The 144,179-nt window shown below is 43.7% G+C and overlaps 1 protein-coding gene across 1 annotated transcript; it reads right to left on the bottom strand.

Annotated features, from left to right (window-relative positions):
* Positions 1-30,883: 30,883 nt before the first annotated feature.
* On the bottom strand, positions 30,884-130,730 carry MAPKAPK3 (MAPK activated protein kinase 3). The gene is made up of 9 exons (XM_029599540.1): positions 130,406-130,730; positions 127,756-129,404; positions 68,379-68,518; positions 64,509-64,573; positions 64,015-64,094; positions 63,691-63,818; positions 63,206-63,281; positions 62,701-62,825; positions 30,884-30,969 (listed from the first exon to the last, which is right to left on the bottom strand). The coding sequence occupies exons 2-7, from the start codon at positions 129,271-129,273 to the stop codon at positions 63,251-63,253; spliced, it is 1,962 nt and encodes a 653-aa protein (XP_029455400.1). The 5' UTR covers positions 129,274-129,404; positions 130,406-130,730; the 3' UTR covers positions 30,884-30,969; positions 62,701-62,825; positions 63,206-63,250.
* Positions 130,731-144,179: the final 13,449 nt, after the last annotated feature.

The raw sequence follows: 144,179 nt of genomic DNA, 5'->3' as shown, positions 1-144,179 counted from the left end.
CTCTCTCTAAATACAAGTGTCAGAGAAGGGATTAGTCACTGTGGTGCGGGCAACTGGCTCAGTTATTTAACTTGGTTACTGCATACGACTGCTAGCGTTCCTTTACTGCTGCTGCTCGCATTACTCAGTGAGTTATATCTGGTGCTCCGTGCACTACCTTCCCATCTCACTCAGCCTGTGCATAAGTCTGAGGGTGGAAGGACTCAAAGATGGGGAAAATGAGGAGGTGCCGTGTGCAGTGTATGTGCTCCACAAAGTGAGTCTCAGCTATCTGGGCCCTGCATGATGCTAATTACCACACTCCAGGGATCATACTGGTAGCTAGGAAGAAGAGGTATGCATGATTACACATTCTCACAAAGGAATTCCTCCATGTTTAAGAGGCACTGCTGGTGTCTCTTGTTGCTGTGAGGTTCTGAGAGCAGAACTGAGGTACTGGCCCAGCGGTGGATTCCCGATGAAGACCGGCCTGGGGATTCGCTGCCTAGGCCGGCCCAGGAGATACCATGTGGTCTGCCGAGCGCGGCTCTGTCACGGCCACACACGGCAGACCACGTGACTGGCGCAACCGGCCCACAGGGGGATGCCCGATCCCCCGATAGGCCAATCCGCCCCTGTACTGGCCTGGATGTATCGAGCAATGGTGACTTTTCTGTGGCAGATCTGTTCAGGTCTGAAGATACACCAGTGTGCCATGGCACACTGTTTGGGATATGCTGATTTAGGGGATATATCGCTGTTGATCTTATCTACAGAAATGTTTTGAATTACTTCATGATGTATCCTCCTTGAGAAATACCTTATGAGCAAAACTCTGGCCAGGTCGGAGGAAGAATCCTAGTAACATTAGTAGTAACTGGTGGGGAAAGAATCCTAGCCCCATTTAGGGGTTAGCCACAGCATGGCGTGGTTGACACCTCAAGAGGTCCAATTTCCACCTGCGTAATTTTTGAGAAAGTGGAACTCTCTGCGAGCAAATCTATGCATGAGTAGGAACCATGCTCCCTAGAAACATGAGTAAATTCCTTGTCAGCTGGATGTAATGTACGCCACACATCAACCAGATCAAGGTGGTACAGACAAACTCCCTTGGTTGAACGATCCCCCGGCATGCCATGTCCTGAAGATCTGTCAATCTTGGGATCACATATGCAATTGAAATCCCCTCCCATCAAAATGGACACGAGCTTTATCAGCAATCAACTTGACCAACTTGGAGAAAAAGGAATGCCGATATAAAATTGGGCCATATACATTGCAAAAAGTGTCCACTTGGACAAAGAGCATACCTGTAACAATCAGATATCTGCCAGCAGGATTGGTGATCAATTGGGTCAAGCAACCTGTTTACCAATTAATATAGCTACCCTAGATTTCTTAGACACTGCGGTAGAAGAAAGATTTGTATATTATAAAATAGCACCTTCAAATAAATTAAGACGTAAACAAATAAACCAGCACATCCCTTTAAGCTCACTTTCTCAATGCCGGCTTGTATATATATCACTGTTTAGGATGCCAGGTCAGGTGTCTTATTGTTTGTTTTGTTTGTTTATTAAAATGTCTTAAATTGCTACATGCATACAACAAGCTATTTACAAGATAAACATACATAAGATCACCATAAATAAAACACAACATGACTTCACAGACAAAATAAAAGGCAATTTGAATACCCAATGTCCGACTAGCGAACTGGATCTTAAAATTAGGGCATAATTTTGATAAATGCCGGTTCATCAGAAAAGCTCTTAATGCTGTTTTAAATGTTTTTGAACACTCCACCAGTCTCGAAGTTGCAGGTATGGAATTCCACATGGCAGGTGCTGCTACTGAAAAAGCACAATCTCTGGTATTTGACAATCTCGCTGCTCGTACTGTAATCTGAGGTGTCTAATCAGTTGATATATTCGTAACAAGAAATTGATCCAAGGAACAGAAGAAATGCTCAGAAGTTTATGAGTAAGACGCAATATCTTAGATTGAACCCTATATCGAACAGGTAGCCATTTAAGATGGTGGAGTGAGGATGAGACATGGTCAGTGTGCTTGATTCCACTGACTAACCGGACTGTAGAGCTAAGAAGTAGTTGTAGAAGTAGTTGTAGAAGTTTTAAGGCCGAATCAGGGAGCCCAATGTACAAAGCGTTTCAATAATCCAATTTGAAATAGTCCGTTCCAGAAGATTCTTTAGGCCATGAAGAACTTTAAGTTTGAAAAAGCCATTTCTTGTCATGGTCTTTATATGATGTTTGAATGACAGCTTAAGTACATGCTGGTTTATCTGTTTACTGCTTAATTTATTTGAAGGTGCTATTTTATAATATACAAACTTTTATGTTAATTCTTTTTGTAATACTTTGGTTAATATATTTAATTGTATACTTTTTACTGTCAACAGCTAAGTCTCTCCCGAAGAAGCAGACAGGTGAAACATGATTGCTTCAGGGGATTACAATGCTTAACTGTGTGAAACCAATAAAGTGATCACATCATCATACTACTAATAAAGATGACATATTCAATTCTATTTTTGGAATTCTTTGTGAGTGCACCTAGTAGTTTCAAAGAAAAAAATTTGGCTGAAACTATTTCCTCACATCATTGTTTACAATTACCAGCTATAGCTGAACATTTCATTATGTGCAAATCAATAAGAGAATTCAGATTTCTTTACATATCAGAGACTACACTTGCTGTTATGCCATTTTGTGGCATAAGCATCACTGTGACCAATCAGTGGCACTTCTCCTGGCTTTCTCCTATCTACCTAATATCTGTGCTCACGTAACTAGACCATTTCAGCACAATTATCCCAAAGGTGCAGCAGGGTCCATGCAAATGAGCATCAGCTTTGACAGCTGCATTTAATATGCATTAATGTGGGTGTAAGCTACTGTCCAAGAACTAAGGCCGGTCACATGCATTTACATGCACATTAGTGCTACTGCCAGATTCCCCAATGGTAACTCTAATATACATGCAAATGAGTGCCTAATAATCAAAATGCTTCTAAAGCCCTCATTAGGTATTATAAAACTGGATGTACTATCCAGCATTAACACTTAAATTAACAATGTAGTTAACTTTGCAGTATTAATCTGCAACACTGGGTCTTAAGGCAACCTTCGTCCATCCCTGAATCAAGATTTGGCCTCCACATCTCTCCCCACTCCTACCAACCCAAGAGCTGTGAATTAGCAGGAGGAGGAAAGCAGCCTCCATGTATCCTTCCACATCACCAGTTCTTTTGGGATGGCCACCTTTATTATTATTTTTTTTTGTCCCAGTGGTTTCCTTCTGCTCCTTTGTGTGATTTAAAGTGTGAAGCAGCAAGACCATCATTTGCAAATGGACTGGCAATTCAGCAGAATGCAGGTAGATTGCTCTCCTCCTTCTGCTCCTGTTTAGCTGGTCCTTGTGGGGAGGTCTTTGATTGGGTCACATTGGAGGTTGAGAGGCTTGGTGGGCTGTCTTTTGCCAGAAAGGTAAGGGGGAATTTAGACTTCAGTAATGAGGGAAAGGGAAGTCTGTGCTCACTATTCCTTTAACTTTGGGTGGGTTAGTGTGGGCAGGCAGCACCTGCTGATATGAACAGCACTGACACTTTACAAATGCCTTACTCACTTTAGTGCAACCATTTTAACATAGCACTGCTTTGCAGATCACTAGCTACATTCATATTGCATTAAACCATGGTTTAATTTCATACCAATTTTCATACCAATTTTCATACCAATTTTGTTATTGGAAAGTCGGTATAGAAAAATGCTAAATAAATAAATAAAATAAATACCTGGAAACTTTCTGGATCACACCTAGAGTCTCCAGATATAGATACCTGAATTTGGGCTTCCAGGAAAAAAACAAACAAACAAGGATCGCCAGGCCCTGTGGGAAGGATGATACCAAGGACAGAGCAAGAGGCCCCCTCCAAAGCAGCTGCCTCACTTTCCTCCAGTGTAAGTCGTGTATTTTTCAAGAGACAGCACCATGCAGGCATTGGGGATGCTGCAGAGATAAAAGCCAAGAGGAATCATCTCTGTTTTGCTGCTGTTTCCCTGCCACCCACACTGAGTGGTTCTGGTGAGCACAATGAATCAATCTGTGGTGGGAGGCGGGAAAGCAAGAGCTGTGCTCAGAAGCACTTTGCCTGCCTCTGCTGCTGCCACCAGCACTGCATCAGTCAAGTGGTGAATTGCTGGAGATGGGGAGAGAGAGAGAGAGGAGAGAGGGGAGAGGAAGAATTGGGAGGGGAAAGTTAGAGATAAGATTGAGAAAAGTGTAATCCAAGTGAAAGGCTCATGGAAATAATCGCTGAAATTGAAAACGTTGGTTCCTTTTCAGGTTTAAAGATTAATTATTCTAAATCCAAGGCCTTCCCTGTAGATATCTCATTTAAAGGAGAGGTGGAGGGGAAAATTTCCTTTACAGTGGCAGTTGAATAATCTTCGTTATTTGGGGATACAATTGGCTAGGGTCAGGAACCTTTTTGGCTGAGAGAGAGCCATAAACACCACATATTTTAAAATGTAATTCCATGAGAGCCATACAATATGTTTAAAACTAAATACAAGTAAATGTGTGCATTTTATGTAAGATCACACTTTTAAAGTACAATAAGTCTCTGAAAATATTACACCAGGCCTTAAGACACCAATACATCTCCTATTAGGAAAACGGACCAAGTCAGGCTGCTATAGAGTCCTACACAGAAACTACACGCCAGCAGAAAACCTCACCTGAATCACGTGCTGTCCCTCACCTAACATAGAATAAAGAGACCAAAATGCATAACAAGAAGCATGCAGACAAAAACTGAATTGGAAACTGCAACAAGCCAGAGTCTCTGTATGCAGTGTAACAAAGGAAAAAAGAAACATCACACATCCTTATAAAACAAATCAAGAAATATAAAATCATCAGCAGTAAAACTGTACTAACAAAAAGAACATATTTCGAAACAGCTGATGAGTGGAATATCCAATAATTAAAAACTCATATAAAACATTTCCAGATACCAACAAAATATTTCAAAATAGCAGACACAAAGATCCAGTAATGAAAAATAATAAGGATACAAAAATTTTTTTGCTCTGCATACCTGGGAATGTTTGATATCCAGGTGTCCTGAGATTGTTCTGAATTAGCAGGAGGTGGGGTGGTTTGCTTGGAACTTTCTCCTCTCTCAGTCACATACCAGCGCTCTCTCTCACACTGGCTCTCAATGACACACCTATACACACATGCTCTCAGTCACTCACATATACAAATGTTTTTTCTCTCTCACTTATATAGGCTCTTAATTACACATTTACACACATGCTGTCTATCTTTTCACGCTTACACACACACAGGCTTTCAATCACATAAATACATGCTGTCTTTTTCTCTCACACACAGACTCTCATTCACATGCTTACAAACATGTCCTCTCTTTCTCTCATTTACACACAGGCTCTCAATCACATACACATGCTCCCTCACCTAAATCAGCTCTCAATCACACACATACACACATGGTCTCTCTCTCTCATTTAAACACAGGCTCTCAATCACATACTCACATGCTCCCTCACCTAAATCAGCTCTCAATCACACAGACACACATGGTCTCTCTCTCTCATTTAAACACAGGCTCTCAATCACATACTCACATGCTCCATCACCTAAACCAGCTGTCAATCAGACACAGACACACATGATCTCTCTCTTACTTATACACACAGGCTCTTAATCATACATACACATGATCTCTCTCACACACAAAGGATCTCAATCATACACACATACTCTTTCAAACAAACAGGTTTTCAATTACAAACTTACACATACAGGTTCCCAATGGTAAACTTACATTCATGCTCTCTCTCTCACAGGCAGGATCTCAATCACAGACATACTCTCTTTCACATATACAGGCTCTCAATCATTCACATACATGCAATCTCTCACTCACACACACAGGATCTCAAACACACATGCTTGCTCGCTCATTCATTCACTCTCTCTCTCCCCCTTCCCCCCCCCCCCCCGGGAACTCGCGGCAGCAGCAGCCACCTCCCAACGCTAACCTCCTTCATTTTCAGCCCTCGCGGAGGCGAAGGCGGAGTCCCATCGGCCGCGGTTGAAGATTTTCATTTTCCTCCGAGCCGCGCTGCAGTCTTCTTCCCGTCGGACACTAGCGTGCCTGCGCTCTCTTCTTCCCGCGGCCCGGAAGAGGAAGTGGAGAGCATCGGGTGCCTGCGCGGGAAGACCCGCGCAGGCACCCGATGACTCCAGCGCTGGCACCCGGCTGACACCCGATGACTCCCGCGCAGGCACCCGGATGACTCCAGTCGGCGTGCTCTCTTCTCCTCCCCCCCGCGGCCCGGAAGAGGAAGTGGTGAGCATCGGGTGCCTGTGCGGAAGAAGAGACCACGCTAGTGTGGTCTCTTCTTCCCGCGCAGGCACCCGATGCTCTCCACTTCCTCTTCCGGGCCGCGGGGGGGGAGAAGAGAGCACGCCGGTGCCGCTGACTCCAGCTGTCCTGCCGCGTTCCGCCCGGGCTGACAGGATTTTAAGCCCGGGCGGCGGAGGACCGGGGAGCAGCTGGGTCAGCGGGGAACCGCGAAGTATGGCGACACTTGTCTGCGAGCCAGATGCAGCCCTCAAAAGAGCCATATCTGGCTCGCGAGCCATGGGTTCCCGACCCCTGGGCTAGAACAATAAAGAAATGTATCAACTTAACGTTGTGGCTGTTTTGGATAGGATTAAGTAAATGTTGAACTGAATGTCTTTCCCTCTCTCTCTGATGGGCAGATGTGCAGTTGTCAAGATGGTAATTTTGCCGAAAATGATATACAGCATGCAAATGCTTCCAATTTGGATCAAAGGCAAAAGTTGTTCAATTATTTATTTCCCTTATTTCCCATTTTATTTGGCATACCAAAAGAGCAAGGTTGAAATTAATGGTACTGGAATATGATAAGGAATTTGGTAGCATGCCTTTTTCCCTGTATACATGAGTGGGGTTCTCAAAGGAACAAATTTGATATTGAAAATCTATTACTAGCGTGTTCATATCCTTATCTACCCATTAATCTGCTTCAACCTACCAGCAGACAGTTAATGCCTTTAAGACTGTCTAATTTCTGGGTTAGAGATCTGTGTAAGGCATGGAAGTGGTGGAGGGAACATTCACAGAACAGGTTTTTCGTGTCTCCTTTTTTGGCATTTATTGGAAATGTTAATTTTTTATCTGGGCTTGGTGTTTCTGTGTTTCAGTCTTGGTCCCTTAAAGGGCTTGTCTGGTGTGGGACAATTGGTTGACCTGGAATTGAAAAGTATATATTCACTTCATCAGGTGAAGGAGTTTTATTCCATCCCAGACTCCCAATTTTTTGCTTTTCTTCAAGCAAGAGACTATTTCTTTTACTGATGAAAAAGAAACTTTTCAGGAAACTATTTCTAAATTTAACAAGATTGGGATTTGTTACTTAATGCTTAAGAAACGAATGCCATCTGCTACAGCTAGCAGAAACATGGAATAGTGATCTGGGGTTGGATCTGGGTGAAGATGAAATAAAGAGAGCATTGGCTTCAATATTTATTTAAAAGTTTTTTTAGACCGGTATTCGTGGGTACATCATATCAGTTTACAGAGAACTTGAACGTGGTACAAAGAACAAAGTGCTACAAAACTTGGAGGGAGTAACATTGGTTTACAATGAACCAGTTATTACTTCCTATGGGAAATTCAGTTTCAATATATACATCATATATATAATCACTAGGGAAAATATATACATCATATATATATCACTAGGGAAAAAGGGGTTAAAATGAAGCTTTGGAGTTCTGAGCTTTGTATTAAATGTGTCAAACTGGAACATTCTGTCATATGTTTATTGGATTTAATAATCTACAGTCATTTTGGAGTCAGATAATTGATTTTTTTTACAAGCCATACTGGACTGCGTTCTGATGTGGTCTGAGGTAATTCATCTACTTTTACGAGAAAGATTTTTAAGATTACCCAGTAGAGGAAAGAAGTTTGTGAGTGTTGCAATTGTATTGGCCAAAAAAGCTATTTTGACATATTGAAATTGTGAACAGATGCCCACATTTAATTACTGGAAAGAATTGAAGAAATACGCTACATTGGAGTTATTGCATCAAAAAAAATCTCACTACACATAACCCTTACTGTAGTTACACAATGTTAGGTTCTATCTTAGGAGTTACCACCCAGGAAAGAGATTTAGGCATCATAGTGGATAATACGTTTAAATTGTGGGTTCGGTGTGCAGTGGCAATCAAAAAAGCAAACAGAATATTAGGAATTATTAGGAAGGGAATGGCAAATAAAATGGTGGATGTTATAATACCTCCGGTTTGCTCCATGGTGAGACCGCACCTGGTATACTGTGTGCAATTCTGGTTGCCACATCTCAAAAAAGATATAGTTGCACTGGAGAAAGTGCAGAGAAGGGTGACCAAAATAATAAGTGGCATGGAACGGCTGCCCTATGAGGAAAGGCTAAAGAAGTTAGGACTGTTCAGTTTGGAAAAGAGATGACTGAGGAGGGAGATATGATAGAGGTCTACAAAATCATGAAAGGACTTGAACAGGTAAATGTAAATCAGTTATTTATTCTCTCAGATAATAGAAGGATTAGGGGGCACTCCATGAATTAGCAAGTAGCTCATTTAAAACAAATCAAAGAAAATTCTTTTTCATTCAGTGCATAGTTAAGCTCTGGAATTCATTGCCAGAGGATGTGATTATGGAAGTTAGTGTAATGGGTTTAAAAAAGGTTTGGATAAGTTCCTAGAGGAAAAATCTATAAACTGCTATTAATCAGTAAGGAGTAGTAGCTTGAGATCTCTTTAATGTTTGGGCACATGCCAGGTACTTGTAGCCTGGATTAGCTACTGTTGGAAATAGGATGCTGGGCTTTATGGACCCTTGGTCTGACCCAGTATGGCATATCTTACGTTCTTGTGTTCATATTTTGAAGTTAAGGGGATATTTCTGTTTGTGGAAAAGACTACTTCGTTTGGTACGGTCCAATAACTGAGAGAAAGCTAAATCTTTGAACTTATATTTGTTTACACTACAAGCTCTGGGAGTGGTTGGTGGATGAATGGTGTGACTGATTGTGTGGATGTGTTTTTTGGGGGAGGGTGCATATGGGAGAACAAAAGTGCCATTGATGGTATTGCTATGTACGGTGTCAAGCTATCGGACTTATGTTTTGTACTATGGATATAAGTGTATTGAATGTTACTCACTAATAAACAAAAAGAATGGGAAAAGTGAGGGAAGAAGTAGGCAGAGTGAGAGTAGGAGGAGAGAGCAAATGTCGAGAGAAGGTGGGGGGAGGAGATAGCAAAGAGGAGCTACAAGGATAAGGGGAGAGAAAAGGAGGTGAGAGAAAGGGCAGCAAAGGTGAAGACTGAGGAAGAAGACAGAGGTAAGTAAAGGTAAATAAAGACAGCAAAAGCTGGGACAGAGCAAGGTGGCAAGGAGAGAAAGATGTTAGCAAAGGGAAGAAAGGGTTGACAGCAAAGGATAGAAAAAAAGACAAGCGAAAAAGAAACAGAGGACCCATGTATAGGGGGAGGGGGGAAAACTAAGACAAATACCTCAGGGGATTAAAGATGAAATTTCTCTGGTGAAATTTAGAAAAGCACTGAAGGCCTCTCTTTTTCAGCAAGCTTTCAGCATAAGAATTATTATTATTCTAAACAAGTTTTATGTGAGGCAAGGTTTTTTCTTTCAAATTTAGCAGCAGATTTTTTAAATGTGTTTATGTACTTTTGTTTTTTGTACTATTTTTGTGTTTTATGCAGTTTTAAGATGTGTTTTTATTGCATTGTACTATTTTTTAGTGTTTATTTATTTTTATGAATGTCTGAATATGTTAACCGCCTAGACATTCTTTGATAGGCAGTCTAGAAATTTGGTAAATAAAGGAAAGAACACCCAGGATAGGGGAGGATGATGGAAAAAGAGAGAGGACCCAGGATGCAAAGAGGGACAGACAAGGGATGACAGGGCAGGAGACAGAGAGATTGGGGGAGAAGGGAGGAATCCAGGGAGATAAGAAAAAGGGGTTGAGAAATGGAAGAGAGAACACATGAAATAGAGGAGAGTAAGAAGTGGAAGAAGGGGGAAAGTAGATCAGTAAGGAAGGAAAAAAACAACAGATGGGATCAGAAAAAGGAAGGGAAAGTATTAAAATATCCATTGCTAAAGAAAAAAAGACAAAGAAGGAATAATTAATTGAAACAGTAGAGAAAAGGAAGAAAAAGACACCAGTGGGAGACAAAAGCAGAGAATGAGGAAAAAAGATGCTGAGCCAGAATATCGATACAGAGATGCCAGAAGCTGGACTCTAAGAATAAATTAGTTGTGCAGGAGAAGAAAGGAGGAAGAGAGTAGTTCTGCACAGCCTTCTCTCCCCATCCCCAATCTGAGGTGAGTAGAGCTCAATGGTTCCCAGGTATGCCGATTTTATTAGTCCTTAGTACACAGTCCCCAATGTCTTGAGCCTGGAGACCAATATTTGCTCTCTCTCTCTCTCTCTCTCTCTTCCCTTCCATATCTACCAGCATTTCTTTCACAATCAGGAACACACTCTGCTGTGATTTCTCTGCTTTGCAGAATGGTGAAACTTTTGTGAGCAAAGCTGAATGAAAGCAGAACTACGAGAAAAAAAATCTAAAAGACAGTTTATTAAAACCAACATGTAAAAACAGCAGGTATTTGATCAACTCTATCTTCATGCCACTCACATACCACATCACCTGGATTTACATGTGGCAGACCAAAGCAAAAGCGCCTGTAAGACTAGCAAGAAATTCTGAACAGCTCCGAGACCCAGATGTGTCTCTTGAGGCTTGGTTCAGCAGGTTAATGGCCTTAGCAGGTCCTGCCAGGACACTACTGATCAATGCCCAGAGGTGTTTGGCTGGGCAGCAGCTGCTTCCCTTCTCTCTAGCTGAAGCACTTTTTTACATTTTCTCATGTTTCTCTTTCTAAAGCTCAGCGAGCAGACTGCAGGTCAGATGTATTTTTAAACATTCATATCTTGCTTGCATTGGGCAATACTTAGCAAATACCACAAAAGGAAACCATTGATGGAACAAAAGTTAAAAAAAAAAAAAAGATCACCAGCACACACAAACGCAGGAACAATGCCTCATAGCAATGCTTCCCCAGGGGAGGCCTGGAACCAATTTTTGGGTGTAGGGAACTAAATTGGAAAGGAGGAATAAAGGACACACTGAGATGAGCCAACATAAAAAAAAACCCAAAACAAACCAGCCCCTCTTTGTGTTATCATTCTGTGCCCATGGAAATATATTTAGGGCATGATGTTAAATTTTCTGGCCAGAGCATAAATTTAATAGAAATGATATTTACCTACCAGAAACAAATTCACCAATCAAGGAACACCTATCACCTCCATTAGCAATAATAGGCAATTAGGCACTGAAAATGTACCCAAGATCTCCGAGAGACTTCCTTGTTCTTTAAAAACTGAAAGCTACAGAGAAACCTGAATAAAACCTCCAAGCTAAGAATTACTGCTTTGCGCCTGGATGGTACTGGCAACAGAATTATACTTCTGAAAAGTTGTTAGTAACATTGATTCCTTGGTAAAAGCATCTCGCTCATCTATATGTAGCCTAATAGCCCTCAAAAGAGAAGAGGAGGGGGGCCTGGCCCAGCCAGTTCTAAGTATTTTGCTCCTCTAGATAGATATGATGAACATGTTTGTTCCTTCCTCAAACACCATTGCAAACAATTATTTTAGAGCCCTGGATTGTTCACAGTGAGCCTCAAAGCCTGTAATCGCCTAGTGATCCAGAAGCTTTAGGGCAGGGGTGGCCAACTCTAGTCCTCTCGAGCCTCAGACAGGCCAGGTTTTCAGGGATATCCACAATGAATATGTACGACGTATTTATGTAATCACTGCCTCCATTGTATGCAAATCTCTCTCATGCATATTCATTGTGGATATCCTGAATACCTGGCCTGATTGTGGTTCTCAAGCCCGGGAGCTGGCTTTGAGAATCCTAACTAGAAGACAGTAAGCATTCTGCTGCCCTGGGCTGTATAGTAGGGCCAGCTCAGGAACCTGGTGCATACCACTTGAGAAAAAAAAACCCATAATCTATGGTAAAGGCATTAATATTTCAAGCAAGGGGGTCAACTGTCAGGTGACATGCTTTACAGGAAGACAGGCAGATCCTGTTACTTCTAGGCCTTCTGTAGACTGGATAGGAAGAATGGAAACTCTTCAGACAAGATAACGGGTCAGCAATGTAAACTGAACATGCTTAGCTGCTATGTACACATGCTTTATTCCGTCCAAACTATGTGTCTTAAAAATGAATCTAAACAAATACTAGTTATTCTCAAACAGGTCAAATCAAATTTTAATTTATAGCCATGATTTTTTTAGAATGTTGTACACATCCTCACAGTATCTGGTGTTTCATTTACTTTAAGCATGTTTTCGGGTTTCCTGCTACAACCCAAGTGTGCCCAAGTGCTTGTTATAATAATGATACTGCTTTTAGGCTGGAAGGGGAACAGGACATTTCTATGGAATATAAAAGAAAAGCCTTCACAGTGGCAGATTATTACATGCCATCTACAAAAGTAACGCAGGGCTACAGGGCAGAAAAAAGTCATGCTGGTCGTACTGACCCTCCGCATTCCTGGGATACCCGCCCTCCCCACTGTAATATTAGTTGGAAAAGTAATCCTATCATGCGTAATTTAATAGTCTGTATCCTATTATTTAACTGTTAACCTGATAAGCAGCATTAAAAGGGATTTTTTTTTCTATCATAATTTTCCTTCTTTAAATTCTGTTCTTCTCAGACAACATACATAACACACCTCCTCTCACTGGCCTGAGAACTTATCTTCTCCAAGACTAATCCATAGTGCTACTCTTTGTCCAAAAGGAGTCACGGTAGCAGTGCCAGCCAGTTTCCCATCCTCCCCGGCTTTGAGTGTGTCACCTCCACAACACACTGAAAGCCCTGCTGGTCCCAACAGACAGGAGACTCGTGGTCAAGCCTGTGTCTTAGCAAACACCAGTACAGTCTGAACAACAGATCACCACAAAACCTTTTTGTGTATCTAACCGGACAGCAGCTTATGAGAGAGATGAAGAATAGGGCAAACTCCACAGCAGAGAGGCTGAAAACAGAAATAGGATGTACAAGAAACGTTGTTTTTGATACATCCCATATGAGGTTTGTGTCTAAAACTATTGTTTCAGTGACATATTTTTCATGGTAATACCTGGCAGATTTCCTAGCTCACTGCTGATTTCTGCTAGAATGAATTACCTCCTCATCTAGTAGACCCTCTGTACTCTACACGCCTTTAACATGAAAGCATCTCAACACTTGAAAAAAAAAAGCAAGAGGTGCCTCCAGGCTGTCCGTGTGGCTAATGATCTCAAAAGGATGAAGATAAAGACAGACAGCGTCTCTCCCACCCACCCTGACAAGGACTGCACAGGGAGGGAGAATCTACATTCTTTTACCTCTGGCCCGCAGCTGAAGGCAACTTGTAACAGCAACATTACCCATCCGCTCATGGCTCTCCAGGGGACACGGCTTGCCGCTGTACTGCTACAAGTGCCAGCTCTCGCTGATGCATGTGCCAAAATCTTGTCTCCTGATGCAGGAATCATGGTAGTTACATCAAAAACAGCAACAGAGGCTGCAGTCCAGTATCCAGGATAATGTACTGCATGGAGCTGAAATCAGAACGGAGGGCAAATACTCTGGGAAGAGTTTTTTTTTTATTTCATTGGGACATGAAACTGATCAGCTGCAGTACTATTTACTAACAATGGACAGGCCTTAGGCCACTTTTATGGAATTTGCCATTTCTCCTTCAATATCCAAATGAGAGGTGGGTTTAGGACGGCAATTATTTCACCCATCTCTACTCACAATCAAATGCACCACCATGCTTTGCAAAGGAGTTCAGGAAACTTTGGTGCTTGCTTTCTCCTACCTTTTCCATCCAGTTCTAGCTGAAGATTAGACGACATGAATAAAAAGAGAGAGGAAACTCCATTCTCTATGTACAGTTTAGCGTCTATAATCCAGGAGAGGCCTGAAGTCCTGATTCGGGCTCTTTTTGCTAATAAGAAGAGTCAGTGGGAGTGTCTTGGTTTTGTTTCACTACATTCAGTAATATCACATAACACTGATTTCTGTCAGCAGCTATGGTTCAAATCAGTAGCCTGATTTTTTGCCACAAATCTTTTTTTTTTTTTTATGTGGCAAGCACCTCGTTTTTGGATATTCAGTATATCCATGAGATGAGCAATAGTGGGGGAATTCCTCTCCCCAAAGACTTTTCTCAGTGTCACAACATGACTGAAGCTCGGGCAGACAGCTGGCCTATAGTGTGAATCCAAACAGGTTTCTTTCCCAGCCGTTGACCGGCTTAGAATGCAGAGCTTGAAAGTTCGCTTTGAGTCATATTGTCCTTGGCTAAGGGAAGCCCAGTAAAGTCCCATGAGCTTGCAACTGGAAAGCGTATGGGGGTGCTTAGCACTTACATCCAAGGGGAAAACTTGTAAATACCCCCTTCTTGATTTGAGTTAGCAGCTACTCAACCTCCTCAAACATTACATTATCCCAGGCTCTCCAAAATGCACTAGAATTACCCATAAACACCACCACAAAGCATTTCAAACTACCTTCTTTAGGTAACTTACCCTGGCATTTTTTTTTCTCTTTGCAGGTTTAACCCTGAGTTGGCTGACTTCCAGTTCTGTGAGCTCGCTGTACCCTAGCCTCAGCTAGAAGGACTTGGTAAATACTATGTCATTTGTCCCTGGGGACTGCCAGCCCCTGTGATTCTGTGCTCTGTTGTAAATCAGGGTCCAACCGTGTCCTCCCTACTTTTCCCTTTGCTTCATCCCGACCAGGATTTAAGTTGCATCAAACAGCCAGAACCCTCAGTCAGTGCTTGGAGAAAGCAGCTCATTAAAAAGTTAAAGAAACAAATGTAAAACAAGCTAAACTAAAGTTTTTGTTTTCCCTTCTAAAGCACGTTAATGCCAATAAAACCTTTTCAGGCCTTGGCCCTAACTGAGGCACAAGACTGAGCGTTCCTGCGCCAGGCCAAGTCTCTGCAATAGAGCCACATCCCTTAAACGTGAGAGGGCTTCAGTCCCATCCTGCCACATTCAGGCATTTCTTTACTTCTCCTCTCTTGTGGCCCCGATTCTTCTTTCACCCTGGCCTTGCTCCTATTGGTTGTTGCATCCTGTGGACGCAGCTGCACCGTCCCCCTGTTTCTTGCGGCGCTTGTTAAGCAGACGGTTGTTGGATGTATTCAGATCTTTGATCTTCACCTGGTCATAGTCCACTCTCATGGTGGCCAAAGCGCTGGTCATTTCCTCCTAAAAGCAGAGCAGAAAGACTGTTATCCAATCGTCCTGCGGCATATGGACACTGTAGTACATTTCCCAATATTCAGCAAAGCATGTGAAGAAAGACACAACTCTGCTGTTTGAGGAAGTGATGGGAATAAGACAACGGCAAGGTCTGAGGTTTCTAGTCACTGCCCGATAACCAGTGTCTACTGTATGTCGTAGGCTGGCAACCTTTTTGAGCCAAATGTCCAAACAGGCAACATCACTGTAAGAGATGTTGCCAGGCCATGAGATGGGAAACCCCTCGACAAGAATCAGCTACGTCACACTCAAGAAAGCCCTCTTGCCCTCACCCCCAGTCCTTCCCAGCACACTGCCCCCTTCTACATCCCAGCACCGTGAGCAGTTTCAAAGCTCGCAGGCCAGCTGTGCCAGTCGTGTGCAGTGCAAGATTAGCATGGCAGGCTTGCAAGTTTTGAAATTGCTCGTGGTGCCAGTGTTTGGGAGGCAGCAGGGTGCTAGCTGGAAGGGTTTTGCATGCCACCAGGTGAGAGACACATCAGGCGTTGATAACCCCTGGTTTATATTAATGACAGTGCCCCCTCCAGGACTAACTAAACATGTACGCATGTGCTTGTGAGAGTTAAGTGTCTGACCAAATGAAACTCTGATATGTCTATAAGTATAAGCATATGTGTTAATAACCTGAATCACTTTACCGTGTACCTTTTAGAGTTCATTTCTAGAAGTGTGACATTCATTATGGATGTAGCATATTGGTAGGTGTATTTCTGATGTTTTGGGCAGTAATACATTATTGTACCTTTATGCCTCGGTGAACGTTTGCCTGTAATTGTGTTTTGTGGCTGTATTTTACTGTAACTGGGTCTCTGGTTGATGTTTGTATATATATATATATATATATATATATATATATTTACATCTGTCTGTATTGGTGTTGTGTGTCTGTATGTTTTCATGGGGCAGTGTATTCAAATGGGTTTGTTTTGTGCATACTTCTGTAGAGATGTGCATTTGTGTTTAACGAAATTGTCTAATTCGTCATGGTTCGGGGTGCCGAAAAACAAACTGAATTTTTCCAAAATTTCGGAAAAATTCGTAGTTTGTGTTAGTGCACGCTAACCATAGTTAGCGCTAACTCCCGTTAGTGCACACTAACACAAAAATCAGGACCCACAAAAAAAAAAAAAAAGAACCATGGGAAAAACAAATTTCTTGCAGGGGCCCGAAAAAGCCCGAACCGATAAAACAAAATGAAGCACATCTCTATACTTTTGACCTTGAATTTCATTTGTAAGTAAAGGTATGTTAGCAAAAATCTCAATCTCTCACATTTACTGCTAATGCTCTTCTTAATACTTGCATTATGCTAAACAGTGCCTCCTTCTGAAGTTCATAAGATGCAATATTATAGAGGCAACATATCAAGGTGCACTTGGAAATCCTAATTAATCAGGCCAGTGGCACCATATACAATTAGGACTATTACTGTATCTTTCTGCCACATTCTTTTAGTCTTTGATTGCCTTTCTTGGTACTTAAGGATCTTTTCTCTTTATGATATACGCAGAGTAATCACTTGGTACTGCCACCTCTATCACCGATGCTGTTTTTGTGTTTTCTAGTATTGCACTTCTTAAAAGTTGGAATAGGAATGTCCCAGGTGATCACTTCTTCATTCTTTTCAAATCCGTTAGGGTTGGGGGGCCCAGTGTATTTTTGGTACAGTGATGTTATAATGCTTACACAGTTTTCAGAGGATGAGCCATGCCATCTTGTTGTGCCTTTTTGAATACAAGCCTTCTGATATCAACATGTCACATCCAGTGATGAGATGTGCAATCATTTCCAGTTCTGTTTTACATAATCTGCATTTGTTTTGCCTTTCTTTTCTATGCTGGTTGTGAACTATCCTGTCTGTAGACCAATATACAGGGCTGCAATTCTCAGTCTCTCAGCTTTAGGTCTAAGTTCACCTCTCTTTAACCATTGCTGTGACAAATTTTGATAAATGTGGGGTTTCTGAAGTGAATCTTTGTACTTTCCATTGTGTTTGTGCATATGTCAGGTATTTTTCCTTGTTCGCTGGTCCGATTCTTTAAAGAGTATATTTATCTTATTTGCAAATTTTGCTACTTCTTTTCTCTCATGTGCTGGTGGATTCTCACTTAATTCCTTCTCTTTGCCAGAACAACTGTTCAAGCTTAACAAGAGAGATTGATGATGGCTATTCGCTTTCGCATTTCAGCACTTTTTGGGTATTTGGGTCTGTTGATGCGATTACGTATGCCTGAAGGGATCACATGATGCAATCCTCTCTGCTTTCAGATTCACCTATCTACCCTGATCAGATAACTTCTTGAGCTACTACCCCCAGAAAAGATTGCTATGATATTTCAGCGTTTCCCTGGGTTTGTTTAAGGTGAGAAATAAAATCAGGAAATAACATCTAAGGAGCTTATAAAAGAAAAAGACAAGCTGAAATAGGTTGAAACTAAGATGGCAGATACCCGCACTGGTACACTACCAGTTTTGGTGGATAAAGATACTTATGAGGTGGAGGCTACAGATGAGATAATTGCAGCTGTGAAAAGAACTCTGGATAAGAAATTTGAAAAAGTATTCAAGAAGTTTGATGAAAAGAGTACAAAACTAGAAGTTCTTGGGAAGGAGGTGACAGACACTGGACAGAGAATCTCAGGGGTTGAGGTAGAGATGCATGTGGTGTTGGCGAAATTCTAGGAAAAAATCACAAATGTTGAGGACAAATTAGAGGATTTGGAAAATAGATCACAGAGAAACAACCTAAAATAATACAGGCTAAAAGAGAATTTGAAAAGAAATTGGCCATAGAGGCAAAAAACTCATAATAAAAACGTTTTAAAATATAGCCAAAACAGGAAGCCTGCAAGGGAACATATAGATAGACACGATTTAATGAGACACAACTAGCATGGATTTACCCAAGGGAAGTCTTGCCTCATATATCTGCTATATTTTTTTTGAAGGGGTGAAGAAGCATGTGGATAAAGGTGAACTGGTAGATGTGGTGTATTTGGATTTTCAGAAGGCATTGAAAAAGTATCTCATGAGAGGCTTCTAAGAAAACTCAAAAGTCATGGGATAGGAGGAGATGACCTTTTGTGGATTGCAAACTGGTTAAAAGCAGGCACAGGTCACGTGATGCTGTGAGCAAGGAACGACATGTTTCCTGAGGCTCTGGGCACCTTCCCCCTGGATCCAATTACATCTAAATCCTAAAATCTTCCTTTTGCCTGTATCGCTTCTTGCTGAAATTGCAACTCATCCTGCTAATTGTGGGTGGTTTGCCACTGCAGTATGTCCACCCGCTTAACAAAAAGGGAGAAGGTGAAGTCAAGTATGACAGAAGTGAAGATGGCCGCCATGAAAGAAGCTGCCTCAACGGGAACACTAAATGTCGCCACCGCCGTTACTGACTTTACTACCTCTACGATGGTAACGGCCTTAGCGTCCTGGTTTGACGAATTATCTATGCAAATTGTGGAAATTCAAAGCTCCCTAGCTAATTCTCATGTGCGTTTTGAAACTCTGGAAGGTTGGGTGGGCCTAGTAGAGGACGATATGTTGGCACTCACTGCTAAGGTGGAAAAGCTAAATAAACTGGTTGGAGCACAGGAAGCTAAGATCAACGATCTCGAGAACCGCTCCAGACGCTCCAACTTGCACTTTATGGGATTTGCCGATATCATTACTGATGGGAAGCTTCAGGAGATTTTGGAGCAGTGGTTATCAGCGGAATTGGGCCTGGCAGACCTTCCTGACCGGCTGCGGATCGAGAAGATACATCGTGTGGGCTCAATTTCAAGAGATAAAAATCAGCCCAGAATAGTCTTGGCTAAAATTTTAAATTTCTCTCATAAAGCACACATTTTGCAAGAATATCGGAAACGTAGAGTTCACCTATGATAGACATATTTTGATTTTCCAGGACTTTTCAGTGTGAGTTTCGGCCATATGACGTTAATTCAGACTGATTTGTATGGCTCTCAAACAAAAACAGAGATTTTCCCTGATCTATCCGGCCAAATTGAAGGTCTGGACCGCTGAAGGGATTCATTGGTGTGAATCTGTGAAAGCTGCTAAGGATTTGTTGTCCTCAGTATCACAGCAAGGCAACGGAGAGCCAGCGCATTACTTTTTTTCAGGATATCATGTTTGCGTCTGTGTTCCATTACTGACTCGACCTGGAGTAGCTGGCCTAAGTTTCTTTCTGCCCCTGATGTGGTTGTGAGCAGACTTACCTGTATTTTCTTTCTTGGATGCTGGGGCTCTTGGGACCTATATATGTCAACAGCAAGATCTGCTATAGCAAGCTGATGTGCTGGAGATATCAGTTCTGCGGCTCACAGATGTTTGAACTTAGCTTGGCCCTTGACTTTGGTTTTTTTGATATGAAAACTATCCTTTTTATTTTTACACTGTTTCTAGGGCTATACACTGTGTTACAATTGAGACTTTTGCATTTTTTCGCAGCTTTATTTGCATCTCTATTTTTTTGGTATTTTTTATCTTTGTCTCCTGATTTTACTGAAGCTAAGGGGGGTTTGTACCATCAATTATGCTATACAGTCATTACAATCTGAGTATGATCAAATACTGCCTGCAATGAGCTTAAACCCACATGTGAATATATAATGACCTTTCTATTCTTGTATTTTTTTTTATATACAGCTTGCTTTTGTTTAGATTAGGGAGTGGTGGTTTTTCTCTAGTTTGTTTTTTGAGGGGGGGGGGGGGAAGGCATCCAATATGATTCTCTATTGGAAGGGAGTTTTCCAATGTTTATTTATCCGCTATTGGGTTTTTGTTTTTTTTTCGCCATGTAGGGTATAGAGCAGTTAGCTCTGTTCAAAGGTTTCCGGGGTTGGAAAACTGCCTTGGGAAGGTTGTTTTGTATGGTTAGTGGGGAGATGTAGAACGTTTCTAGCTATTACATATTGTGTGCTGAGAAGTCCAGTTAAATTTATCACTTGGAATGCTGCAGGACTAGGTACCCAGGTGAAAAGGGAGAAGGTAATCTCTCACCTAAATAGAATCTGAGGCTCTATAATGTTTTTGCAGGAAACTCATATGTCCCCATCAGAGCATCTTAAGTTAAAGAAAAGGGGTATTAATTAATTTATTTTTATTTATTTAATGAGTTTTATATACAGTCATTCGGTAAAGCCATCACAACGGTTTACAAAAGCTCAAAATGCAGGATTTTTAACAATTGAGCAAAAAGGGATAACAGGAAGTATATTAAACAATTATTATTAATCAGATATTTGCTGCTTCGGGTACCTCCCACAATCAAGGAGTGGCCATTATGATTCATAAATCTGTTTCCTTCCAATCACAATCCACAATTAGTGATCCTAATGGCTGCTATGTAATTCTACAGGGCTTGCTCTATGGGAAGCCAATGATTTTGGGCTCCATATATGGCCCTAATCATTATGACCATATGATTTTTACAGAGTTTGTCTCCCATGTTCTTGCCCTGGAGAGAGCACCTGTAATCCTCGGCGGAGATTTTGTGTTGCAGACCCGCATCTGGACAAACAAGCGCAGGGAGGGGGTCGTCCATTAGCTAGCTCCAAGGGCATTCCCTTTGTATGTCATACTTTGGGGCTGATTGATGCTTGGAGAGTATTACACACCTTTGCTGTAGGGACTTTACCCATTATGCCTGTGTCTGTGACTCCAAATCATGGTTAGACTATGTGTTGATCTCAGAATCTTTATTCTCTCAGCCTACTGGGGCAGAGATTGAAGCCACGGTGAGCTCAGATCATTGTCCGATTTCATGTATTTTTGGTGGACCAGGCACGGGTGGGGACGTCTCTAACTTGAGGATGCCTCATTGGCTTGTACAAGGCAAAGCCTTTGGAGAATTTTTTATTTCTCGGTGAAAAGAATATGAGAGACATGGAGCGACCCCTATTTTATTTTGGGAAACCGCGAAAGCGGTCCTTAGAGGGGATATAATTAATTACATCATCGCCAAGAGGCATGAGCTGGTTAGGAACATTCTGGACGTCACTAAAGAATTGAATGGGTTAAAACAGAAGATGTTAGCCCATTCTTCTGAGATGGTTAGACTTCAGGTTTTTTTCTGCTTGAAGACTACTGAATGATAATGTGCACAAGAAGGCAACCTCCTCCTTGATATCTTTGAAGCATAAGCTGTTTTTATATGGTAATCGCTCGGGCAAAATGCTGGTGAATTTGGTTAGGGGGGGGGGGGACTAGCAATCAGCCTTTGTTTCTGGATTGCGCTCCAAGAGGGGAGACTTTGTACTACAAATCAAGGAATTAATGAAATTTTTCAGGAATGCGGATGAGGGGAACATTTCTGTAAGGACTAAGTTCTTGGAAAAAGCTAATGTTCCTTCCCTAACTCCAATACAATTTGAGCATGTCAATTCTCCGTTTTCAGAATCAGAAATTGTTTCAGCAATCATGTCCCTACCAAATTTTAATATGCCAGGGCCAGATGGCTTAACATCTCATTTTTACAAGGTGCTGAATCCCTCCGTGTATGCACGTTTGAATGATTTATTTGATGCGATGATTCAGACTGGCACAATGCCGGATACATTAAAGTTGGCTCACATTGTGGTTCTTCCCAAGCAGGGTCGAGACCCACAACAGTCGTCTTCATCCCGCCCTATATCTCTTTTGAACGTGGATGTCAAGATTTATGCAAAATTACTGGCAAATAGGTTGGCAGATATAATGCCTTGCCTGATTTCTCGAGGTCAGGTAGGCTTTTGTTAAAGCATGCAGGTCCAGTATAAATATAAAATTTATTCTTTTATTGCTGGATCTCTGTAAGCAAGGCATCTTTGTGGATCCTGTCCTAGTGGGATTCATTGCGGAAAAGGCTTTGACCAGGTTTCATGGGACTTCTTGAAGTGTTTATTAGGATTATTTGATTTCACTGGCTTCTTAACTCAAGCAATCAAAGTTCTTTACAGAAATCCAATGGCAAAATTTATGGTTAATGGTATTCTTTCCGAACAGTTTCAGATGACCAAAGGGACCAGACAGCGGTGACCGTTGTTCCTCTTATTGTTTATTTTAACCCTAGAAATCCTGGTATCAGTGGTGATGGCTGCCCTGCAGGAATATGTTGTGACCCATGGTGTTTCTTTGCTGATTTTGTTTCTATTCGCAGATATCATCCTTCTGTTTGTTCCCCAAGCTAAATGTTTGCTCCCGATGGTGTTGGATATCTTTTGCAAATATGAAGTATTCTCTGGAAGTTGAATTTAGACAAATCTGAAGTATTAGATATTATGGGCCATTTACATGTGATTTGGGGACCTTTCTCCCTGAAATAGGCGACACCTTGATTTAAATATTTAGGGGTTTATTTACGTACGAATCCAACTGAGTGGTTTCAGATCAATATTGCGAACATTATTTTGGAATTTCACCATTGTACTCTCAGCTAGATGAATTTCCCATGGTCTTTAATGGGGAAGATAGTGTTGCTTAAAATGTGTCTCCTCCCTAAGTTATTATACCCTCTGCAAATGCTGCCGATAATATTGTCTAAAAGGGATCTTAACATTCTAATGCAAATTTGTGCTAAATTTGTTTGAAAAGATCATAAGGCAAGGGTTTCTCTAAAAAAGTTGATGGTTCCCAGAATGGAGGGAGGTTGGGGGTTTCCTAATATTCGCTACTATAACCTGGCATGTTCACTGTGCGCTTTAGGTGACTGGTTGTTTGGTACTTGCTCTTTTGCAGATGCTGCAGAAGAAACTTGTTGTGTTCTCCCGTACAGTTTGAGTTTTTTATTGCATGTCAGGCCTAAGGATATTCCCAGCCCTTTCGTTAATAATATACTTATCCAGTATATGCAATACGAGTGGCGATCTCCGCGGAAGATGCTATTGCTTCCTTGGAAATACATGCTTTGGTTGTCAATTCAGGGAAATCCATGGTTCCCTGCAGGAGAGACAATGCCTTTTTTATTTTGCAATTGTCTCAACAGGGGGGAAGTAGGTTCATTGACTTTATTGATTACCCAAATAGTAAGGTTCTTTCTTTTCAATATTGTAACGAAAACCTTAATTTCCGATCACATGACTTTTTATATTATTGCCAACTTAACTTTATTTCCTAAAAGATTAAAATTATTTCTCTCACCCAATCCTAGGGTCCCTTTCAGAGATTACTCACAGTGGGGTAGATTTTATAAAAGTACGTCCGCGCGTACTTTTGTTCGCGCACCAGGGTACCGTACGTACCGCACGTACCCTTTCAAATCCGGGGTCGGCATGCGCAAGGCTGCCCAAAATCGGCAGCCTGCGTGCGTCGAGCTGCGCAGCCTCGGAGGGAACTTTCTTTCCCCCCCCCCCCCCCCGCACCTTCCCCTACCTAACCCATCCCCCCAGCCCTATCTAAACCCCCCCTACCTTTGTTTTAAAAGTTACGCCTGCGCCGGCTGGTGCGTGATTCCCCAGCCTGGGAGCTGTTTCGGAGACCTCGGCCACGGCCCCGAAACGCCCCCGGGCCGGAACCATGCCCACAGCCCCGCCCCTGGATGACGCGCCATTGCGACACCCCCCCAGGAAAGCCCCGGGACTTACGTGTGTCCCGGGGCTTGCACGCGCAGCCGAGCCTATTCAACATAGGCTCGGCGCTCGCAAGGGGAACTTGGGGCAGGTTTTCGGGGAGTACGCGCGTATCTTACGCGCGTACCCCTTTGAAAATCTGCCCCTTTATATAAGGGGAAGAAGCAGTTCTTAGTGACTGTATACAAATACCTCCACTCTATTACTAATTATAGTGTTTTGTCCTTTGGCTTTGGGATAGAATTTTGAGTTTGGGGCAGATTTAGAAGAAGATGACCTCTCTGATAGTTTGGCCATGCTCAATCGTAATATACCTTCGATACTATTTAGGGAACAGCACTTGCGAGTCATTCATAAGTTTATAATTTCAGTGCACAGAACATTCCAAATGAATATACTTGAGAGCCCGGGGTGTAGGCGGGGTGTAAGCCAGCCTAAGTCATGGGATGTGGAATTGTCCACCTATACATAAGTTTTGGGAGGAAGTCAGGGAATTCTTTCAAGACAAATTGAAATTACAAATCCTAGAGCAGGCGATAGTATGTTTCTTGGGGATGTTGTCTGATGATATAGTTTATAGTGACTGTGAAGTTGCAATCTTGATAAAGAGGCTTTGCATCACTTGGCGGTGTATTTTGGCTAGATGGGTGGTGGGTGACCCTCCAATGTTATCTTTCTGGCATGCTGAAATGCTAGACCTTTTATTAATGGACTTCAGATCTTGGTGTATGGAAATTGGTGGCAAGCAGACTAGGTGCTTTCCCAGCATTTGGGGAGGGTTTATAGTGCAGTTGCCAGTACCTATTAGGGATCATTTTTCTTTATCCTGAGGAATTACCCCTGTGATAGCCTCTTCTGACCCGGTTTGCATACCACATGTTCAAAAGTGAAAGAATTTTTTTTACAGTTACCTCCTGGTATTCCTTTGCCTGGCTGGCTTTACCTTTGAAGGGGGGGGGGGGGGGGAATGGGGAATTTCTAGTCTTATGTGGGATATGTCTGAAACTTTATTTGGTTTCATCTTTTAATGAGTCATATATTCTTGTTTATATTATGATAAGCTGTGACTGACTCTTGTTAATGTTTGGTTATTTCTGTATTGTAATATGGTTGGCTGCTAAACTGAATAAAGATATCATTAAAAAAAAAAAAAGACAGGCAACAAAGAGTAGGATTAAATGGTCAGTTTTTACAATGGAAATCGGTAAACAGTGGAGTGCTTCAGAGATCTGTACTTGGACCGGTGCTTTATAATATACTTATAAAAGATCTGGAAAGAGATATGACGAGTGAGGTGATCAAATTTGCAGATGACACAAAATTATTCAGAGTAGTTAAATCACAAACTGGAAGATTGGTTGTCCATATGGCAAATGAAATATAATGTGGACAAGTGCAAGGTGATGCATATAGGGAAAATAACATATGATGTTATGTTCCATTTTGGGAGTTACCACCTAGGAAAAGATCTGGTCATAGCTGATATTACATTGAAAATGTTGGCTCAGTGCTGTGGCAGTCAAAAAAGCAAACAGAATGTTAGAAATTATTAGAAAGGGAATGGCAAATAAAACGGAGGATGTCATAATGCCTCTATTGCTCAATAGTTAGACCACAACTTGAATACAGTGTGCAATTCTGGTTGTTGCATCTGAAAAAAGATATAGTTGTACTGGAGAAAGTACAGAGAAGGGTAACCAAAATGATAAAGGGCATGGAATGGCTCCCCTGTGAGGAAAGGCTAAAGAGGTTAGGGCTGTTCAGCTTGGAGAAGAGGTGGCTGAGGGGGAATATGATAGAGGTCTACAAAATTATGAAAGGACTTGAAAGGATAAATGTGAAACTGTTATTTATTCTTTTAGATAATACAAGGACTAGGAGGCACTCCATGAAGTTAGCAATTAGCACATTTAAATCAAATTGGGAAAAATTATTTTTCACTCAATACAAAATTTAACTCTGAAATTCGTTGCCAGAGGATGTGGTTAAGGCAGCTAGTGTAGCTGGATTTTAAAATGTTTTGGATAAGTTCCTGGAGCAGAAGTCACTGCTTGTTGCTGGCATTAGTAGGATGAGATCTATTTGATATTTGGGTACTTGCCAGGTACTTGTGACTTGGAGACAAGATACTGGGCTTGATGGACCCTTGGTCCGACCTATTATGGCATATCTTATGTTCTTATGTAATGTTCTTATGGTAACAAGAGGAAAAACAAGGGAATTGCTTGATACCAGGTTACTGAGACTGGAAAAACAAGTACAGAAAGGCCAAAACACTGAACAGCTCAGTGAACACTGAACAGATATATTTGTTAAGCAGTTTTCCTTTTTCCTCATCAGCCTCTATATATGCCTCCTTTCACTTCTGAGTCTCGTAATGCCACTTTTGCGCTATCACAAACACATCTGAAACAAGTCTTGTCCCCCCTGTTTTTCCATATTTGCTATCTTTGCATTCCTGAGTATATGAATTAAAGGTCTTCTTCCATTAGTGCAGGATATCTCAGCTTGATGTTTTGGATTTTTCTCGTTATTGTTAATGTCCTTGATCCTTTGAGGTGTGGGTCTACTAGCAACACCTCTGCATGCAGTGATTTTCTCTATATGTTTTTCCCAAGGTGTCATCATCATCTTACTTCTTGTCTTGTGTCCTTGTTGGTGAGACACCTGTGAATCTTTCACTGTGAGTTGTGTCTCTATGGCATTGCTGTGCATTTCTACGTTTACACTTGTGTTAATGGGTATATGATTGACAATGTATCCCCAGTGCTAGGCTAGAGTCGTGAGACTTCCTCACTGACCTTCACTTCATCCCAGTGGTCTTTGTCTTCCTGCAGGACTCGTGCTGTGTGTAGAGGAGTTTGCGGCACCACCATTGATTGCTAAAGAGACAGACAGATATGTTTAATACCACAAAGAACATCTCACTGTTCGTACAAATAACATTCCTCACCAATAAAAATATCAGCTGGGGAGCCTGCAGTTATCCTGAGGGATAATTATAGTTCCCAGAGGAGACCACATAACCTTCAATTTCTCTTTCATTAGCACAAGTTTATTCTAGAAACACTGGGTGCCTGATGATGCAACACTGTCTGCCCCATGGAAAAAAAAAACCATGTGGCCTATCTAGACACAAATCCTGTGGGTAGGTTACTGCCAGAAAAGGCAATGGGAAGCATTCAGCTTTAGATACACTTATTCATAGGTGAGACATTCATATTCTCTCTCTCTCTCTCATTATTCTTTTCTGGAAAGTGTCTAATCTCATCTCTAGTGGTGTCTCCTGCTGCTTATTCACATGAGTCTGACAATGATGAATGGATCCTTACTATCAACCTATTAATACAAGGAAGAAATCTTTAATACCGAGGGGAAACGGAGAAAATACATTAATCCAATTGATAGAAGGGAAGTAGATATATTAGTACGAGGAGGGAGGAGGTATATTAGTAAAGAGAGGGAAAGTGAGGAGGTACATTAGTATGAAGTGGGAGAAGAGAAGAGTTATGTTTGTATCCTAAATAGATCTATGGTGTGACTGCACCTTGAGTACTGTATGAATTTGAATTTAGTAAAACTTACATGCTGCACTTTCACAGAAGGACTATTACAAGGCAGCTTACATAGCAACATTCATAATAAATACAAAGTACAGATAGGGGTAGATTTTTAAAAACTGCGCGATCGCGTACTTTTGTTTGCGCAGCAGGCGCAAACAAAAGTACGCTGGATTTTATAAGATATGCGCGTATCTTCTAAAATCCTGGATTGGTGCGCGCAAGGCTGCCGATTTTGGGCAGCCGGCGCGCGCCAAGCAGCGCAGCCTGCCTCAGTTCCCTCCGAGGCCGCTCCGAAATCGGAGCGGCCTCGGAGGGAACTCTCTTTCGCCCTCCCCATACCTTCCCCTCCCTTCCTCTACCTAACCCACCCCCCCCGACCCTATCTAAACCCCCCCTACCTTTATCCATGGATTTATGCCTCCCGGAGGGAGACGTAAATCCATGCGCGCCAGCGGGCTGCTGGCGCGCCGAGACCCAACCCGGGGCGGTTCCAGAGGGTGCGGCCACGCCCCAGGAACGCCCCCGGGCCGGCGCCACGCCCCGGGCCCGCCCCCAACGCCGTGCCACGCCCCCAAACGCGGCGTCACTCGGCGACGCCCCCGACACGCCCCTTTTCAGAAACCCCGGGACTTACTCGAGTCCCGGGGTTCTGCGCGCGCCGGCGGCCTATGGAAAATAGGCGCGCCGGCGCGCAAGGCCCTGCTTGCGTAAATCCGGGTGGATTTACGCGAGCAGGGCTTTTAAAATCCGCCCGATAATTAATTGTATGCAGTTCTGGTATAACCATCTAAAAAAAAAAAAAAAAGACACAGCATTTGCAGCACATTCTGATCTTTGCTGAAGAAAGTGTGGGATGGTTGGTATCATATTGCACATTTTGGGGTAGATTTTTTTAAAAAGCGCGTTCGCGTACTTTTGTTTGCGCACCAGGCGCAAACAAAAGTACGCTGGATTTTATAAGATACGCGCGTAGCCACGCGTATCTTCTAAAATCTTGGATCGGCGCGCGCAAGGCTGCCGATTTTGGGCAGCCGGCGCGCGCCGAGCCGTGCAGCCTGTCACCGTTCCCTCCGAGGCCGCTCCGAAATCGGAGCGGCCTCGGAGGGAACTCTCTTTCGCCCTCCCCTCACCTTCCCCTCCCTTCCTCTACCTAACCCACCCCCCCCGGCCCTATCTAAACCCCTCCCTTACCTTTGTCCGTAGATTTACGCCTGCGAGAAGCAGACGTAAATCTACGTGCGCCAGCGGAGTGCTGGCGCGCCGTGCTCCGACCCGGGGGCTATTCTGAAGGCCTACACCTACCACCTACCACTGGGATGCCAGTGGCCGGTGGTAGGTGTCCACCTTCACAGAGTAGAAGGATGAAGGGCATCCATCTCCCAATTAAAAAAAGAAAAGAAAAAAAGAAAAAAAAAACAGGGATGGGTTCATGGGCTTATAGGTATTACTAATTATTAGGCTTTTCAATATTTGATGATAGTTAATGTGACTTTCAAGGCATTCTTCACTTTCGGTGCATGTCCGGCATGACTCCTTGCTTCAATGACAGGGGAAAAGAAAAACTGATACTTCACACATTTCCAGCATTGCCCTCTGCTTCATGGCAGAGAGCTATGCTGCCGCTTACCCAACTAATCAAACTTAATATTTCACTTGGAAGCAGCTCCAGCACTGCTCTCTACATTAATGGTGGGGGTGAAAAGGGAATTAGAACATAAGGTTACTAAGAGCCAAGAGAAACAGTTAAGTATGAGAACAAATGTGTGAAGCTTGCTGGGCAGACTGGATGGACCGGTTGGTCTTCTTCTGCCGTCATTTCTATGTTTCTATGTTTCTATGGACCTCGCCCCTGGGCCGGCGCCATGCCTCCGGTCCCGCCCCCGACACGCCCCCTTCCAAAAACCCCGGGACCAACGCGCGTCCCGGGGCTCTGTGCGCCGGCGAGCAGGGCTTTTAAAATCCGCCCGTTTATATTTTTGTCCAGTGGGCAGAGGTTAGTAAAGCAATCCAGTCAATGTTCTCCTTGGTTGTTCTTGATGATCTGAGGATTTCTATTTTACCTGTTTGGCCAGTAGATATAAGAGGAGAGAAGGAGATTTCTATGGCTATTAGGCTGTTTGCCTTGGGGAAAAGGGTGCTACTAAGGAAGTGTTGCAAATCTTCTCCCCTGAAACACATGGACTGGGTCCACTAAAGCTAGAGAAAAGGAGGCGGCTATTTGAGAGTCTTGGGGGCCTTTGCTTAGATTTTGTTCGACAAAGGGGTGAGTCTCTCTCAGGTTTAATAATTTTTTGTCAGCTGTTTGTGCTATGTTCCTGGTCAGGAGTGGTGGGGAAGGATGGGAGAAAATTAAAAAAAAAAGTGTATTGAGCATCTTGTGGCTGTTTGAGAATGTTATTTATGTGAATGGTATTGTTGTGTTTATACAATTGTACTCTTGTTTGTGTTCGTTGGAATTTACTCAATACGATTACAAAAAAAACAACCCAACAACAACATAGCAGAACTAGAAATGTGCAGAAGAGAGCTACAAAAATCATAAAGGGGATGGAAGGTCCTCTATAAAGAAAGGTAAACAGATTAAGGCTCCTCAGCCTGGAGATTAGAAGGCTGAAAAGAGATATGAGAGAGAGAGAGAGAGAGATTTATAAAATCATGAGTGGGATGGAACAAGTAAATACTAAAATAAGGGGACACTCCATGAATCTATCAGTCAACAGATTTAAAACAAATTCTTGAAAGTATTTTTTCAGTCAGCACATAATTAAACCATAGAATTTGCTACCAGAGGTTAATATGAAGAATGAAAGCAGCACTTTTTATTTTTGCATTTCAATAATTGTGCCATTTTATATTTCATTGCTGTTCACAGATTTTTAGATTAGATTAATGTACAATGTTTTGTTTCAGCTGTTGATTGTGGATTTTTTTTTTTGCTATCTGCATTGAATAATTGTAATTAATTGTATTAAATTTTGCAGAATATAAGAACAAACAAGCATAAAGATAAAAAATATCGCTGTTTTAAAAAAAGAGCTCAATACATTTCTAGAGAGCAGGTCTAATAACCATTATTTAACAAGATATCCTTGGGTATCTCCACCTTTCGAAGTGAGCAGCATGGAACAAGCTACTTAGCTATCCGGGTAAAACCTTTTGAAATATTTTCCTTCACTTGTACATTAGTATAGGGAGAGGGAGGATAGGAGATATATTTTACTACAGGGAGGAAGGAGGGATAGGGAAGGAGGAATGTAGGGAAGAGAGCACATACATTAATCCAGGGGTGGTTCATGAACTGTGTGATTGTCATCCGTTCCGTTGGTTCAGTCTTCAGCAGGTGACGAATCACCTGCCGTGCTGGAAATAAAGACAGGTACATTCAGATTCAATCATTTTAGCTACACTTAGCCAACACAGCCATGTATAATTCTAAGAACTGAAGAAGATGCCGGAGATTTATGGCCTGACGTTTAGCAAAGAGATACTTTCCTAGAGCAAAGTATTGCAGTTGTGCTCTTAGTTCACTTGAATATGTATAAATAAGAATCAACACATAAGTTGTTTTATTGGACTAGCTAGAAAAATGTTGTATGCCTCCTGCAGAACTATACAAGTCCTCTCTCAGGTGAGTGATGGGGGGGGGGGGGGGGGGCAGGGCAGCACTGTTTTATTGGCAGAGCGCTAAATAAAAATTCCTGGGAGATACTGGCACGTTGAGGAGGGTGTTCCCCAGTGAAATCTGCTTCTTCCATAAGAAGATATACCAATGTCCCTGGGTATTCCCAGACCTTTACCAGATGGTAGAATGCTTGCTCAGCATGCCAGTTCCTCTCAAATGCTGGCACTGCAAGCATTTTCACATTTAGGCCAGCTGTACTTTTGTCTTGCCAGATTCATTTGCTGCTTCTTGTCTTGCAATCTTTTTTTTATATGGAATGGATGCAGGAAATAGTGAAATTTGTGGCGAGTCCTGGTAGATGAAAGTGGCGGTGATGTCCTTTTTTGCTGTTAGGGCATCCTCAAATTGCCAAAGAAGCAACTAAATTTTGCGGCTTCAATGGGCAAAATCCATACCATCCACTATCCTGTTCCAGAGCCTGAGGTGATTGGATTCCAGGAATTCCAACAGTACAGATGCTTTATTTGGATAGCTATCATAGCAGTACTCTCACAGAATGCTTTTGGAGTCTACTGTCCAGCAATGGATCTGTTCCTTGAAACAGTGATGGGAACATGCACTTTTTCGCAGTTGAATGTAATATTCCAACCCTCTTCTGTGCTCTCACTTATTAACCCACACTGCTATTCTCACACCTCCCCCTACCCACTGGTCTGCCTCCTGCTTTCAGCTTCTCACCTACTAATCCATCTCTTGCTCTCATTTCTTTCCACCCACTAATCCTTCTCCTGCCATCACCTCCTCATAACCACAGGCAATATTTTAATTTCAATTATGACTCGCCTTGCTAGGTAAGCCCAAGGTGCTGTACACCAAATAAAGGGGGTCATTTATCAAAGTGCTATATGGTGTTTTTGCATGCAAAAAATTCCATTAATACATGCAAAAGCACCATAATGTTTGTTGTGATGCAAAGGGGAGGATATTTTGGCCAAGAGGGCTGGGCTCACAGTTTTGTGAAGCTGCATTGCATGGTTTAATGTGAATTTTAACTACACTGAGAGTGAGAGAGAGAGAGAGAGAGAGACTCTGAGACTGACTAGCCATAATACCCTCACGCTAGATAGGTATTTATATCTCTATGGGAGGCCTACCTAGTAACTCGAGGTGAGGTTTAGGTATTAGTGTAGGGGTTAGGGGCCACTTTGACATTCAAAGTGAGACATACGAACAGAACAGTGCTCTCTTGTGAAGATTTGATGACCTTCAGAGTGAGGAAACTCACCCAAAGATGAGATTTGTGCAATATTCTCTCAACCTAGCTTGATGTTACCCAGGTAAAGTGTCCATCAAGCTAGGTTGAGAGAAAATTGCACAAATCTCATCTTTGAGTGAATTTCCTCACTCCGAAGGTCATCAAATCTTCACAAGAGAGCACTGTTCTGTTCGTACGTTTCACTTTGAATGTCAAAGTGGCCCCTAACCCCTACACTAATACCTAAACCTCACCTCGAGTTACTAGGTGGCCTCCTATAGATATATAAATACCTATCTAGCATGAGGGCATTATGGCTAGGTGCTCTCTCCCCCCAGCAGGAGCTTACACCTACTAAACATGCCCCCCCCCCGTGGTTGTATGTAGGAAATACATCAATTCTGGCAGTTATCGCAAAGTGCAAAAAAGTTATCACAATTTGCGCTAAGATAGCACTTCGCATAGGTATTAGTGCAAATTGTGATAAACTGCCTATTACCATAAAATACACCCCTTTTCCTATCACATGTGATATTTAGTGCATTTTGATAAATCCAGGCCAAAGATAACTATATATACAATAAATAGAAAAATAATCATCATCATAAAAAAAATAAACAACAGACAAACTAAACTCACTACCTTGTGTTATTGGATATCCAAGCAACTGAACCACTTCCTGCATGGGTAGACAAGGAAACAGACCACCTTGAAGGCTCTAAATTGCCTACAAACCCAGAATGGCAGATCATGAGTTGACATAGCATACAGGGATATGCTATCAGACCTGGACTTGCAACTGTAGCAAGAGACAGACCATGCAATGCCTTTTAGCCTGCCCATTGCTTGAAGACAGCCTCTTTACAGAATAGAATCTTGCTGAGGCCAGTTCAAGAATACTGAAAAGTGTTTGTCAGTGGAAAGAAAAATGACTTTGGGGAATGGACACGAGAAAAAGTTAACCCATCTTGTGCTTTCACTTCCCCCATAAGGGCACCCATAGGTTACTGTAGCACATAAAAAAATCTGATATACTGAATATCAATGGTACCATACAAATAATGAATACATAGCTAGTAAGCCATACTCTGTTTACCAAGCAAGTATATTGACACCCAATATACTATAATCTTACAAAATGTATGACTAAAAACAGCCAAGTCAGTCTGTGTAGAATTAGTATTAATCTACAAATCAGGGGTGTCGGCAAGTCTACCTGACAGGATGTGTAGAATTAATATTAATCAACTGGACAACTGAACTTTCTCACCATTTTCAAAAACATCCATCAATTAGCTCCAATCGATCTCAATATCCCCCTCCGATTACACCATTCAACAAGACCGACAAGAGATGCTTACAAAGGATCACTTCAAGTACCTCCAGCCAAAACTACCAGACACATCACGCTTAGAGATCGGGCATTCTCCACAGCCGGTCCAACTTTATGGAACTCCATTCCCCCGGATCTTAGAATGGAACCCAGCATCTCAACATTCAAGAAAAAACTCAAGACGTGGCTGTTCACGCAGGCCTTTCCCAACTCCAACATTATTTAACTCCCATCAACCAACACGCTTCGCTAGTAATAGCGTTAATAGCCACCTCTTACAATGTTATTTATACAATGTTATTTATACATACATATATATAATTATCGGATCTTCATCTTCCTTCTCACTCCAAGTTATTGATTTCCTTGTTATATGTAACTTTTTTTCTGCACTATTGTTCAAACTGTAAAGTTTTACTATAATTGCACCCCTGTTTCTTGTGAACCAGCATGATGGGACTACTGTCTTGAATGTTGGTATATAAAAAAACTTAAATAAAATAAATAAATAAATAAACTTTAGACTGCGTAGAGGTCCATATTTAAAGGGATTTGTCCAGCAAAGTTGTGATGTATCCAGACAAAGCATAGGGCATTGAATTTACCACCCATTTGACCAACCTTCACTTATCAAGTTAAGTTATTAGGTGGATAAGTCAAGAGTGGGCTGGGGATGTTTTGGGGCAGACCAAAGTTATCTGGTTAATTTAGCAAGATTAATATTCAGCATTATCCAGCTAACTTTATGACTGCCTCAGAGCTGTCTTAGGACTAGCCAGTTTAAACTTCACTGGCTAATTCTCAGATACAAGGCTAAATTCAGCGGCATGCCCATGGTGTTGGTGACCATTTAGATTAATACAAAGTTTTGAGGTTAGATATGGGAAGGGAGGGGTGCTGGGTGTGAACTAAATTGGGATCTTTTATGCTCATCTACATAAGATGAAGCACAGAGAAGAAAAATGACAAAAACATCTTGAATGAGGAGCAATATCCTACTGGTAGTCATACTCTTTGGCAGCAGCTGGGATATATCGTTAGCAATGTAGACAAGAATAACTGGGCAGATGGGTTGGGGGTCAATTGGTCTTTTTCTGCCATCGTCTGTTTTCTATGAAAACAACTCAATCTCTAGGTGTGCATGAGGGATTAAATGTATACCAATACCTATACCAATGTGACTTCCGCACAGTGCTTCAAACCCTATTATTTGCAAAAATTGACTACTGTAACGCCCTCCTGTTAGGCCTTCCCAATTCCACCATCCTACCGCTGCAAATGTTACAAAATGCTGCGGCCCGCATCCTCACCAATACAAGAAGGTCAGATCATATCACTCCCATACTTAAAGAATTGCATTGGCTACCCGTTGCACAAAGAATCACTTTCAAAGTCTTATCATTAATACATAAGACCCTATACACTGAGAACATGACCTGGCTCAATAATGCCATACAGTTCCGCATACATTCCAGAACCCCAAGAACGCAACATGCAGCCACACTTCATTTACCCTCTCACAAAACCACCAGACTTGACACAACCAGAAAACATGCCTTTGCCATAGCCAGCCCCTCCTGCTGGAACAGTTTGCCACCTGATCTGCGTCAGGAATTATGCCCAAAAAAATTCAAACAGAAACTCAAAACATGGTTATTCCTAAAAGCCTTCACATAACGTACCCAACATCTTATCCATCTATTCCCTTCATGCATTTCCCTGTGACTAATCTTATGTAATTATATAAATATGCTTTTTTTCTTCTGAATTACCAAATTTTCGCCTTTTTAATACCTTTTTGTCGCCTAGTAATCTATTGTACTTCATTTAACCCCTGTATTAATTTAATGTAATTATCTCTTTTCTACTACCTCATTTTATCCCCCCTCACCCCTTCCCTGTTTGCATTGCCATGTATCATTTCTTCCTTTGCTCTAACTTAGCATTGTTATAATCACCTAATGTTCTTTTCTTAAGTTGAATATTAATTGTAAAGCACTGCCGCTAATCTCTATCTGTTCTAGCGCTGCTGCTAAAATATCGTTGAATGTGAACCGACATGATGTTACTAAACGAATGACGGTATATAAAGAACCTCAAATAAATAAATAAATAAATAAATAAATAAATGCCCTCCTGCTGCTGTCTCATGTTGCACTAATTTCTCTTAAACACAAATGGGCAACTATTGATGACTGTAGCCCTTACAGGCTGTTTTCTCTTGGTGTACTTATCCAGTGTTACTCAGCCTTCAGAATGTGTAACAGATTTGATGGGGAGTGTGTCAGACACAGAAAGCACAATGTACCCGGTCTTTGTTTAATAAATTTTTACAACAACTTCAGTAAGAACAGTTTTTAGCAAAAGAACAGGACAGTAAACAAACCCAAAATAATGTGGTCAGAGACTGACCTGCTATTAGCTACTAATCTCTATCCTGCTCATCACAGCACAGGCTCCCTATTCTGGCTCTGTGTTTCTGGATTTATTGCCTCATCCTTCATATACTTTCATCCTCATATATCTTTGGCTCTTTCCTGGCCTGCTGGGTGCTGACGGCAGCTCCATTAAAGTGAAGGGCGATAAAAAATAACCTGAGTGCACCAGAAAATGTATCCAGCAAATGTATCCCTGTTAATGGTTTTACCCTTGTGTCAGGTCTTCATTTATGATTCAGTTTAGTTAGAAAACATTTTCAAGTGCCACTGAGTGCATCCATATCAGCAGAGGAACACTCTGCAGTAGCTTAGCCACACAGGACACATTAGAGGGGGTCTGTTTTTACCTCTTAGGGGAAAAATGAAACTCATTCAGTGCACCCCCTTCTCTTCCAAGTGGCCCTTTTCAATTAAATGAGAAGGGAGAGAAATTCCAAAGAGTACTAGCAAAGAATAATTTTTCAAAAAAGTTTTTATTTAGTTTCTGAGCTTTTCCTGTGGTTTGTTTAAGGAACTGCTGGGAGGAAAGTACATCATGCAGAATGTCTGGATATTTTCCTAAAGGCATACTAGGATTAACGTGAAAATGAACCAAACACACTGCTACACTTTTATAATTTTTTAATATCTAATTTGTATCTTATTTTCATAAAACGCTATTCATATTCTTGGTTGTACATCTCTTCCTCTTATCTTGAACTCAAACAAACAGTACTGCAAAAAAAGAGCTTATATATATATATATATATATATATATATATATATAAGCTCTTTTTTTGCACACACACACACACACAAAATTCTCTATATTGTACTATTACATTGTAGCAGCTTAGATACTTAAAATGTTTCAAAGGGAAAACCTAAGGAGGTAATTTTAAAAGGATTTACACATGTAAATCTAACTATTATTGTAGCAATTTTCAGAAGCCATTTATCCATGTAAAGTGCACTTATGCAGGTAAATCCTATGGACAATTCAATGGCATATATTGTAGCAATTTTCAAAAGCCCACTGACATGTGTAAACTGCATTTACATGCATAAAACCCAGTTTCACATGTAAATGCTTTTGAATATCAGGCCCTTAAGCAGCACACTTGAAGCAACCAACTTCTGAGCAATACTCAGCATTAAAAAAAAAAACCTAAACACCCCCCCCCCCCTGCCCACCACAGACTTTCAAGCTACCATCACAGGAAAAAAACCCTTTCAAAATGTTATCATATTATTTTATCATATCTTTTTTACAGTACTATTTATTTGAGGCCCATGGGTGTAGCGATGCGATGCCCAGTTGTCCTGGTGTTGGTTTACTTAGGCTCTTAGGAAGGCCTTGAGGATCTGATTTTTCGCTTGGTTTGCCCATTACTCTGAGGATGATAGGCAGACAAGAAATCCAAGATAATTCCAAACTTCTTGCCCAGGCTTTTCCAGAAGCAGGCCATACACTTCACTTCTCAGTCTGAGAGGATATGGAGAGGGAACCCAATCAGACAGAAGATGTGCTGGATAAAGAGGGTGGCCAGCTCAGGTGCTGAGGGAAGACCAGGGAGAGGCGTGAAATGGGCCATCTTTGAAAAACGATCCACCACTATCCATATAAAGATGTTGCCACTTGAAAGGGGAAGGTCAGTGATAAAATCGGTGGCCAAATGGGTCCAGAGTTCCTTGGGGGCTGGCAGTGGCTGTAACAACCCCCAAGGTTGCGTTCAAGAACTCTCATTCATGGCACATGTGGGGGCAGGACTCTATATATCGCTTCACTTAAGTCTTCATCTAAGGCAACCAGGAACGACGGAAGATTAATTCCATGGTTCGGGTAATGCCAGGATGACCTGCCAAATGGGAGTCATGCACCCTCCGAAGGACCTTCTAACACAGATGCTGAGGAACGACCGTCTTCCCAGGTGGGACTGTTATGACAGCAGCAGCCAGGACTCTTTCAGGATCAATATGTTGTGGAGCTCCAGAATGCCCTCAGGATCAATGGAATGTGAGAGGGCATTGGCCTCGCAATTCTTTTCTGCCGGTCAATATCGCAATTCAAAGTTAAACTGGTTGAAGAATAATGACCAATGTGCTTGCATGGGTTCAATTATTGTGCAGAGCTCCAGATTATTGTGCAGAGCTCCAATTATTGTGCAGTGCTCCAGATTATTGTGATCCATGTATATAGTCTCAGTGTGCCTAGCCCCTTCTAGCAAATGTCACCATTCATCCAAAGCTAATTTTACTAATAGCAGCTCGCGAACTCCAATAGTGAAATACACTTTTTAGAGAAATAGGAGCATGTCACAAGCATTCGATGGTTCTTGTGCTGTAAGAGGACAGCCTCTACCCCAAGGATAAATGCATCTACCTCCAGTATGAATGGCTTAGAAGGGTCTGGCTGGTGCAGGCATGGATCATGGGTGAATGCCTTCTTGAGGCGGAGAAAGGTCTGCATGGCACTGTTTGTCCAATTCTTGGTATTTGAACCCGTTTTTGTAAGGGTAGTGAGAGGTACAGCCAATGTAGATTAGCCATGAACGAATTGCTAGAAGTAATTCACAAATCCAAGGAAGTGCTGCAAGGCCTTGAGGCCCATTGGTTGAGGCCATTCCAGGATGGCTTTCATTTTTTCCGGATCCATACATAAGCCTTGCCAAGAAATGATGTAGCTGAGGAACAGGAATGTCTCCTGTTCAAAAATATATTTTTCTAATTTTGCATATAAATGGTATTCTCAAAACCTCTGAAGAACTCTCTTCACATGATCTCGGTGTTCTGGCCAAGATTTAAAAAACACTAGGATATTGTCCAGATTTACCACATATGGAAGTAGAGCAGGTCCCGAAAAATCTTTAACCATAAGCAAAGACTGCGGCGGTGTTGCACAACCCAAAGGACATCATCAGATATTTGCAGTGACCACTTCGGGTATTAAAAGTGGTCTTCCATTCATCTCCCTCCTGGATCTTAATTAAATTATATGCCCCCCGCAGGTCACGCTTGGTAAATATCTGCATCTCTCTGAGGCAGTCAAAGATTTCCATGATCAGTGGGAGAAAATATCAGGTCTTCTTGGTGATAGCATTAAGTCCATGGTAACCAATGCAAGGACATAAGGAACCTTCCTTTTTCCACACAAAAAAGAAGTCGGTCCCAGCAGGAAATGAGGAAGGGCGAATGAACCCTCTGTCCAGATTTTCTTTAATGTATTTGGACATAGCCTTGGTTTCAGGCACTGAGAGTGGGCAGACTCTACCCCTGGGTGGTACTTTTCCTGGAATCAAGTCTATAGGACACTCGTGAGAGCGATGTGGTGGCAAGACTTCTGCCTGCTGAGATAACAGCATACCCTGAGTACTTCCAGAGGGGCGAAGTCCAGGCTAGGACGGAACCACCCAGCAAGGACGTGACATAGGTAATCTTAATGCAGGCAGATGGGAAGAGAGGTGCTTGCAATTCAAATTGCATCCTGAATTGATTTAAGAAGTCTCTGCATTTGGTGTGACCTCCATCATACCTCACAGGCAGAAGCAGGTGCAGTGTTGTTGTAGCAGGCCATACTGGAAATGTCAGAGCAGGAACAGGAGGAGCTGGATGAGCAACCATGCCCTGAAGATAACTGGTCATTGTATTTAATTGGTCTTGCTGCTGTTTTACCTGGTTGGCTAGTCCGGCAATGGCGGAGGCCAGGGACGAGTCCGCCAAGCTCATGGCATCAGCAAACTACAATAATTGGTGTGGGAGTGAGCCCTTTGTGCTGTGGCATACTTGATGCAGACTTGTGTCAGCAGCAGCTTCACCTGTAGAAGCCGCCTCTTCCTCAGGTTGAGCCCTTGTGTTCTGGCAGCCAGCAAAACTTAGACTGGTCCCTGGGTGGGGAACATAAGAACATAAGAAATTGCCATGCTGGGACAGACCAAGGGTCCATCAAGCCCAGCATCCTGTTTCCAACAGAGGCCAAAAACCAGGCCACAAGAACCTGGCAATTACCCAAACACTAAGAAGAACCCATGCTACTGATGCAATTAATAGCAGTGGCTATTCCCTAAGTATAATTGATTAATAGCCATTAATGGACTTCTCCTCCAAGAACTTATCCAAACCTTTTTTGAACCCAGCTACACTAGCTGCACTAACTACCTTCTCTGGCAACAAATTCCAGAGCTTTATTGTGCGTTGAGTGAAAAATAATTTTCTCCGATTAGTCTTAAATGAGTTACTTGCTAACTTCATGGAATGCCCCCTAGTCCTTCTATTATTCGAAAGTGTAAATAACCGAGTCACATCTACTCGTTCAAGACCTCTCATGATCTTAAAGACCTCTATCATATCCCCCCCTCAGCCGTCTCCTCTCCAAGCTGAACAGCCCTAACCTCTTCAGCCTTTCCTCATAGGGGAGCTGTTCCATCCCCTTTATCATTTTGGTTGCCCTTCTCTGTACCTTCTCCATCGCAACTATATCTTTTTTGAGATGCGGCGACCAGAATTGTAAACAGTATTCAAGGTGCGGTCTCACCATGGAGCGATACAGAGGCATTATGACATTTTCCGTTCTATTAACCATTTCCTTCCTAATAATTCCTAACATTCTATTTGCTTTTTTGACTGCTGCAGCACACTGAGCCGACGATTTTAAAGTATTATCCACTATGATGCCTAGATCTTTTTCCTGGGTGGTAGCTCCTAACATGGAACCTAACATCGTGTAACTACAGCAAGGGTTATTTTTCCCTATGTGCATCACCTTGCACTTGTCCACATTAAATTTCATCTGCCATTTGGATGCCCAATCTTCCAGTCTTGCAAGGTCCTCCTGTAATGTATCACAGTCTGCCTGTGATTTAACTACTCTGAATAATTTTGTATCATCCGCAAATTTGATAACCTCACTCGTCGTATTCCTTTCCAGATCATTTATATATATATTGAAAAGCACCGGTCCCAATACAGATCCCTGAGGTACTCCACTGTTTACCCTTTTCCACTGAGAATATTGACCATTTAATCCTACTCTCTGTTTCCTGTCTTTTAACCAGTTTGTAATCCATGAAAGGACATCGCCTCCTATCCCATGACTTTTTAGTTTTCGTAGAAGCCTCTCATGAGGGACTTTGTCAAACGCCTTCTGAAAATCCAAATACACTACATCTACCGGTTCACCTTTATCCACATGTTTATTAACCCCTTCAAAAAAATGAAGCAGATTTGTTAGGCAAGACTTCCCTTGGTAAATCCATGTTGACTGTGTCCCATTAAATCATGTCTTTCCATATGCTCTACAATTTTGATATTGAGAATAGTTTCCACTATTTTTCCCGGCACTGAAGTCAGGCTCACTGGTCTATAATTACCCGGATCGCCCCTGGAGCCTTTTTTAAATATTGGGGTTACATTGGCCACCCTCCAGTCTTCAGGTACAATGGATGATTTTAATGATAGGTTACAAATTTTAACTAATAGATCAGAAATTTCATTTTTGAGTTCCTTCAGAACCCTAGGATGCATACCATCCGGTCCAGGTGATTTGCTACTCTTTAGTTTGTCAATCTGGCCTACTACATCTTCCAGGTTCAGTGATTTCGTTCAGTTCGTCTGAGTCATCACCCCTGAAAACCATCTCCGGAACTGGTATCTCCCCAACATCCTCATTAGTAAACATGGAGGCAAAGAATTCATTTAGTCTTTCTGCAATGGCCTTATCTTCCCTAAGAGCCCCTTTAACCCCCTCTGTCATCTAATGGTCCAACCGACTCCCTCACAGGTTTCTTGCTTTGGATATATTTTAAAAAGTTTTTATTATGAGTTTTTGCCTCTATGGCCAACTTCATTTCAAATTCTCTCTTCGCCTGTCTTATCAATGTTTTACACTTACCTTGACAATGCTTATGTTTTATCCTATTTTCTTCAGATGGATCCTTCTTCCAATTTTTGAAGGATTTTTTTTGGCTAAAATAGCCTCTTTCACCTCACCTTTTAACCATGACGGTAATCGTTTTGCCTTCCTTCCACCTTTCTTAATGCGCGGAATACATATGGACTGCGCCTCTAGGATTGTATTTTTAAACAATGTCCAAGCCTGTTGAACACTTTTAACCTTTGCAGCTGCACCTTTCAGTTTTTTTCTAACTATTTTCCTCATTTTATCAAAGTTTCCCATTTTAAAATTTAGTGTTAGAGCTGCAGATTTACTTATTGTCCCCCTTCCAGTTATTAGTTTAAATTTGATCATGTTATGATCACTGTTGCCAAGTGGCCCCACCACCGTTACTTCTTTCACCACATCTTGCGTTCCACTAAGAACTAAATCTAAAATAGCTCCCTCTCTTGTAGGTTCCATGAAGCAGTCATTTATTACATCCAGGAACTTTATGTCTCTAGCAAGTCCTGATGTTACATTTACCCAGTCAATATTAGGGTAATTGAAATCTCCCATTATTATTGCACTGCCAAATTGGTTTGCTTCCCTGATTTCTCTTAGCATTTCATCATCTGTCTGACCATTTTGTCCAGGTGGACGGTAGTATACTCCTATCACTATACTCTTACCCAACACACATGGGATTTCTACCCATATAGATTCTACTGAGCATTTACTCTCTTGTATGATTTTATCCTGTTGGATTCTATACCCTCCCGGACATAAAGTGCCACACCCCCACCAAGTTGATCCTCCCTATCATTGCGATATAATTTGTACCCTGATATAGCACGTCCCATTGGTTATCCTCCTTCCTCCAAGTCTCTGTGATGCCAATTATGTCAATCTCATCATTTGCTGCTAAACACTCTAACTCTCCCATCTTACTTCTTAGACTTCTGGCATTGGCATACAGACATTTCAAAGTGTGGTTTTTGCTTGTTTTAACAACCTGCTTTTCAGTTGTTTGGGATAATTCGGTAATCATTAGCTTTGGTGATTTTTTACATATAGGCATATGAACTATGTTTGCTTTTGATGGAACCTCTCTGTTGGGATGCCCTAACTCTCCTGTTTCATTAGTATCCTTCAAGGATACATTTCTCCGAACCATGCACTACTGAGTGACTGTCGGCTTTCCCCCTTGTTCTAGTTTAAAAGCTGCTCTATCTCCTTTTTGAAAGTTAGTGCCAGCAGCTTGGTTCCACTCTGGTTAAGGTGGAGCCCGTCCTTTCGGAAAAGTCTCCCCTTTCCCCAAAAGTTTCCCCAGTTCCTTACAAAGCTGAATCCCTCTTCCCTGCACCATCGTCTCATCCACGCATTGAAACTCTGGAGCTCTGCCTGCCTTTGGGGACCTGCACGTGGAACAGGAAGCATTTCAGAGAATGCCACCCTGGAGGTTCTGGATTTCAGCTTCCTACCTAAAATCCTAAATTTGGCTTCCAGAACCTCTCTCCCACATTTTCCTATGTCGTTGGTGCCCACATGTACCACGACGGCCGGCTCCTCCCCAGCACTGCCTATAATCCTATCTAGGTGACGCATGAGGTCTGCCACCTTCGCACCAAGCAGGCAAGTTACCAGGCGGTCCTCACGTCCACCAGCCACCCTGCTATCTACATTTCTAATAATTGAATCACCAACTATGATGGCCGAAGAGAGCAAGAGTCCAAGAGTACGCTGGGGTAAGGACGGGCAGCAAGCTGGAGATGCGGAGACAGGCCAAGGGTCAGAGCAGGCAGCAGGCAAACATGGTCAGGTCCAAGCAAGAGGTGGATACCAGAAGTTTATGCTGGAATGGACGAAGACACTGGATGAGTCAAGGAGAAGGGGATGAGTTCTATGTAAACCGATATGATGTTCCCACGAATACCGGTCTATAAAAACGTTAAATAAATAAATAAATAAATGAGGCTGAACAAGACAAGGTTGGACGAGACAAGCAGGAGAAGGCAGGGCTGGAAGAGCAAGGCTGGAGAAAGCTAGGCTGGAGAAGGCAAAGCAGGAACAAATAGGAACAGGAACGCAGGAACACAGGAGCAACACACACTATTAATACAGACCAGTTGATGTGGCATCATAGCAGTGTTCTAGAGAGCCTTATATACAAGGAGCTAGTGATGTCATCAGAGGACGCCATAGGGTCTATTCCTACCACAGGCCCTTTAAAGCTGAGTGCGATTTGTGTGCACATAAGGGTACCTCCTGAATGAGCACAGAGATGATGGCATTCAGGCACGGTGCGCTGTGCTCCTTTGCTAGCAGTGTCCAGGGTGAGTACAGTGGCTCATGGGGCCAAGCTGTAGGCCACCAAACGTAACACTTTCAAACTCTTGATCTCTCCCCTTCCCCTAAAACTCCCTGCCCTCAGAAGCTATGATGAGATCATGCATCAGGGAAGTGAATCAAAGTGCTGTCTGGGGAGACGTGCCCTTATCTGGACATAACACTAACCCATAAAACAGTGATGAGAGACCTATTCTGTGCTCAAGTGGCATAAAATATTAGGCATCCAGAATTACAAAATTGTGGGCAGAGAGAAGGCAGGGTGCCAGAATCAGTGAGGCATCATCCATTCTCGGTTGGGAGCTGCGACTCAAGTGACACTAAAACTGACCATGAAAATCACTTTGTGCAGTTGAACCGCAAGTTCATTATCAGCGATATAGGTCAGTTTCCTAAACTTGTTACCTTCAACCAGATCTGGCTTTCAGGATAACCAAACCAGGCAATTAACATGTTCTTTGATTAATTCAATGTTCATTGTGGATATCCTAAAAACCTCAGTTGAGAGTCCTGAGCACTTAGTTTTGGGAATTAATACAGGACATAATAGCATGACTTTCAATGCAAATATTTCTGTGACCAGATTAATAAAAGCTGGGATCACTCATAGCAAATGGGGACTGAAATATTGGGAGGGTAATTTTAGAACACTGATCACAGTGGTAAAGTTTGAGCTATCTGATCCTCATCAAATCGCTTTGAAAACATCGGGGTAAAATCCCTGAGTACATGCACAAATTCCATGCAGAAAATTATACCTGTTGCTAGCAGTGCTTAATTTTTGCATGTAAACTTACGCAAAGACTTCTGAAAATCCAAAAGTCAGCTCTTAAGTCCTAACCCTACCCCAACTTTGCCCCTCTGGAAGGCCCATTTAGTGAGGGTAAAAGTAAGCATGAAGTTTTAAAGATATAACTCCCAACTTTAACTACCAACGATATTCCCAATAGTCGTAGTGAATCAACTAGACGCAATATTTGACTGTCATAATAGTCATCATTGTGTAGTACTTATGACTTTAGTACTCTGCCTTATATATAATCATTGGTCAATAGAAACTATTTTTTAAGCTTTTTATGTTGCTATAAGTGAAAATCCACCACCTTTATAATATATATGTACTGGTATTATATCATTGCATTTGTGTAATTACACATATTCTTGACTTATCTTTAGCTAGAAGTCAATTCATGCCCTAATGTTTTCAAGGTAAAAATACCAATGCCCTATTGACCAATGATTATATATAAGGCAGAGTACTAAAGTCATAAGTACTACACGATGATGCCTATTATGACGGTCAAATATTGCGTCTAGTTGATTCACTATGACTATTGGGAATATCGTTGGGAGTTATATCTTGTCAGCGTTCCCACTGTACGATTTGGTCGTCCTACGCAAGATTAATTAGGTTTTAAAGATATACCCATTGGGGCTATTTTCAAAGAGCCACTTGCATGCATACAACTGGGTTTTATGCACATAAATAACGTCAAAATTACCTTGTGAAAGCACAAGGGGGCCCATGTAATAAAATTTGCACTAAAAACAGAGTTAAATTTTAGCTCAGGTTTCATTTAACGTGCATGTTAAAAACAGGGGTCCTCATGAGATGTAGTAAGTTAATGGGATTGAAATAAAACAGGAGTAAAATAGTGTGCTAAATGAAAAAAAAAAAAGCGGTAAAATGTGACAACCTGAAAAATCCTCACTAATGCAAAAAAGTGCCTTAAAACAGGAATAAAGTGGTAAATGCTTGAAGCTGGGAAGAGTTTGACCCAAATGACCTAGGCATGCAAAATAGCACTGGGCATCCTGACTTGGGCACAATGTCGCATGCAAGGCCATTTGGGCAAGGCATGCCAAGTGAAATCAAAGAGTAAGCTCTCGAGGGCACCTACAGCCAAATAGTATACACTTTGATGCTGTGCATCCCTAATAGAAACATAGAAATGACGGCAGAAGAAGACCAAACGGCCCATCCAGTCTGCCCAGCAAGTTTCGCACTTTTTTTTTTTCTCATACTTATCTGTTACTCTTGGCTCTTAGTAACCTTTTGGTTCTATTTCCCTTCCACCCCCACCATTAATGTAGAGAGCAGTGTTGGAGCTGCATCTAAGTGAAATATCTAGCTTAATTAGTTAGGGGTAGTAACCGCCGCAATAAGCAAGCTACACCCATGCTTATTTGTTTACCCAGACTATGTAATTCAGTCCTTGTTGGTTGTCTGTATATAGATCCACTTTTCTTCATTCCCCCTGCCGTTGAAGCAGAGAGTTATGCTGGATATGCATTGAAAGTGAAGTATCAGTCTTTCTCTAATGGGTTGTAGTTGCCCGTTCAAGAGCTTATCCTTTGATTTCACTTGGCATGCTTTGCCCAAATGGCCTTGCATACGAGATTGTGCCCAAGTTGGGATGACCAGTGCCAGTCTTGCATATAAGACCATTTATTTGGTCACTCTCCTTCCAACTTCAAGCACTTTCACTTCCTTATTCCTGTGTGTTATCTCCTTGGCTTGAGGTGGAGTAAAAGTTAACTGACATTTCTGGTGGCCATGATATTCTATTGCTGTGCCCATGTGGCAGTGACTAGCTGTTTTTATCACACTGGGCACAGCAACAGAATTACTTTGGTCATCAGAAGTATGAGTTTACTCCACCTCAGACTAAAGGAGTTACATTTTCAATGTAACTCTCTGGGGAAGGCACCTACAGTTGAACAAAAAATAAGCTCTCTGGGGCAGGCACTTTCAGCTTAATAGTATGCACATTGGTGTTGGCATCCTAATTTTGGCATACTGTTCAGCTGTAGGTGCCTTCCCCAGAGAGCTTACACATTTTTCAGCTGTAGATTCCAGCTTAAAAGAACTTACGTTGGAAATTTAAGTCCTTCCTGGGTCTGAGGTGGAGTACCACACTGGACACAACAACAGACAACATTGGAAAATAGAAATGTGAGTTTACTCCACCTCAGACCCAGGGTTTAAATTTCCAAAGTAAGCTCTCTTGAGGCAGGCACCAGTCAGAGGTTTGTTTTTTTTGCTTTCCTGAACAGCTGGATAGTACACACACAGCGCTAAACTGTGTACTATTCTGCTGTCAGTATCCACTCAAACAGCTTATACTTTGCTCATCTATCTATAAGTGCCTCCTTATAGAGCTTATTCTGTTATTTTCCTTGCCATTCCTTGCCAAAATGGCCTTGAATACAAGAATTTGCTCTCTGACGTGAGCATTTACAGCTAGCTGTAAAAAGTGTAAGCTCCTTGGGATGAGCATCTACAGTTAAACAGAATGTCAAAGTTGAGATGCACAGCGCTGCTGTACTGTTCAGTTGTAGGTGCCTGCCTCAAGAGCTCACACTAGAAATTAAACTCCTGGGTCTGAGGTGGAGTAAACTCACATTTCTCATGGCCAAAGTTATTCTATTGCTGTGTCCGGTCTGACAGAAGCAGATACATACTGGATACAGCAATAGTATAACATGGCTACCAGAAACGTGAGTTAAGTTTACTCCTGCTCTGACCCAGTTTAATTTCCAGCATTAAGAAAATGTGCTTTCAGCAGTCTGTTCTCTATCTCACCTCCCAGCTTTGCTGGGGAATAGTTAATGCCTTCTTTTACATGGGATTTGCATGCAGCTGCACTAAGCTTAGTGGTTTGGGTTTTTTTGGTGCTAAAATCCATATTATATATTTGAATAAGGTTAGGGCAGAAAACCTGCACTAAAACAGGAATATAAACCCGTGGTAGGCTCAGCGCGGCTTATTACATTGGCCCCAACATTTCAGCTGAAATGGTTGCTTATTTGTTGGATTCGTGGACACTTGAGCCGGCTAGAACTGATAATAGCGCACTGTGGGAAGGCCCACCGTGGAGGTTGTAGCGGGGAGGCGGTCCAAGCCAGGAGACCAGCCGAATCTTCACCACTGGAAGCCCGAGATCCCCCCGGGAGAAGCCCTTGAGGATCTGAACTTCTCTTCATTTCACCTACAAACAACTCCACACTGAACACAACAGTCCTACCCCAAAGCCACCCTCTGGCTGCACAACAAGTCCGCAGTCTTGGCGTTATTTTAGACAACAATTTTACCTTTAAAAAATTCATTGCTGACACTGTTAAAAACGGATATTTTAAACTTCACACACTAAAGCGTATCAGATCTCTGTTACACCCATATGACTTCCGTACAGTACTTCAAGCTACAATTCTATCAAAACTTGACTACTGTAACGCTTTGCTATTAGGACTACCAAAAAACACGTTGCAACCATTACAAATGCTTCAAAATGCAGCGGCACGCATCATCACCAACACGCACCGCCACGATCACATCACTCCTGTGCTTCAATCCCTTCACTGGCTACCCGTAGCTTCCCGGATCATATACAAATCGATCACTCTAAATCATAAGGCTATCTATAACCAAAACATGCAATGGTTTCCTGAGCACCTGTATTTCAAAAAAAACAAACCGTCCAATCAGATCCCAACATCAGGCCAGACAGCCGATCCCTTCTCCTAAACTAACTAAACTTACATCCACTAAAGATCGTTCGCTCATCATAGCAGGAACCAAAATGTGGAACAATATGCCCGCGGATCTTCGCCAAGAACCCTGCCACCGAAAATTTAAACAGAACCTAGAAACTTGGCTGTTTAGAAAAGCCTTCCTTTGAAGGATGGGAATCATGCATTTACTTACTTCGCTTCTCAACCTACGCAGGACTCCTCTACTCTACCCTGCCTTTCCCTTTTTCTCCCCTGACTCCCCTTTCCTCTTTCCCTTACCCTCCTTTTCCTTACAAATATCTCCCCTCAAGACAAACTTTTGTTAATATTTTTACACATATGTATTTGATATGTATACTCCTAGTTTTTCTGTTTAAATTAGCACATTGCTTTTTCCACATATGTTCATTGTAAAGCCTGTTTTTGGCTGAATTACTGTTTACTGTAAACCGAGATGATGTGCATTACGTACCGCGGTATATAAAAAACTATAAATAAATAAATAAATCCGAGCCGCTTGGGCTTACGTACAGTCTCCTGAGGGCGAGAATCCAAAGAATAGTCCAGGAGTACGGAGAAGAGGGGAAGCTGGAACCAGGAGGCCAACGGGAACTTCACCACTGGAAGCCCGAGGTCCCCCCAGGAGGAGCCCATGAGGACCCGAGCCGCTTGGACTTAGGCGAGACCTCCTGGACAGAACAGTCTGGATGACGAAGAGCAGAAAGAAGGAACAAACCAGGATTCAGGGCAGGCGGCTGACAGCAGAGACTGAAGACGAACCAAGGTCAAGGCAGGCAGCGAGCGGAATACCAGGAGACGAGCCGAAGTCAGAAAGGAGAGCAAGACAGGAACAGCAACTAGCACACTCCAAGGAGTCAACCTCGTTGCAAGGCAAGGAGTGTAGCTAGTCGCAGGGTTTAAAACCCTGAGAGCGTCTGACGTCATCCCCGGAGGGGTGCTAAGTTTCCCGCGCTGGCCCCTTTAAATGCTGAGCTCCTGCGCGCGCGCCTAGGGGGCAGGGCCAGCTACAGCGCACTGGCAGCGTCTCCCTCGAGGAGGAAGCACTGTGGGAAGGAGCCAGGTAGGCCCGAACAGGCCACAGAGACACCGCAGCGGCTCGGACCGTCCCCGAGGTAAGAGGAGGAACCGGGGTACAGCCCGGGACTGCAACATTATTTGTTTGTCTTTTATTTCTGGTTTCTCTCTGTTTCTTTTTCTAGGTGCCAGCTTCAGCTGGGCTCCCACACTTGTAGGGAGCTGAATCAGAAGCATTCTCCGGACACACCTTGATGATAATAATCCACCAGCAGCATGATAATAATCCACCAGCAGCATGCAGTAACTAGGCACCTTACAGAGAACTCAAGTAATCTTCTTCCTATTAATAAAGAGTGAACTACTTTTTTTAAAATCCTTTATTTAGAAAGGTTTTCACAAATGAAGAGAATATTCAGCTGGTAACAGAAATATAATGTAAAACCCCCATATTTCCCATCCCCCAAGTCACTCCCCTTCCCATAACCTATACCAGTGGTTCTCAACTAGTGTGTCGCCAAGAACACGCAGGTGTGTCGCCACACTTCCCGGTCCCCCGCTGACCTAGCTGCTCCCCGGTCCTCCTCTGCCCAGGCTTAAAATGCTGTCAGCCCAGGTGGAATGTGGCAGGACAGCTGAAGTCAGCAGCATCATCTCTTCTTCCCGACCCCCCCCCCCCCCCCCCCGCGGCCTGGAAGAGGAAGTGGTGAGCATCGGGTGCGTGCACGGGAAGAAGAGACCATGCTAGTGTGGTCAGAATCGGACCGAAGAAGAGAAGAGAGGCGCGGTCTGAAGAATGTGCAGCGCGGCTCGGAGGAAAATGAAGAGCGTCAACTCCCGTGGCCGATGGGACGACTCCTCCGCGAGGGCTGAAAATGAAGGAGGTTAGGGTTGGGAGGAGGCTGCTGCTGCCGCTAGTTCCGGGGGGAAGGGAGAGAGAGTGAATGAGCAAGCAAGCATGTGTGTTTGAGATCCTGTGTTGTGAAAGAGAGTATGTCTGTGATTGAGAGCCTGCCTTTGAGAGAGAGAGAGAGAGCATGAATGTAAGTTTACAATTGGGAACCTATATGTGTAAGTTTGTGATTGAAAACCTGTTTGTGTGAAAGAATATGTGTGTATGATTGAGATCCTTTGTGTGTGAGAGAGATCATGTGTATGTATGATTAAAAGCCTGTGTGTACAAGTAAGAGAGAGAGCGTGTGTGTCTGTGTGAGATTGAGAGCTGGTTTAGGTGAGGGAGCATGTGAGTATGTGATTGAGAGCTTGTGTGTAAATGAGAGAAAGAGAGAGAGCATGTTTGTAAGCATGTGAATGAGAGTCTGTGTGTGAGAGAAAAAGACAGCATATATGTGTGTGATTGAAAGCCTGTGTGTGTAAGCGTGAAAAGATAGACAGCATGTATGTAAATGTGTAATTAAGAGCCTATATAAGTGAGAGAAAAAGCATGTGTATATGTGAGTGACTGAGAGCATGTGTGTATAAGTGTGTAATTGAGAACCAGTGTGAGAGAGAGCACTGGTATGTGACAGAGAGAGGAGAAAGTTCCAAGCAAAGCACCCCTCCTCCTGCTAATTCAAAACAATCTCAGGACACCTGGATATCAAACATTTCCAGGTATGCACAGCAAAAACATTTTTGTATTCTTATTTTTCATTACTGGGTCTTTGTGTCTGCTATTTTGAAATATTTTATTGGTATCTAGAAATTTTTTATATGAGTTTTAATTATTGGATATTCCACTCATCAGCTGTTTCGAAATAATCTGTTCTTTTTGTTAGTATGGTTTTACTGCTACTGATTTTATATTTCTTGATTTATTTTATAAGGATGGGTGATGTTTCTTTTTTTCCGTCGTTGCACTGCATACAGAGACTCTGGCTTGTTGCAGTTTCCAATTCAGTTTTTGTCTGCATGCTTCTAGTTATGCGTTTTGGTCTCTTTATTCTTTGTTAGGTGAGGGTCTGCACATGTGATTCAGGTGAGGTTTTCTGCTGGCGTGTAGTTTCTGTGTAGGGCTCTATAGCAGCCTGACTTGGTCCGTTTTCCTAATAGGAGATGTATTGGTATCTTAAGGCCTGGTGTAATATTTCAGTTTTGCCTTTTCTTAGGTAAGGTGGTTACTGTTTAAGTGCTGGAAATTGTTGCTGTTTTGGTGTGGGATGTTTACTATTTATGTAATTTCTTTTCAGACAGAATATGTATCTTTTCCTTGTGCATTTTAAACAATAAAAATAGTTACCGGACCTTTACTTTTTATTTCCGCCGTGAATTGTAATGAGCAGTGTGTCACACATGTGAGCGTGATCTGTCAGGTGTGTCACGATGGGAAAAAGGTTGAGAACCACTGACCTATACAGTTGGAGTATAAGCTTTAGATCTCCTCTTCCTACTATCCAGGAACCTCCACGAATAGTATCAAGGTCTACAGTAATATCATCAATCTAAACCCTCAAAGAGTTTTCTGGTGGCTTTAAATACAGGGTCTTTTCCTAAAGAGGCCAAACGCTTGTGCTCCACTGTGCTCTAGCCATATCATAGGCTAGAGCACAGCCTAGCTGGACTAGGGTGGAAATTCACAGTGGGACCTATTTCCACCCTAGTCACCTTAGCAAAGTTAACTGCAGGGATCAATATATAATCGATGCATGACATCCATAGGTGTGCCCTGGAGACATGCATAAAAGCCTTTTCCTCAGGGTGTAAAATCCTCCAAACATCTAACAGTTGTAGATGTTTACAAATACAAGGAACCCCCTTATTTCCTCCCATTTTGGGAATGGCTACCTGCGAGAATCTACAAACCAGTTTAAATCCCCTGCCAATAACAGAATACCTTGAGTTTGTACTATTAAAGTTCTCACCAATTCCTCAAAAACACGTGATGGTAAACATTCGGGGCATACACTGCACAGCGTAATTATCTGGCCAAACAACTTCCCAATGACAATAACAAAACGATCCTCTTTATCTTTACGAGTAGAAATATGATCAAAGGCCACCTGCTTGCCCACAAGGATCGCGACCTCTCCTTTCCTATTCACAGCCAAGGAGTAGAACACTTTACCCACCCAATCCCTAAGTAATTTATCATGCTCTCGGTCATTTAAATGTGTTTCCTATAAATATACAATCTAGGCCTTATGCCTATGAAGCAAGGTTAGTAATTTTACCCGCTTCACTAGAGAGCCTAACCAAGCAGTATTCCAGGATATAATTCATAGGTTATCAACAATTTTTTATCCAGAAGAAATAAAACCAGTCATAACATCACCAAAATAGCAACAAAGTGGCGTCAATCCTCTCCCAGCCTAGAGGATCAACACTCACTGGGGTCATCCCCCACCATTCCATAGAGGCCCTGGCAGTAACAATAAGAAGATATATCCACCCAAAGACAGCTATCTGGAATGCTAGTGCTCCCTCTGCACTCCAACCCCCCTCCACCTACCCTACTCCATTCCCCAGCACTAGAGATGAACATTATCTGTCCTCTTAACGAGAACACGAGGTACGTATTTATGTGTGTGGGTACCTCCCCCTCAGGGATGACAACAGGTTGGGAACCTACTGGTCATTTATAACAATAAAAAGCCACCAATCTTTGAGTCTTCTGAAGTCAATTTAGGAGGTCCAACTGTGCCTGCAGGTATAAGTGCAGCCTGTCCAGGTGCTATACTGGCACTTCCACCTACTCATAAGACCATGCCATACTGGGTCAGGCCAAGGGTCCATCAAACCCAGCATCCTGTCTCCAACAGTGGCCAATCCAGACCTTAAGAACCTGGCAAGTTCCCAAAAACTAAGTCTATCCCATGTTACTGTTGCTAGTAATAGCAGTGTCTATTTTCTAAGACAACTTAATTAATAGCAGGTAATAGAGATGTGAATCGGAACCGGAATCAGTTCGGATTCCGGTTCCGATTCACATGTGGGCTTTTTTCCATCGTGCCCGATCGCGTTTTGTTTATCAGCTGTGCCCCAGCCGATAAACAAAAAACCCACCCCGACCCTTTAAAAGTAACCCCTTAGCTTCCCCCACCCTCCTGAACCCCCAAAAACTTTTTACAGATACCTGGTGGTCCAGTGGAGGTCCCGGGAGCGATCTCCCGCTCCGGGCCGTCCTCCCGCTCCGTCGGCTGCCACTAATCAAAATGGTGCCGATGGCCCTTTGCCCTTACCATGTGACAGGGTATCCGTGCCATTGGCTGACCAATGGCACCGGTAGCCCCTGTGACATAGTAAGGGCAAAGGCTATCGGCGCCATTTTGAATACTGGCAGCCGACGGTCCGAGTGCAGGAGGTCGCTCCCGGACCCCCGTTGGACTTTTGGCAAGCCTTGTGGGGGTCAGGAGGGTCCCCCAAGACTTGCCAAAAGCTCCTGGTGGTCCAGCGGGGGTCCGGGAGGGACTTCCTGCACTCGGGCCATCGGCTGCCAGTATTCAAAATGGCACCGATAGCCTTTGCCCTTACTATGTCACAGGGGCTACCGGTGCCATTGGTCAGCCCCTGTCACATGGTAGGAGCACAAGATGGCGCCGGCCATCCAGTGCTCCTACCATGTGACAGGATCCGGCCAATGGCACGGATACCCTGTCACATGGTAAGGGCAAAGGGCCATCGGCGCCATTTTGATTAGTGGCAGCCGACGGCCCGGGAGCTGGAGGACGGCCCGAAGCGGGAGATCGCTCCCGGGACCCCACTGGACCACCAGGTGCCTGTAAAATGTTTTGGGGGGGGGGGGTCGGGAGGGTGGGGGAAGTTAAGGGGTTACTTTTGTGTGCCGTTTTTCCCGCCCTCCCACAAAACGATAAGGGAACCCCCACGATCAATATCGTGGGGTTTTCCTATCGTTTTGGGGGAGCCCCCGATTTCTGACGATTTTGAAAATATCGACGATATTTTCAATCGTCCGAAGCCCGATTCACATCCCTAGCAGGTAATGGACTTCTCCAAGAACTTATCCAATTCTTTTTTAAACCCAGCTACACTAACTGCACTAACCACATCCCCTGGCAACAAATTCCAGAGTTTAATTGTGCGTTAAGTGAAAAAGAACTTTCTCCGATTAGTTTTAAATGTGCCACATGCTACCTTCATAGAGTGCCTCTAGTCCTTATATTATCTGAAAGAATAAATAACTGATTCACATTAACCCATTCGAGACCTCTCATGATTTTAAACACCTCTAACATATCCCCCCTCAGCCGTCTCTTCTCCAAGCTGAAAAGTCTTAACCTCTTTAGTCTTTCCTCATAGGAGAGCTGTTCCATCTCCTTTATCATTTTGGTCACCCTTCTCTATATCTTCTGTATCGCAACTACCGTATTTTTTGCTCCATAAGACGCACATTTTTTTCCCCAAAAGTGGGGGGAAAATGTCTGTGCGTCTTATGGAGCGAATATAAAAAAACCCCAAAACTGACTACAACCCCCCACCCTCCTGACCCCCCCCCCCCCCAAGACTTGCCAAAAGTCCCTGGTGGTCCAGCGGGGGTCTGGGAGCGATCTCCTGCACTCGGGCCGTCAGCTGCCAGTATTCAAAATGGCACCGATAGCCTTTGCCCTTACTATGTCACAGGGGCTACTGGTGCCATTGGTCTGCCCCTGTCACATGGTAGGAGCAATGGATGGATGGCTTCGGTGTTTACTGAAGAGGATGTCGGGGTGGTACCTCAACATCCTCTTCAGTAAACACCGAAGCAAAGAAATCATTTAATCTTTCCGCGATGGCCTTATCTTCTCTAAGTGCCCCTTTAACCCCTCAATCATCTAACGGTCCCTAACTGACTCCCTCACAGACTTTCTGCTTTGGATATATTAAAAAAGGTTTTTACTGTGAGTTTTTGCCTCTACGGCCAACTTCTTTTCAAATTCTCTCTTAGCCTGTCTTATCAATGTCTTACATTTAACTTGCCAACGTTTATGCATTATCCTATTTTCTTCTGTTGGATCCTTCTTCCAATTTTTAATGAAGATCTTTTGGCTAAAATAGCTTTTCATCTCCCCTTTTAACCACGCCGGTAATCGTTTTGCCTTCTTTTCACCTTTCTTAATGTGTGGAATACATCTAGACTGTGCTTCTAGAATGGTATTTTTTTTTAACAATGACCACTTTATCAAACGCTTTCTGAAAATCCAAATACACTACATCTACTGGTTCACTTTTATCCACATGTTTATTAACTCCTTCAAAAAAGTGAAGCAGATTTGTGAGGCAAGACTTGCCTTGGGTAAAGCCATGCTGACTTTGTTCCATTAAACCATGTCTTTCTATATATTCTGTGATTTTGATCTTTAGAACACTTTCCACTATTTTTCCTGGCACTGAAGTCAGGCTCACTGGTCTGTAGTTTCCCGGATTGCCCCTGGAGCCCTTTTTAAATATTGGGGTTAAATTAGCCACCCTCCAGTCCTCAGGTACACTTTTCTATCTGCATCCTGAATATGACTCCCAGAGAAGAGGCCTACCCACTTTCAGACTGGTGGGTTTGCCATTGAAGGAGAAGAAAACGAAAGCTAGTGCTGCACCTGTTAGTCAGTTGGGGTTTTTGGATTTTTGGAAGTAGAGAGTAGTATTTTGGATACAGACTGGTGTAGCCTTTATGGAAGGGCATCCCCCAGGACCCTGACGGACTGAATTCAGATAGATCATTTTTCCCAAGCACAAGAAGAAGGATGAGAAGAAGTGTTTTGGGACACTTGTACTAACATCCACTGAAGAGTTTTGAAGTTGGATTACAGTTTTTTTGACCCAGTTTGTGATTTTTTTTTTTTAGTGCTTGGGGATATTTTTCCATTGTGACTAGCCCATGCTAGAGCTACACTCTAGTTATCCCACATTCACTGGTGAGGATACATTTTCTATGGATGAAGGTGCAAGAATTAGAAGAGAGGTGGGAAGATCTAAAATGGACTATGAGACAGTATTTTACATTATGGTGATTTGTTTGATGCTGGTTTGGTTTTTGTGATTTTAGCTTGGATTCTTTTCTTTAAGTTGCAGTAAAGACTTTATTTTGAACACCATTTTGAACTCTGGTTGATCATTTCCTTTTTATATGGAGTGGTTTAAATCCTATTTTCTACCTATTGTGCTAATTTTAACCGCCTTGCTCTTACATTGGACAGATTTGCGTCTTTTGGAAATCTTCCAGTTAGAGTGTGAGTCTAATACTGTTGTGACTGATCGTGCCAGAGGCCCAAAAAGATTTCCTTTCCCCTCATCCAGACTTAGACCTGGACCTGTAGCACCCCTGGCTGCAGCTAACCACTCGGATACACATAAAAAGGAAGAGTTGTATCAATTATCTACCATAAATCTTTAAATTTAAGAAAGATCAAAACTGAGACATTGTTTGTGCATGAATATTAAATCTGGGGTAAAAAATAGTTGTTCCTGTCTTCTTGTTTATAGACCACCCCTTTCCAATCAATTTTCATTTCAGGAGATTTTGAAGCTTATATCATAAATATAAGTTAAATATACTAATAATACTAGGGGTTTTTAACATCCATGTGGATGATCCACAAAAATATAATGACAAGTTCAATGCAAGATCATGGCTTTTCTCAGCATATACATTCCCTAACACATACAGCTGGACCTTTTCTTTATACTGTTTGATGTTGCTTTTACAAGTAATTTAACTCAATATATCTTTTTTTCCATGTACAGACCATTCATTAATAGCATTTTCGCTTGATAAATTGGGTGTCAAAGATGAAAATTCTGTAAAGCTCTATAGGAATATTAAAGATATGGATATCAAATTTATGGCAGCACAGCTAAATGTTATTGAAACATTTTCAGAGCTTTTCATGCACACTCAAGTTTATATGTGGAACACAATTCTTTCCTGTTCTAGACAAGGCAGCAACCCTCAACACTAAGTTTTTTCCGTCTTCTTGTCACTTTCCCAGGTATCATTTTGGGTTTAATCTTCTGAAAAAGCAATGTATTCACTTTGAGAGGAAATGGTGAAAGACAAAACCGTGTAACTATTTTCTAGCTTGGAAAACTGATATTGTAAATTATAAATCTGCTATTAAAATGGTTAAGAGAGAGTTTTTTCTAACCAACTTGAAAAAGATGAATGTTGCCCACAAAAATTGTTCAAGATTGTTTCCTCTCTTTCTGCCAGAGATGACTGGAAAGCTAAGACATATTTAGTAAACATATTCTTAAATAGTTTAACAGACTATTCTGAAGGAAAGATTTCAAACTCTTCAAAATCCATTAGATGTTGTCCAGGAAAAGACTGATTTGACTATCCTAAATGATACAACTATTTATAGTAGAAAAAGAAAATGTATGTCTTTCAACAAAGTGTCGGCATTGGTGATACAAACATTTTTTAATGAATCAAATCCTACTACCTTGATATTGGACCTGCTTCCATCAAGCTTAAGAAGCAGGATCTAGGCCTGGTTCCATATTTGATTACTATAATCAATGCTAGCCTACGGCAGGGTCTGGTTCCATCCCCTTTAAAGGGAGCCTGTACAGTCCCTCTCCTGAGAAAAGAGGGGCTAGATCCAGAGGATGTTAGCCATTATAGGCCTATTTCAAATACTTGACCTTTAAGTCTAAAATACTTGAGAGAGCGGCACACCAACGATTTCACAAGTCCACATTCCATTTTATGTTTAACATGATCTGGATTAAGGCTGACGTGGGAAGGGATGCTCTGATAATAGCACTGGACATGAGTGTGGAGTTTGATATGGTAAATAATGACTTGATTTTGATGAGGCTCCTAGGCCTGGGTGGTGTGGTTTTAAAACAGTTTCAATCTTATCTATCCAAATCGAAGTTTAAGATTACTTGGAATTTGGCTGTTTCTAAAACCCATGTATTATAGAATAGAGTACCTCGGTGATCTGTGTTGGTGCCTTCAGTTTTTAATGTTTTCCTTATTCCACTAGCAACTCTTATCTAGTTCAATGGTGTTAGCTGCTTTAGTGAGTCAGGTCCTGTGATTTTGTCAGGGACACCCACAAACCTTAAATTATTCTGCCTATTTTGATTTTCCGAATTTTCATGGTGCTCCTTCAGGAAAGCAATCTTCTGTTCAAGAGACTCTGCTTTTTGGAAATGGCAGCTGGCGAATCCTCTAAACTCGGTCTGTACAGGTTTCAGCAACATCATGTCTATTAGAATGCTTCTGGGCTACCTCGGCCAACTTTGGATCTAGGCTGCCGGTAATTTTGGCTGCCATCAGGTTCAGCAAACTTCCGATTATCTCCACAGTATCAGTAGAGACTGGGATTTCAGGCCACTCCTCATCCTCTATAACTGGTTCCTCCAACAGACCTGGCTTCTCAGTGACTTGTTTTCTGGCAAAACACTTGGTTCTAGGTGGCTGATCTGCCCAGAAGAGCTGGTACAGAATGCTTCCCCAGAATTGTAGCCATTGAAAAGAGAGGAAACAAGTAATATTTATTTTCTTCTCTGCCCCCACTTTCTTCTTAATAACAGCATTCCTGTTTGCGTAATTCAGACATGTGGCTCACTTTACAGTACAGTCTCCAAACAGTCTGAAGCATTTTCCTCCCGTCTGGGGTCCCATCCTGTCTCCATCATCAGAGGCTGCCTCATTCATTCATTCCAACTGGACACTGGATCATGCTAGACACACTGCCGGCCATCGTGCAACTGCTTTGCAGCTTTCAAAAGAATCTTCCGCCCCCTTCTGCAGTTCAAACAATCAGGCTCAATCAAAGCATTGGCACAATAGGAGAGGGAGGCCCAACGCCTCAGAAGTGTGTTGCTGGGTGCACCGTTCGAGGCTCCAGAAAGGCTATGTCACAGGACAGAAACCTGGGTCCAAGGGAGCTGACAAAAATTGTGAAGATCTGCAAAACTAGAGGGGCATGGGTAGACATTATCAAGTAGCAGGTATCAGAATGCCTTTCGAATTGCATACTCAGGTCAATACAGTTAAGAGCAATTAATAATAAAGATTTGATGTGTGGTGGGGGAAGGGGGAGAAAATGTGGTTAAACAGCTTGATTGCTTCATTTCTCTCTAGCATTCCCACCAGTGGGAGTTTTCACATCTCTTCATTTTCTCTCCTAAATCTCTCTTATGACTGTATAATATGGCACCATACACCACAAATCTTGAATGTACTGAGCCACAAAACTATCTTCACCAAATTCCTAACTCTCTGTTATTATCTCTCTGGACCTGTTAACCTCTTATATCAATGCTATGCTGGAGAGGTGCAAAAAGGGACCATTCAACGGGCATTTCATATAAGAACTTTTGTGAAGAAAAACTTGAATACGTAGATGCTGCTCATTGATAAAGGCTTAATGCTCACTGTTAATGAATGGGGTGGGGGAGGGGAGAGGGCTGTTTTTCTGTGACATGGGTTAGTCACTGAAGCCACTTCTCTCATGAGTAAACAATAACACCTTTATCTACTGGGCATCCATTAAAAGTGTGACATGTTTATATCATGGCCCAATGCATTTGTTTAAAAGAATGTTAAAGTAACTCCTAATACAGCTGCAGGCCAGTTGGCTTGGCTGTAACTGACAGTGAGTCTTTGTGATGTCACCGACTGTTCTGAAAGCGGCTGATTCTATCGCATCCATTCTGACTGACCGACCGACCAGAGGCGGATTGTTGCATCATCACATTCCAGTTGAAAAGCAGACCTTAAGATAAGCCAGGCAAGATTTAAAAAAATAGTGAAAACCAGGCTAACACTTCTCAGCTTGGCTCCTATCAAAAATGACCTCATCCTTTCAATAGAGCTCTAGCCATCCCATGTTCCACCTACTCTCCCCAAGTCTGCATTCGGGTGTTGAATTTTCATAGATATTATTGTACCTCCAGATGGACAAAAGTACAGATTAAACTAAGTCCCTAAGCTTTTTTTAACATGATTTGAAAAGAATTACAGCAAGACCTTTGCTTTTTCTTACTGATCACATCTGCTCAGTACTCTGCTTAACAAGCACCTGTTTACAAATGTAGAAAATGTACAGAAAAACATATTAGGATCTACGCCGATTCTTTCAAGAGCTGACAACACTGAATGCCAGTATCTGGTCTCAATAGAATTCTTCTTCTGTTTTCTGTTGCTTTTACTACTCTTTCACCCAAGAACACTTACGTTCCTAAAGATATTTGCATAATGCTTCCTGGAAGCTTCTTTAATGCCTGATGAAATAAAGATTTGAGCCCACGCATATAATATGAATAATGCAACTTAAAGGTGAATTGTAAGTGAAAGATTTCTTCCAGATGCAGCTGGGCTTACAATGAAAGAACTGAGGAGGGTTTTCTTTAGTAATTCTGTGTTTAGAGATGAGAACTAAGGTGCCCTTGGTTAGAAGTGCACCCAGTCCTAGATTTTTTTTCGGAAATACTGTCACTGATTGTGCAAGTTCACAGAATTTGTCTTCTTCATTCTCATATTGATTGGCACAATTATTTTAAAGATGTCATAGATTACTCTTCAAGGGATGTACCTAATCCAGTCTGTGAATGAACTGTAGTCACTAAGTTTTATAGAGGTCCATATGCAAAAGCCAATTGAGCGCTTATGCGGCTACATTTAGCTGGATAAGTCGGGGACAGGTAGGCAGCATTCTGGGAAGGAGCGGAGTTAACACCTAAGTTAACCAGCTGACTCTGATATTTGGAGTTAGTTGGTTAACTTATGCAGCTAACTGCATTGCTGAATATACCCTGCTAGTTAGCTGGATATGGTTATCCGGCTAACCAAGCTGCTCAGTGGTTGAATATTGCTCCCATGGAAACTGAACTGAGTATTTTCTTCATTTAAAAGAAATAAAACCCACGAGTTATATTGATTTTCCTGGGGAATTCAACATGGTTTTATCCCACTACATGCATGGACAGTCAGAATTATAAGTCCATGCATGGACAGTGGGATAAAACTACATTGACTCTGCTCATTTGTTTCTTCCTATAGCTGTATGAAAATCAAAGCTAGAAACCCTGGTATGAGCTGGGGGCAAAGCATGGTCTGAATTAGCCTGTTTCTTATGACATGGATATGACAGATGCCAACCTTACTTCCCACTATTGGGCCCCCCTTTTCCTTAGGGAGGAAAGAGGGGTCCCCCAGAGAGCAAGATGAAGAGAAGTGCTAGAAAAAAAATACTTTTTTTTGCATTTTATATATCTTGTTGTATAGAGGAACTAAACTGGATCTCTATTTATTCTGGAATTCCTCGTCATTGTGTTGCTTTATTTGGACCCCTTTTCAAGAACTCCTGCAGTTCTTCAGGGCATTCTGGGTAATGGTCGCACTTTGATGAGGTCAGAGTGTTCCAGAAGTGTACAGCATTGTCATCTGCTCTCCATGTTTTATAGGTACATGCACAGCTCCCAGTTTTCTGTGGCAGCTCAAGGGTAGATTCTTTGGCAAAAGTTTGAAAATTCTGCAGCAATGATGTGTCATATTTACATACATCTGCATATTAAACAATGCTAATTTTCTATTTCCCACTCTCCCAAATGAGTAAGTTCTGGCTGGGTGAGTCATTACCTGGGTAAAACTAACGCAGTTAAAAAGAGGTGGGCAGAGATGATCTGGAGGTAGGGTTTAATCTTAGCTGGGTAGTGCTGAACTGGTGCATGAAGGTCAGCCTGTCTTACTGTCAGAGGAGCTGTAGCCAATAGAAAGCAGCTCTGCTTCTGGGGACTACTTCCTACCTTCTTCTGAAACCTCGGACCATTCAGGATTAGGGAACTCGTACTGGCCCATGCGGAATCCTCTTCTTCATCCCTGGGGAGATGGCCTGACCCGGTTGGAGTAGAAGGGAGGGAAGCCACATAAGCTGTAAAAGAGGCACAGACAGCACCCAGGATCATCAGTATAGGATACCAGCTGCTCCCAGCTCTCAATTCACACCACATGGTAACCTGTTGCTCACAGAGCAACCACAACCAAACAGGGGGAAAGCTGGGTGGATCTGCTGTGCCTTGTAATAACAACATTTAACTCATTCATGGATGACAGCAAAGAATGCTGAGAACAACTAAGATCAAGAGTGGAGAAAATTAGCAGTTTTCCTTTTTCTAGAAAAGATGCACAGAAATGCTGCTATCCATACTTAGCATGGAGCTGAGTAATCTAGAAGACATGATTTGAACATCAGTGGGATCATGGTATAGTACTGGGTGGTATTGGCCCCATCCCTGCACCTCTGATACTTACAGGATGTACATGATCACACCCAGGGACCACATGTCACATGACTTGTCATATTTCTCTGGCCCAAGTACTTCTGGTGCTAGTGAAAAAAACAAGGAAAGGGGAAAAAACATTAATGCCAGGAATCCTATCCTCCAAAAAAAATAGGGAAGAAATGAGGCACATATCATAAAACCCTTTTGATGTGCATCAGGTTAAAGACAAGTTTTGCCAGACACAGCAGGAAAACAAATTACCCTTTTTTTTTTTTTTTTAAACTAAATAAAAGCTGAGATATTGCAACAGGAATGTTGGGAATTAAAAACAGTTCTGGACAGTGGTTGCCCTAAGGGACACTGATTAGTGGGCAGGCTGTTTTTGTGAATCAAGTTGGATACATTACGCCAAGCTATAAAAAGTGATTGATCTGGAAAGCCAGAGCTCTGTCTAGCTGAGCAGGGAAAAAGAGCACCAGGAAGGGATGGAGAGGTATGGATCTGAAGACTTGCCCACGTAATATGGAGTGTAACAGGGAGTCTGCAGTGCATTTTGCAGAGTTGTCTCTTTGGCAAATCCAAAATCTGTAATCTTGAGGTCTGCGGTGCTCTCTCTGGATGTGTACAAGCAGGTTCTCTGGCTGTGGATAGGACACAAAATAACAGAAGAAAAACACACAGTGATGAAGACTACCAACCAACCCAGTGTAAACAAGGGCTTGCTACATATATGTTACATGTTCTATATGCCTGACAGCTGATTAGGACCAGATGTTTACATTCTGCATATGTCACCATACTATCAGCACCTCTGCAGGTCCCACCCTCCCTACTCACCTTGACATCACGGTGAGCCATGTTCATGGCATGGAGATACTGGATGGCTGAGCCGATATCTCTCATTATTTCAGAAGCCTCTAAAATAAATCAAGGCAGTTGTAACATCTTAGCCTTTTGCTGGAACCTAGAGCACCACTTGCTCATCCATGCATTATACAGCTTGTGCGTGCACACATACAGTAATGCAGCATTTCACTTGGAAACTGCCATCACCTGCCATTAATGAGAAGATTTATGCTGAAAATACATACAGCTAAAATAGGCTGAGCTTTCAAATAAACATGCAGCAATAGTTCTGTGATGTTTCTCTGGAACGGGCATGAAGCCTGCTGCTGCTATCATCTCCAGATAAGTTTTCTGGCATGCATTGATTATACAATGCCCTAGTCCGATTGATGGTCAGCTGCATCACTTATTTTAGGGAGGGACTGGTTTGGAAATAATGTCTAGGCACACTGTGGATAACCTCCTGCCTGTAATGTCTACCATACCTCTCTCTGTAAATGCTTGATCACTCGTTGTTGAATCCGGGTGAAAAGCTTCTCCTCCCTCCATGCTGAAAACAAGGCGGAACCAAAATAAATAGAGTAATGTGTGTGAAGAAAGGGCTTTTGCAGCAGAGATTAGAGGGGAACAGATGATGCATGGGAGCAAGGGCCAGGAAAAATAGCATGGTTAGGCATACCTGCAGGAGGGAAGTACCCCCATACTGCCTGCATCTCTATACCAGACCATGGTACCCATGATATCCGAAAACATTTGAACTCTTATTTTCAATGATGGTGGGAAAAGGATGGGATTATAACGTGAATCTGACCATCAATCCCCTCTTTCCACCACTTTAATAAACAAAGTAATAATTTTCAGAGATTAGTTGATCTAAAATTTGTGATCTACTCTTCCATTTGACTCATAGTTCCTGATTTATGATTCAGCCATCACTGATTCCCACTTATTGGAGCTTGTGTGTGACTAATTTTACTAAGCAGCAGATCCCTACGGCTTAACCACAGTTAATATATGGCGAAGCATAGCTAGCCTATGGCCAATATGGCCTCGGCCATAGGTGTCTTTCCTCAAGGGCACTGCCGGCTCGCTAAATGAATGCCTGATCCATGCCTGGGACCGGCAGTGCAGGAAGAACATGGGCTTCATCTTTCCCACCCCAATCTGGTCTAGTGGCTCCTACCCCCTGTGGCTGAAACCTGAGCTCTGCGGTTTGAACTGCAGGGCTCTGGATCTATGGAGCTATGTGAGGTTCAAACATCAGCTGTTTGTATGGCAGTTCAAATGGTGTTTACTTGAACTGCATGGGGTTCCGTAGAGCGAAAGCCCTGCGAGTCAAACAAGTGAGATCCAGTTTCAGAGACGATGCTCTGTGCATGGGGCAGAAGCGCCTGTAGGAAGCTTCTTAGAAGGAGGGAGCAAGACAGGAGGACATGGGGATTTTGGGGGGGAGAGCAGGGAAAGAACAGAGCCTAAGTGGGAGAATTTGGCTCAAGGGTTGGGGTGGAGGAAGAAGATCAGGTGGAAGAACGAGGACTAGTGGGGATATAGCAGGTAACGACAGAGCTGTCACTAGGGAAGGGGAGAGCAAGGGATGAATGAGGCCTGGGAAGAACAGTGGAACGGGGGCCTGGAGAGGAAAGATGGAGCTGTCACTTGGGGATAGAGAGAGCAGGGGAAGAATGATGCCCACTGGGGTGGGGACAGCAGGGAGACTCAGGTACTGGGATGGGACTGGAAGAGCAAGGGAGGAATAGGGACTTGAGAGAAATAAGGAAAAAACAGGAATTTGGAAACTGATGGGGAGAGCACTGATTAGGCGATTAGGGATAAGTGGGGACTCAGGAGGGCAGGGAATCTGGGATTCAGAGTGGAGGATACAGAGAGCAAGAACTTGGGGCAGGCAGTACAGAATCTGCAACTGGGTATGAGTGGACGTGTATTAGATCGGCTAGGGAAGGTATGATTGAGTTTGTGAATGACCCGGAATATATACTGGAAAGGGAGCTGGGTTCTGTGACAGAAAGTGGGAATGGGGCATGGAAGGCAGTGCAAGAGGGGTAAATAGGAGGCTCGACTAGAGGGGTAAGAGATAGAAGAAAGGGGGCAGGAGAGGAATAGTGACTAGAAAGGAGCTGTGGCTGGTGAGGGGATTAGAGGTTAAGGAAGGTGGATGAGGGTTGGGGAGGGTGGAAATGGGGGGACTAGGGAATGAGTGAAAAACAGGTGGAATAGGAGGCTAAAGAAGGCATGAGATAAAGGGGAACAGGATGGGGTGAGAGTGGGAGATAGAAAACTGGTAGGTAGGAGAGAGATGAAGAGAGAAAGACTGAAGAATGGATGACTAGAGAGGTGAAGAAGAGAGGTGAAATTCAGATATGAGAGGGTAGAAAGCAGAGAAATGGAGAAAGAAGATGAAAGGAAAAGATCAATGTAGAGACAGATGTAGGAAAAGAAAAGGAGGAGAGAGAAGAAATAGAAAATGGAAAGGTGATCCTGGAAAAGAGCCAAAATGAGAGAGTAGGACCAAATAAAATGTCCACACGACAAAAGGTAGAAAAACCCTACTTTATTTTCCTTTTTTTAATTAAAAGAGACAAGCATGTCAGCTTGGGAATGTGCATTTCTTATATCTTTGAATTTTGGTCAGTACAGGTGGAAATGTATTTCTATTTCTGTTTTTCTTTCTCCTGTGTTGCACTGCTCATAGATTCTGGTTTCTTGGGTTTCAGTTTCAGTTTTTGTTGGCATGTTTTTCTAATCTGTGGTCCCTTTAGTCTGTATTAGATAAGTGCTGGCCTGTGTTCTGCCTTGTGTGACAGCGGGGAAGGAATATGCTAGCATGTAATGTCGATGTAGGGATCTATATATGTATTAGTAATTATAAAATCCACAACCCACCCACAACATTTTCTAATACAAAACTGATCTCTAGCTTGTTAAGTGGTAGGGACTGAAAAAGAAGTGTGTGCCTTTTAAACCATGATGTCATGCCTTTTTCTCTTCTATTGAATTATAGGATTTGATTATATTAAACTAACTGGGTTCTAGATTTGACTGACAACAAAAACTCTCTCCACCATCAGGCACTTTGTGATAACACCACAAAAAAACTGACAAAAATGTACTCAGATCCTTTATAGCAAACCTGGCATACCAGCACTAACACCCAGGATTCACACAGGAACAACCTTATTACCTATGAAAGGGCCACACTACATTGTGCACCACTTAGAGATTTTTTTTTTATAACAAGCGGTATATCAAATTGAATATATAAATACCGTATTTTTCGCTCCATAAGACGCACCTGACCATAAGGCGCACCTAGGATTCAGAGGGGGGATATTTTAAAATAAATAAATAAATAATGGTGTGCTAAACCGGCTCTGTTCCCAGGAGTCTGTGCGTCTTATGGAGCAAATTAGGAGAGTGCATAAAATTTGTGTGTGTCCCCATTTCGTTTTTGGGTCTAGGGAGGGCCATTTTGGTCCACTCCCCAGATCAGAAAACTTTTATCGTTTTCTTTCTGTAGGGAACCCTACCCCCCCAAAAAAAAACCCCATCCCAACCCTTTAAATTTAATTAACTACAACCCTCCACCCTCCTGACTCCCCCAACACCTGCCAAAAGTCCCTGGTGGTCCAGCAGGGGTCCGGAAGCGATCACTGGTCGGGCCCTGTGACATAGTAAGGGCAAAGGGCCATCGGTGCCATTTTGATTACTGGCAGCCGACGGCCCAAGTGCAGGAGATCACTCCTGGACCCCCGCTGGACCACCAGGGACTTTTGTCAGGTCTTGGGGGGAGGGGGTAGTTAGTTTTTTAGTTTTTTTTTATATTCGCTCCATAAGACACACAGACAATTTCCCCCCACTTCTGGGGAAAAAAAAGTGCGTCTTATGGAGCGAAAAATATGGTAACTAATCAGTTGGGTAGAGAATAAGGGTCATATCCATACAGACTTAAAGGTCACACTTCTGGCTACTTATAGATTATAAACTAATAGTATTATGCAATAAGTTAAAAAAACATTAAGAGTCTCCAAACTCCTACTTGGCCATAGGTGCCAAATTGCCTGGCTATGGCTCTGATATATGGAGAGCAAGGCAGGGGTTTGAAATACCACTCGTTCAGACTCTTGAGTGGTACTTCTTGAGCTCTGTGATCCACCAACCTTAACTAGGGATTAACAAATTGTTTTGGATTTTAAGATCCCACCAAGTAATTTGCAGACCAAAGTTGTAAGCAGGCTCCTGAAAAATATGAGTTGTTTGATCCAAGTCTCCTTTAATATACAAGGAGGGCAAAGACCTTGGTGAAGAAAAGCAGAGTGATCAGAATGAATGGCCTGTACCATTCCATGACGATGAGAAGGCATCGTTTCCCACGGTGTATATTCTCATAAACATTGAGAATGTGTACAATGTGGGGACCACCTGAGGCCCGACCATGATATTCCACCTCCCGTCGAGCCTTCGGACTGTCGTACAGGATCTGTCAAGAGATAGAAAAAAAAGGTATTTAGGAAGAGGTGCACTAGAGCATCAGGCAAAGCAAAACTAGTCCTGTACTCAAAAGGTGCCAAAGCTGTATGATCACAGGGTCAGATGGGATTAATGGACAATGCATTTGCCTTTTACAAAGACATTTATCGATAAAGCATTAAAATAAGAAATTATCAAGGAACTGGGTTGAATGGCTCAGCAGTAGCCCTGGGCACTGCGCTGAAGAGAATCTGGATTTGAGTCCCTAATCCATCGTCTTCTCTTTAGGTTAGCTACAGTGGGAGACACTGTAGAGATTGCGTTCAAAGGCCCTAGACAAGAAGGGATTGAAAGAGGCCCAATCATTTTTCAACAGCGACATCTACTGGCCACAGTCAAGATACACACGCACCAGGTTCCAGCAGAAGCCAAGGTCTATAGTCCCTGCCAAAGACCGTCATGACAATGGCTGAGATGGGGATTTAAAACATGGGAAATTCTCTGTTTCCTAATAAAAGAAGGCTTAAAGGAGCAGGAAGAAACTTTTGGACCAAAAAAAAAAATTAGAAAAATGTGCCAGGAAATCTTAAGTCACCATCTTTTTATTTTTCAATTTATCATTTTCATTTCTTTTTATTAGGTATTCAATTATCATCATTTAAATGCAACACAAGTCTCAGTGATGCCAACTTGATGCCGTCCTATTGGTTTTCTAGCAGAAATGTAATTAAGTCTAACATTGATTCCAAGCCTGTAAATGGTTAACTCTGAGCATCTATCAGTCCATTTAGGATCTGGTTATATAATATTCCATCACCTTCTATATCTCCCCTTCTTCTGAATGTTGTTGAAGAGGAGATTGACCCAAACAGGTATGTAAACAGATCTTCCAGACTAATGTCAAACATCCCAAGTCAACAAAGGCATTGAGCAAGTCCTTTCTTATTATCACCCATCTCTAAACATTCTGGGATTTATAGTTCCGTATTTTGTATTGGGATTACAAATCCCAGAATGCTTAGGATGGGAAGTTTAAAAACATGAGTGGCTTAAAAAGAGTCCATGATTATTCCCCAAGCCCCTGTGAACTGGTTCTGAGGCCTTATTTTTAAGTAACACCTTTTACAATAAGTGATTATATGCTAAGACATCACCAGCCAAGATACAGTGCCAATCCTCCTCCAGCTGTGAAGAACTACCATTTATCCAGTAATAAACAAATATTCCAACATCACAACCCTATCTGCCTTACTGTCCCATTTTCCTCCTCATTTTCACATCCAAACTAGTCAAATGTGTTGTTCATTTCTGCTGTCTTGTCTTTCTGTCATCTCAAGCCACTCTCAATAATCTCACATTACTTTTACCTTCCATATTTCACAGAAACAGCCTTTGCTAAAGTCTCCAATGACCTGTTTATGGCTAAAACCAAACGCCTTTACTCAATCCTTATCCTCCTTGACCTACCCACTGCTTATGACACTGTTGATCACTACCTACTCCTTAATACTTTCTGTTCTCACTTGGATTTTGGGATTCCGTCCTGTGTTATTTTGTGGGGGAGGGAGGGGATTGATCCACTGGCCCATTTATGTATTTCAGTTTCATTCTTTACCTACAGGGCTACTTAGCTGGATATCTTTTAAAGATACCTGGTTAAGTAGCACGTTATCTGGCCACACAAGGCTGGATAAGAAAAAAACCTTCCTGGCTATATTTAAATATATCCAGTTAGATTTTTTGTTATCCGGCTAAATGTAGCCGGAAAACTTTTGGCTGGTATATTCAGCAGGTCGTTTATTGAATATTGGCCTATATATTTACATTCCTGTTAAATATTGGCCTATATATTTACATTTCAGTAATTTTTTCAATTGGCATTTAACTGCCAAACAATAAGTGTGTACATCCCTTTATTTGTTATACACGGATAGGTTGCTTTACCGGTTACTGGACTGCTTCCCTTTGCTAATGAACCCAACCCTCACAAGGTAATGTACCTTGTTACCTGTCCTGTCTTGCCAAAGTCTCAGCTCCCAAGAAAAAGGGAGAGTGAAGTAGGATGCATAAACAGATGTAACTTTCTGACTCTAATCATGTCAGGCTCCTCATTTTTCATTAATGCTTTATTTTATCTCTTTCTGATAGGGTCAGAAAAGCATACACAGCCCCCACCATGTCCACCTCTCCTCACAAAGACTATTTTGATACCCATAATTAATGTAAACATCCAGGAGCTATTGGTTCTGAACACATGCCAGTTCTTCCTAATTGGCTGCCTCCCCTTCCATGTGATCGATCCTCTCCCTTTCCTGGAACTGATATTAGGCTAACCAGTCTATAGTATGGACGCCCAGGTCCATGCAGTGCCTGCAGAATCTGACCCTGGCTGTGGACTCACAGCAGCTGCCCAGCACTGTGCCTGCTATCACTAGGCTGCTGCAGGGTAACCTTCTCCGCCACCTGCCTGCCAGTCTATCACCCTGTACGCATGCAAGTACCAGCCTGCTTCCATCTCCCCCTGACTCACTGGATTCATGCACCTGGCAGCCTCAGATGTCCAGCCTGTGCTGCATGGCTGTGCGTTTATGGGCTAGGCTGTGAACATGGAGCACATAGTGAGGGCAGAATCACTGGGAGGAACTAGGCTGAGGGGAGTGTTAGAACCTGGACAGTAGATGGGAGGGAGTACAACAAAGGAGAGGGAGGATTGATGAGATTTGAGAGTAAGAACTGAGAAGAGGGAAGAAGAAGATGGAGAAGATGGAAGGAAAAAAGAGGATAGGAGGGAAGGACAGGAAAGAGCAAGAAAACATATGAAAAAGAGAGGGGGAGGAGGAAGAGTGGATGAGAGGAAGGACAGGCTAGAGGAAGAGAAGGAAGATGAGATTATAGGAGGGAGGTGAGAGAAGAAAGCAAAAAACAATGAATTAAAAAACCAGGACACAGAAAGGAAATTTATATATCATAACCTAACCAGACAGCTACATAGATTGGAAAATATTTATTTGTAAAATAAATATATATGTTTGATTAAAAAATGTACAATAGAAATTGACTTTTTTGGTATATTAATCAATATACATTTATACAAATATGCCATAAAACTGCTGCAGACTGTTCTAACCCATGCCACAGGAGACGATGGATGTTGTCCATGAGGCTTGGGATCTCTGTCTGGGTACTGGAAGCAATGGCTGAGAACAAGATCCAGAAACTGCAGTGGGGAGCCCAACCTGAGAGACCACTTACAGAAATGACAGCTGCTCCAGAGACTGAAATCCAGGCACCCCGACAGGAGGCAAGTCCAAAGCCCTGAATGGGAAATGGGAGCAGAGGACTGGGTCTGGGCAGGTTGAGGCAGCAACCCTAGGCGGCAAAATTTTGGAGCAACAAAAAGTGGCCCCCCCCCAAAAAAAAACCCAATCCTTCAGCGCCGCCTCACCTTGCCATCAAACAGATTTAATCGATATGCTCGCGGGGTTCCCATCCCTCATGGGCCGGAAGAGGAGCCTTACGGCGGTGCAGGAAAATAATGCCACCAGGAGGATAAAAAAAGAGAAAAATGTGAAGGGATCTTGCAGGTCGCCAGCGGTGAAGAAGAAAGGAGACAAGGTGGTTCACCAGTGAAGCCCAACTTGCCAGTGGTGAGCAATGGGAGAAGGCCCGACACGCCGCTGGTGGAGCTCAACCCACTGGCAGCGAAGGATGGGAGGAAGCCAAACAGGCCACTGCCGGAGCCCCAATCCGCCAGTGGCGAAAAGTGGGAGAAGGCCCGTTGGGCTGCCAGTGCACCCCAATCTGCTGGCGGCGAAGAATAGGAGGAAGAACATTGGATGGCCGAAGAATTGGAGGACTCCAGCAGCAGAAGAAAATGAGGCTGCTAGCTCATCCTGTGTGAGTGAGGAAGAGGGAGATTGGGGTGTATGTGTATGAGACAACATGTGTATGAAAGAGTATGTGTGTGAGAGCATACATAAATACGAGTATCTATTGTATGTATGTGTGTGAAAACGTGAAAGTATGCGGGTGTGAAAGAGCATATTAGAGTGTGTGTGAAAAAGCATTATGTGAGAGAATATGTGTGTGAGAAAGCATGTTTGTGTGAGATCATACATATATGAAAGCATATATGTATGTGTGTAAAAAAGCATATATGAGAGCATGTGTATAAGAGTACACGTGTATATGAAAGAGCATATGTGTGTGAGAGAGAGAGAGAGAGAGAGCGCGCAGGAGATCGCTCCCGGACCCCCGCTGGACCACCAGGGACTTTTGGCAAGTCTTGGGGGACCCTCCTGACCCCCACAAGACTTGCCAAAAGTTCAGCGGGGGTCCGGGAGCGATCTCCTGCACTCGGGCCATCGGCTGCCAGTAATCAAAATTTTGCCAATAGCCTTTGCCCTTACTATGTCACAGGGGCTACCGGTGCCATTGGTCAGCCCCTGTCACATGGTAGGAACACAAGATGGCGCCGATGGCCATGTGACAGGGGCTGACCAATGGCACCGGTAGCCCCTATGCCATAGTAGGTCAAAGGCTATAGGTGCCATTTTGAAACCGGCAGCGAGAGTGTGAGTGCAGGGGATGGCTCCCGGACCCCCTGCTGGACCACCAGGGAGTTTTGGTAAGTCTTTGGGGGGGGGGGGGTCAGGAGGGTGGGGGGTTGTAGTTAATTTAATTTTAGCGGGGGAAACGAATAGGAATTAACAGATAAACGTATCGTGGGGGCCCCCTTGCCGAATGCAACGTATCTGCCCCCCGACAAATCCGAATCCTGAATGCAACGTATGGCGTCCCTCTGCACATCCCTAATATTCTCTGTGTTTGTGCATCTGAGTCTAGCCTGGTGCTACAGTTCCCTACGGGGCTCCTCCCTGTGGGAGTCACTATCACTGTTGCCCCTAAGAATCCACCAAACACCTCGATATTATAACACAGATGCTTTGCCAAAAGCTATTCACTATGGAGTGAATTTTCTAAATATTTACATGTGTAAAATTAGCATATACGCATGTTAGTAGTGTGAACTTGCATACATGCTACTTTATAAGCATAAAAAGTACACATGTATTTTTGGTCTTGTGCACACATTTCCATGTTGAAAACAGGAGCGGTATAGGAGTGTTGCAAGCCAAGGCCAAGACATATGCACACAAGTTGCTATTTATAAGAGACTTGCATGTGTACTTTTGTCAACTTACTTATTCGCATCATTTTACACTTGCTAATTATTTTGTGCAATTAATATCATACCTCATCTATTCTTTATTATTGACTGGGTGGCAAGTCTAGGTGAACTGGGGGGAAGTCAGAGTGAAGAACCAGGAGGGTCTCGATGACTGGAGAAGGAATTGGTAAACTGGTGGAGGTTTTGGCAAACTGATGATTTCAATTATAAAATATACTGACTTCCGCACATAAATAGAGTTTTATGCGAGCAAGTTTCGTTTTTATGTGCATAAAATATGTTGAGCTGTTTATTGAAAGAAACATAGAGAGACAGCCTTCCAGGGTACATTGGTTTCTGCTGCACTCTTGAGGGACCACAAAATGCACACAATACAATTTACGTTTTACAATTATTATAACCCCTCCCCTGCCCCCTTCCATCTTTCTCCAGCCCGCCCTCAAATAGCGATACAAAAATGCATAAAATCTCATGCATAAAATATACTGTTGCGATCCCCCCTGCTGCTGCGCTGCAGGAGGTCTCTTACCTTCCTCTGGAGGCCGCTCTGAAGCCAGGGCCTCGCCTGCGCATCATCCAGGACTTGCTCCAGGGCCTGAGAGGCCTAGCTGTGCCTGTGGCTTGCATGCCTCAGCGTTTGGACTTCCTGTTGGGCGACGCCCTTCCCTAGGGGCTGGCCCGCAGCTCTCTACCCTAGTTATAGGACCAGCGGTGGGCGGTCCTGGCAAGCTCCTCCCAGGGAGTTGCCTTCTACCTCCAGTATTTAAGGACTTTCGGTTCACTGTGTCTTCGGCCTTCGGATTGGGTTACACAGTTGTCTGTGGCCTCTCCCGATCCAGGTCCTCTGTGACTCTGACTCCTGCTTGTCGTCAGCCTGCCTTGACTCCGGTCCGTGACTCCGACTCCTGCTTGTCTTCAGCCTGCCTTGACTCCGGTCCGTGACTCCGACTCCTGCTTGTCTTCTGCCTTTGGATTGGGTTACACAGTTGCCTGTGGCCTCTCCCGATCCAGGTCCTCCATGACTCCAACTCCTGCTTGTCTTCAGCCTGCCTTGACTCCGGTCCATGACTATGACTCCTGCTTGTCTTCAGCCTGCCTTGACTCCGGTCCGTGACTCCGACTCCTGCTTGTCTTCAGCCTGCCTTGACTCCGGTCTGTGACTCCGACTCCTGCTTGTCTTCAGCCTGCCTTGACTCCGGTCCGTGACTCCGACTCCTGCTTGTCTTCGGCCTTGGATCTGAGCATTACAGTCGCCTGTAACCTAGCCGATCCAGGTCCTCCATGTTTGATGGCGCCTTGTCCTGTCTCTGCTTGATGTTCCTGATGTCCAGTGTCTCTGCCTTGATGCCTGTCTCTGACCCTGCCTAGATGTTTGTTCCTGTGCCTGCCAGCCGTAAGGGCTTCGGATGTGAGTTTCCCAGCATCGGAGTCCTGTTCGCCTGGGTCTTCCCCGCGCCCTCCTTCTCAGCGTGGTCCGCGACCAGCCTCCCAGGGCTGTGTAGGGCGCGTCTGGGACAGGGTGGTCCGTGACTCAGTCCCACGGGTGGGCTGAGTAGGGCGCCCTGATGGACAGTGCAATGTTCCCGTCCAGCCTTGTCTACAGTGTCTGCTTCAGCCCGTACCCTGATGTCTTCCTCTGCCAGCCGAGGGGGCTTCGGATGTGAGTATCCCAGCATCGGAGTTCCTACTCGCCTGGATCCTTCTAGTGTCTCGCTTCAGCCCTTGTCCTGATGTCTCCGTCTGCTTCAGCCTGCTTCTGCCCTGTCTGATGTCGTCTGTTTAAGGACTCTGTCTGCCCTCGCCTCTGTCCGGCCTGCTGCCCATTGCCGTTCCCTGCGGCAGGTCCGAAAGGGCCGGGAACAGTCGGAGGACCGTTCATTAGTCAACTTCCCCGTGTTGGCTACCATAGGCATGCAGGTCCGGCTGAGGGCCGGACTTCCTGCTTCTGTTCTTGCCTGCCTGGCTCACCATGCCTGCTCAGCTCACCTCCCACGGTGTGGCCTTGGGCTCCTCCTGGGGTCCTGCCGTGGCCCAAGGGCTCACCACCCGCCCGAGACGACCGCGCCCACGCGCGCTCGTAACATATACGCATGTGTGTTTCTAAAACAGGCAAGAAAAATATGCGGTTTCAATGCATTGCAGATATTTGCATGTATGTTAGAGGGTAGACATAAGCATATTTTATAATATGTATGAACCTGATGTGCACAAGTTATAAAATACTGAAGAAGATCTCCGTAAGGTTGTGCAGAATTGTTTGAAAGTTACCCTCCCGTTATATTCTAACAAAGGTCTAGACCAGGTACAAAGCTAAACCTTTGACGTTTAATAGCTCAAGTACTCAAGAAAAGTTTGAAAATCAAAACCTTTTTCTTTTCAAAGAGAACAGGCCTTTATGGTGATAAATCTTTTGTTTCAACTGTATTCTACATCATAATGAGAAATCAGTTCTGCATCATATTCCAGATCCAGAAGAAAGGATAAAAAAAACCAAAAACCCCAGGCACTACATCTCTTACACCACAGAATCACAGGGCATGACGACACGTCTCAGGATGCTCAGACAACCAGAAAACCAACACCCGAATGACTCAAGTGCAGCAGACATGTTGCCATGTCCAGGTAAAGCATGCAGGGAGTGACCATGTTTCAATTATAACAGACATGATTAGAAACGGGGCACATGTCATGATCTGCCTTCTTCACGACGGACATGGTGCGATCTAACAGCTAGTGCACAAGGCAGACTTCCGAAGCTGAGCAGAACTAATGACGACCCTTGTCAGGGAGCAGAAGGTCTCTGATGCTGCAGGATTACAGGAAAGCGCTGGCAAAAGCTGAGTTGTGACGTGGCACCTCCACGCTTCCTCTCTGCTGCTGCTAACGCTGCAGATTTCTAAAGGTATAGCTCAAGGGAAAGAGGAGGGCAGAGGAGAATGAGTCACGTGCATAATCTCATTATTGCTATATTTATCTGGTACTAATAGAGTTTACAGTGGTCTGCAAGGTAGGAATATCTCTACAGAAGTAGGACCGACGCAGTCTTAGTAGCCACAGTTTTCAAAATGAAAACTTGTCTTTTGCTCAGATCTATCGTTCCCTTTTTTGCACACACACTCCCTACGTGTCCATTCTCTGTGCCAATCCCGTTGATGGTCGTTGCGACCTTGGGCAAGCCACGCTACCCTCCACTGCCTCAGGTACAAACATGGGGTGAGTTTGCAAAACGTTACGCACGTAAAAATCAGCATGTGTGTGTGTGAAAGTAGCATCTATTTGTGTATTCTGTATTTTATAAAAATCAACAATACGCACGTATTTTCACTTTTGCATGCACATATACATGTGTAAAAAAAAGGGGCGGTGTCAACACTTACACATGTATGTTGCTATTTTAAAAGATGTGTATACATTTGCCAATGCACTCATGTATTTTTACACCTGCTTATTATCTGGCATACATGATTTTAAATGTATTTATTGTTTAGTACTGGCAGGGTAAGAAGTCTGGGTGAACTGTGGGGGAGCTCAGACTGAAGAACCAGGAAGGTCTCAATGACCTGGAGAAGGACTGGGCAAATTAGTGGACTAACTGGTAAACTAACTGGTTAATTTCATTTATGCGTGCATGTTTTAAAACTGGATGACTCACTTGAGTCCTAGTTTACTTTCAAACATAAAATATAGATGTGTATATTTTTTTAAATTGGTAAGAAAAAGTACACATTTTCAATGCACTGATACACATGGTTTCAATGCATTGCATGTATTTGCGCATAAGCCTACATATGCATGTGTATGTTGCTGGACAGAGATATACGTATTTAGTATAAAACATGCGTATATCATACGCACGTGTTATAAAATACTTGCGTAGATCTCCTTGTGGTCATATACACGCATATATGCCTTGTTTGAGGGCTTAGATTGTAAGCCCTCTGGGGATAGGGAAATGCCTGCAGTACCTGAATGTAATCCGGTTTGAAGTATTATGAAAGGCCCGTCACAGATGATGGGATAAAAACTGTATGTGTGCGAATCCATTCACTCCTCTGACCTCCCCTTGTCCCTTTTCTCAGCAGCTGAAGGTAGCCATGCTGTTTCACAAAGTGCACACTCGCCCTGGCAGGCAGACAAATGTGCTGAGTCAGCACACGTACTTCACCCAGCGGGTAAAAGTGCACATGCTGTTTTAGACAGAGGCTGAACAATAATCAGGATATTTTATGCATTTAAACATGTTTTTACCTGCATGAATCACACAGAAAATAGCTAAGGCTGTCATGGATAAAGAAAGTATGACCTATCAGGTGCTATTGAATTCACAGCCAAAAGGTGTTCAAGGCTGGGAGAAATGGCAGTGCACACAGTGACTCATGTTCATAAAGAGTTGTAAAGAGAGCTATCACGGCAATCTGATTAAGTAAGATGGCTCCGGATGCTCCCTACTGGGCCAGCACTGGGTATGTCTTAAATTGATGGCTGAATATAAGGAGATCTAACCTGACAGACCTATGCTGGTCCAACAGTCTTTGAGGACTTCGCTCTGAGAACTCACTGCTCATCTGACCGGGTTCTGACCTTTGCTGGGAAAGCCCTGGCAGCCCATCTGCATTTCCCTCTTGGCCTCATCAGAGCAAGTTGTGACAGCTTGAACCTGCCCAAAATGGAGGCGAGGTCAAGATGGAGCAGCCATCTGAGAACTCAGTTGAAGAACTTAATATAGACAATACAAGGAATACAGGCCTAGCTTCTCACACTCCAGCAAATGGTGGACTACCCTTCAGGGGTCTACCGCTAGCCTGGCTGAGCAGACTCTACTGGGCTAGCTGTTGCAGTAACCCTGAATGCTCTTGCCTTGCTTGTACATGGCCTCTAGTCCAAGGTATTAACTCCTCCCAGCCTCGTCAGGGCAAGTCATGACACTAACAAAATGAAGTCAATCATTTTCAATGGGATTTCAGTGGGTAAAGTAGCGCCTTACCCCACATTAATAATCCTGTAGAAAACCATGCAACTGGTAATTTTACACACGCAAGTGCATACACAGTGCATGCGTGCACTTTTATGTGCACAGGGGAAAGGCATTGCAGAGGGTGGCATCTGTGCGGAGCTGGGACTTATGCACATAGTTTTTTTTTATTTGAAAAGATATGTGCATAAGTTTACTTACACGAGTTATAACTTCCAAAGAAGAGGAGTAATTGTGTGAGTTAACTTATGCACATACCAAGCCAATTATCCACAAATTTTCAAAACAAACGTATACATGCAGACTTTACCTAATGAGCAAATTTATAAAATTACCCTCAGAGTTCTCAATCCGGACCTCGGGACACACCTAGCCACTCTGATTATCAGGATATCCACAATGAATATGCATGAAACTCATCTGTACAGATTGCCTCCATTGTATGCAAATCGCATGCATATTCTTTATGGATAGACTGAAAAACCTGAGTGGTTGGGTGTGTCCGAGGACTGGGTTGAGAACCCCCAGCTCTAAATGCCTTGAAAAGACAACATGAGTATATTTTTTGGAGCATGACAGAGTGATCAACACACAGACATATATTACATATAAAGAGATTTTGTGTAACAGAAGGTGCACGATCGTATTCAATCAGTTATGATTAATCCATGTGCACTGTACTAAAGCCTTACATATATCAGTGTGAAGCTCGCACGGGACTCTTGTGAGGTTCAGATAAGCAGTATCCTGACCATCTTTTATCAGTGACAATGGTGATATAGAACCATCAGTCTCTCCTTCGTAGGACAAGAGTCCTAGCACCTGAACTGGTGCTGGAGAAAACTGGTCTTAGAAGGCTGCAATACCTATTAAAGAGCCAGCAAAACAATACTGTGGTATTTCAAGACCTCGCAGATATCTTTTTTAGATGCCACATCTACAAGGTCTCCGAAGCTTTTTGCTGGCCCAGTAAGAGTTATCACAAGCTGCAAAACCGCTTAATATCTCCCCCAGGGATGAATACAAATCGAAGCATAAAACAAGTGAGCGGGAGTCTAAACACTTTTTTTGTTTAACCACTTTTTGAATGTTCTAACAAATATATTTTTTAGTACTGCACCTTTAAGATTCATATTAATGCTGATGTATCACATAGGTATGGTAGTTGCCCTGAAGAAGATACTGTTGCGATGGAGAGGGTACAGAGAAGGGCGACCAAAATGATAAAGGGGATGGAACAGCTCCCCTATGAGGAAAGGCTGAAGAGGTTAGGGCTGTTCAGCTTGGAGAAGAGAGGGCTGAGGGGGGATATGATAGAGGTCTTTAAGATCATGAGAGGTCTTGAACAAGTAGATGTGACTCAGTTATTTACACTGTTGAATAATAGAAGGACTAGGGGGCATTCCATGAAGTTAGCAAGTAGCACATTTAAGACTAATCGGAGAAAATTCTTTTTCACTCAACGCACAATTAAGCTCTGGAATTTGTTGCCAGAGGATGTGGTTGGTGCAGTTAGTGTAGCTGGGTTCAAAAAAGGTTTGGATAAGTTCTTGCAGGAGAAGTCCATTAACTGCTATTAATCAAGTTTACTTAGGGAATGACATCTGCTTATTAATTGCATCAGTAGCATGGGATCTTCTTGGTGTTTGGGTTCTTGCCAGGATCTTGTGGCCTGGTTTGGCCTCTGTTGGAGACAGGACGCTGGGCTTGATGGACCCTTGGTCTGACCCAGCATAACAATTTCTTATGTTCTTAAGAGGGCTAAGGATGGGGGCAGCTACAGGAAAGGTTTAGGTAGGATAAGCACTGAAATCTCCCCTGAAGGCTTAAGATGGGTCTTGGGGGTGGAGAGAGAAAAAGGAAGGTGGTTGGGAGCATTGCTGAGGAGAGCGAGTTCTGCAGATAAGTCTTACTCACTGTGGTATGAAGGGAGAGGCAGGTGTTGCTGCTGTATCACTCCAAAGAGCAAAGTCTCAAAAGAAAGAAAAACAGGCAGCATAGCAACTTTCATAACGAGAAATTATCTACTGTAATAACTGCTCACCTGAGCTAAGCTCAGGGAGTTACTGATGGCAACTCCCGAATGAACAGCAACCCTAGTACATGTTTCATTCCGGGCTTCCTAAGAGGTGCACTGAGAGGAAGCCAGTGGTGAGATACGCACTGGGGGTGCTGGGGAGCAAGGGAGGGATGTACAAGGACCAGTGACAAACGAACAATGTGAAACCGTGGGGAGGCAGCACAACACTTGAGATGAAGAGAGCAAAAAAAATAAAATAAAATAAAGGCAATGTAAGAGGTAAAATATACATTATTTTCATATGTCAAGTGTAGCCAACTTTAATCCTTAAGAGTCACAAAGAGGCCAGGACACCCTTAATGAATACGCATGAGATAGATTTGCATAAAATGGAGGAAGTGCATGCAAATCTATCTCATACAGATTTATTATGGATATCCTGAAAACCAAGGCTTGTTTGTGGCTCTTTAGGACTGGAGTTGGCCATCCCTGTCATATATGCTGTAACATGATTCAACATTCTCCTCTGATAAGAAAAACAAATATTTAAGCCTCTCTCCATATTGTGCTTTCCCACTGTCCCTTCCCTGTAGCCTCTAGAGCCTCGGTATTCTCCTGAGGGGGATACATTATATCAGTTTAATTACTTTATTCAGCACTTTTCTCTTGCTGTCTGTTTTTATGAATGATCGTGACATGAAAAGAAACAGATGATGGTAAGAATCAGTTTTATAGAAGTTTCCAGAATGACAAGCAGTGCATGCCTTTTCCAATTGTCAGACTAGTGTGTCATCTGCTGTACAATTGCTCACTCATTGACACCAGCACACTCACTGGCACCATCAACATCATCAGCTGTATGCTCACCATGCTGTGTGTGTATGTGATAAAACACCAACACCGATCAACCTTTCATCAGCTGTCACTGGTTTACAAAGACCTTAGCCAGCACTAAAAATACAAGTTTAGATCCTTGGGGTCCGCTCCACTATTTCTGCCTCATATCAGCTATAGAAATGCTATAAATAGGTGTATAATGATTTCACACAACAGGAATAGTTTTGTACTGGTTTATGGTACATCACGTTACATGTTTGGTATCTTAATAACTCTGGAGTGGTTATAAAGCTATTCAAAATAATGATTAAGTGGTTCAGTGGTTAAAATAATGGCCTAGAAAGCAGGCAACCTGAGTTCAAGTCTTGCCTTTACCACTGCTACTTGCTTTGACCTTAGGCAAGTCACCTTCTTCTGCCACACTATAAGCCCCTATGAGCAAATAATTACTGCACCTGTATATGAACAGGTTTTACAACACTGAACGTATCGTCAGTGCTACAGTATATAAGGGTGGACTCACTGGGTTAGATAAGTGGGATTCATATAGTCATTATGTTAATTAGAACTGACTGCACTTGGGATGCAGTCTAATGATAATATTCTTAGTAGGTTTGGAGGGGAAGTTGCTAGCTAATGTAAATGTACTGTTTATGTTAGCTTTGTTATTTAATTAAATAACTGCCATTATTTATTTCTTTTTATTTTTGCTATGAATGTTATGATGCTATATGCTTTGATTTTTATTTTTTTTTTTAGTTTGTCTATACCACATCAAGGGATTTTTTTCTTTTTATATTTCATGCTTTATAAATAAACCAATAAATCCATAAAAATAAACGTCTAGACCCTTGCTAACTGGAATATTGCATAAGGATTGAGCTATATTATTTTTTGCCTTTGTTAAATAAACTTTAAAAGAAATAAACAGAAAAACAATGATAAAACATGTGTACATATTTAAGGACAGATGAATCTAACTGAAAAAGTGAGAGGCTTCTCCACAGATTTCTATTATATAAAGTAAGAAATTTTTAAAATGCCCCCTAAAGGAGCATGTTCTACAGAAAAGCACTTGGATTTACAGTCACTAAAACGCCACTTTTATCTGAAAGTACCTTCAAAGGTGAAAATAAACCCAGCACCTGCTGCATGCCATCACTGACCTTTAAATCATTGTCAAGCCAAAGATACATCAGCACTGAAGGAGGGGGAAGGGAGAGGTTGGTCTTTATTTGATGCAGGCACAGGAGGAGCTAGGGTTGCCAACTGGCTCCAGAATATCCTGGTTCTACCCCACTGCATGCATAGGCAGGCTTCCGATCTTACTTTTATTAAGGGATTTCAAAAGGGAAATCAGAACTACAAGTCCCTGCATGCAGTGGGGTTATCAACCTGTCCTGAAAACCTGATATCAGTTGGCAATCCTTGCTGGGGCAGATGCCTCTTTGCAGGCAATACATTGACAAAGAGGTAACACAGGTAGCTGTATCCAAATCCTCTTAAGAGGGGACTTGTGGGAGATCTCATAATCTTCCTTCAAAACACAGTGGATTTAAATCATTTTCAGAGGGATATGGAAATATTTTCACTTTATGGCCACATACAAACATTTTTCCGCACAGCTCTCTTTAGGAGAAGGCTTTCTTTTTGGTGGTGAAAAAAACCCATCATTATTGATATCTGGCACCTAAATCTTCCTTCTCTTTGTTTGATTGGAAGTTTATATCAGTATCCCTCTCCTTCATCCTCCAACCTTCCCTCTTAAAACACAACTGCACTTTCTCTAGACTGGAGATCCAACTCCTACAGCACTCAGTCACACTGCCACTGTTTGCAAGCAAGAAAGAGGGGGTGAGAGAAAGCGAGAGCTTGATGCAGGAGTGACAGCAAGGAAAATACTACTTAAAGGGATGGGAATGTCCGTGCCATCCCTGGACTCTGGCTGGAGTCCAGCTCCGTTCTGCAGTAAACAAGCTGTGGAACAGGAGCTGCCAATCAGCTCAGACAAAAAGGGTCCCATGTGTTCCCAGCTGTACCATCCCCCCCACCCCCCCTGCATTCGCCCTCTCTATGTACAAGTGACCTTCTATGACAGCTGCACCCACCCCTTCCATCCCTCACCGCTCCTATACCCCCATCAACCAGAACAGAGAGAGAAAGAAGTCTAGAGATCCATTGAATCCATCTGTCTTCTCATTCCTCATGGCTTTTTTTGAGAGATAACCCCAGGACAGAACAGCGGGATGCCTTTTTGGTTGGGAATGGCCAAGTCAACCAACCTTCCTCCCTGCACCTCTTTCCCCTCCTCCTGGTGGATCACAGCAGGAGGGAACTGATATGTGCCATCGGCCCCAATTCCCCCCTTCTTGTTCATACCCTCTCCCCCTGCCTACAGCCCCTTTCTTCTGCCTTTTACCTCATTCCCTACCCATATTCCTCTTTCATCACTTACTCAGTCCCTTTCCCTCCCTCTCCCACCGCCTTCACATACCCATCCCATTGCTCTCTCGTCCTTCCATAGCACCCCCATCCTTTTCCACTGCCTCATACCCTCTCTCCAGGTTATTCACACCACCGCACAACCATTCTCCATTCCTCAGCTCCTTCTCTGACCCCCATTTCACACCCAAGGGTCCAGCAAGCTCAGTATCCTATTTCCAATAGTGCCGATCCGGGTCACAAGCACCTGGCAGGATCCCAAACAGTAGATCGATCCCATGTTGTTAACACCCAGAGATAAGTAGTGTGGCTTGGGAATCTTTTCTCCTGCAGTTTGCAGGGGGACTCCAAAAAGTATTCTGGTACTGTGGTAGCCAATTCCAGGGAGTACCCTAAGCGGATCTCCTCCAGGACCCACCTGTCCCTGGTGACTCGGGCCCACGCCTTGAAAAACAGGCGACCGCCCACTGGAGGCTCAGGGTGGGCCCCCAACCATCACTTAGCCCCTTTAAACCCCCCAGGAGCCCTGAGGCCTTTATCTTTAACCCAGCCCTGTGTTGCTCAAAAGGGCTGTCTCAGCTGAGGTCTAAAACCCTGACCACCCAGGACTCTAACTTACCTAAACCCTCTAAATTCTTTGATTTGTTTTTTGTTTAAAGGGCCTTAATGGACCTTTGTGCCTATTCCTCCGGGAGTCTCTGTGGCTCTGAATCTACCAGGCTCTTCATTAGGGCGTCTAATTCTTCCCCAAAGAGGAGACGCCTTTTGAAGGGCAAGACGCTTAACCTTCAAGGGTGCACCTGCCACCCACTGTCTGAGCCACAAAAATCTCCTTGTCGTCACCGCTGATGCCATCTGCTTGGCAGAGGTTCTGATGAGCTCAGACAGCGGCGGCTGCCAGAAAGGCTGCCCCTGACTCTATTCTGGCCGTTATTATTTCCTGGGCTCTCTCCTATCCCTAGTGTTTCTTCCTGGAGCTGCTGGAGCCATTTGGCTAACATAGACCCCCACACACCACTGCTTGTAAAGACAAACTGGCTGTCTCAAATGCCTTCTTCAAAAAGGCTTCTACCGTTCTGTCCTGTGCACTCTCTTCTACCGGTAGTTGTCTTTTTTGACACTGCTGCAACAGCGGTCTAACCTTTGGGACTTTTAGTAACTTATCTACCTCCCCCTGTTGGGAGCGGGAGGCCATTAAGGATTTTGCTTTCAGGGCTGAATCGGGAGTGACCCATTCTCCCTCAATCTTCTCCTCTGTAGCAGGGTGGAGGGGAAAGGCTTTTGCTGGTCTCATTATAGCTCTCAGGACAGGGTCCCCTAAGCACATTCTTTTCCTCGCCTGACTCCTGCAGGCTTAAGGCTTGCATAACCTTTACTATGAGGAGGCTCACTTCTTCCTTCCTAAAACAGTCTCGCTGCTACATCTCCTCCTTCACTCCCCTCCCTCCGCCACGGCAGCTTCCTCTGGGAGTTCTAAATCCCCTGCATCACAGGGAAGGGTGGCGGCCAGGGGGCTGGTTCCCCCCCCCTGTCTTCGATTTCTTTAAACCTGGCGCGTGTTGTGAGCCCATTTCTTTACAGGCCTGGTGCATTAGCAAGATAAATTCTGTGGAAAACTCAGTTTCCTGCGCTGTGCGCCTTGCCTTCTTCCCTCTCGCGGCATCCCTCTGAGCCAGCGACGGCGGCGCATCTGCTGGCAGCCCGCCCCTCCCCTCCGCTGCCTGTTTTCTGGCGATTCACAGCCCATGACGGAGCTCCTCCTTGTCTCGCACATTTCCAGCCCCTCTCGGCCATGCACCTTGCCGCTGGAGGGGGAGCAGCCTGTGTTCCCGCCGCTGTGGCTGAAGGACGCCGCATCGCTCCCAATGAGCGTTTGCCTCCCCCTAACCTATGCAGACTTAGGACTACTCTGGGGTTTTTGGTTTTTTTTAAGTGAGGAGGGGTTCTCCCCGGAGTCTAACTACCTTGCCCTGTTACCTCTTCTTTCTTTTTCTTCTTTTGATAGTTCCTAGCTATCCCAGTATACAGCCCCACCTAACCAGAGGCAGAGAACTACCGAGGGACCTCCCAGCTATCCCAAGATATATAACATGAGTGACGTAAGCAAAAAAAAAAACAAAAAAAGTGGAAATATTTCTCTGCCTCCACCTACTGGCAAGCAGGGGAATCCCCGCAGGTGTGGACTGGTCTGCAGGACGAAAAGGAAAACAGAGGGATACATTTTAAAAGAGAGCGCGCGCGCGAACAAAAGTACGCTAGAAATCGGAGCAGCCTCGGAGGGAACTTTCCTTCCAACCCCCGCACCTTCCCCTCCCTTCCCCTACCTAACCCACCCTCCCGGCCCTATCTAGACCCCCCCTACCTTTATCTGAAAAGTTACTACTGCCTCCGGGCAGTAGTAACTTACGCGGGCCAGCACGGCAGGCCCCGACACAGGCCGCTGTGTCGAGGCACTCGGCCACACCCCCGGACCGCCCACATGCCCCCGACCCAAAACCGCGCCCCCTGTCCACGCCCCCGACCGCCCCTTTTTGCAAGCCCCGGGACTTACGCGCGTCCCGGGGCTTGCGCGCGCCGCCGAGCCTATGCAAAATAGGCTCGGCGCGTGCAGGGGGGTTTTAAAAGGGTTACGCGCGTGCCTTATGCGCGTAACCCTTTTAAAATCCGGCCCAGAGCGAGCAGGATGCCACAGGAGATTATTTTGGAAAGGAGAGATACTTTACTTGATTCATATTTACGGCTCAGTATGGGGACTGAGATCTTGTAAACAGTCTACCCTCAAACACAGGAACAAGGGAGCAAAGCGTATAAACATCCAGTTTCTACTTTAATTATAGTCATTGAGAGAGATTAATCTTTTGTAATACTGTTGAGTTGTCTACCTCTGAATATTATCTGTTCTACCTCATAACAAAACAAAGTCCCTGGGAACAACAAAATACTTGTGTGGAAAGTGCATTTTGTGGTACTGCAGAAGTCAAGGTTAAAGGCTTTCTCACTGGAACGCTTTGAAGATTATTCTTCCCCTACTCCCCTCCATGGCAACAAACCCTCAGCTTGTGCACGGACTGGCAAGGCACAGAAAGGCGACGGAAAAACAAGCAAACCTCAGGTCATACACACAGCATCGTCTTCGAATACTTTTAAGAAAGCGCTCAAGACTCCTCTATCCGAACAGGCTTTTTCAGTAAAGCGGGCCATTTTCTAGTTTTCCTTCTCCTGGTCTTTTAATTGGTGATATACATACTGGACATGCGTAAAATGAAAAGATAAATAAGTGTACTTTCATTATAAGTCACTGTGAACTGTGTTATGGAATATGCGGATGATGAGAATTTTATAAATAAATAAATGGGAAGCTGATGGACCGAGTCATTCGCCGACATCTTCTGAAGAGGGATAATCTTAGAAGCTCCTGCTAGCGTGAGGGAAGTCCAGTTCACTACCGTCCCATGAGGGCGGCAGAAGGAAGAGGTCCCTCAGACTTCCTGGCTATGGCAAGAGCTCTGCTGGGAAGAAATCCTCTTCTAGTCAGCCAGGAAGGATGCCATTGCAGCTTAAAAGAAAGCCATTACCTACCGTGCACCATGCAGTATTTATAAAAGCACAAGTTACTCTGCACTCCCTTTTATCCTCTCGTATTCTCAACCCCTTTCATTCACGAGTTTGCCCTTTTTTTTTTATTTCCTATATCCTAAATAAATAAATAAATGTCTTTCAAGTTATCCCTGAGCTTTCCACTGCCTTTGACATAGTTGGTCCTCCACACTGGCTTTCCCTAGACTTCAGGGACTCTGCTTGCATGTCTTTTCTTTTCTTCGAATTGTCTCGTTGCTCTTTTCAAGTCCTGGCTGATGATGCCTTCTTTTCTGGATCCTCACTTTCCATGGGTGTGCTCCAGGATGAGGTCCTGGGGCTTCTACTCTTTTTGGTCTGCGCTTATTCGCTTGGTCCTCTTTTTTTCCTCCCACTTTTGGTTGTTCTTACCATTTTTGCCGATAACACAGATTTCCCCCCTCATTTCTTCTCCTTAGTCTCCTCTCTGAGCAGAAAGGTGCCTTTCTGGCAGGTGGGAGAGAGAGGGAAAATATGAGCCTGAGAGTTGAGATGATGAGTTTGTGGTGCTAAATTATTGGACAGCGCTATAGGAGACAAGACCTTGGAGAAATCCCACAAAATCGGAAGAACTCTTTTTAACTGCTAGCCCCCTTGTTCCTTAACCTACCCCTCAGGGTATCTCACTATTAATCCTACCCCTCTGTCTTTCTCTGACACAGCCAAAATGCTGCACATAAACACAGGATTTCCCAAAAACGGTCCTGGTGACTTCCATCACCAATCAAGGTTTCATGAGATTCATAATGAAAATGCACGAGATAAAATGGCATCTACTGGGTTTCCAATGGATACCCTGAAAATCCTGCTGCCTGCCTGGTCACCAGGACATGTTTGAGAAGCCCTGATGCAATATTTCATTCAAAAACCTTTTTTTTTTTGCCAGCACATCAGTTCCTCACTCCTCTACCAACTTCGCGACAGCTGCAAAATCCACATCTTTCTCCCCTTTGATTCCTGCTGTGTCCTCCCTCCATGCCCTGCTCTCCTCCCACCTAGATTACTGCAACTCTCCACCTTCTGGCCTCCCTGATTCTGCATCCCATCCGTTTATTTAAAAATCATTTATCTATCGCCTAACAGAGTATATCTTCCTAAGCGAGTTACGACATTAAATTACACAATTTATGAAAATACAAGTAAAAATTCAAATTCAAATATAAGTAAAATAAAAATCAGCTCTATTAGATAAATTCTTTCATCAAACAAGTATTAAAAGCTTTCCTAAATGTAAGCAAATCCGTCTCTTCTCTCACAATAGGTAATAACGCCCAACTATTCCCATACCACATCCTTAAGGCTTTCCCTTTGTGACTGGGACTTTTAGTCTCATTTCCGTATTTTTAGATTGTAGTAGTTTTATATTTATTATGAATGTTTTATTGTGCTCTGCCAAAATTTTGGGATTGAGCGGATTATAGTAACAGTAAAAGTCAGCAGAAAAAGTCCCACGTGGTCCATCCAGTCTGTCAGGCAAGCTTTGCTTTTTTTTGGGGGGGTGATTGTTGCTCTGTTCAGGTTACCCTAGTCAACAGGGGTTACCCTTAATCTTTTTAAATAAGTAAATAAATAGGTTCCCTGTTTAATACAGGACCATGCACAAACCCTTATTTACCTACGATGCATTCGTGTTCTTGCCTCCCATACGTCTGTTCTATAATTTAGCACCACAAACCCATTCACCTCCTCAACTCTTAGGCTCAGAGTTTACTCTCTACCTCACCTGCCAGGAAGGCACCTTTCTGCTGAGACCTTCTCTCTGGAATTAACTCCTCCTCTAAATCCCTCTCTGTCTTTTGTTCCAAATTAAAATCTCACCCCTTCCCATCCTCTCTGTCATGACTCCTGATCCCTGTATCTCTCGTGCCCACTGTTTTTTCTTTGCACCGTTATCTTAATTGTGATCACATCTATTGTAAGGCACCCTGCCCAGGGCTCCACAGAAAAAATAAAATGCATGTGTGGATGAACACTGTCACATATTTTTCTGACATTCGCTACGCAACTCCCCAGCAATTCAAATGAACTCATTAGTGAAGGTCAATCAATATATCCCATTGGTCAATATGGGCTGTGATGTGAAGTAGCAAATCATGCCTAAACAGTGCAGATGACTTGCAGGGCTTCAGGATAAGGGCATTTTCTTTCAGCTATGCTTGACCTTTGCTGTGATAAGGAGCTGCTGTCACCCAGCAACATTTTCAGCTTATAAAAACATATAAACCTCTTAAACGCATTTCTAACAGGTGCAAAGGAAAGGTAATGAACAAGCTAAATAAAAAAAAGGAGTCCTCTGAAAGAGATTTCCCATGTTACTGCTGTCCCTGCCCTTAGTGTTCTGCAGTCAGCATGTAACAGAAGTGTGCTGCTGTCCTCATGGGCACCACCCTATACTATAAAACCACACCCCTTTTGCTGAAGCACAGTGTGACCCACAAATTATAAAAATTAATATTAAAGCAACAGAGCTGCAAAGTTCACAAGTTAAGGAGGAAAAGGCTTTAATTGAGAGAAATATACTGTCTGTCTTGCCTATTGCCTTGTGTTTAACTTTTTTACCGCAGAGGCATAACTGTGGGTTAAGTTGTAAAGAGGGAATGAAATATTTATTTATACTGGTGTAATATACAGATCTTCATCGCACACAGAAGACATGGATAGAGACAATGGAAGATTCAGAAAACTATTGCCAGCTTTTTTATTTCTGCAGGCTTTTAGCTTATGAGTCTTAATTATGAGCTTCGCCTTTGTGCTTTTATGGTTATATGCCCATGCTTTAGGATTGCAGTAGTTTTTAATTGGTTTTGTCTTAATGTATTTGTATTGATTTATGTTAATTTACTGTATATTTTTATTCTTCTGCTGTATTTAACTTGGTCTTATGTTTGTATAATTCTAAATTATGAATGGCAACATGTAAACCGCCTAGGAATGTTGATAGGCGGTCTATACATTTTAAATAAATAAATAAGATATGCACAAAATTTCTTTGAAAGGGGAAGATGTTACTGCTAGGGGATTTCAATCTGCTTGATGTTGATTGGGACATCCCGGCTGTGGTGTCATCTAGAATCAGGGAGATCCTAGATTCTCTGCAGGCAGAACTGTTCTGGTGACTGTTAATGGAACCCATATGGGAGGAGGCAATACTGGATCTGGTGCTTACCAATGGGGAGACTGTTTCTGATGTCAAAGTGCAAATGTGGCCAACTCTGGTCCTCAAGAGCCACAAACAGTTCTGGTTCCCAGGATACCCACAATGAATAAGCATGAGATATTTTTGCACACAAGAGAAGCAGTGCATGCAAATCTCTGTCATGCATATTTCACTGAGGATTACCCTAAAAACCAGGCCCATTTGTTGCTCTTGAGGAGTGGAGTTGGCCTGCCCTGTTGTAGTGGACGATCAACTGGAATCCTATGATCACTGGATGGTGTGGTTCAGTATTAGAGCAGTATAAATGAAAATTTATTCAAAAGGTGAGGGTCCTAGATTTCAAGGAAACTAACTTTGTTAAAATGGGGGAGTACCTCAAGGACTCATTAGCTGGAAGGGAAAATCGAGGGGAAGCAGAAAAGCAGTGGGCAAAATTAAAAGGAGATATTGAAAGGGCAACTAACCTTTTTGTTAGTTAAGTAAAGAAAAAATATGGTTTTCTAAAGTAGCAGCTGAAAAGGTAAAGAAAAAATAGCAAATTCGGTAAAACGAGAGTAGACTTTTTTTCATTTTTTAAGAAATGCTTAATGTTCACTGAGGAAGGGCCATGATTAGGACCACGGAAAATGGACACATAGGACTGGAAGCGAAGAAAATCTCAAACAATTTTCAGAAGACTGTGCTGGTGAGGATCATTATACAAGGTAAATAAAGTGATAGGGCCAGATGGGATATATCCAAGGGTATTAAGGGAGCTTAGAGAAGTTCTGGAAGCTTTGCTGACTGACCTTTTCAATGTTTGTTTAGAGTAAGAAAGAGTTCCAGAGGACTGGAGATAGGCGGATGAGGGTCCTCTTCACAAAAGTGGAAGTAAAGAGGAGGCTAGGAAGTACAGACCAGTTAGTCTGACCTCTGTGGTGAGTAAATTACTGAAATTGCTGCTAAAATGGAAGACAGCACAGTTTCTGGAATCCAATGGACTGAAAGATCAGAGGTGACATGGTTTTAGCAGAGATAGCTTTTGTCAGATGAAACTGATCATTTTCTTTAACTGGGTGACTAGATAGTTGCAGCAGGGGAGAGCGTTAGATGTAGTGTACTTGGATTTCAGTAAGGCCTTTGACATCGTTCCAAAAAGGTGACGGATAAATAAACTGAGCGCCCTTGGACCCTGAAGTGACCGACTGGGTTAAAATCTGGTTGCGTGGGAGATGACAGAGTGGTGACGAATGACATCAACTCTGAGGAGAGGGGCATTACAAGTAGTGTGCTGCAGGGATCTGTTCTTGGATCAGTTTTTTTCAATATTTCCATAAATGACATTGCAGAAAGACTATTGGGAAAGATCTGTCTTTTTGCAGATGACACCAAAATCTGCAATAAAGGTAGACAGGCGGCAAGGTGTGGAAACCATGAGGAGAGATCAAGCAAGGCTTGAAGAATGGCCTGGAATAAAGACGCTATGCTTTAATGCTAATAAAAAAAAAATGCAGTCATGCATTTGGGCTGTAAAAGCTCGAGGTTGATTTTAAAACTAGTGCGCATGCATCCACACATGCATGTATCAGTGCGCAAGTGAAAATAAGCTAGAATTTTTAATTGTGCACATACTTACGCGCGTATGCTTTAAAATGTACCAACTGCACGTAAGTATGCTCCTAATTTAAAGAAATTACTCGAGCATAGCTAACGTGTGTGTTTTCAATAGGACCATATCAGCTTTTACACATGTATGTCAGCAAATTTTAAAATACGCTTGTTCGAAGGGCAACCCAGTTTTTCCAGTTAGACCACCAGTTTGGCCAGTTAATATCGAGATCTTCCAGACCACTCTGGTTCTTTATCCTGTATGTCCCCTAATTGACCCAGATCCCTCACCCTGTCCTCGTAAGCCCTAAAACTCAAAATCTACAGATTTGTTCCTCGTCTGGAGCAACAGTAAAATTACGTGGATAACAAGCAGATGCGCGCTGCGGTCTCGTTTTAAAATTCGGAATAACGTGCGCAAGTCTTGGCCCCGCCCCAGAATCCCATACCCCGCTCCTTTTCCACCCCTTATTCCTTGTGTGCGCACGGGTACAATAGGCGCATATTTTGCTGCTTTTTAAAATACACATTGTGCATATGTGGGCATTTTTGCACAAGCCATGCTTTTAAAATCAACCTAGAAGGGAGCAGTACAGTATAGGGGGTGAAATTATTCTAAGCATTAAACAATAGCAGGATCTTGGAGTGGCCGTATCTGATTTATTTATTTATAGGTTTTTATATACCGTCGTTCATCCAAGGATATCGCATCGGTTTACAGGTAACAAAAACAATACGATCTTAAAGCGGCCATGACATTAGCAAAAGCCAGAAAGATGGTTGGGTGCATAGAGAAATGCTCAGGAGATGGATATTGCCCCTCTTTTAATGCCTGGTGAGATCTCATTTCTGAATAGTGTGCACAATTCTGGAGACTGTCTCTTCACAAGGATTTAAACCAGATGGAAGTGATCCAGTGTGGCTACTAAAATGGTCAATGGTCTTCATTCTAAAGAATATGAGGACAGTCTTAAAGATCTAAATATGTGTATCCTAGAGGAACGGTAGGATAGGAGAGATAGGACAGAGAGATTTAAAAACATCCAAGGTTTCCATGCAGAGAGGGCGGGCCTCTTTCAATAGAAAGGAGGCTCTGGAACAAAGGGTCATGGTATGAGAATGAAAGGGAGTAAACTCAGGAATAATCCAAGGAAATATTTCTTTATAGAAGGGATGGTGGATGCATGAAACAGCCTTCCAGTGGAGATGGTGGAGACAAGAGCAGTATCTGAATTCAAGAAAGCATGGGACAAGCAACAGGCAGATTTCTAGGGGAGTGGTAGGGAAGGGATTGTAGAACTGAGCAGCTGGTATGGATGGGCAAATGAAATAGGCCATATTGTCTTTTCCCTATCATCACATTTCCACGTTTCTAAACTCTATCCAGAGTATTCCCTTTCCTATGGGATTACAAAACAAGAAAACCAAGTCACCTTTTACAGGAGTTCATTACGCTAACTCATCTTTTCTATCATACACTTGGATATCACAGCCAAGGTACAGTCCAATATAAAAGTGCAGTGGCATGTGATCAGGGCCTTCAGGGTATTCAAGTGAATCCCCAGACCCGAAGTTCCCAACTGGCAGCAGAAGTGGAGGTGTGCCTGCAGAGGAGAGAGGGAGCTGGCCTGAGTTGCCGCCAGGGAGAAGAGAGTCATCAGGGCCAGCAGCAAAGATTAGTTTTCTTTCCTCCGCCTGTGGTGGCGTCCTCCAAACAGCAGGAGTCGTCGAGAAGCAGCGCATCATACCTGCTGCTGCCGCCTCCTCCTTCGCTGGCTCCCCCTCTGCAGTCAGAACCGTGCAGGGCTAGCAGGTCTAACAAGAATATAGGTCTCCACTCAGTTCCAGCCTCACAAGATAGCTGTCACAGAAGGAGGCAGCAACAGGTAAGATGCAACTGCTTGCCCGATTCCTACTGGTCAGAGATGATCACACAGGGTTGGGCGTGCAATGCGATTTGTGTCAGTGGGGGTGGGGAAGAAACAGGATGGAAGGAAAGATGATGTATGCCTTGGAGGGAGGGAAGGGAAGGAAGGTGGCTGATTATGTCAGTGGGGTGGGGAGAAGGAAGGTGATTATGCCATGGAGGCGAGGAGGATACATAAGGTGATTATGCCAGTGGTGGGGTGGGAAGGTGATTGATTATGACATAAGGTTGGAAGGGGAGGCAAAGTAATTGATTATGCTAGAGGTGGGGGGGGGGGGGGGGGAAGAAAAGTGATTATGCTAGGGGCATGGGGAAAAGAGGGAAGATGGTTATGCCATGGTGGTGGGGGGAGGAAATGGAAGGTGACTGATTATACTAGGGCTGGGAAGGCAGACACGGTGATTATGGGAGAGGGAGGATGCACCAACAGGTGAGGGGGCCTGACCTTCAGAGGAGGTCCGAAAGTTAAAGGGGGTGAGGAAGGAGAATTAAAAGACTGGGGTGGCTGCAGCGGAGCGTAAAAATTGCCCTTAATGTCTGCAGTAGTTTTAAGTAAGGAGAAGCTGTGCTGAAATGATTTATTTATTTAGAATTCAACTTTTTGGGCACTTCAAAACAGATTACATTCAAGTACTGTAGGCATTTTCCTATCCCCAGAGATCTTACAATCTAAATGCCTGATTTACTAAAGCTTTTCTCCCATTCTGTGTCTAAGGGAAAATACCTTGATGAATCAGTACCTAAGTTTGTACCTAAGGCAATGAAGGGTAAAGTGAGTTGCCCTAGGACCCAAGGATCGGCAGTGGGAGTCTACTTCCTTAACCTACCCCCATCTCCATTGACCCATGCTTCCCTCCCCTCCTTCTTGCTTGTTCCCTTCCTCTCTCCCTCACCATCCTTCCTTCCTCTACTCATGCCTAATGGCGCTTCATTTCACTGCTAGAACTGAATGTCTCTCTTCTCCCCTCTTCTCTTTCCACTATCCACTTCTCATCTTTGCTGGCACTTCCAGATTCACTCCTAGAATCCAATCCAACAAGCCTCCCCCTCCACCCTGTTCCTCTTCTAATCTATGCTTTCCCTTCCTTCCGTACATGTGAATTTCAGCGCACACGGCTGTAAAAGGGAGAGTGAGGCGATGCATTGGGGACTAGATCATGCAGTCCAGATTCACACTCATTCACCCTGTACCTCCCAAGCTTCATTTTTAAAGAAAATAAGGTTTACCAACAAAAACGTATGGATTCTACGCATACAAAACAGAGAGCCACCTGGTCTTAAAAGTTTTCCTACATTGTCATCTTTAGATAAGGCTTATGTCAGTCCAATAAAAAAACTGACAGCCTCTGCTCCCCTCAGGAGTGACAACAAAGGAGTAGATTCTGTGCCAAGGACGGGAAAGCATTTGTGCTAATTAACCATCTCTTTGCATATAAGAATGGACAAAAAATTGATACATTCTTCTTGAAATTCTGTCAATTTTAGAAATTATTATTTTAAATAAAAGTCTTTAATGTCTTAACTATATATATTTTTTTTTTTTACCTTTTCCAAATTAATTTAAGGGGTTTTCTCTCTTCTCACTTCCTCTCTCTTCTTACTTCAGCCTTTCCCCCCCCCCCCTTTTCAAAGGCCTCCCTTCCTCATCTGTTGCACCTCCCCAACTCATCACTCCTTGCTCCCTTCCCTCCTCTTTTTTAAACCCTTCTATCACACTGCCCCATTCATAATTCCAACCCCTCGTCTCTGCTTTCCTCCTTTCCCTCCCCTCCACTTATCACTGCAACCATCCCGCCACCCCAACCCTTCTATTTTTCCCCTCTCCCCTTCTTCCCCCCTATTTCCTGACTCGTTTCTGCATTCTAATCCTTCCACATACTCTTCCCCGCCATTCTTCCTTTTCATTTTCCTCATGCCTGTTACCCGCTTTTACCCCTCCATCCCTTATTCCTCTCCACGCTCACATTCCTAGCCCTCCCCATTCCATATATTGCTTAATTCATCCCTCCCCTACCACCCTGTCAAACAGTGTGTGCAGTCTCAGGAGAAGGGGTCAATACATTTGTAAATAAAACAGTGCTGGCTGGAGAACAAAGCAGGTGGAGAATGGAACATGAGCAACTGTGGCAGGGAAGCAACCGAAAAGGTGAATAGTGGCCAGGGAGAGCGAGCCTTGGAGATAGTCTGGCAGCAAACAGAGAGAGGGAGCCCAGAAGAAAACAAGGGGCAGCTGGTGAGGAGTCCTGAGAATGGCCCAGGCAGGGAAAAGGATTGCTGCAGGAGCCTAGGAGGAGGAGGTGAGGAGGAGTTACTGGCAGCGACGCAGAAGGAGAGAGGAAATGTTGTAGCGGCCTAGGAACAGGCAGGAAGGAGGAACCTTGGGGGGCATGTGGACGTGGGGGTGGGGGCTGCATTAGCAGGCGGAGCTCTTGGTTTCCTGCAGTTCCACAGTGAAGGGCAAACTCTGTAGAACTGAAGAAAACCAGGGGCCCTGAATGAAAGGTCTCACACCCTGCAAAGAATCCAGTCCTGTAGAATCAACATGGCTACCAGAGCTTACTCGGTGACTAAGTAAAATTAACTTTGAATAACCAACCATATCAGTTAGAATTTATTTAGAGAACATAATTAGGAAAACGCAGGTAAAACAACTTTCTAAAAAAAGAACGGAAAAAAAAACCCAAAGAAAAATCCTGAAATCTAAACAGAAAACTGGAGTATTTATATATATTTACCAAGTCCAGCAATTCTGTCAGCTAAAGCAATTATTTCCAAATTTTTTTCTCAGGATGCAGTTGAAGAAAAAAAAAAAGCACAACACTCACCCTCTCCTTTTCCCTACCCTACTGCTCTCTCATCCCTCCTCCCCATCTCACTCTCAACACTTCCCTTCCCTCGTCCCCCTTGCTCACTCTTATCCATTCCTTTCCCAGCCTCCACTGTTCATTATTCTTCCTTCCTCCTCCCATTAACTCGCTCTCTGCCCCTGGCTGGCTTCACCCGGTGCAGGTACTTTGAGCCACGTGGTGCCAGTACTCCGCATTTCTCACCAGTCATTGGGGAACTGTCACTGTGCAGGAATAAACGCGTTGCTCAAACTTCTAGAGACCCAGCTGAAACCTTGAATTGGCAGTGAAATGCTGTCTTGTGCTGCACATCCTCCCTTGTCCTCCTCCTCCCCAGAACAGCCGAGGGACCAAGACCCGGTCACTGACGTCTCATGACCCAGTACCGGGGCATGACCCTGAGCGTACAAAACACTAAGTTTAAGGACGTATTAATGCATCGCAGATGAAGCAATGCAATTGCTTGGCCACACAATCTCTTTGCCTACTGTCTTGAGTCTCTAAGATGACCCTGTCCAGTACTTCACAAGGTCGAGAAAGTGGCCCACACTTCTGTGCATGTTATTTGTTGTACAAAGCTACAAGACAAAAACCAGGAGCAGGAAAACCAGGGTCATGAAAAGTAACTATCAAATATCTCCAGGGTTATGTTAGGGTGTTGGCTTGCTTTACAGAAAGTAACAAAAGCCAATTCTGGGAACTGCCAGATGCTGAAATTTTCTCTGCCGGGAAAAATTATCATCATCTGGTTGCCGTGCCAACTGACTTCATCCTTACATCTTCCCAGTGTCCTCTATGCACAATCTGCTTTCAGTGTTATAATAGCTGAGTCTTTGTTCCAGTTCAGCTCTTTCATAGCTTTCTCTTAGTAAGTGGAAATAAATCCTTCATGGAAATGTACCCTCAACTGAAGTATGAATGGGGCATGAGTAAGTAGACTAAAGCAGATAGCGTTCTCCTTCCATCTGGAAGCGCTGAATCTTTAGCTCGGTGGTAAAAATCCCTAAACCAGAAGGGTGCAGGCTGCAGTCCAAAGGTTCCTGAGAACAGTGTGTGGCCCAGTAGAGTGCATCAGTGAGTATCCAATCTTTACACATGGTATTGAGAGGATACTCAACTCCACCCTGAACCCTATTGGGAAAGCAGGACAGAGTGATATGGGAAGAGAGGGCTGACCCTAGCAGGGGTGGGGTGGTAATGAGATCAATCAACTGGATTGGAACCAACCCCCAAGATTGAAGGGGGGAGTTCTTCTCCAGGCCAACTCCCTGGGGGCTGATGAGATCTCCGCCATTGCAACTCATGGCTTGGTGGCACTCAGGCAAAGAAAGTGATGTTAAATGTTGGGTAGGGCTATCACCGGAACACAGAGCCCCCCCTACTGCATGGGGCACGTGGCCATCGCCATGATTCACCACTGCCCCCAGGATGGCCCTGCAGGGAGGGATCTGGGCACCCAGGCTAAAACAGAAGGGGTTATCCCACCACTCGTATAAGAGAACTACTCATTTAGCCCAGCAGTAGAATTTGTAGTTTGGCATCAGAAGGTTGCAGGTTCAAATCCTAAAGATAATGGCTAAAAATGTGGCCGTCAGTGTGGGGAATGCTGCAGAGAGGTGTGAAGCTTGACCCCACCAGTATCCCAGCTATAATATGAATAGACCAGGGCTATCAATCGCTTTTATTCATGTAAAAGAATGTATAGCATGTATTTTTTGAAAAACAAACAGACCCTCCTCCACATAATATATAAACCAAAGAGTTTCTACTAAAAATGTTCCCTGCATATTTCTTGAAGCTGCTCTCTTTACATGCCTTGGCTAGCAGCGAGGCTTGGAAGACAGCTGATTGGCTGTTACAGCAGATCCCAGTGAGAGTTAGGTCATTTAGGAGCCTTCTGCTAACGGGACAGTTTTAAATAGTGCCAGGGACCTGCACAGCAGCAGCTTCGAGAATTTAAAGTACACATGACGTAACATTTTTAATTGATATTTTGGCGAGTATTGCTGCTGATCATGGACCAAGTGCACTAAAGAGTTTCCCCCTGCTGCATCTATAGGAAAAATGCTTAGCATTCAGTACAAAACCCTATGTACCATACATAAATTAATACATAACGAAAAAACTGAATGGCTGAACACAGCCCTTCACGTGCACGTCCCTCACAGAAACCTGAGATCAGCAAACAAAGCACTACTAACTATTCCCTCGGTCAAAACAGCAAGGCTAACCCAAGTAAGGGAAAGGGCGCTCTCCTTAGCAGGACCTGTACTATGGAACACCATGCCGGTAGAAATCCGCTTACAAAGAGACTTCAAAACCTTCAGAAAAAATTTAAAAACATGGCTATTTAAAAAAGCATATCACAGAGAGAATGGAGAGTAAAATCCACAGAGTAGAGGATGTGGTCTGCAGAACACCCACACACACATTACCCTAATCTATACGTGGGTGTATTGTATTTTTTTTTTTTTTAATACTTTCGTTCACCACTAAAGGATAAGATATTATGATTAATCTATTTTAAAGCGGTCACAGATAAGAATGGACATAAATGTATCACACCCACCACTTAGTATTTATGATAAAACTATGCTACCGTAACCTGATGGCACCTGTTTAGTGAATAGAAATCAAGACATCTACCAACATTAACATTGGTGCCTTGTTGTAAACCGTTGTGATGGTACCTAGCTTAACGATGGTATAGAAAAGATTTTAAATAAATAAATAAAATAGCCCATCTGTCCCCACGTTTGCTTTTGAAATGCTGCACAGTAATCTGAACGCACAGCTTTAAGAGTCAACAGAAGAATGCTGCTTCTGGCCCTTAAAACGTGTCTGAGGTGAGCAGGTAAGGCATGAGGTGGAGGGCTGCATGATTCAAGAACGTGAGAAGGTTTAAGCCTGCTCATGTGTATAACTCTAAACTAAAGAGAGCAATGTACTGTTTTGATTATATGCATATCTTCTCTTTGTTCTTATGTTCCTCTTCACCCTACAGGACTGATAAGACAATGGACTGTCTCTATGGAGACCTGATCTGTTTTTTTTGACCAGTTCTAATTATATTACTTCAATCGTTACAAAAAAAGACACCATTATGAACCTGTTGTGTTCTAACCTCGTTTTCTTTTCCACACCATCGCTAAAAATGTGCAGCGTTTGCCTCCCTGGAGTCACCTGCACGACGCACCTGAAGGCTGTCCGCCTCATGCACAGGACTCTGAGCCATGAGGCCAGCTTTTCATACCATCCTTCAGGTTTTTTTCTTAACCTACCACTACTTAACATTTCTATAGCACTACACGACACATGCAACGCTGTACAAACATACAAAAAGACAGTGCCTTCTCAATAGAGCTTACAATCTAATAAGACAAATCTACAGGACAAGAGACTTGGGGTATATAAAGCAAGACAATGTTTGAAAAGAAAAGAAAGTTCCCTTCAATTGTGAATCTACATAAAAAGGGGGGCTGATAATAATCACCCTGATATATATGTTGAATTTCAACATTGTGTTATGTGTATTTGGATTTTCAGAAAGCGTTTGACAAAGTCCCTCATGAGAGGCTTCTACGAAAACTAAAAAGTCATGGGATAGGAGGCGATGTCCTTTCGTGGATTACAAACTGGTTAAAAGACAGGAAACAGAGAGTAGGATTAAATGGTCAATTTTCTCAGTGGAAAAGGGTAAACAGTGGAGTGTCTCAGGGATCTGTACTTGGACCGGTGCTTTTCAATATACAGTATTTATAAATGATCTGGAAAGGGATACGATGAGTGAGGTTATCAAATTTGCGGATGATACAAAATTATTCAGAGTAGTTAAATCACAAGCGGATTGTGATACATTACAGGAGGACCTTGCAAGACTGGAAGATTGGGCATCCAAATGGCAGATGAAATTTAATGTGGACAAGTGCAAGAGGTTGCATGTAGGGTAAAATAACCTTTGCTGTAGTTACTCAATGTTAGGTTCCATGTTAGGAGCTACCACCCAGGAAAAAGATCTAGGCATCATAGTGGATAATACTTTAAAATCGTCGGCTCAGTGTGCTACAGCAGTAAAAAAAGCAAACAGAATGTTAGGAATTCTTAGGAAGGGAATGGTTAATAAAACAGAAAATGTCATAATGCCTCTATATCACTCCATGGTGAGACCGCACCTTGAATACTGTGTACAATTCTGGTCGCCGCATCTCAAAAAAGATATAGTTGTGATGGAGAAGGTACAGAGAAGGGCAACCAAAATGATAAAGGGGATGGAACAGCTCCCCTATGAGGAAAGGCTGAAGAGGTTAGGGCTGTTCAGCTTGGAGAAGAGACGGCTGAGGGGGATATGATAGAGGTCTTTAAGATCATGAGATGTCTTGAACGAGTAGATGTGACTCGGTTATTTTCACTTTCGAATAATAGAAGGACTAGGGGGCATTCCATGAAGTTAGCAAGTAGCACATTTAAGACTAATTGGAGAAAATTCTTTTTCACTCAACGCACAATAAAGCTCTGGAATTTGTTGCCAGAGGATGTGGTTAGTGCAGTTAGTGTAGCTGCGTTCAAAAAAGGTTTGGATAGGTTCTTGGAGGAGAAGTCCATTAATGGCTATTAATCAAATTTACATAGGGAATAGCCACTGCTATTAATTGCATCAGTAGCATGGGATCTTCTTAGTGTTTGGGTAATTTTCAGGTTCTTGTGGCCTGGTTTGGCCTCTGTTGGAAACAGGATGCTGGGCTTGATGGACCCTTGGTCTGACCCAGCATGGCAATTTCTTATGTTCTTATGTGATAAAAACTATATATTTTGTGTTTGAGTTAGCTTGTCTCATTTCATGCCAGTAGGTACATCAAAAGGATTCGTTATTTCTAATAAAGGGGTCATTTATCAAAATGCCCTAAGGCATTTTCGCATGCGTTAAGGGCTTATTGCATGCGAAAATCCCTGTTAATGCATGCGATAAGCCCTTAACGCATGCAAAAATGCCTTTAATACATGCGATAGCACCATATCGTATGATATGATGCAAATCTGAAAATGAGGAGGAGTTAGGGGCGGGAGTGGGCTGGGTTTACCAGTTTGCGAAGTCCTATCGCACGGACTTAACTCTCTACCTGGGTAACATCAAGCTAGGTGGAGAGAACACTGCACCAATCTCATCTTGGAGTGAGTTTCCTCTCTCCGAAGGTCATCAAATCTTCACAAGAGAGCACTGTTCTGGTCATATGTTTCACATTGAATGTTAAAGTGGCCCCTAACCCCCTACACTAATACCTAAACCTCACCTCCAGTTACTAGGTGGGCTCCCATAGGGATATAAATACCTATCTAGGGAGAGTGCATTATGGCTTCTCTCTCTTTCGTCTGAGCTCCCTGGGACCATTAAAAATGGTCCCAGGGAGCTCAGTTGTATTTCCTGCATACAACCACTGTTGTATTTCCTGTTGTATTTCCTGCATACAACCACTGACCATTTTTAATGGTCCCCCAGTGGTTGTATGCAGGAAATACAACAGGTCTGGCATGTATCACAAAGTGTGAAAACGTTATCGCAATTTATGCTAACTTAGCTCTTCGCATAGGTATTAGCGCAAATTGCGATAAACTGTCTATTAGCATAAAACACACCCCTTTTGCTATCGCATGCGATACTTATTTCATTTTGATAAATCCAGGCCATAGTTTGAGTACGTGTGTGACATGTGTGAATCTCACATAAGCATTATATTGAAAATGAACCTATCAAAGATTTTAAATTGTATGTATTTAATTACATTATTGTACAAAATTATCACAAAATTTGATATGTATTTTTAGTATGTTTTCTTAATAAAGATTTAGTTATGATTTTGTGAATAATTTTGTAGTGTTGTTTTACCCTGATCCTCTCAATCAGAAAAAAGAAGACCAGGGAAAAGTTATGCCACAGGCAAGGTAAACCTTGCATTGCTTTCAGTGGAGCACTGTACATATACCCATGAGGAGAAATCAAGATTAATTTTTATATAGCACTAAAACAGTTTAAAATGCATCTTACTTTTCACTTCCTCTTGTACAATGGGCAGAAGGAGGAAGAGGGGGGGGGAGAAAGAGGATGTGTTTGTTGTACCAGTATCTCCCATGGGAAAGAAAGAAAATTAAAATGTTTGCATATTTATCTTCTGGATGAGAAAATATTCATTGTAGGGGTGGGAAAGGATTATGAGGTTACTTTGTAATGTCGCTACGTTACTGCACAACAGAAACACAAACAAGCGTGACAGAAACAAAAGCAAATAAGATGATCATTAGGATGCCAGCACTGAGACACTACAGGCCATGGGTTTGTCCTGGCTGAAGATCAGATTTCAGGTTCTTACATCTCACTGCCCTCAGCTCAGCTGAAGGCACCGACTCTAATGTCTGAAGACTGCAATGTAATCCCTTGCATTTTTCCTCCGTTCAACATTGCTCCGGTGATTATTGGAGTCCTGTGTGCAGGTTTGGATCTCATACACCAACAAAGATGTGGATGCACAAGATAAACTTGCATATACTTCATCTCCCATGGAGGCAAAATTTATCTCCTGCATAATTCACTGGGGATATCCAGAAATCCCAACTGGTTGAGGAGGTCACCAGGACAGGATTTTGGTAATGCTGTCCGGGGGCAGGGATGAAACAAGATGAGCTTAAGAGGTCTCTTCCGGTCCTATGTTCCTTTTATTCTGCGCTTAATTCTCACTGCGGCTGATTTCAGTTCCCCTCCAGTATAACACGGGAGCTATTATAAAGCAAAGGCTAGGAATTCAGCAGCGCAGCTGGGACTCTGAACGATGGTCTCTGGTCACAGCTGAGAAATTACAGCAGCAAAAGAACCAGGCAAAAAAAATATTTCTTTGTTCAGTCATGACTTCATTGGCAATTAACAACCCTGTTGCTATGGCAGCCAGCCTTGCCTTTGAACGAGCAAAAGTGACTGAAAGCAAAGTTTGCAAACAGTACCATACTAATATTAAAATGCTTACACGCAGTGCTGATGGACACAAACAGCAGCACATTCATCTTGTCAATTAAATAACTGCTACTGCTGCTTGGGTTTCCTGCCTGGAGGTGGCTACACTCTCTCCCCTCTGTCTGTTTGCATGCATATAATGCTTTGGAGCTACAGTTTATATGAAACACAGTAAACCACACTGAAACCGGCCGCTCCGTTACCCAGCCTGTGGCGGGAGCTGGAGATCTCTCAGAACAGCCCCAGCTCGGGTCTCGGAGAAACCGCACGGAACGCGGTGCGCGCTCAGAACCGGGAGGGGAAACCCACGCAGACTCCTCCCCCTGGGGCTGTGGGCTTCCTGCTCCAAATCGAAAGCAGGGCTGGGGATCTGGTGTCACGATCCTTCCTCCGCAATTACCCGTTTAATATCCCCTTCCAACTTACTATGGTCCAGTCACTGCAGCAAGAATCTTCAGCTGGGGGGGGGGGGGCGCATGCAGGAGGACTCCTTACTGAGCACCTTGCAATCCTGGCCACTAAAGCTGGTTCTTCGTTTTTAATCGGGTGTACGATGATAGGACTCCCTCAGCCCTCAGGGGCTGTGAACGCTGACTCCGGATCATCCCCCCCCAACCCTGGCCCATTCGGGACGTGGAATACCTGACCTGAGAAATGAACCAGGGACCGTCGCATGTGGTCGTGACCGGGCTGCCACGTAGGCATTTGCACCCCCCACCCCCAGATTATAACGACTCATTGTTTTTGTAGCCATTTATGATTTTTTTTTCTATGTCCCCCTCCCCTCCTTTGAAGAACTTTCTGTGGGTGCCCTTGGCTCCTCCTCTAATCACACACTGTTCCATGAACTTGTGAAGAAGCCAATGTACTAAAGGCTACCAACATGTTAAAAGAACCATTAGCGTGCACAATCCAGCCTATCCTCATTAACAGGTTGGTTTTTGTTTTTTGTTTTTTTTTAACGTGGGTTAGCTTGTGATCGTTTGAATGCAAACTCCTACGCTAATGAGATGCATCACAGTTCATTAGCTCTTCGTGCGCAGAAAAATAATGCACATTAAAACAGGCAAAAAGTGAGCACAGTCCTGTTAACACAAAAAAAAACCTTAGGGAAGTGTATAAGTAACCCGATAACGGCCAACGTTAATGCGCTTTAGGACACTGGTCGCACAGCCCATTCGAAGGCCGAGTGCGGAAATATAAAGCAAGAAATGACTTTAAAAGCAAACACAGGAAAGGTAATTTTTGAAAATGTTTTTTTTTTTTCCACGAGTAAAAGTGCTTTACCCGTGGAAATGGCTCATTATAGAATTGCAGGTAAGCTTCCACGTGTATAGGCCGCTGTATGTATTGCACAATTGTTAACTTTCTGGGATGGAGCTGGGGAGGGGTTTACGCGCATACGTTTAGACTTTCAAAAGCAGGCATGTAAATTTGCTCAAATGTCCTGCGCACACAAATTTGGAGGTGTAATTGTGCGCAAGCAGGTTTTGTGGAATAACTTTCAAAGTGCAAAATATGCTTTTTTTAAAAAAAAAATATCGATATTTGCCGACTTTCTTATGCGGGCTTTTACAAAATTACGCTCTGAAGAGCTAGCTAGTAAAATGAGCCCAAGGAGCTTAAACACAAGCCAGAGAAGCAAGGAGGTTTTCTTTAAATGAATGTAAAACAGTCTTTACAGCTCTTTATTATCATGAGGGAGCCATGCAACTCCTTCTCCTATCACTGTATTTTTTTTCTCCTTTTTTGTGTTGTTCTCTACTGTCTTGTCTCTATTATTGTGCCTCTGTTGCCCTTCTTGTGTCTTTTTCTAAGGTTCTGTTCCTATTTCTTTCTCTGTGCCAGCCTTCTTCACGTGACAATAATCCAATGTCTATGGTAACCTGTAAAATGTGTTGGCGCTCCCATATCAGTGCCGGCAATGAAATTTTAGCCCTGATCCTGTGAGCACCATGAGATGTGCAGACGCAAAAATAAGAGCAAAAGGGAATGAACAACCATTTTCATGCTGCATCTGCTTTACAGGCATCACCCATGTGCCAGAATAGATTTCTTTAAGTGCCAATCTCTGGTACACATGCCAGTGGGCGTCTAATGCTGATGTATGAGTAGCTTGATGATGGGCTGTAGGAAGTTGGTTGGTCATCTTCTCCATGCAGTACGTTTGACAATTGCCCATCGTTGGAAATATACTCCTGACCTGCGCGACTGGAAAAGTAAGATGGCTGAGATAGCTGTCATGGAAAAACTGTCCTAGATGCTGCAGGACCAGATGCATAGATATTAAGATGGCTTAGGTCCTTCTTGGACATGGCGGAAAGCAGATTTGAACGCTTAAAGGGGGGATACATTTTGGAAAGGTTATGACGTGGTGTGAACGGAGGATATACAATTTTAAAACAGCAAATCAGGATGCTCAAGCTGTTGTAAAAAAAATATGGGGTGTGCTGTATCATGGCTATTTGTTGTTTGATTATGTTGATGTTTAAAGAAAACTGGAAAATAAAAAAAAAGTTATTAAAAAAAAAAAAAAAAAAAAAGACAACCTGGCACCCTAGGAAGTTGCCTATGCCTAAATCTGGGCATGCTCCAACCACGGGAGCAATGTTTCTCAACCCACTTCACAAGAACCACATGGTCAGTAATGTTTTCAAGATATGAATATGCAAGTGATGTTTTCATGCACTACCTACACTTTCTGCAAATAAATCTCATGGATATTCACTGTGTATAATCTGAAAAACAGGCTGGCCAAATACTGGGTCAAGAAAATCATTGGTGCAGTGTTTCAAGATTTTTTCAGTAGAAGAAAAAAACTAAGCCCTCCTACTCTACGTCTACTACTAATTTCTATAGCATTTCTAGAAGTATGCCATGCTATAATCTCTCTCACCACCATCCTATCCTGTGCCCACCATTGTCTCTTAAGCAGCTCCCCATTTACATATCCCCAGCATTCTTTCTTCCCTCATCAGGTCCTCTGGAGCCCCACTCCTGATCTTGCTCTGAACCTCTAAAATACTCCAGTTCCCACTACTCCCTTTAGTATAGAAGCTGCTCCTATACTAACCACATGGTATCAGTACACTTGCACTGCTTTTAGGATTTTACTCTACATTGAGCGGCTTTTAAGTTTACTGAGAGCCAAGCACAAACACAGAGTAGCTTAAACATATTGAAAAATTCAACCCGAGACAGATTAGAGAAGCAGTGGTGATACTGGGAGTTTGCAACCCAGTATTGCATCATGACTCCAGGTTTGAAAATCATTGCACTAGACTAAGAACATAAGATCTGCCCTTCTGGGTCAGACCAGGAGTCCATCAAGCCCAGTATCTTGTTCACCATAGTGGGCAATCCGGGTTACAAGTACCTGGTAGAATCCCAAACAGTAGATCTATTCCATGTTGCTTAAACCCAGTGATAAAACAGTGGCTTTCCTCAAGTCTACCTAGTTAATAATTGTTTATAGACTTTTTCTCCAGGAACTTGTCCAAACCTTTTCTAAACCCTGGTTTAGTAGCATCCCTTAACACATCCTCTAGCACTGCATTCCAGAGCTTAATTGTTCATTGAGTAAAAAGTAATTTCTCCAGTTTATTTTAAATGTGTTACTTCAGGAATTGTCCCCTAGTCTTTTTATTTTTTGAACTGATTCACATTTACCCATTCCATTCATTATTTTATAGTGCTCTATCATATCTCCCCTCAGCCATCTCTTCTCCAAGCTGAAATACCTTAACCTCTTTAGCCTTTTCTCATAGAGGAACTGTTCCATTCCCTTTATCATTTTGGTTGCCCTTCTCTGAACCTTTTCCAGTTCCACTATATCTTTTTTGAGATCTGGCGATCAGAATTGGACACAGTACTCTAGATATGGTCGCACCATGGAGCAATGCAGGAATTTTATGATATTCTTTGTTTTATTCTCCATTTGTTTCCTAATAATTCCTAACATTGTTTGCTTTCTTGACTGCCACTGCACACTGAGCTGAGGATTTCATTGTATTGAATGCCTAAAAAATCCTTTTCCTGGGGAAGCCTAATATGGAATATTTCCATATGAGGAGATGAGAGATATGCACGGTGAGAATGGTCAACCATCTTCCTTTTGGGTTTTCCTGTGATTCTGTAGGGATTCCTTTCAGACTGGGAAATTCCACAACAAGATTCAGATACTTTCGCACTTACCATGGTATTGCAGGAGACCAGGGATACGTCTATAATAATCAAGGTGAATTTAAGGCACAAAGACCCAACATGGTACCAATTCACTGTCACGTATGGCACTACCTCCCAAGTGCATTTCTACTGGCACTAGCCCCCACCTACCTCATAACTTTTGAGGTTTTGAATATTACATCTGAACTCTTTTTTTTTTCCAATTTAGTTTTAATTATGTGATCAAAAACATTTAAAGTGTAACTCCATAATATTCAGTATATCCCAGCTGCTCTAACCCTTCCCAAACACCACCCAGCTACAGTATAAAGTGAAGTACAAGAATACTCAAATCCTAATTAAAAAGAAAAAAAAAGTATGCCATAAAAAGATAAAGTTCTCTTAAATTATATAAAGTGAAAAGTGGTGGTTTCAAATGCTCTTACGGCAGGAACCATCCAGGTTATCCCGTCCTTTGAATCTAATCATTAACACACCAACCTTCCACCTCTTTTTTTATGTTATATCAAATGCTGGGAAATTTATAGAATTATCAAAGTGCACTTATAACGTGACGTGTTTAATTCCTTCAATTTAAAATGTGCCATTCATTGGGTTCAATGAAGCATTGGAGAAAGATGCCATTTAATCGCAGTTAAGTAATGGTTTGGGCGATCTTGATGTGTTTAGGCACATTTTATACTGAAGGGCACATTTTATACTGAAGGAATTAAACACGTCACGTTATAAGTGCACTTTGATAATTTATAAATTTCACAGCATTTGATATAAAAGAGTAGTCAACAAACAACTTTCCGATTTCCTGGACAACAACAATATCCTCTCTCCTGCACAACTCGGTTTTCGTAAAGCCAGAAATACAGAATCCCTACTCATTTCTCTTTCAGACAAAATCCTCATGAACCTAGAAATTAAACAGCCCTGCCTGCTTATCCTCCTAGACCTATCGGCCGCCTTAGACACAGTGAACCACCAGTGTCTCATTGAAAGGCTCTCCGATATCGGCATCAAAAATACTGTCCTAAACTGGTTCATTTCCTTCCTGCAGAATAGGCATTATAAAGTCAAAATTAACAGCAAAGAATCCCCGCCTTTCATCTCTACCCTAGGAGTTCCACAAGGATCATCGTTATCCCCGACTCTTTTTAATATCTATCTTCTCCCGCTTTGCAAACTTCTATCCGAGCTCAAACTTACACATTACCTCTATGCGGACGATGTACAAATTCTGATACCGATCAACGAATCGCTGCAAAAAACTATTCTCCATTGGAAAAACTGTTTCACCCACATTAATAACCTCCTCTCAAAGCTCAACCTATTACTCAACGCCGACAAGACAGAGCTCCTACTAATCACACAAGATGGTAACTTTCCGCTAAACAACCCTCAACATCCAATGTTCCCTGCATTCTCACCCAAGGTCAGAAGCCAAATGACCCTCACAGGCTTCATTAACAACACGGTAAAGGAGTGTTACTTTAAACTCCAAGTTCTAAAAAGGCTTAGAGCCCTCCTCCATTTCTACGATTTCAGATCAGTCTTACAATCTATCATATTCTCCAAAATTGACTATTGCAATGCACTTCTGCACGGCCTGCCAGACATCTCACTCAAGCCCCTACAGTTGCTTCAGAATGCAACTGCAAGGATTCTCACAAAATCAAACAAGAGGGACCATATTACTCCTAGGCATACACGTAATTTCTCCCTTCCTCTCCTCTGCCCACCATTCCTCTCCTCTGCCCCCCTCTTCTGGCCCTCTATCCCCTCACTTCGCCCTTCTCCTACCTTTTTCTCCCCCCCTCACCTCATACACTTTTTCTCCCCCCTCACCTCGTTCCCTTCCCTCTGCTCGCCACTCCCCCCTCTCCTCCTAGCACTTCTAAATTGCTTATCTCTTAGTGTCTTCCTTTTGTACATATGTATATATTTACAAACCTCGTTGATTATTTAATGCAAATTTCCCCTTGTTATTCACACCCTCATTTATTCATTTGTTAACTTGTTTTATTTGTTCAATGTAAAGCGCCATGCCTGGCGTTTGTTTGTGTTACACTGTAAACCGATGTGATATCCTGGATGAATGTCGGTATATAAAAATTTTAAATAAATAAATAAATAAATATTTTAAATAAATTACATTGGCTCCCAATTAAGTTTAGAATACTAAACAAGCTATTAACAGTCACTCACAAGGCCATACACAACATCACTCCTCTGGACCTTACAATACCACTACAACTCCACGCCTCCTCTCGTCCTCTAAGACTAGCCCAGAGAGGCACACTTCAAACACCTATCATCAAGTCATCCTTCAGAAAAAGAGCTCTCTCCGCTTCGGGTCCCAAACAATGGAATCTGCTCCCTCCTGACCTTAGGCTGGAACAATGTCCTCTCTCCTTCAAGAAAAGACTTAAGACTGTTATTTGAACAAGCTTTCTCATAAACTCTACTTTCCACCATGGTCTTAGTCTGCACTGTTTGACTGTTCTCTATTACCCTAGTTTTGTTATCCAGGTTCTTTTCTAACTTGTTAAATGTAAGACAAGACTTTGTCATTGTTGTTTCGCAAGTTACAATGTAAACCGAAGTGATAATTAATCCTGTTAATTGAACCTCTGTATATAAAAAGTTATAAATAAATAAATAAACAACATAAAAAAAAAAGAGGTGGAAGGTTGGTGTGTTAATGATTAGATTCAAAGGACGGGATAACCTGGATGGTTCCTGCTGAAAGAGCGTATGAAACCACCACTTTTCACTTTATATAATTTAAAAGAATTTTGTAGATGGACACACTGCAGTGAAATTTATGAGAATTATACACGAGGTTCAGTTATATTGAATTTATATTTGAGTTGGGAACCTTCATAGATGATCATTTGAGATATTGGGTTTTATAAAAAGATAAAAGGGCAATGTCTCTCAAAATATATCAATTATGTAACTCATGCCACTGTTGATATGGAAGCCAAATATTTTCAAATCTTGGCAAAGCATTATTCTTGGTCGCAGTCAGCTTCAAGTAATAGACTGTCCTCAGGTATTGATCTACAACATACAGACTTGAGTTGACGGAATCTTCCACCAAACTGCTAATGCACTCCTAGTATAATTTGTAAACTCATACAAATATTAGCCACCAGTATGCCTAAAAGAAAAACCTTAGGGTCTTTGAGGATTGTAATATTAACAATATCCTGCATCCACTGTAGTATCAAATCCCAATATTTCTGGACTAGGACACACTCCCACCAAATATGGTTCAAGGGCTCCACACCACCACCTGAGCATCAACAATCAGCCTTAATACCTGGGTAAATAGTATGAAGAAGCTCCTGTGTGAGACACCATCTCAGTAACGGGTCAGTGGTCGGTTCCACGATCGGTACCGGTGTTGGTGGCGAAGGAACTTGGAGTCGATGCATCGCCTTGTCAATGGCCTCCTGAACCAGCCGGTCCAGTTCTTCTCGGAGTCCTGGAGCAAGCAGCCCCGGAACAGAAGAAGGAGGCAGAGGCATAGCCGGAGGGACCACAGTTAAAGGCCAGCTGGATTGTAAAGCTCAAACTGTTATCCTGCCTCCTATCATCAGGCAGATCCTAGGTTGGACTAGGTTGGGCAATCCCTTTCTACTGAGCAGAGACAAAAAGGAATTCCAAGGAATATATTTTGCAGATATGGCTTAAAACGGTGGTTGTCAACCTGGTCCTCAGGATCTGGCTTGGTCAGCTGGTTTTCAGAATATCCACATGCAGTATATGCATGAGAGATGGCTGAATACAATGGAGGCAGCGTAGGCAAATCTCTCTCATTCATATTCGCTGTGGAGACCCTGAAAACCGGACTGGCTAGGCAAGTCCTAAGGACCAGGGTGAGATCCATATGAAACGAACCCAAAGCTATCTTCTCAGTGACCTTTAGCAGTTTTCTGGTGCATTCAACAAATGCACAGTTTCTGGTGATGATTGTATCAGGGTAAACCAGAAAAGTAGAGAAGATGACCTTGCTGAGGCCTGTGAGCTGACACTACAGCAATGTTTCCCAACCTTTTCAAACCCAAGGCACACTTACATTAAACATTTGTGGCATGCCAAATTTGACTGAGCAGGCAGTGCGAATAAGGAGAGAACTCCTATGACTGAAAGAGTTAGGGAAATACCAAAAGCACCCCCAGTCTTTACTTCCAGATTTTAAAACTGAGAGGAGAGGTGGAGAACCACATGAATCTGTCACAATGGAAGAGCTCTCTCTATGTACAAGTACAGGAGAAGGGAGAAGTCGATGGATGCAGGCAGCCGGCTAGGTCAGTGACCTTGGCTCGCACATGTGGCTGCCAGAGCTCCTCCACTACCAACACTCAGAATGAGTTGCAGCTAGGGACCTTCATTTTCGGATTTTATTTTATTTATTTTTCCTGGGAAAATATCAGGGTTTATTTTCACAAGAATAAAAGCAGGATAAAATCAGTTGAAAAAATGTACTAATTTTTCCAGGTGAATAATCGGAGCTTAGTTTGGGGGACAGAAAAGCGAGATGGGGGAGGGAGGTGGAGAGATGCAGGGTGCTAAAGAGGAAGATAAAAAGAGAGCAAGGAGAAGCTGGATAGGGAGAGAGGTGAGATGCCAAAGAGAAAGAGGAAGGGGACGCAGGAGAAAAAAAAAGAAGAGAGGTCTGTCCCCAAGAAAAACAAACAATGAAGGCTTTGCGGCCTCAACATAATTTACGGTACTATGTTGGGCCTACGGAGCCTTTGTTGTTTTTCTCGTGGAGAGTATGGGTACAGATAGGAGTGGCGGCAGGAGTGAGAAGAGTGAGGGGGTGGAGTAGTAGGAAGGGGGAGAAGGAAGGCCTCCCAACAAAAACAATGACCAGGCCTCCCTTCTCAGCCCCTTCTTTCTTCCTGCTCTCAGCCCCCCTTCAGCATCCCACCTCTCCTCTTTCAGACCACCCTCTTTCCCCCCTAAACCCACACCCATTTGCTCTTATCCCCTGCTCCATCCATCCTCTCCCCAACCTGAACTTCCCTTTCCCCTACCCTCATTCTCACTTCCACAATCCCCCTCATTCCTTCACTCTGAACCCCCTACCCACTTTCACTTCTACTCCTACAACCTCTTCACCCCCCCTCCAACAAGCCCCTCACCTATATCATGCTCTCTCTCTCAGTCACCCCCACCCCCGGCACTACCGCAATGCCATCACCCGTCGCCTAAAGAATCACAGCCTTGCAAGGCCTCAGGTCTCTTTCTGCTCCATAGCTGTCGGCACCTGATGATGTCATTCAGGTGCCGGCAGCTGAAAAAGGGACAGAGGCGCTGCAAGGCCAGAACTGTGAGTGATAGAGATCGGGGAGAGGCCCAGTTGCAGCAGTCGCCATGGGACATGGGGTTGCGCCAGACCAAAGGCTTTGATTTTGCTGTCCCTGTTGCCACGGCCCCTGCAGCTGCCCCATTCCCGACGCCTGCCAATTAGGGTGAAAATCAGTTGAAACCAAAATTTTCAGCTTTGTAAAAATCCGGAAATTTATGGGTGAAAATGGGTTTGAAGCAAAAATGAAAGTCCCCAGTTACATCCAATGCTCAGTGCATACTTTCTTAGCTCACTCATCCTTTGAATTAGAAGGAAAGACTCAAAAGGTGGAGGCTCAAGAGGAAGTGCTGTGTTTGTGTGTGCTGCACAAACATTTTGTTCAGCTATCTGTGCCCTGCATGCTGCCTATTAACACACCCTAGGTCTCACGTAGCTAGGAAGAAGAGGCATACATGACTCCACATGTTCTCAAAAGGAAGTCTCTACGCGCTTAAGAGCCACCAGCCGTGTCTGTGGCTGCTACAACGTGGCTGGCCTGGATGAGAGCATGAGGCAGTGGAGATTTTTCCATGGCACACCTGATAAGTTCTGAAGGCACACACGGTGTGCTATGGCATGCTGGTTGGGGGAAAAACACTGCACTACAGGCTTTTGTTTTCTTTCTCCCTCTTCTTGGAGGTTTCAGGAGAAAGCCTGCACTCGTTCATTTAGTCACCGGCACATCCCTTTTGCGCAGTTTACACCTCACCAAGACACTTTAGCTAATTTCAGATACTTCAGAATCAACACACCTGAAAATAACCAATGTGTACTTTTTGCCCCATGGTGTCTCAAAAAATTGGCAAGGAGAAGAAAATACAGCGAGGATTACTGCAATAACAAAATACTGAGTGACTGGACCAGAAAAAGGCATGCAGGTCAAGGAAGAAACAAAAGGTTCTTATTTTACTGATTGGAAATTTTAAAGCAAAACCAACGCACGCTTATATGTTCCTGCCTCTGCAGAAACATGCATTTTAGCAGGCCTCAGGGACCCAGAGTAGCATAAAAAGATTTTTTTTTTTAAAGCACCCCAGTACTGTATTTCTGTGCGCTGGCTGCTCTCTGCCCAGCTGCAAAGGTCAGAGCACTGCCCAGGGAGAACAGCAGCACTAGAGTGATGAAACCCTTTGCCATGCAAGTTAAGAAATAAATAGGTCTGATAAAGGAAGTGACTTGAGGTTAGTTAGCAGGAATCACAGAGAGACAAAAATACCAGCCAGGGTGCAAAAACCAGCAGTACGGGTGGGATGTTCAAAGTATTAACTTGCCCATTTCTGGGCTGCAATGCATCCTGTTTGGGTCTTAAGCATAGGTCTCCTTTATTTGTAGTCATATTTTAATTCTGTCTTCATAAATATTTTGCGAACAAAGGAGAATGCTTATGCTTTATATTTTTTGGGGGTTTTTTTTTTTTTTATTCAGCAATTTCCTTCTGCTCCTTCTGGCTTCTAATTTGGCCACAAGCAGGGCTGGGAACCGGTGCCGTGAGCCTTCACTTCTAACTACAAGGGATTTTTTCCCCGCATTTAATATCCCCTCCCAGCTTACTTTAGTTCAGGAACTGCAGCTAGTATCCTTGGGCAGGGGCCACGCACCAGGGCTCCTTCCAGAACTATGCAGCTTGGCCACCAGGAGTCACAGTTGGCCCAACGACTTATGACGTCTTCCAAAAGGCCTCAGCGGTATCCCCATTGCCAGCTGGCTCGGGAAGACCTGGGCTAGCAACCGAACTCAGGTCCCACCCGCAAGGCTGTGCACAGCACTGCCACTGTGCCAGCGGGCCCTGGCTCTCTTCTCTAGTTTATATTTCTATCCCATGCAAATGTTCCTTCCTTAGCTACATCAATGTGATGCCTGTGCAAGGTTCTGATGATCACCAACAGCGGCAGCTCCCTGATTTACTCCAATGCGTGGCACTGGAAAAGGGAGGGCAGGTGGAATTTTCAAGGACTCATAATACTGTTATCTCTTCAGGAATGAAACACAAATCGGAAGGAGAAGAGAGAGAGATCTTAACAATTTGATTTGTTGAAACCGACAGCAGAAGTACCGAGATTTAATTCTGTCTGTGCTGCCGTCACCTGATTATTGAGAAACTGTAGTACCATGTCTCGAAGCCTGGACCTTACTACTAAAATTATGCAAACACAAAAACAACAGCACCAAAAGCCTAAACCTGAAGGCCCATTGCATTGGTTCCTGGTCCTATGACTTTATTCCCCCTCCCCCTGCAATAAATTTAAATACTTCTCTCTTTATGGCACTGCTGACACTTGTAGCAATTCTGCCCTTAGCTTCATGCGCCTGAATTAGGGACAATGCACAGGGGATCTTTTTAACCTGGGTGAGTGTTACCATCACACACCCCTGGCTCCAGGGCAGGTTGAAAATTGACGGAATTTCATTCTCTGGGTGTAACCAAAAAACTCTGCCAGAACCAGAATTTGAAGCTACAGAGGTTTTGATTTAAGCAATTTAGCTCAGGAGTCAGTTGCTAGTAACCTTGCTCTGCCTCTCACCAGATGTTTCCCTGATGAATAGAAGAAGAATGCAAAACCAGTGCACAGAAGAAAGGATGAACGGGTTACAGAGAACAGGGTAAGCTAATAAAAAAAAAAACCAAGTCACCCTTGTACTCCAGCCAAATTTTATACCAAAAGTGTTCATGCTGTAGTGGGTGCAGGTCTTTCTTTTCACCCCATTCGCATTCTCAGGTCATATTTGCCTCCAAAATTGCCTTGAGACCCTTTATTGATATTGCAGTTAATAAAAAAAATAGAGTAATCTAGTTCTATTTGGACTTGTATCTCACCTTATTGAACCTAATGGAAATGCCCCAAGTGTTTTACAAACAGATAAATAAAAGTATAACAATATCATAAATACAACTCATAATCAAAATATATTATATGCCAGTGAAAGTGCCTGTCAAATATGATAGGTAAAAAAGCCAGCCCAAGCCCACCCCTCTCCCTTTATTACAGACCCTTAGCTATAAGTGTTCAAATGACATCAGATCAGCCAGTCACATCCCAATTGCCTCCCCACCGGATGGTAACGGTCTTTTTTTTTCTTTTACACTGCTGTGAGCTGGGGTAGCTGTACAGCTGCGGGGCTCTGGGAGTCCCTAAACATGGCTTTGGGGGACAGGGGCCGAATTTTCCAGATGGCTCTGAGGGTTGCTGTGGCAGATTAGGTGACCCATTTATGTCACCGGTTGACTACATTTTAAGTTCCATGGAGCACGGACGGTCTCCTGTAACAAGGGTGGGCAAGCTTTTTTTGTACTGGGGCCACATCACAAGTTATCAAGTGCAACAAGGGCTGGAGGCCGTGGCACGGCAGGGCAGGGCACAGTAGGTCCTCAACACAGCAATCAAATCCCCAGCACTTGCTGCGGGCATTTCAGTATCCAGCAGGCTTAAGCGCCATCATTTTTATCACTCAGGGAGCCCCTTCAATCATGATCCCCAGCCTCTACCAAAATCAGAAAAACCTTCAACCCAACAGGTACAAGGCATTTTCCTAGCTAGCAGACAACCTAACCTCAGTCACAAATGCAGGCCATAAATTACAACTAATTGGGTGCAGACAAAAAAAGCCAGACATACACAGTGCAATAAATGAAAGTCAGGAAATATAAATCAATCAAAACAGTGAGGAAACCATACTAATAAAAAGCATATTTCAAAACAGATGGCAAATAGACCACCACCTAATAATTAAGAAGAATAATGATAAAAAAAACCCAAACTTTATACATTTCTCCCAAATCAAGCAAATGTTTCAAAACAGCAAACATATTAAACACCCAGTAAATAAAACTAATCAGTATAAAAAAAAAAAAAAGGTACCCCCCTCTCCATACCCGGAAACTTTTCATTTCCAGTCACCCTGAGATTGTAAGCTCTCTCTCACAGGCAGGCGCACAAGCAGGCTCCCAAACACACAATTGTACCTCTGCTCATTTTTCAGTCCCGCTGGCTTGGGTCGAAGCGGCGGTCCACCACCCGGTCTCTCTTCTCCTCCTTCGGCCCCCGCCGGACGCCACTGCCACGTCTCTCCATTTTCAGCCTCGCCGGCCTGAGCTCCAGTGGACAGCACCGCTGCATCTCTCTTCTACTTCGGCTTTGCCGAAGTCTCTCCTTACTGGCAGGAACCAGTGCCAACCAATGGCATCTCTTCTTGCTGGCAGGGCATGGGAACCCCACCAGCCCTCAGGAACGGGGTCTCTCTTCGTTGACCACATGCAGATGCTCTGACTTTCCTGCTCAAGCATCAAGGGAGATAGCTTTGCCTTTGATGACGACGGGTAGACAGGTCGCAGCATCGGGGGGCCGCACATAATGGAGAGTGTCCAAGTGATAGGCGAGCCAGATTAAAAATTGTTAAGGGACGGATTTGGTCCGCGGACCGTAGTTTGCCCCTCACTGTCCTATAAGTATCTGTGCAGCGCCGAGTACGTGTAGTGGCACTACAGAAATAAGAAGTAGTTGTAGCAGTAGTAGACCAGATAGGATTTCCAATTGGCTCTATTCTTCCCTTCCTCCCAGACTGATCCAGTCCTCGTTTTCCCACCCTGTATCTATGGACTTGGAAGTTTTTATTCTCTGCAAAGGGGGTAAAATGAAGACTGGATCAGCCTATCCGGAGGGAAGGGGGGGTGGCAATGTTAATACCAGAACCTTACCCCTTCCCATCTTTGGGTCCCACCTGAAGAGATGCTCCTTCAGCGAGGAATTCCACAAAAAGCCACCCCACTGTGACAGAAGATGCCACATTCTCAGAGACTGGAATACACAGAAACATTGTTTGCAGATTTTGAACCATATATTCCCCAAGAAAAGCATCTAAAAATAACAAAGCAAGGAATTGAGAACATTTTATGATGCCTATTTTCCTTTTTGGTATAGAAATGTGTGTATAGCTATAGTACGGATTAGATAACATAAAATGACCAAGTGTCTAATTCAGTCTCTCCACACTGTAAGAATATATCCCAGCTGGCAGCCATAGGGCATGACCACCTGTAACATTTCTTTCCTTACTGAAGACTGTACAACACAAAGGAGAAAAATGACAAAACTATCTTGGGTAGATGAGCAATTAAGATCTATTTAGTTCAGTCGGCACTCCTTTCTTCCTATATCTAACCACAAAGCTTTGCATAATTTAAAAACAGCCACCACCGCCAGCACGGCCACTGCCCGAAAATCTGGTCTCCTAGTTCCCATGGTATTTCTGGATGGTACCTCACTACCACTGGTCCACTTTATTATTTTTTATTTTCCAGACTCACTTTGGAGTAACAATTTTTATGAAATGTTTTTTTTCAATTTAAAAAGTCATGAAAGTCCCTGGGGCAAGATAGATCATCTCCTATTGTTTCAGACAGAAAGAAAGCATTTTGATATCAAACACTTAACTTAAATGTCCAGTCCGTAAGTGTACGGACTGGAGATGATCTATCTTGCCCCGGGGACTTTCATGACTTTTTAAATAAATTGAAAAAAACATTTCATAAAAATTGTTACTCCAAAGTGAGTCTGGAAAATAAAAAATAATAAAGTGGACCAGAGGTCTATACAGTTTGTGATTATTGCAAACTGAAGTCATGAAGGTCCTACAAACTTTACCTATTTAAAGGAAAAATTTTGTTCTACTGAGGCTATGTTTTGTGTGATTATTTGGACAGTTTTTCCTCAGATTTCCGAGGTATTTGGGCTATTTTGTTTGATTTTTGACCCCACTACCACTAACATGCTACACCAACCCAGCCAGCCTCTCTGAGGAATTGTAGCTTTATTTACAAAACTGTAAATGTAATAATCGTCATATTACAATTGTGGTCATAACACCCACTTTCAAGGCTCATTGTTGATTCTACACATTTTAAGACCAGTTGATTACTAATAGTTCTATGCACTCTACCAAACAGACCCAATTAAGAACAGATTGTTGGCAAGAGCTCACCTGGAGTTTACTAGAACAAATAAGGAAAGTCTGCTTTGTGATTCCTTTCCAACATAGATTTGCAATAGATGGATGATGGGGGTTCGTACGTTACATATTGAGTACATGCATTGCCTCAGCATGATGTTTCCACTTGTTACTGTATGTGTGTGTGTGTGTGGGGGGGGGGGGGGGGGAGAGGGGTGGAGGATGCATATGGGGGGAATAGTGTGTGGGTGTGCATTGGAAAGGGTATGACTTAGGAAACGGTGGGAAGTGTGCATCTGTGTGCATGGCCTTAGGTAGGACTGTGGTTCTTAAGGGAGGCAGCTAGAGCAGGGCTTTCCTAACCTGTCCTGGGGACCCCACAGGCAGTTGGGTTTTCAGGATATCCATAATGAATATGCATGAGATAAGTTTGCATATACTGAGTCTCCAACTGGCTGTGGGATTTCCAGGACACTTTTGGGAAGCCCTGGTTCACAGTCTCTTCAGGGGGGGTAGAAGGCAAAGAAGAGGAGGTGGCTGTGATTCCCTCACACACTGGTAACAGCTAGTGGTAGGAGTCAGGGCCCAAGACTGCAGGGTCCCAAGAAGGACCCTGATGCATTACCCTCAGCTCAGGACGGTGGTTGCAATGACTGGACAAAGTAAGCTGGGAGGGGATATAAAATAGGGGGAAAATCCCCAGATAGTGGCTAATGAAGGCTCATGGCACCAGATCTCTCACAAACAGATGTAAGGCATCACTACAGGACAGACTTCTTTTGTTCCATAAACAGCCCCCAAGAGATCTAAAAACCTCTTCTTTACACCAGGTTTTGAGCCATATACTGAAGTCGCTGATTTGACGTAGGCTTTCTTCCCCCTTACCATGAACAGGTAATACCTGTGAAAATGCTGTGATCTTTGCCAGGAAGCTAAGCCGCTCCCTTACATTCTTAAGTCTTCCCCCTGTACTACACTGACTGCTTCTAGGCAAGGAATTGCTTCCCAAGTGGACTATGACGACGACTTCGGAATTCCTTCCTTCTGCTCCTATTGGTTGCTATTCCTGCTAGCCAAGGATCCCGGAAGACATTTGACTTGTTTCCTTCCATATGTACCCCACGTTAATGCCTTTGATAAGCATCCCCCAGCAGAAAGAGCTCTCTGTTGCTATGGGATGTTTTGCTAGTGCCTTTAGATTCTGGTGTACAGTGGCTGTCTTTCTTCAACTCTGTTATCACGTCAAATGCCTTTTCTGGCATATCATCTATTTCCAAAACCGAGAAGGCATTTTGTATGGGGGAAGGGGGGTGTAAGCGGCAGCGGTCTCTGTCTCGCAGGTCTTATCCTACCAGAACCCACTGTAACCATCTATTCCTGGTTATTTGCATTCTTCATGGAAGTGGGAGCAGATTTTCTGGCTGCCGTATATGGGGGAAGGCGACTTGATTTTAGCCAAGTCCTCCTTAAACTAAGTGAACTCCTTCACTGCAGACAGACAGAACAAGCTCTAAACCTCCAGATAATTCCTCTTAAGGGATCGAATGCCACAGTTATTACACTAATTCTCATTCTATCAAATCTTTTATTTCTATGTGGAAACCCTCTATTTTTGCTGCAAGTAAGAGTTAATGAATAATTAATTGAAATGCTTGATGTCGACCAATGGCAAGGCAGTTTTAAAAATATTCCTGACATCACAATGAGCTCTGACCTTCCTGAGGTCACAATTGAACTGTGACATTTCCCTATAGGATTCTATGTGGGGGAGGGGGTTGATGTCAGGGGCATGTGAAAAGCATGAGCTGGATGGCAGGGGAGGGAAGGTCACAGGCTGTTCTAGAATTTTTGGAAAAAATCTGAATGACACTGGATGATTGATTCAAAACGTTTTAGGGGAAAGGCATACAGATAATATTTTATAAGGACAGTTTCTATGAAGAAGAACAGACTAAAAAATTAAATTTTCAGCAGTACATGTGAAAAATAACCTAATACCAAAAAAAACCAACATGCTTCCCCATATGCACTGTGCCTAGTTTTCTAGTCAAGAGTTTGATTTTTTTTTTTTTTTACTAAAATGACCAGCCCATGTGCATCTCGCATACAGTACACCAAATAGGCTATTGATGATGAAAGACTTCCAAAAGCACATGGCTTTTAGTAGCACCTATGAGTACAATAAAAATCTGTTTTAAAAACAGTTTTCCTGCTGGCAAGTTTGTTCAAAGTCTTCTGCTAGGGGAATAGGGTGCACAGAGGAGGTTTTACCTTTGTGCACCATGGGCAGACTTCCAGTTGTTACAGCCTGTCCTTGTATTCCCCCTCAGCATGACTACTGTGTGTTAAGGTGTTAGTAAAGCACCCAAGAGTCCATGAATAACAAAAAAAAAAACAAAACTGATGGATGAGAGGTATTCCTGAAACCAGATGCCAAGTGAGGAAGGTGGTCTAGTGACTATAGCCTGCAGAGCACGTAACTCATAAGTATGCATGTAAAACTGTCACAGCAATAGTTATTTGAAACTTGAATCTACACATCCTACTCTTCCATCCATTCACACTGTGAATCTAGTGACTTTACCAACCTGTACCTCAGTTCTAACCCCAGCTCTGCTACTCTCTGTATGTGACCTTGGGGGACCCATTATCTGCCTCTACCTCACTTTACCCATCTGTAATTGAGTAATATTATTATTCTTGCTTCACTTCATAACCAGATTTTCCACCCCAGAGGTAACCATATGCATACTTATAAAGTATCAAAACTGTAAAGCTTGCTACCATTCTGTTTGTGTGTCACACCTACCATAAAAGCTAGGAAATATGGTGCAAAAACTGAATGAAAATAGGATTTTGTTAACCATGAGTTCCTCATATGAAATAAGAACATGCCATGCTGGGTCAGACCAAGGGTCCAGCATCCGGTTTCCAACAGAGGCCATCCAGGTTACATGTACCTGGGAAGAACTCAAACACTAAGTAGATCCCACGCTACTAATGCCAGTAATAGCAGTGGCTATTCCCTAAGTCAAATTATTAATAGCTTATGAACTTCTCCTCCAGGAACTTATCCAAACCTTTTTTAAACCCAGCTACACTAACTGCCCTAACCACATCCTCTGGCAATGAATTCCAGAGCTTAATTGTGCACTGAGTGAAAAATAATTTCTCTGATTTGTTTTAAATGTGCTACTTGCTAACTTCATGGAGTGCCCCCTAGAAGAAGTAAATAACAGTTACATGTACCCATTCTAGTCGTCTCATGATTTTATAGACCTCTATCATATCCCCCCTCAGCCACCTCTTCTCCAAGCTGAACAGCCCTAACCTCTTTAGCCTTTCCATCCGCTTTACATTATGCTTGCAACTGCCTCAAAAATGTAATCTAATAACTTTTTGTTCCTGATATTAAGGGGGATTTTCCCATATCACAGCACTGATTAAATGTGATGGGAGAGGTGGGAAGCCTTTCCTACTTTTAGATACCTGTGTATCTTGGATCCTCTCAGGTTTTGTGGGTTAAGTATGGAGACTGGGTCCCCCCCGCCCCCTTTTGGGCCCTGTTTCTTCCTGTTCCTTTGGGCTTTTCAGCTCTATCAGATCCGAACCCTCCTAGAGCTGCAGCAACATAAACCTTCAGCCCCCTCCCCAATTTTTACCTCAACCACTGCAGTAATAATTGTTCACCCAGGGACCTTGCACCACAACACCCTCCAGAAGCCAATGTGTGTGCACACACTGAGTCGCTGACCATTACTGCTTACCATAGCACAATGGCTGGGATTCCTCCCTCTCCCAAGAGCTGTGAACATGCTGAGTCAGGAATCAAACCCTGATCTTGCCTGCCTAGACACCGAGCTACCAGCTGGCCCCAGGAAGACAGAAGTTATTGCGCATCCAGGTGTGTGAGGAACAGAACAAAGCCAAGAGATCTGCCCCGATCCAGGAAGTGTGGTACAATGTGCCTCACCTCCAAGAATGGCTTATTACATTACAACTAGCTGATACCTGTGAAATTCCCCCCAAGGACCCTATTTATTACATTAAAACTAGCTGATACCTGTGAAATTCCCCCCAAGGACCCTATTTATTACATTAAAACTAGCTGATACCTGTGAAATTCCCCCCCAAGGCCCCTATTCACTCCACTCCTCCCCAGTCTGACCCCAGCACACTCAAACTTCCCTTCCGTAGCCCACCCCCTGACCACTCCCCATAGCTCAAGACCAGAACTCTCTTCACCCCCTCACTAGCCCAACCCCAGCACTCCTTTCTCCTCCTCAGCATACTCTTACCTCCGTTCCCATCATCTTTGTCGTAGATATTTGCCACCCCCGAGCCTGAATCCAGCACATTTATCCCTCCCCACTCCAAGCTGACATGATCTGTGCATTTTTGCTATTTTCCCCCTTCCTACCCATAGGTCTTTCTTTCCCTCTCCAGACTGGCGGCCCTCTTTTTCCAGACTGCATGTCACTTTGGCTCCATCTGGCCTGGTGGCTCTGGTTTCCTATTGCTGCTGACAGTCCCCATGTCTGCTATGTGTGCAGCTTCCTCAGTGGTGGGTGGGACGCACATGAGCAATGCACCAGTCCCCTTGCTCGCTGGTTTTGCATCAAAGCATACACACGCACAACTTGGATGTATGCACACACACGCTGAGCTATGTGCAAAGGCTCCTTCGCAAACAGTGGGGTGTGCAAGTGTATCCCACTTGTTGACAGACGCCAAAGAGTGTGCGAGGCTTATTATAGCTAGAAGATTAGATAATGACTAGCACCTGTGAATGTTACCTCCATGCTGCTCAACCAACAGAACAGCGATAACTTGGTAGAACGTACACGAAAGGTTTTTAACTCATGCGTCAGGCACAAGACAAAATGGCTGAAACCCTTCAGCACCCATAGAATAATTCACATTGCACTCATATGTCCTAGAATAAAATAAAATACATTTTGCTTTTAAAATAAAACTTCTATTTTTTTAATTGTTTGTTCAGTAATATTGGCTAAATCATGAGGTGATGTTGGCCATTAAAGACGGCCTGCTTTGTGTATTATGGTGCTGAACAATGTGTGGAACAATTTTAATGCACAGTCATACAATGCCATCTCACAAATCACAATGCTTCATTTCCGACAGCCACTTTGTAAAGGATTTTAATGTACATCCCAGTCATGCTGTGCTTTCAGCCAATGGAATCTTTTGGCACACACCTTGGAACGTCTTTGTACGTTCAGAACATGTCTTGGCATAGTTGGCTCTCGGAGTATTCGACCCGTGCAATCGCTCAGTGCACCATGAGTGAGAGGGCACCGCGGAAGTGTGATCTGATGGTGCCGCCTCTCCAACAAGGATCTGATGGCCAGATTATTAAAGTGCTTGGCGGGGCCACGGCATAGTCCATGGCCCACAGAAACAGGGGGCCTTGACCGAGCCCATTTCATCACAGCCTGAAAAAAGTAGGCGGCCTCTTTCTTTAGGCCTGAATAAAGAGAAGGCCTGGGAGGGGGAGGCCCTGAGAGTGCCTGTATGCTAAAAGTGCCTGGGAGAGCACCTGTATGCAAGTGTGTGTTGGTTCGAGCGAGTGAGCGCCTGTATGCAAGTATGTGTTGGTTCGAGTGAGTGAGCGCCTGTATGCAAGTGTGTGTTTGTGCAAGTGATTGAGCGCCTGTATACAAGTCTGTCTGTACAAGAACCTATATGCATGTGTGGGAGTGTGAGACTGCATGTGTGTGAGACAGCCTGTATGCATGTGTGTGTGAAAGCAAGAGCCTGTATCCTATAAGCATGCATGTGTGTGTGAGCATGAGTGCCTGTATGAATGTGTTGTGAGTGTGAAAGCGAGGGTGCCTGAATGCATATGCAAGTGTATGTGTGTGTGTGAGACAACAGGATGTGAGAGAGCCTATGTACATGTGTATGTATGTAGTGTGCGAGACAGCCTATATGTATGTGACAGAGAAAGAAAGCCTGTATGCATATGCAAGTGTATGCGTGTGCAAGATTGAGAGCATGAAAGAGTGCCTATATGCATATGTGAGTGTGTGGATGTGTGAGAGCCTATATGTAAATGTGCGAGGACCTGTATGGATGTGTGAGTGCATGAGAGAGTCTGTATGCATATATGAATATGTAGGTGTGTGAAAGAGCCTTGGGCATGTGTGAATGTGTGTGGTGTAGCTAAAAGCCTATGACCAGATGTATGTGTGAGAGATAGAGGGTTTGCATGAAAGTCTGTGTGTGTGTGTGTGAGGAAGAGAGACCCTGCGTACATTAGAGAGTGTGTAAGTGTGTGTGAGAGAAAAGATAAAGTTTGTGCAGCCAATCCACGACAATCTCAAGGTGACTGGAAATCAAAAGATCCCAGGTATGGAGAGCGGGAGATTTATTATTATTATTAGATTTTACTGTTATTTGATGTGTTTGCTGTTTTGAAATATTTTATTGGGGTTTTTTAGAACTTTTTAAAGAATTTTTGTTTAATTATTGAATGATGTCCTGTTTGTCAGCTGTTTTGAAATATTTATTCTATTCGTATAATTTTACTATTATGATTGGTGTGTGTGAAATTCTATGCATATGAGTGCATGTATGTGTGTGAAAGAGAGCCTGTATAAGTGTGATGGTGTATATGAGGGAGAAAGAGCCTGTATATGTATGAGAGAGGAAATATGTATAAGAGAGGGAGTGTGCAAGAGAATGTATGAAAGTATGTGAGAAAAAAGATAAGTGTATAAGTAAGAGATAAAGTTTCTATAGCTCCACCTCCACCAGTCCACGACAATCTCAGGATCACTGGAAATCAAAAGATCTCAGGTTTGGAGAACAGGAGATTTTTAAATTCCGTTTAGTTTTAATTATTGAATGTTATTTGATGTGTCTGCTGTTTTTAAATATTTTATTGGTATTTTGGGAAATATATAACATTTTTAATTATCTGATGTTTTTAAATATTTATTATTTTTAGTTGCATGATTTTGCTATTTTGATTCATGATTTATATTTATTGTATTGTTTCATGTTTTATGGGGAATGGTAATGTTGCATTGTATACAGCATCTGGCTTGTTGAGATTTCCAGTTAAATTTTTACCTGCACATTTCTATTTATGCTTTATGGTATCTTTGTTCTGTATTTGTCTCCAATAGTTACTTGACACCTGTGGGTATATTTTGTGTAATCTATGAAGTGTTGAAAATCATTTGAATAAGATTCATTTCCTAAAATTGTTGATGAATGCTGTCAAATGATTTCAAAAATAGTTTTCCTGGGTGGCTAGAAATGGCCAGGGTTTTCTCTATTGCATATAAGGCCCTTAGGAGTTTGTCTTGTAATGTCTTACAGCCAATTTGCCAGACAAAGTTAATGGCAGGCCAAGGTATGCATAGTCTAGGGGCATGCTCTACTTCTTGGTTATTTAGACCAAATTTGAAATTTGTGTTAAGAGATTTTTTTGGCTCAATTCTGCTGGCGATATGTGATTGATAGAAAATGAAAAAAAAAAAGTGTCTGATGTGTAGATGCAGCATCTCTATATCTAGAAAATTTGTATTTCTACATTTCTAAATCCAGCACACAGTAGTGGTGGTGGAGGAGGGAATTGGGAAAGTGCTGAGGTCAGGACAAGAGATAACAGGTGCTTACTGATGCTAATCCATGTCAATCTGAGGAGAGGGGGCCTTTCCCGTCTCCTCCCATTCTGACTTTTTTACCATTTTCTCCCAAGGGGCAGAATACACTTGGGAGCTGGGGCGCACCATAAGCTCTTTTCGAACAAGGCATTATTTGCCCTTGAGCCAGCCCTGTGCTTCAGCACCCAATCCCTCCCTGCCACACAGATCATGCTTTCAACATTTAAAAAAAATAAAAAATAAAAATGAAGGTATCCTTTTTACTGCTTGTTCAAGTGACCAAGTTGAGATTCCTCAGCAGTTATTGTGCACTGTAATGCCACTAAGCACTTTTAAAGCTGTTTTGCCATCGGCTAGTGCCTCATATGTTAAGAGGTATTAAATAATATTGATGCATGGTCACATGATGCTAACAAAACCACAATGCTTAATTTTGCTAGGTGTTTTTGTAATATGAATTGTTTCTTTTTCCTCTTGTTTTCCCATTACATGATCCTTTGAATTATTTATTAATTCTCACAAAAGAAAAAATACTAACCTTTAAGGCGCACTTCTGCCCAGTCCTCCTGTGGAAGCACTCCAGGACCTTCCCATTGATGCCCAGTCCGAGTACCTGCTTTGACACCTTATAGTCGTCTGTGATAGCATGCCTCTTGATTTCCACTTTGAAACGTTCTGCTCCATGGGCGGAGGGTTTCACAATGTTATGACCAATGTTTGCATTGTTGCACCCATCAGGCCCTGGCATGTTCACATTGCTAAGCCCATTAAGCCCTGGCACATTTGCATTCTGCCCATCAGACCCTGGCACATTTGCATTACTGTGCCCACAGGATCCTGACACATTTGCACTGCGCTCTTCAGACGCCGGCACGTTTGCACCGCTTTGCCCGTCAGATCCTGGCACATTTGCATTGCGTTCTTCAGACGCCGGCGCGTTTGCACCACTTTGCCCGTCAGATCCTGGCACATTTCCATTGCGTTCTTCAGACGCCGGCGCGTTTGCACCGCTTTGCCCGTCAGATCCTGGCACATTTCCATTGTGCTCCTCAGACGCCGGCACGTCTGCACCGCTTTGCCCGTCAGATCCTGGCCCATTTCCATTGCGCTCCTCAGACGCTGGCACGTCTGCACCGCTTTGCCCGTCAGATCCTGGCACATTTCCATTGCGCTCCTCAGACGCCGGCACGTCTGCACCGCTTTGCCCGTCAGATCCTGGCCCATTTCCATTGCGCTCCTCAGACGCCGGCACGTCTGCACCGCTTTGCCCGTCAGATCCTGGCACATTTCCATTGCGCTCTTCAGACGCCGGCACATGTGCACCGCTTTGCCCGTCAGATCCTGGCCCATTTCCATTGCGCTCCTCAGACGCCGGCACGTCTGCACCGCTTTGCCCGTCAGATCCTGGCCCATTTCCATTGCGCTCCTCAGACGCCGGCACGTGTGCACCGCTTTGCCCGTCAGATCCTGGCACATTTCCATTGCGCTCCTCAGACGCCGGCACGTCTGCACCGCTTTGCCCGTCAGATCCTGGCCCATTTCCATTGCGCTCCTCAGACGCCGGCACGTCTGCACCGCTTTGCCCGTCAGATCCTGGCCCATTTCCATTGCGCTCCTCAGACGCCGGCACGTCTGCACCGCTTTGCCCGTCAGATCCTGGCCCATTTCCATTGTGCTCTTCAGACGCCGGCACGTTTGCACTGCTTTGCCCATCAGATCCTGGCCCATTTCCATTGTGCTCTTCAGACACCAGCGTAATTGCACCTCTTTGCCCATCAGATCCTGGCACATTTCCATTGTGCTCTTCAGACACCAGCGTAATTGCACCTCTTTGCCCATCAGATCCTGGCACATTTCCGTTGTCCTCTTCAGACGCTGGCACGTTTGCACTGCTTTGCTTGTTAGACCCTGGCACATTTGCATTGTGTTCTTCAGAGCCTATTATAACTGTACTGTTGTGCCCAGTAGACCCCTGCACATTTGCACGGCTGTTTGTGTCAGGCCATGATGCTGTGCTGTGCTCTTCAGAGCCTGGCACGTTCCAGTTATTTTCCATTATGGCTACAATACCGCACAGGCTTCAGACTGAAATCAGATGGAGAAGGTCAAAGTTGTAACTGTGGCATTCATTCAGCACGTCCTAAAAAGGCAGCTTCGACGGTGTCAATTGAAAACCACTGGCAGTACCTAAACAACAAAATATATAATTGTGTATAAGTTTATCCTGTAAATATCATCCCTCCCTAGCTTCCCAGTCTCCTGCTCTCTCTCTCTCTCCGCAAAACATTTTCATGAACTTTTCCAAATGTTGCTCACTTCATGCTCTCAGAAACTGCCATTAGTTGTTAAGAAAAGATCCTTCTGCTGATTTGCATAGCAAGCATGCCCAAGTATATGCTGTTCTATCAGTCAATACTAAAGGTTGATTTGTTAAATTTATTTTTAACCAAAAGTTTCCTCCTGCCGCTTTGAGCTTCCAGCACTATCAAAACCAGGTCCTGCTTGGGGCTACCTTACCATAAGCCTTCATAAGCACTTACATGGAGGAAAGAAATCTCTCCATTAAAAAAAAAAAAGTTATTTAACAAGCAGAAACACACAGATACAGTACCAGAATCAGCAATGGGTCACATTCTTTATATGATTCAAATATATTCAAACGGACTGCCATTGAGGTCAAATTTAAATGGACAGTTTGTACAGGTATACATCACATATTAAGTCTCCCCTTGTTAACTACCCTATCTAGCCCAACCATTGTAAAAGCAGTTTGGGCTCGGACCACAGTTCCCTCGGAAGTGTGGAGTGACCATTCCCACAATAGGGCAGTGTCCGAAGGCCCACAGCACTCTCCCCTAGCTTCAGATGAGTGGTTAGTGGCCAATGACCCTTATTGCCAAGAGACTCAGATCACTGTCACTCTGCCCCCTGCTCCGAAGTCACTATGGATTCACCCCAAACGTGGCTACCAAGTGTTGCCTTGGACTACACGTGTGCTCATCAGTTTATTTTCCGCCTTACCAGTGCCCAAACAGGATTAAACAATAAAAAGACCAACAATGCTGCATTCAGAACCATGCCAAGGAACAGCCCTCCCTGGTGGTCTGATTAGGAGCCGTACAGATACACTTTAGTAATTAAACAATATGCACCACGCAAGAAATGACATTCCTTTGGCTTGAACAAACCTTCAGATGACGGAAATCTTACCCCCGGCTGCAGTGGGCAAGGTGAAAGGAGCTGTCGTGAAAACTCAGGCAGCCCGCGAGCGCACGGTGGCTCCCGTACAGCGGAGGGCGTGCGCTGCCTTCCTGTAGCAACCGGAGCTCCAAGGCGAGCGGTTCACCGGCTCCGGGGGCCGTCGGCTGCGCGGCTACCTGGCCGAGGTGCTCGCTCCTGCCAGTGACAGGAGACACCGCGACGCGATCCTCGCGCCCTCCGCCCCTGGGCAGCGGTGGAAGGCCGCCCGCGTGACGAGGCGGGAGCGGCGGAGTGAAGCTGCTCCCACGTGATTTCCAGCGCACGTCACTCCGGCTTTCCGCAGCTCGCCGGATCGCTGCTTAAAGGGGCAAGGGCGGCGCAGGGGCATTTCTGGGGCAGGGGCAGGGGCAGGGGAGTATCTCCGGAGGAAGCAGGGTCCCTTCCCCTTGGCTGAGAGGAGGACACTTTACCGAGGGCAGTGATGACAGAAAAGAGATTAAAGGTGTTCGTTGCGATAGGACAGAATAGCATCGTGGTTAAGAGGAAGATTTAAGTGCAAAGGGAAGAAAAACTTTTGACGGGAAAATAGACAATACATAAATCAGTTTTTTTAAAGAGAAAGTATGAGGAAACCCTAGGTTTAGGGAGCAAATGATAGCAGTGTAATTAACATATTGTTATCCTACTTTTCTGTGTAGCTCAAAGCGGCATACAATGAGGGGTATTTTACAAAAAAACATGTCACACGGTCTTCCACTGAATTATGTCAATATTACCATGCGAATTATGTCATAATATTTATAGGATGACAGTCATTCATAATTTAGAATCCCAGCATGCTTTAGACCCTGGGTGGCAACTCTGGTCCTGGAGTGCCATAAACAGATCTGGTTTTCAGGAAATCCACAATGAATAGGCAAGAGAATCATTTGCATACAATGGAGGTGGTGAATGGAAATCTAACTCATGGATGTTCATTCTGTATATCCTCAAAACAGACCTGTTTGCTGCACTCTAGGACCAGAGTTGCTTACCCCTGCTTTACAGTCAGTTTCCTCTATGCTGTTCACATGTGCGTGCGCAGCTCGTGAACCCTGCACACAAAGCAAAAGATAGCATGCACAAGAAATCCCGATATTCAGGCCTATCCTGTAAAGTGCGGCCGCGTTTACCCTGCTCCTAAGCCGTTTTTAACTTCGTTTTCGGCCGCGTTAGCCCTTCCTGCGATCCCGAATCCCCTTTAACCTACTCCTACCGCGGCCTAAATTCCCTGGGCAACCCCTTCCGCCCGCGGCATGCATATTGCATGCAAACGAGCGAATTAGCGCGATATTGCATGCAAATGAGCGAATTAGCTATTCACCTAGCATCCCGTAACCCGCGCCCCGACTAACGCTACCTTTCCCTGCCGTTTTGTCGCGCGTTTAACCTGCAAACTTACCGCCTACCCTGACCCAGGCGGTAGAGGCATGGGTAAGGGTAGGTGGAAAGCTTTCCCCCAGCCCCCGCTCACCTGCCCCCGCCGCGATCATGGGTGCCGGTCTCCGTGGCAGCCCCAGGCCTCTCCCCTGCTCCCGAAGCCAAAAAAAAAAAAAAAAAAGCAAAAAAAAACGTTGCAGCCCCCCTCCGATGTCCGGACTGGGGCTGCCACGGAGACTGCAACGGCAAAGCGACTTTTCAGTGTCCCCCCTTCTCTCGGAGCAGGGCGCGAAAAGCCGCCTTGCTCCGGGAGGAGGGGGGACACTAGCAACGGTGAAGCAACGGCGAAGACAGCGCAGAGGCAATGGCGAAACGACTTTTCAGTGTCCCCCCTCCTCTCGGAGCAGGGCGGAAAAGCCGCCTTGCTCCGGGAGGAGGGGGGACACTGACAGCGGCGAAGCAACGGCGAAGACAGCGGCGAAGCGACTTTTCAGTGTCCCCCCTCCTCTCGGAGCAGGGCGCGAAAAGCCGCCTTGCTCTGGGAGGAGGGGGGACACTGACAGCGACGAAGCTTTCCCCCAGCCCGGACACCGGCGAAGCCAGAAGACAGCGGCGGAGAAACGGCGAAACGACTTTTCAGTGTCCCCCCTCCTCTCGGAGCAGGGCGGAAAAGCCGCCTTGCTCCGGGAGGAGGGGGGACACTGACAACGGCGAAGACAGTGGCGAAGCGACTTTTCAGTGTCCCCCCTCCTCTCGGAGCAGGGCGCGAAAAGCCGCCTTGCTCCGAGAGGAGGGGGAACACTGACAGCGGCGAAGCAACTTACTTTTCTGAAGCCATCATCAGGATCGTAGCTCCTCCCGATGAAGACAAAGATGGCCGCCTGCACGGGGAAAGCGTGCAATTGGCCGCTGAAGACGTGACGTCACGACATCACGTCTTCAGCGGCCAATTGCACGCTTTCCCCGTGCAGGCGGCCATCTTTGTCTTCATCGGGAGGAGCTACGATCGCATGTGTTCCTGATGATGGCTTCAGAAAAGTAAGTTGCTTCGCCGCTGTCAGTGTCCCCCCTCCTCTCGGAGCAAGGCGGCTTTTCGCGCCCTGCTCCGAGAGGAGGGGACACACTGAAAAGTCGCTTCGCCGTTTCTCTGCCGCTGTCTTCTGGCTTCGCCGGTGTCCGGGCTGGGGGAAAGCTTCGTCGCTGTCAGTGTCCCCCCTCCTCCCGGAGCAAGGCGGCTTTTCGCGCCCTGCTCCGAGAGGAGGGGGGACACTGACAAGTCGTTTCGCCGTTGCTTCTGCGCTGTCGCCGCCGTTGCTTCCTGGTATCTGTCATTTCAAATGACATTTGAAATGACAGATACCAGCGTGGCGTGAAGCCTTAGGCCCGCGCACCCAGGATCCTGTATAGGCGCTCTATCCAGTATCCTGGTTGCGCGGGCCTAAGGCTTTTCGGACGCGGCTTACATTTACATATAATTAGGCTTCAGGATCGAGCGGTAGGTGAGCTGCACTGTGCGGGCGGTAACCGCGGGTGCCGTAGGCTCTAACGCAGCTCTTCCTACCGCTCGGTACTGGATCACCCTGATTGTTTGTATTATACTGGCTGCTAGAACACAAATCTCAACTCAGCTTATAAAAACTTGCACAAAAGAAAATTTTTGCACACCTAGCCTTTCAAAAATGAGAGTGTAACAGACCCTATGCTCACATTACCAGTAAGTTCTGGGTAAACACTTTTATTCAGCTAGTGATAGGCAGTTAGAGGGAATATACAGGGGAGGCTCCATTAGGCAGGGATGTGAATCGTGTGATCGATCGTCTTAAGGATCGATTTTGGCTGAGGGGGGGGGGGGGAAATCTGATCGTTATGGTTTTTTTTGGTTAAAAAATTGTTTTATCGGGGGAGGGGGAGGGCGGGAAAACCGGCACACCAAAACAACCCTAAAACCCACCCGACCCTTTAAAACAAATCCCCCATCCTCCCGAACCCCCCCCCCAAATGTTTTAAATTACCTGGGGTCCAATGGGGGGGGTCCCGGCGCGATCTCCCGCTCTCTGGCCACGGCTGCGTTAATAGAAATGGCGCCGGTGGCCCTTTGCCCTTATCATATGACAGGACAAAGGTAGTGCCGGCGCCATTTTGGTTCCTGGCACCCGACGTCACGAGTGCAGGAGGTCGCTCCTGGATCCCCGCTGGACCCCCAGGGCCTTTTGGCCAGCTTGGGGGGGCCTCCTGACCCCCACAAGACCTGCCAAAAGTCCAGCGGGGGTCCGGGAGCGACCTCCTGCACGCGGGCCGTATTGCCAATATTCAAAATGGCACCGGCGCTACCTTTGCCCTCACTATGTCATACGCGTATGACATAGTGAGGGCAAAGGTAGATAAATCGGGGGAATTGCTATTGTATCGTGGCTCTAACGATTTTTGACGATTTAAAATATATCTGACGCTTGTTTTAAATCGTCAAAAAACGATTCACATCCCTACCATTAGGTACAGCCCCTCCCTTTGAGGGTGCTGAGATGGAGGTCCCCTTCTGTGGGTTTATAAGCAGCCCTCTCCTGAGAGCTTCGGTGGGGAGTATTAGTTCAGGTTTCTAGAGGAAGTTGGAGAGTTTTCTCTAAATTAGAATTTTTTGGCCAACCTGGAAACTTGGGCTCCACCTTGGCTGGGTCTCTTGGGTGAGCTCGGGGCCTCCACTCCTGCAACCCACTCCATAAGTGCAGAGTGGTTGTCTTGGATATTTGGGGGGATTTTAACCTTTTTGTTGGAAGAGGACTGTGAGACCTCCGGGGTGTTGCTCGGGAAGAGGTCTTGATAAAGCCTCTTTACGGGGCCCTGGGTACGGAAGACCTGCCCCAACTTGACCTGCCCAGGAAATGGCGGTAATGATGGTTGGTGACTTGCTGCAGTGTCCTCTGGAGTTCATCCCAAGTTGGGGAAGAATGGTTATGGTTTTTGGCCAGGAGGAAGATTTTTGCCCCTTTCCTACCTAGGACCTGGTACTTCTGGAGCTGTCTGCTCCCACAGGAAAACCCCCATCTGGGATCTGGAGACAAGTAAGAGATACAAGAGCGAATATCTACTAACTGTGAGAATGACAAAGTTTGAGAGCCTGGAGCAACCCCATCTGGAGTCTTCACACCCTTGGAGAGAAAGAGGGTTGGACCCTGTGCATGACTGTTTTGCTAGTTTTAACAGTTTTGGAAGGGGGTTTATTTTTTCCACCAAGTACTGCCCTGCCCACTTAGGGATCCCTCTCATCCAAGCCCTGGAAGGTGGGAGTCCCCTTGCCTGGTATTGACGACCCATGCACAGATTGAGGGAAGAGATTGTAATAGAAATGCCACTGTGATACTGAGAACTCTGTTAACTGTGCCATTTACCAAGAATAATTCAACTTCAGTAAAGACTCTGATTTTGGGACATAACTAAATCGTCTCCAGTGACGACCAAAATGATAAGCAGGACTGGTGCAAGGGGGGTTAGGCACCCCAGGCACTTTCTGCCTTGCACCCCCCCCTCGTCACATTGCCCCTCCCCCTCGGTTGTGCCCCCCTAATGGTCTGCATCCTAGGCCCAGACCTAGTTCACCTAGAGTTTCCGCCGGCCCTGATGATAAGGGGCATGGAACGGTTCCCCTATGAGGAAAGGCTAAAGAGGTTATGGCTGTTCAGCTTGGAGAAGAGATGGCTGAGGGGGGATATGACAGAAGTCTACAAAATCATGAAAGGACTTGAACAGGTTAATGTAAATCGGTTAGTTACTCTTTCGGATAATAGAAGGACTAGGGGGCACTCCATGAAGTTAGCAAGTAGCTCATTTAAAATAAATCAGAGAAAATTATTTTTCAATCAACGCATAGTTAAGCTCTGGAATTTATTGCCAGAGGATGTTGTACAAAAAGACTTGGTTAAGGCAGTTAGAGTAACCGGATTTAAGAAAGGTTTGGATAAATTCCTAGAGGAGAAGTCAATAAACTGCTATTAGTCAGTAAGGAATAGTAGCTTGGGATCTATTTAATGTTTGGGTACTTGCAAGGTACTTGTGACTTGGTTTGGCCACCGTTGGACACAGGATGCTGGGCATGATGGTCCCTTGGTCTGAGCCAGTATGGCAACTTCTTATGTTCTTATGATCTTATCTTTTATTTGGTAATCCAGACCATAGTGAGCAAAAGGAAAAGAGTACCCCTCTCCCAGGGACAGAGGTTAAAAAAAGAAAGGCTCCTCCCCCAGCATCCAGACCTTGAAAGAAAAGCCTTTCCCCACCCAAAAAAGGATTCAGCCCTGGAAATAAAGGACACTTTTCAAGCTAGCCTGGTGAGAGTCCAGCCCTGAGGAGTAACAAAATCTTTTATGGCCTCACCGGAGCATAGCCAGCTTCTGAAGCATATGCATATTCATTGTGGATGTCTGAAAACTAGATCTGTTTGTGCACTCCAGGATCAGAGTTGCCTACTCTGAGCTAGAGCAACCTGCCAAGGGAAGCAGGGAAGTTATCCATCTAAATGGCAAAACCAGCATATGCAGATTCTTATCCAGCTAAATACTAGTTATCCTGCTAGAATTTAGCCAGATACATGGGGGGCATTCTGGGAAGGAGCAGCATTAGCCAGATATATTATCCAGCTAACATGGATATTCAGCTAACTCTGGTCGGGTTACAGACCAGTCCTAAAGATAGACAGATAAACTTATATGGTTATCTTTAAGATAGCTGGGTATATTCAGCGGTGCAACCCCAGGAAGGAAAATTTAAAAAAGAAACACCAATTTACCTGGAAAAAGAGGTTTTTTGAAAATTGCCCATCCTATAGGCATCTAAACATATGCACATTTCAAAGGGAAATTATGCCCAGACTTTCCCTTTCAGAACTTATGCAAAGCCTATAAACTTTGCGCCAAAGCATACAGTTTTGAAAATTGCCCCCATATTTTTAAAATTACTCTTTGTTTTGTGTATATAAATAGAATGATGGTACCTTTAAAACAAGCGTGTGGGCACCCATACACACACACATATGGATGCGCAAGTGAACACGCTGGAATTTTAAACTATTTATTTATTCAGTTATTGATCACATACAGATACTTAAGCAATTTGCAAGGGAACATACATAAAACCTTAAACAATTAAAATCAACAATAATCCTCCATCCAAAAGAAAAAGAACAGAGTTTGAAAGCTTGCTGAGACTCTGAACCTTCTAATGTGAGTAGGATTTAAAATATGCCTACTGCGCATATGTATGCTCCTAATTTTAAACGGTTACTCAAGCAAATGTAAATCGTATATCTTCCTTATGCATTTGTTGGCTTTAATGCATGCTTGGGGGGGCAGCATTGATGATTTCTTATGCCCCAATTTGAAGGGGCTGCTGCCACTGCTCCTTCACCCCCAACTCCAGAAGCTAGCGCAGCACCTCTTCTCCCCTCCTGCAGCAGAGCTAATGAGGCCGCCAAAACTCTGTTGGTGAAGGGGAGATCTGCAGATTGCCTATCATATTTTGAGAGTGATGGAGCTCCTGAAGGATGGCGCCTATGCCTGAGGCCATATTGGCCATAGGCTAGCTACAGCTCTGCCTACATCTATATCAACTGGGTGAGGGGTCTGGGTCAACTGTGGGGAGTGCAGGCTGAAGAACCAGAGGGGTCCGGAAAACCTTGAGACAGACCGGGAAACTGGCAGACTGTATTTACTGTTTTTACTGTATTGGCCCGATAGTCGGATAAGTAGTTATCTGGCTAATAGCAGTGAACTGCGCCAGATATCTGGATACATACAGATTTATCCGGCTAAGTGGCAGAGGATGTCAGAACTCTCCTGCTGGTAGTTTCTTCACCACCCCCCCCCCTCGAGTTAAAATGTGCGTTCAGCCCATGCTGAATGCACGTTCTAACTGGGTGAGTGCACGACTCCCGATGTATTAGCATACCATTAGCTTACTGCTTCAAGGGTTAAAAAAAATATTAGGGACCTGTGCACTGAATTGCAGCAGACAGTTCTAATGCTCAGGTTTCTTCATCGGCCTGAAAATGCGAGAAAACGTTTAGTAAATATATCCCTAAACTGTGAGATCTCTTGTGACAGAATGTTATTCCCTTTGAAGTGACTGAAAGGCAGAATATAAATAAAATAAAAAAATAAATCAAACAAACAATGGGCAGAGAACCAGAGAAACCGCTTCTCCCGCACACATCCCTTCTGACCTTGAACAGGTCACTTTACCTCCTGATGCCTCAGATACCTACTTAGATTTAAGCTATTTGGGGCAGGACTTATTGTATCTGATTTGTAAGAGTGCTGCAAGCATCCTTTAGAATAGTTTGAAAAGGTGATCTAAAAATCCAAATTTATTATTAGCAATATACCTTCTATTGGGAAAACAGAACAAACTGGAGTACTCCCAACCTACACTTAAGCAGAATACCTCATGTTTGTCCGGTGGCGTGTAGTCAGGACCTTCAAGGGATTCAGTGAATCCCCAGTCCATAGTTGTCGCTACAGGTTGGCAAGTGCACCCCAATTTAATACATAAGATTGGGCAGGGATAAACCAAAACCCCTGCCCGATCCGATCAATGGCATCAAACAGACCCTGGCCTACACCACCCCCCATGGGGAGCAGGAGTTGCATTTATCCAAATGTCATCTCCTGCTGTCGCAAGGCCAATCTTGCAGCTTTAAACGTGAGATCAGCCCTGTGGCGGTAGGAGATGATGTTAGGATAAGCATGACTCCTGCCACTGCCTGCCCAACAGCTCGGCTCCGGAGCGACTGAAAAAAGGATGCAATGGCTGCCAGCGGACGTGTGTGTGTGTGTGTGTGTGTGTGTGTGTGTGTGTGAGTGGCTGGGGTAGATCTTGTGTGTATGAGTGATTGCCGGTTTGGGGGTAGGGGTGGGGGTGGGAATTGAGAAGCAAGGTGTGGACGGGTGACTGCCTGTGTGTGTGTATGTGGATGACTACTTGGGTGGGTGAGCTCTTGGGTATATGTGGGTGAGAGGCTGTGTGTATATGTGTATTAAGAGCCTGTGGGTGTACATGTGTGTGGGTGCCTGGGTGAGAGCCTGAGTGCGTGTGTGGCTGGGTGAGATGCTGTGTATGGGGGTGGGGGGTGTATGTGTGCTGCCTATGTATGGGTGTGGGTGGGTGACTGTGGGGAGGGGGAGGGTAAGAGCCTGTGGGTGGTGGAGAGCCTGGGTGTATGTTTGTGGATGGATGAGAGCCTGTGTATATGTGAGTGAGAGGGTATGTGTGAGAGAGGCTGTGTGTGGGGGGTGAGATTTGAGATCCTGTGTGCGTGTGGGGAGGAGATGAGAGCCTGAGTGTGTATGTGACTGGATGAGAGCCTATGTGTGAGGATCTGTGTGTATGTGTGACTGACTTCCAGTGTGTGGGTGTGGATAGATGACTACTTGTAAGTGAGTGAGTGGGTGAGAACCTGGGTGGGTGTAGTTGGGGGGGTGGGGGAGAGTGAAGCCAGTGTAAGTGGATGGGGGAGAGCCAGTGGGTATGTGTGAGAGAGTCTGTGTGTATGTGTGTGAGAGAGGATAAAGTTTGTACAGCTCCCCTCTCCCTATCCACAACAATCTCAGAGTGGCTGGAAATCGAAACATCCCAGATTTGAAGAGCAAATTTTTAAAATCCTTATTAGTTTTATTATTGGATATTATTTGATATGAATGATGTTTTGAAATCTTATATTGGTATTTTGGGAATTTTTATAAACATTATTATGAGGTTTTAATTATTGGATGTTCTACTTATCAATGTTTAGATATTCTTTTTATTAGTATGGTTTTATTTTTATGATGTTTTATATTTCTTTATTTTGTAGGTCTCTTATTTTGTTTTTCTTAAAGGTCTGCCTGTTCTGTATGTGTGATTGAGATTGTGTATAGTTTCTGTATAGGTGTCTATAGCAGACTGTCTTGTTCTGTTTTCAATAGGAGGTATATTGGTTTTCTAAGGCCTGATGTAATATTTGTAGTGCTGCTCTTTCCTGGGTAGGGTTGTTGCTGTTTGAGTCCTGGGAGTTAGTGGTGTTTCGATATGGCAGATTTGTCTCTTGGAGTAACTGTATTTTTGGTAGGTTGTGATAGCTTTTATTGGAGCTATGTAAGTATTATCTGAAAATACTATACGTGAGTTATTAAGACAATGTAGGACCCGTCCTTAAATGTGAATGTCTGATGACATCTGAAGAAGGGACTTATGCAGTTTTAAAAGCTTTTGTACAATTCTTTTAGGTACATGTCTTTTTTTTATTTTACAGGTATTTTAGGAAGCCTGACTTGTTTTGCTTTCTTTTTTTTAAATTTATTATTTATTAAGTTTTCAATATTTACATCAAGTAAACATTATACAGTGCATATATTAACATCAAACATATTTACCAAAAATGAAAAATAACTTTTCATTTCTTACTCAGTTTAAATATTCACAGTTCTCATCTACTATTCCAAGCAATTTTGGGGGATTTACATTGATGGTTTACAAGAAATCAAAAACACTCTCATTTACCAAATATTAGGCCGTCTCATGATTGTAGCAAGACTCTACCTAACTGCTACGATTTACTCCAGATTCTGGGGGTTGCTTGGTTCAAGAAACATTTGCAGCTGGACAGGCTCGAAAAAAATATACTTTGCATTCAGATATTTAATTACAATTTACTAGGGTACCTTAGGCTAAAACTGGCTCCCCTCGCAACTACTTCAGGCCTAAGAGACAGGAATTTTTTATGTCTCTCCTGGGTAATACGGGAAATGTCTGGATATATCCAGATCTTTTCCCCATATTAAATTTCTACTCTGTTTCGCATAAATCTCTTCAAAATCAGATCTCTATCTGCAGAAAAAGCACATTAAAAAATAATGTCATTCGGTTTTTAACTTGAGAGTCCAGCGTTAATTCCAAGATCTGTGTCAAATTTAAAGGGTTCTCTTTATCTTGGGCTGTTTCTTTAGCTTTTCCTCCTTTATTCGGAAGGAAATATACTCTTGATATCACAGGAAGCCCTTCCACAGGTATTTTCAGTATTTTTAACATGTAATCCTTTAGCATTTCATAAGCAGAGATCTCTTTTATGAATGGAAAATTCAATGCTCGCAGATTTAAATATTTTATCTGGTTTTCAGCATTCTCTAGCTTTTTCACATTAATATCTTCCACTCTCAAGATCTCTGAATATTTTCCACTTTGTTCATGCGATGTTCCATTGCTTGCATCTTTGTAGTCTGCTCAGTCAAATCTCTTTCAATTTTTATAAACCTGTTATTTGATTCCAGTGTGACTTTAGTCAGATTCATAACAGCTCTTTCCAGACCCTTCATAGCGTGCCACAGGGACTCCATAGTTATAACCTTCGGTGCCTCCATCTATATAAATAAAAATGTTAAATAGTTTGGACAAAATCGCTAATCTCAGAAACCACTGAACCGATTGCTTTCAAATTTGGACACAACCTTCATTTCGCATACAGGAAGGTTCTTCTGTACTTACATTACAGATATGTCACACCTGTGACAGGTAAAATAGATTTAAAAATTTTTTCCAGAAAACAGCGACATCTGCTAGACGTAAGCGCCATCTGTTACACCTTACACTAACACATGCTACACTAATCATTTCGCCAGTTCAGGTCCACATTTCACTTCCATTTTAACACATTCGCGCACTTTTTTCGCCGGAAGATAACTATTTCCTTTACAGATAAAATACACCCACCACCCACCACCCTCCTCACACCCCCCACACACATGCCAAATTGATTTACTTCCCACAGCTTCCCAACACACACAAAACCACCCTCCTCACACCCCCCACACACATGCCAAATTTATTTACTTCCCAGGCCCTCACAACACACACAAAACCTGACAGAAGTCCGGGAAGCTCCAGCGGGGGGCCAGGACCGGTCCAGGACACATCTCCTGCACTACGGCCATCAGCTGCCAGCAATCAACATGGCGCCAACGGCTCTTTCCCTTACTTTGCCACTCGGGGACACCAATGGCGGCAGTAGCCCATGTGACATAGTAAGGGCGAGGCCCCTCGGTGCCATTTTCAGGACTGGCAGCTGGCGGACCTTTGCCCTTACTATGTCAGACGACCAACCGCTGCCATTGCTCCACCCCACTGACATAGTAAGGGCAAAGGGCCGTTGGAATCTGTTTCAGTGCTCGCAGCCGACGGACCAACGCCAATACATCGCTCCCGGACCGCTCCTGAACGCCCGCTTCACCGACTGACATTTTTATCAGGTCTCGAGGGGTCTGGAGGGTGGGGGGTGGTGATGAATTTATTGCGAACATCTTGGGGAGGGGTCACGAGGGGGGGGCAGGTTTCATTCATTCAGCAACTCTGGGGGGGGGCAGGAGGGGGGGCTACTGTTTTTCGTGGGGCTGGGGGGGGGGCAGGAGAGTGTGGGGTGGTTAGTTTAAGAGAATGTTTCTCATAGGGTTGTTTTTTGGGGGAAGGGGGAGGTTCCACACAAATATATACACTAAACTTGCACGATCTTGGGAACGCACCAAAATAGCCCTCCCCAGACCACAAAACAAATTTGGAAGTGCAAATTTGGTTAGGCACTCCCCTATTTGGCTACATAACGCTCACAGATGCCCAGGGACAGACCACATGTAGCACCAACAATTTTAATTTCCCAGGTCTTGGGAGGGGGCAGGAGGGTGGGGGTTATTTGATTTAAAGGGTTGGGATTAGGGTTTTTTTTGGGAGGGGTGGGGGGTTCCCACAGAAATAGAAAGACAAAGGTTTTCTGATCTGAAGGGTAGGCAGTAGGCGGGGGGAGGTGACAGTGAGGGGAGGGAGAATGAGGGGGGAGGTGAGTGTCAGGGGAGGGAGAATGAGGGGAGAGAGTTGGAGTAGGGACAGGGGAGGGAAGGGGGGGTGAATGACCAAGGGGGAGGAGGATGAGTGACTGAGGTAAATAAGCAAGGGGAAGGGGGAGGGAGGGTAAAGAACCTGACTCTGCCACTGCAACGCATGGCCGGGTACCGCTAGTAGGTGTATAAATTTCCATTATCTGTTTCTGAGCCAATTCTCCCCTCCTGTCGTAATCCCGCTCACAACCTCCTGGCTAGCTCTCTTTTCCTCATCTTCACCGCTCATATTTAATTTATCCAAGTCAATATTTTTCCGAGGTAATATACATAGTTCTTGAGGACTTACCCCAGCTATCGCAGCATCCAATGGAACCGGGGAGGGGGGGTCATCGGAGCGCCGGAACTCAATGTGATCTCATCAGCCAGCAAAGCCGACATCCGCCCTATGTCGGTGTTTGCAGAGGCCTCCTCCACCGGCAATCCTCTTGCTACACCAGTAGACTCAGTCCTCGTTTGGCCACCCTCAGAGATCGGTGATGATGAGGCCAAGACTTCTCTGAGCTTGGCTTTTCTTTTTGAATGCGGCATGTTTCAAGTAAAAGTTTTTCGAAGAAATCGGGGAGAGAGCGTTTCACCAACCGTTTCATGCGGCGGCCATCTTGAAATCCTCCTTTGTTTTGTTTTCTAAATAGGAGGTATTTTAGTGTTTTAGAGCCTGATGTAATATTTGCAGTGTTGCTTATTCATTAGTAGGGTTGTACTTTGGTTGCTGGCTGTTAGTGCAATTCTTGGTATAGGAGGTTTACGATATTGTAATTGTTTATTAATGGCTTTCTGAGGGCCAAGCCCACACCCATTATATGTTCCAACAGGCCTAATGCCATATGGGTTCCATGTGTCTTTTGTGACTAGCGGAGAGGGGGTTGAGGGAGCAAGAATTCTGTAGACCAGGCAGGGCGGGCGGCACATTTGGGAGGGGAAGAGGGGACTGAGAGAACGATTCTGAAACCCCTGCTATAAATGTCACAGACACAGAACACAGAAAATCCCTTATCAAATACAGAATACGTGACCACAAATAATTCACCGAAATACGCAAACAAAAATGGAACTCTTATCCACTCTAGCCTCACCCCCTCCTATCCTGAAGAACAGGAAGGAAGGGGGGGGGGGGAGAATCTCGATTAGGGAGCAGATGGCTTTGGAGGCTGGTTCCGACTGAGCTAGAACTCCAAAGTTGCAGTAGGAAACTGCCAGGCCAAAAAAGAAAGGGGAGAGGGGGGAAGAAAATCAGAACAATTTCAGTCTCTGGTGACTTGACAGGTCTGTTGATGGACAAGGGGCAGGACACAATCCCTGGCTTGTGGCAGGATGATCTTGTCTATTTTGGAGGAATTGCTGAGTAAAGTGCATAAAAAAGCAAATCGTGAGAATGAGAATGAATGCCCCCCAAAGGAGACTGACAGAGCTCTCCATTGAGCCCTCTTAGCAG

This window comes from Rhinatrema bivittatum, chromosome 4 (genome assembly GCF_901001135.1).
Source record: "Rhinatrema bivittatum chromosome 4, aRhiBiv1.1, whole genome shotgun sequence".
Lineage (NCBI taxonomy): Eukaryota > Metazoa > Chordata > Amphibia > Gymnophiona > Rhinatrematidae > Rhinatrema > Rhinatrema bivittatum.
This window is presented reverse-complemented; position numbering and strand designations above follow the sequence as displayed.

Bases quoted from the DNA above. Each gene is read 5' to 3' on its own strand.
- MAPKAPK3 (XM_029599540.1), bottom strand. From the start codon at position 129,273: ATGGAAAATAACTGGAACGTGCCAGGCTCTGAAGAGCACAGCACAGCA. The intron at 64,574-68,378 runs GTACAGGCCATT...CCTTGTTTTCAG, and splicing joins CTTCTCATCGTCATGGAATG to CATGGAGGGAGGAGAAGCTT. The intron at 64,095-64,508 runs GTATGGTAGACA...GATTTATTTTAG, and splicing joins TCAAGCATTTACAGAGAGAG to AGGCTTCTGAAATAATGAGA.